This window comes from Mobula birostris, chromosome 2, assembly GCF_030028105.1.
Source record: "Mobula birostris isolate sMobBir1 chromosome 2, sMobBir1.hap1, whole genome shotgun sequence".
NCBI lineage: Eukaryota > Metazoa > Chordata > Chondrichthyes > Myliobatiformes > Myliobatidae > Mobula > Mobula birostris.
In genome coordinates, this window is record NC_092371.1 from 11,704,683 (window position 1) to 11,848,861 (window position 144,179).

Consider the following 144,179-nt stretch of genomic DNA (forward strand, 5'->3'; position numbering starts at 1 on the left):
GAGTTGCTGCCTCCGGCATCTTCTCAGGCAGAGAGTTTCAAACTTCAAGGTAAATTTATGGCCAAAGTACATGTACATTACCATATTCCATCTTGAGATTCACTTTTCTGGCACACATTTATAGGAAAGGTAAAAAATACAATTGAGTTTATGAATAACTTTACATAAACAGACAAACACAGAATGCTGGAAGAACTCAGCAGTTCAGGCAAGAACTGTTGCTCTGGATTTCCAGCATCTGCAGAATTTCAGACAAAGAGTGACAAAATGTGGAAAAGAAAATGTGTAAATAAAAAAATACTGAGAACGTGAGTTGTAAAGAGTCCTTGAAAGTGAGTCTGTCGGTCATGGAGTCAGATCCGTGACTGAAGTTATCCTCACTGGTTCAGGAGCCTGATGGTTGAAAGGTAATAACTGTTGCTGAACCCGATGGTGTGGGACCCAAGGCTCCTGTACCTTCTACCCTGTGGTAGTAGTGAGAAGAGGGCCTGTCCTGGATATTGTGGGCTTCATGACGGACCACATTGCAATCACCACAAAAAAATGTCTTCAGATCTCCTCTGAATCTCAGCTTAAACCTCCAGTTGGAGATGTTGCTGCTGCCGTGTAAATCTTCCAACCATGTGTCCAATCCAGCCCCATCTCACAAATTCTGTATAGCTTTATCAGTCCCCTTTGGGAATCTTGTAGAAATCTACAGGATGAGGCAGATTAGATGCAGGAAGGAAACTGCCCCTGATGACGGGGGAGCCCATGAAGGTCCAAGATGAGGAGAAACTTCTTCCTCAGAGAATGATGAACCTTGTATAATTCTCCATCTCAGTTGTACCCACGCAGTGTAGAGGGAAAAGAGATGGTAACGGTCTTTGCCCAGGGTAAGGGAGTCCAAAACTACAAGCAATAGATTAGGATGAGAGGAGAAAGATTTAAAAGGGACCCGAGGGGCAACGTTTTCATGCAGAGGGTGATAAGTATATGGAATGAACTGCCAGAGGAAGTGGTTGAGGCAGGTACAGTGGTAAGAAGCACTTGGATAGGGAATGGGTGCTCTCTGTGTGAAAACCTACCCTCTGTCATCTCCCCTAAGTCATCATGGCTTTATGCACAGTAAGTTAGGTCTAACCAATCTGGTAAGAGTTTTTCGAGGAAGTTACCAGGAAAGGCAAGGCAGTAGATGTTGTCTAGCAAGGCCTTTGACAAGGACCCACATGGGAGGTTGGTCAAGAAAGTTCAGTTACTTGACACTCAAGATGAGGTAGTAAATTGGATTAGACTTTACTTTGCAGAAGAAGCCAGGGAGTGGTTACAGATGGCTGCATCTCTAACTGGAGGCCTGTGAGTAGTGGTGTGCTGAAGGGATCGGTGCTGGGTCTGTTATTGTTTGTCATCTACATTGACGATCTGGATGAAAATGTGGTTAATTGGCTCAACAGATTTGCGGATGACACCAAGATTGGGGGTGTAATGGACAGAGCTTGCAGTGGGATCTGGACTGACTGGAAAAATGGACTGAAAAATGGCAGATGGCATTTAATGAGGTGTTGCACTTCAGGAGAACCAACCACAGAAGGCCTTACATGGTAAATGATAGAGGGATCAAGGAATACAGGCCCACAATTCATTGCAAGTGGCGGCACGGGTAGACAGGGTCGTAAAGAAAGCTTTTGGCACACTGGCTTTCACAGATCAAAGTACTGAGTACAGGAGTTGGAATGTTATGTTGAAATTGTATAATATGTTGGTGAGGCCTCATTTGGAATATTGTGTGCAATTTTGGTCATCGACCTACAGGAAAGATGTAAATAAGGTTGAAACTGTGCAGAGAAAATGTACAAGGATGTTGCCAGGACTTGAAGACCTGAGTAACAGGGAAAGGTTGAACAGGTTTGGACTTAATGCCCTAGAACGTAGAAGATTGAGAGTAGATTTGATAGAGGTTCACAAAATTATGAGGGGAATAGACAAGGTAAATGCAAGCAGGCTTTTTCCACTGAGGTTGGGTGAGACTACAACTAGAGGTCATGGGTTAAGGGTGTAAGGTGAAATGTTTAAGGGGAACATGAGGGTGAACTTCTTCACTCAGGGTGGTGAGAGTGTGGAACGAGCTGCCTGCGCAAGTGATGGATGCGGGATTGATTTTAACATTTAAGAGAAACTTTGTTAGGAACATGGATGAGAGGGGTATGGAGGGCTATGGTCCAGGTGCAGATGGGACTAGGCAGATTAATAGCTTGGCACAGACTAGATGGGCTGAAGGGCCTGCTTCTATTCTAAAACTCTAAACTTTCCTTTAATCACCTTAAAAGGAAGTTCTCTGGCATTAGTCATTTCTGACCTGGGGAAGTGTCTCTGGTTATCCACTTGACCTCTTATCCCCATTCAGCTCTGCTAAGTCACCTCTCATTCTCTTTTGCTCCAAAGAGAAATGCTGTAGCTCGTTCCACCTATACTGACAAGACAAAAGACTGAGGGGACATTAGACCATAAGACAAAGGAGCAGAAGTCGGTCATTTGGCCCATCAAGTCTGCTCCGCCATTTTATCATGAGCTGATCCATTCTCCCATTTAGTCGCACTCCCCCGCCTTCTCACCATAACCTTTGATGCCCTGGCTACTCAGATACCTGTCAATCTCTGCCTTAAATACACCCAATGACTTGGCTTCCACTGCTGCCCGTGGCAACAAATTCCATAGATTCACCACCCTCTGACTAAAAAAATTCCTTCGCATTTCTGTTCTGAATGGGCGCCCTTCAATCCTTAAGTCACGCCCTCTTGTACTAGACTCCCCCATCATGGGAAACAACTTTGCCACATCTACTCTGTCCATGCCTTTCAACAGGCTGAGATTGATAAAGAGCTATAGAGTGCAGAAACAAGCCATTAGTCCCCTCAAGTCCATGCTGTTCAGAAGGATCCCCGTGTTCCCATCAACCCTCCAAGGAGGAGCTTAGGAGACGATGGTGCCTAGCGGCGACTCCTTTACTTGCATCTTCAGAAACAGCTCTATTTCCATTTTTAATATCTCTATTTTTCCCTTTTAGGGTTTTTTTGAAGACTCTGACCTCGAGTGACACGCTGACTTCGGCTCTTTGTAGGAATGGGATCCGCTCTCAGGGTCTCAATATACCAAGGATGCGGCCTAGAAGATTAGCACGCCTTTGGAGTTTCGGGCTTTCGTGGCTCTGGAGGTGGGCGGATTCAAGGAGGGTGCTTTTGCAGGATATTGATGTGTCGTGGGAGTACACAGAAGACTGAAAGCAGCAAGCTGGCTGCTGGCTGTGTGCCCAGAGACCTAAGTCCTTTGGGCACAGAGCTTGGAAAAAGCAACACAATGGACTTTTAACATCGTAAATCAGCCAGTTGTTTGTTATGTTTCCCCTCTCGTTGTGAAATGGGGACACCTCTTTTTCCCTTATTAGGGAGAGAGACAGCCTGTGGTCTGTCTCTGGGGTACTGCAAGTCTGCGTCTGTACTGATGCTTTGCTGCATGCTCGAGTGCTCGGTGGACGGTGCCGATGGTTTTCTGCTGGTGGGGGGGGGGATCGTTGCTTTGCAGCTACTTACGCATGGGAGGGGGGAGCTGGGGGGGCTTTGGGGTTCTAATATTTAACTGTCTTTGGGGGCACTCCTCTGTTTTCGTGGTTGGTTGAAAAGAAAAAGAATTTCAGGATGTATATTGTATAATATACCTTTGAAACCTTTGAATCCTCCTGATGCTCTACAACCCATTGGGGCAAACTACAGTGGCAGTTCAGCTTCCCAACCTGCATACCTTTAGGATGTGGCAGGAAACTGGAGATCCTCCATGCGAATGAAACGGAGAATCAGCGAACTCCAGGCTGTGCCTGTGATACTCTAGTCTGCATTCTGATAATGTACAGGATGATCGAAAAGCTTTTCGCTCTACATCTGACAACACTGTTCAGCTCAAAACATGATACATTAAAGATGAACACTTAATGCTTGAACTTCACTTGTCTACTTGCTCTGCACCTTCTCTGTAACCATAAATTCAGAAAGGTGTTGGGAATTAAGCTGGTGTTGTTCTGTGGATGCGAGGGTACACAACCTCTGCTCAGAATGCACTCCGGGCTGGGTTCAGCAGACTTGGAAACAGCACTATAACCACTACACTGGCCTGTTCACTAGGAAGGCTCTACAATGGGTCGTCAAAACTGCCCAACACATTTCCAGCATCCGCCTACCCTCATCAAGGACATATATACAGAAAGGTGTTGGAAAAGGGTCAGTAACGTCACGAACGATCCCACCCACCCACCCTGCTCATGGACTGTTTGTCCCACTCCCATCAGAATCCACACCAGGACCACCAGACTCAAAAACAGTTACTTTTCCCAAGCAGTAAGGCTGATCAACATCTCCACCCACTAACCCACCCCCAACCACCACTACTTTATCATTTCCTGTCAGAGCCACCTTATGTACAGACATTCCTGTGCCTAGTGTCACTTTATGGACATACAATCAATCGATGTATATAAGCTTTTTGTGTTTTTATTTGCATCAGATCCAGAGTAACAATTATTTCATTCTCCTTACACTGTGTACAGGAAACAATCTTGAAGGCTATAAGGTATAGAAGCAGAATCCAGCTATCCAGTCTGTTCCTCCATTTATCATGGATGATTTATTATTCCTCTCAACTCTGTTCACCTGACTTCTCCCCCGTAACCTTTCACACCCTTATTAATCAAGAACCTATCAACCTCTGCTTTAAATATACTCAATGATTTGCCCTCCATAACCATCTGTGACAATAAATTCCACAGACTCTCCACCCTCTGACTAAAGAAATTCCTGCTTAACTCTGTCCCAAAGGGATGAGTCTCGATTCTGATGACAGGCCCTCTGGTCCAGTGGACTCTCCCACTTTAGGAAACATCTTCTCCATCCCTCACTCTATCAGGGCCTTTCAATCTTCAGGGTTCAATGAGATTCCCCACCTCTCTTATTCTTCTAAACTCCAGTGAGTACCGGTCCAGAGACACTAAACGCTAACAGTAACTACATACTGCATTCTGTTATTGTTTGTCCTTTTGTTGTTGTTGTTGTTCATCCATCATTGACGTCGATGAGGACCTCAACACCATTATGATGGTGTCAAGACTAGTGCGTGATTTGGATTTAAGTGAGGGAGAGTTGCGCAGCGTCAGCCTCACTCTCTCTTCCCAATTCCCATCTGGGTCCAGCGGCAAGACAGAGTCGAGATGGCTGGAGATGGGACGAGGCGCAGTGGATGACCAGGACGTCTTCTGTGTCTTGTCCTGCTCTGCACGTTCCACAACGCTCTCAGAGACCACCTTTTTGACTGTTGGACCTTCCATTGGTCTCGTCCGCTCAGTCCGCCGGAGTCTGTCTTCACATGCTGGGATAGACAACTCCCTATCTCACCGAGGGTTTGAGACCCGTCGGCTACCCTCACCTGGTTTAGCCGGCTTGTCGAAGCCGTTGCCCGGGGTGTGGCCGCTGTCGCATGCAAACAGCTACGGGGAGCCGCAGGCGAGAGCTGTACTTTTGTACTGCTTCAATGTACTAACGTTTTGGAACTTTCTGTCTGGACGGCACACTATCAAAGTTGTTTTATGCGACAATTCCCAGGGTCAAACAGACTGTAGTGACAGGGTCTAGTTGGAGTAGCGGGACTTCCTTCTGTTTGGTGAAGGGGTAAACTAAAAGGGAAAATAGTGAGGGAAGAAACGTTTTGCGGTTGGAATCTGGAATAGGCTGCCTGCAGATGTGGTGGAGATGAGTCCTCTTGCGGCTCTCAGGAGGGAATTAGCAAAAAAATATATATATGGCTAGGAACAATTTGTAAGGCTGTGGAGGAAACAGAATGAGGTGGGACAGTTGGAGCCCTCCCAACCATTGAGCACACTGACATGAAACACTGTCACAGGAAAGCAGCATCCATCATCAAAGATCCTCACCACCCAGGCCATGCTCTTTTCTTGCTGCTGACATCAGGTAGCAGGTACAGGAGCCTCAGGACTCACACCACCAGGTTCAAGAACAGTTACCACTACTCAACATCAGGCTCTTGAACAAAGGGGATAAACTACACTCAACTATTGAGATCCTCCCACAACCAATGATCTCACTTTAAAGACTCGTTATCTTATTTCATGCTCTTGTTATTTCTTGCTATTTATGTATAATTGCATTTCAACAGTTTACTGTCTTTCATTGATCCTACCTCGCACTGAGAACCTGAATTTGCTGAGTATGCCCGGAGGAAAAAGAATCTCAGGGTTGCATGTGATGACATGTATGTACCCTGATAATAAATTTTACTTCACTTTGACGGGGAGTTGCGTTACAGGGAGTCAGATGGGCCAAATGTCCTACACGATAACCATGGATGGTTTTTAATTCGAGTGTATTGGAAATGTAGTAATAGAGGATTGTTAACCAAAAACAGTATTTAGCATAAAATAAACAAAGTTTTTGAGTCAAATTGTAAGCACCAGCAAGACTGACCTTCCCAAAATGGCGGAAGCGGGCGACTTCCCGGTGATGACGTATTTAAACTTCCTGCCCCTGCGCTTTGGGAAACCCTGTTATATCCGGGTCCCTGGACAGGCTTCTTCCTTTTACCACGGCGGCGAGTTGACGCCAAGATGCCTGTGAGTGGCGTCGACAGAGGGATAGGGGATAAAGGGCGGCGAGAGGCTCGCCAGACGCCGGCGAGCGGGCAGGAATAGTCGGAGAAGATAGCTGGGGAAGCTGGGCGGAGGGCTGGCAGGTGGTTAGGGACGGTTCTCCCGTTCTGAGGCCGTCGACGCGTGTCGGGGCCCGAGCCGTCGCACGAACATGGCGCGTCTCCCCTCTCCGCTCCTCCTCCCTCCCTCTTCGAGCTGGAGGCGACCGCTGCCCCGGGACCTGGCGCGCGAGGCTGGGGATCCACCAATCGGCGGCCTCGGGGCCACGGCGCGAGGGGAGCGCGGCGCTAGAAACCCCCCCTCGGGTCTCCCATCGCAACGGCGCGCGGATCCAGCGCCCCAGAGCGCGTGGGCATGCTAGGTACTCGTCGGCAGAGAAGATTTAAAGGGGAGGTGCACAGTGCGATTTAGGACCATGGGGTGGTGGACATTGAGAGCGGATTGCATTTTGTGTGCTTTTGGGAATGTAGGGGTGTGAGGTGTTTGCAAAGCAGCCGCGTGTTGACGTGGAGTTTGGAACACGTCGGGTTTGCAAACACGACTTAAAGTGAATATTGGGACCCAAATTGCGAGCTGGGCGGGGGTGGGGGGTCTCTAAAGGGAAGGTGGGGTGCGTTGCATGCTGTTGAGCGGCTCAGCATTCTTGTGATGTAAACTTCGGGATGGTACCCACTTGAGGATGACAGCCTGTGGCCGCAATGTTAATAAATAGAGATGTTGTTGGGACAGGCTTAAAGGGGAAATTGGAGGTGATTGTGAACTGAAATCGAATTAAAATCAAGGTATTCTGATAATATGCTGTTAATTATTAACCTGTACGTTATTTTGCAGAGGATCTTTGTGAGTCAGAACCATATGTCCCTTAGCCATAATAAAACGGAGAAATAGGGTTGATTTCAGCCTTGTTTTCCTTTTAAAGTGTATTTTGAACTCTTGTGATGTTTACTGCTGAACCTTGTATCTTCAGTTTAGTTTTTAGCAGTTGGCTAGCAACTTAATTGGGAAATAGCCACGCCTTCTGAGATTTCCACTTCAATAATGGCTTAATTTAAGCCGTCTTCCTGGTAAAAGGTTTTCAGCAGATGTTCTCTTGTAGGACAGAGTTGGCACAAATTGCAGCTGTAGCAGACCTGTTGGGGGTTCACGAGTTACTAAGCACAGCCTTGTCTTTTCTGTGTTTTACAGTTTTCAAGACCAAGTCATTGCCACTGTTTCTCTACAGAGGGAAAAATATCTTCTGGAAGATGGGGGTTTGAGAGTGATGGGAACGAGTGCAGAAGGGAATGAGAGACTTTGGGGCAGATTAGCTATGAACCACATTGAGGGGCAGAACTGGTTTGAAGAGCCTTGTTATAGTTATTACCCTGAGAATCCTCTGGAAAATAATATACAGGTTAATAATTAACTGTACTTCATCAAAATATCTCTTAATTTGGTTTGTTTGCAACCACCTCCAGTTTCCCCTTTCAGCCTGTCCCAAGAAAGTGTCAAAGTTGCAAGGCAGAACAGGTTTATTCCCATTTATAACATTTAATGTCCACAATCTCAAAAGAGCAAGGTAATTCCCTGGTGTGTCAGCCAGTGTTTTATCACTCTGTTGATGGCAGTAAGCAGATTGCGCCATCCTGTTTTCTTTAGGTTTGATATTGTGTGCTGGGGGAGGGCGCGGGGAGGCTGTAAGAATTCAAGGTTGTTCCAGAGCACCAGTGCACGGCATGGCTTGTGTGTTGATCAACAAATCCTGTGGAAGGATTCCAGCTGGGGGAATGACTGTTGGAAAGTATGCCTGAGGCTTAGTGGCTGACATTGTTCTCTCTCTGCAGTTGGCAAAAGATTTGTTGCACCCGTCTCCTGAGGAGGAGAAGAGGAAGCACAAGAAGAAGCGCTTGGTGCAGAGCCCAAATTCCTATTTCATGGATGTCAAGTGCCCTGGTGTGTATTTTTCTCTCCTTTAGTACAGCGACTACAGTGATGGTACAGCTCGGGTGTGATTATTAACCCGTGAACTAAGCTTGTACCTCTTCCCACCTCCAGCTGGATGTGGGAACTCAGCACTGACTGGTGATCATATTCCAATTTCTGACGTATACACCTTCAGAAGAAGGTGATGTGTCCTTGGCGTGTGTGACAACAGTGTAGAGTGAGCTTCACTCTGTGTCTGACCCCGGGAGTATGTGATGGGACGGTGTGGAGGGAGATTCACTCTGTCTGACCCCGGGACAGTGCAGAGGGAGTTTCACTCTGTGTCTGACCCCGGGAGTGTGTGATGGGACAGTGTGGAGGGAGCTTCACTCTGTCTGACCCCGGGACAGTGTAGAGGGAGCTTCACTCTGTGTCTGACCCCGGGAGTATGTGATGGGACGGTGTGGAGGGAGATTCACTCTGTCTGACCCCGGGACAGTGTAGAGGGAGCTTCACTCTGTGTCTGACCCCGGGAGTGTGTGATGGGACGGTGTGGAGGGAGCTTCACTCTGTGTCTGACCCCGGGAGTGTGTGATGGGACGGTGTGGAGGGAGTTTCACTCTGTGTCTGACCCCAGGAGTGTGTGATGGCCAGTGTGTCTGAAGGAATGCACAATGAAGTGTCAATGTGACAATAAAGGAATACCCAAGAAATTTGATTGAGTGTGGGAATGTGGCAGCATCTTCTCGAAGGGGGTATAATTGGTTTAGAAATTGTTTGGCCTTTCGTTTGCCTAAATAATTTTACAGAAGCCCTCAACTAATGGGGGAGGGGGAGGAGAGAAAACATGTTTTGTGATGTGAGCTTTTTAAAGTTTTTGATCATTTCCTTAATTTTAATGCTTCATTGGAGACTGTTCAGTCCATCAGGTATCTTTTGACTTTTGGTGCAATCCCAGCTGTAACCACTTAATTGCCTGATGTCTCAAGTCCCCTGATTCACCACCTTCACTGAGTAGTTTACAGTGGCCAGTTAACCACTGCACACACTGTGGGGTGTAGGAGACCCGGGCACCCTAAACTTGTACTGCAGTCTGGATAGACAGGAACTGATTTGGGATAGTTGGTGCTTTTGTGTCTAACCGATTTTAGAGTTTTTGAGGAAGTTACAAGGAAAATCGATGAAGGCAAGGCAGTGGATGTTGTCTGCATGGACTTCTTAGTAAGGCATTTGACAAGGTCCCACATGGGAGGCTGATCAAGAAGGTTCAGTCACTTGGCGTTCAAGATGAACTAGTAAATTCAGTTAGACGTGGCTTTGCATAAGAAGCCAGAGAGTGGTAGAAGGGGATTGTCTCTCTGGAGGCCTGTGACTAGTGGAGTGCCACAGGGATTGGTGCTGGGTCCACCACCGCTGTTTGTCATCTATATCAACAACCTGCAAATTTGCAGATGGCATCAAGATTGGAGGTGTGGCAGACTGAGGAATACTATCAAAGGCTTGCAACAGCGTCAAGACCAGCTGGGAAAATGGGCTGGAAAATGGTGTATGGAATTTAACGCCGACAAGTGTGAGGTGTTGTAATTTGGGAGGACTGACTGGGGTCGGTCTTGGACAGTGAACAGAATGGCACTGAGTGCAGTAGAAAGGGAATCTGGGTATTACTGATCCATAAATTCTTTTAAAGTGGCAATACAGGTCGATAGGTTGGTAGAGAGACCTTTAGAAATCACTGTATTGAGTGTGGGAGTTTGGATGGTATGTTGAAATGGTGTAATTATGAGGGTACAGATATGGTAAATGTGAGCAGACTTTTTCCACTGAGGTTGGGTCAGACTACAACTGGAGATCATGGGTTAAGGGGAACTTCTTCACTCAGCGTGGTGAAAGTGTAGAACAAGTTGCTAGCACAAGAGGTGAATGTCGGATCAATTTCAACATTGAAGAAAATTTCAGATGGGTACATAATGAGGGGTGTCGAGGACTATGGTCCAGGTGTAAGTGATGGGACTAAGCATTAATGGTTTGGTGCAGACTAGATAGTCAGAAGGGTCTGCTTCTGTTTCTGTGCTGTAGTGTTCTACCACTCTACATGGTGAGAATTTTCATATCCCAAGCAGGGTGGGATTAAACACAGGTCCCTGGATCTGGGAGGCTGTGGCATTAACAAGTGTGCTGCCTTAGGTTTGAAATACTTTTGCTCTGATTCTTCTGTTTTTCTTTCCTAGGCTGCTACAAGATCACCACAGTTTTCAGCCATGCCCAGACTGTAGTGTTGTGTGTTGGATGTTCTACTGTTCTCTGTCAGCCCACAGGAGGAAAAGCAAGGCTAACAGAAGGTGTGTGATGCTTGGCTGACGTGTATCAGCTCTTTGTGGCTGTTGCCTCCAGTTTACTGGGAACTTGAGAGAGACGGCTGTGTGCCGGGGGCTACTGTGGACATAGCCCATGTGCAATCGCTAGAGGATTTTGGGTTCCATGTGCTGATTGTCCCAATTCTCGCTTGTCCACGTTTTAGACTTTTGGATGGACATTTATTGCTTTCATTGGACATGATGATGCTTCAAATAGGGAGTCTTCCCAGTCTGGCCCCATTTCCAGTAATTCTAAAGTTCATGGGGAAAAAACCACAAGGAGTTGCTTTCACGTAAAGTCTCTGGGCATTCTGTAAACCTGCCTAACCTGCAGGCAGCTCAATAGTGTAGTTGTTAACACTTCATAGCACCAGCAACCCAGGTTCAGTTCCCACTGCTGTCAGTAAGAACTTTGTGCCTTTTCCCTGTGACCACGTGGGTTTCCTCTGGGTGATCTGATTTCCTCCGGCATTCGAAAGAGGTGGGTTTGGGTTATTGAGTTGTGGACATGCTCTATTGGCATTGGAAGTGCGGTGACCCCAGCGCATCCTCAGACTGTGTTGGTCTTTGTGGGGCAAATGATGCATTTCACTGTTTCATTGTTCACGAGGCAAAGCTAGTCATTGGTCTTTGATGGGCTAGGATGTGGGTACCTGGAAGGGCAAGCTCTCAGGTTGCTGGGCTTGACCTCCTGTGGGCTGTGACACAAGATGTGAGAACTCGCTGATGAGGGTGGAGTGGGAAAGAGGATGGGGTACTTTTGAGTTGTCCCTCATGCTGCCATGGGACTGCTAGGGTTGTGAGTGCTGTTGGATCTGGTGATATTCTGATCCAGAGGTTCAAGAATTAGGTAGAAATCTTAGCCAATTTTTAAAGAGTTCATAACAGAAATAATGGTATTGGGTGGAGGGAGGAGCAAGGAAAAGACAAAGAATAAAGCAGTGATTGTCTTGTTCTTAAAAACTAGACCAGGCGTTCCAGTGATGAGGAATAACCTATGGAATAATTGGGTTCAATAGTGTGACACAGACTGTGGAGAAAATACAGAATTGGCTAGATTATAAATGCTGAAAATTCACTGAACAATTACACGTGTAAATACATAAAATATAACCCAGCATTGTAAATTTTTGCACTCCAATCCAAGAGCACGGAGTTGAATGCTGACACCAAGACTTGGTTCAGAGACGATGGTGACTGAAAGTTACAGTAAGATTTGAGTCTTTCCTGCAGGGTCTGTGGATGTGAAGGTGTAGCTAGATAAGAGAACTCAGAGGGAAGGGGGCTCTGCTGCCTTTGCAGAGAGAATTGGGTGAGGTCAGGTCCCAGCCCTTTCCTGCCCTGTATGTGCTGGAGCTGGTGGTTGGGACAAGCTCTAACGGGTTTTACCTTTCAATTACAGGCTGTTCTTTCCGGAGAAAGCAACACTGAAGTGAAAATTGCCATTTGAGGAGGAGGATGGGTAGGCTGGGCCACTTCCAGAGCTGGGTGTTGGGATCCGGAGCAACACTGCTTTACGTTCTTTACCTGGGAGTGTCACTGCTGAAGTAGGAGGACTTGTGCCACCGTGCTTGTGGCCTTGACTCATCTGCTTTATGTAGACTTTCGATCCTCTTGCTGGTATTGAGCTCTTTGTTAGAAATGACAAATAAAATCACGTGATGTATTGACTTTTACCTGTGGCTTATTTACTCTTTATCAGCTGTGTCTGAAGCCAGTCAGTAAGTTGGGTATTTGGCATTCCACTGAACAGTGCCCAATCCAGACTTAACCTGAAACACTGACTGCCCATTTCCCTCCACAGATGCTGCCTGACCCTCTGAGTTCCGCCAACAGTTTTGTTTTGCTCCTGATTCCGTATGCAGAATCTTGTCTCAGACCCCTCCTAACAAATTTGGTTGTCGTTTTGATTTGGGCCGTATCCAGTGAGCTCTTACCTAAGTTGCAAGGTTGTAGATTGATACTTTGCTCCATACCCTTTAATCAGAATCATATATCACTGATATATGTCATAAAGTTTGTTTTGTTTCAGCAGTGCAATACATAATTAGAAGTTACAATAATATATAAATAGTACAATAGGAGCAAAATAAAGGTAGTGATCCAAAATCAAAGTTCAAAAGTGCATTTATTAAAGTATGTACACCATGTACAGCGTTGTGATTAATCTTGTAGGCAGCCACAAAACAAAATTCACATAAAGCACACCACAAAGGCATATACATAGAGAATGTGTGTGTGTGGGGGGGGGGGCGGAGGGAGGAGAAGAACAAATTGTGTAAAAAGTGAATGCACAAACCATAGAGCAGCGGATCCCCGAAAGTGAGTCCACAGCTGTTGAGCATTAGACTAATATTCTGTGGAGATTGCTGTGGGGTCAACGTTATATTTAAATCAGAGGTTGATGGGTAAGGGCACCAAAGGTTATGAGAAGGCAGGAGCATGGGGTTGAGAGGGGAAATAAATCAGCCATACTGGAGCAGATTCAATGGACTGAATGGCCTAATTCTGCTCCTAATGTATATCTTGAGGTTCCTAACTGTCAGTCTTAATATTGGGATTCCTCATTGCATACCTGAATTTTGCAGTCCGCAATTCCTATCAATTCTGGTCTCGGTCCTGTAAAGTGGGGGGATTGGTCTTAACAGGCAACAATTACTTTGAAAATGTTAACAAATTTGTGCCAGGCTTAATTGACTAATTTGAGACATTTCTATCTGCCCAGAAAATGGATATTTGTCCATTTCCCTCCAGTGATTATGTCACATCCCATCCCCCCCCCACCTAGATTCCTCCAGCATTTTGCGTTGTAGGATGTTTTTACTCCGTGCTTCAGGGCAAATGTGTATTCATAATTTCACATCTGTGGTTGAGCAGACTGCCACGGGGAGCAGTGACAGTACTGGAGTGGAGGGAGTTGTGAGTGTGGAGCTGTCATCAGATAACCTGGAGAGGTCTTGTAATTAGTATGAAGGAATTGCAGCCCTGATTCAGGGTCTCAACCCAAAACCTTAGCAATTACTTCCACAGATGCTGCTTGATCCGCTAACTTCCTCCGGCAAAATACTGCTTCTAATCTGTACGTTTAAATGGCTTGAGGAGCTATAGCCCATTCCTCAAATCCACTTCTGTCATGCTATTCAATACTGTTCTCAAGCATCAAAAACTTTGACAAACTTCTATAGATGTGTGTTGGAGAGTTTATTGACTGCATCACAGCCTAGTGTGGAAACATTCTCCCTTGAATGGAAAATCCTACAAAAAGTATTGGATACAGCTCAGACCATCACGGGACAAGCCCTCTCCACCAAGACTCATCTACATAGAGTGCTGTCACAGAAAAGCAACATCCATTATAAAGGTCCCTAACCATCCAGGCCATTCTCTCTTGCTCTGCCATCAGGAAGAAGGTACAGGAGCCTCAGGACTCGCACCTTTAGGTATGTACTTGCTGCCCGTTATGCTGGTGGTGTTTAGAGCAGCAATGGAGGCCCGCCATCTCTGGTGGTGTTCAAGGCTTCCTTCATCGTGTCAGTAGCTTCCCCTTGGTTTTCACTACTGTCAGTCATCAAGTCCCAAGTACAGACTCAGGGATACCATCAGACTCAGATGTAGAAGGAACCTTCATTGCTGTCTCCATAACAATTTTTTTTACCAGTCGGGGTTGTCTGCTGAAACTTTGAACCTAGAGGACCGGTGGACCATTAGTCTATCCTCTATCCTTTGATCTGTTTGGCATGGGAGAGCCAAAGCATAAGGCCCCGACTCTGGTTAACGTAGCTCTCCAGGACATTGAGGCACGCAAGCCTAAGACGAGGTGGTTGTCCAGAGGATCTCTAGCTACAGGAAGGTATTACTAATCAGGTTATTGAACCAGTGGGAATAACTTCACTCACCCCTTCACTGGACAGTTCCCCCAAACTATGGACTTTCGAGGACACTCAATCTCATATTATCAGTTATTTATTACTTATTAATTTTTTCCTCTGTGTGTGTGTGTGTAGGGTTTACACACTGGTTGTCTGCAGTCTTCCACTGATTCTATTGTGTTTCTCGGATTTGCTGAGTGTATCTGCAAGAAAATGAATCGGTTGTATATGGTAACATGTACTTTGATAATAAATTTATTTTGAACTTTAAATCTGCTGTTCTTTCCCTTCAGATTTAATGTCAAAATAAATTTATTATCAAGGTATGTATTTGTTACCAGATACTACCTTGAGATTAATTTTTTGCAGACACTTACAGGAAAAAACTACAATCAAATTTATGAAAAACTACATAACAAAGACTGACACCCAATGTGCAAAAGACAAACGGTACAAAGAAACAAACCTGTAGATTTTAGAATCAGTTCAGGAGTAATGATAATTGAAGTTATCCGCGATGGTTCAAGAGCTTGATGGTTGCTGGGTAATGACCATTTCTGAACTTGGTGGTGTGTGACCTAAGACTCGTGTACCCATTAGACCATATGATATAGGAGCAGAATTAGGCTATTTGACCCATTGAGTCTGCTCCACCATTTCATCATGGCTGATCCATTTTTCCTCTCAATCCTAGTCTCCTGTCTTCTCCCCATATCCCTTCATGCCCTGACCAATCAAGAATCTATCAACCTCATGCTTAAATATACATAAAGACTTTGCCTCCTACAGTTGCCTATGTCAGAGAATTCCACAGATTCACCACTCCGGCTCAAGAAATTCCTCCTCATCTCCGTTCTAAAATGACGCCCATCTATTCTGATGCTGTGTCCTCTGGTCTAAGACTCTCCCATCATAGCAGACATCCTCTCCATATCCACTCTATCAAGGCCTTTCACGACTCAATGGGTTTCGATGAGGTCATCCCTCTTCAGAATTCCAGTGAATACAGGCTCAGAGCCATCAAATGTGCTTCATATGACAAGCTGTTTAATCCTGGAATTGTTTTTGTAAACCTCCCTTGAACCCTGTCCAGTTTCAGCACATGCTTTCTAAGATAAGGGGCCCAGAACTTCACAATACTCCAAGTGAGGCCTCACCAAAGCTTTATAAAGTCTCAAAATGCATTCTTGCTTTCATATTCTAATCCTCTTGAAATCATTGCTAACATCACATTGGCCTTCCTCAGGACAAACTCAACTTGCAAATTAACCTCTAAGGAATCGCCAGGGCAGAAGACACTATGAAGCAAGTGTTTATGAATGGGAATCATGTACAAGGACTCCCAAGTCCCTTTGTACCTCAGTTTTTTGTATTTCCTCTCCACTTAGAAAATAATCAACCCTTTAATTTCTTTACCAAAGTGCATGACCATACACTTCCGAACACTATTCTATCTGCCATTTTTTCCCATTCTCCTAATCCAAGTCCTGCAGCACCTCTACTTCCTCAAAACTACATGCCCTTCCATCTGTCTTCATATCGTTTGCAAACTTTGCAACAAAGCCATCAATTCCATCATCCAAATCATTGACATATGATGTAAAAAGTATTAGTCTCAACACAGATCCTGTGGAACACCACTAGACACTGGCAGCCAACCAAAAAAGGCTCCCTTTATTCCCATTCTTTGCCTCCTACCGATCAGCAACTGCTTTGTCCATGCTAGAATCTTTCCTGTAATACCATGGGCTCATAGCTTGTAAGGCAACCTCATGTGTGGCACCTTGTCAAAGACCTTCTGAAAATCCAAGTACACAACATCAACCGATTCTCCTGAGGTTAGACTAACTGGCTTATAGTTTTCTTACTTCTGCCTCTCTTCCCTTCTTGAAGAGTGGAGTGACATTTGCAATTTTCCAGGCTTCTGGAACCATTCCAGAATCTAATGATTCTTGAAAGAGCATTTCTAATCCTTCCATAATCTCTTCAGCCACTTCTTTCAGAGCTATGGGGTGTGCACCATCTGGTCCAGGTGATGTCTGTATTTTTGAACCTTTCAGTTTCCAAAGAACCTTCTCTCTAGCAATGGTAACTTTATACACTTCATGACCCTTGACACCTGGAACTTCCACCGTACTGCTAGTGTCTTCCACAGTGAAGACTGATGCAAAATATTCTCTCAATTCGTCTGCCATTTTCTTACCCCCGTTACTACCTCGCCAACATTGTTTTCCAGCGGTCCGATATCCACTCTCTTCTTTCTTTTACACGTTATGTATCTGAAGAACTTTTGGTATCCTCTTAAATATTACTGACTAGCTTATTTTTGTATTCCATCTTTATCATAATGACTTTTTAGTTGCCCTCTGTTGGTTTTTAAAAGCTTATTTGCTCAATTATATCCCTCTCTGGCTTTTATGTTGGCTTTGACTTCCTTGTTATCCATGATTGTGTCATCTTTCCTTTAAAATACTACTTCCTCTTTGCGATGTATGCATCCTGTGCCTTCCAAATTGCTTCCAGAAATTCCAGCCGTTGCTACTCTGCTGTCATCCCTGCCATTGTTTTTTTCCAAACAATTTTGGCCAGTTCCTCTCTCATGCCTCTGTAATTCCCCTTAACCCTCACCCTTTTCGATTTTGTCCACCTTTAATGTTGCAACTCATCCTGTTGACTGCAATTTTGCCCTGTCATCAGCCTCTCCTCACTACACATTGCCTCTATTTGTAACCCAGCTACCTCATCGCTAGCACTGTTATCTGCCTTTCCTACGATACTTTTTGCATTGAAATATGCGCAGCTCGGAACACTGGTCATACCATGCTCAACCTCTTGATTCGTAACTTTGCCTTACCAACATCTGCCTCCACAACCTATCCACTAACTGTTCTGGCACACTGCAACTCTAGTTTAATCCCCATCATGCAGCATTAATAAACCTTCCTGCCAGGATATTAGACCCCTCCAGTTCAGGTGCAAACCGTCCCGTCTGCACAGGTCCCACCTTCCCTAGAAGAGAGCCCAATGATCAAAAAATATTATGCCCTTCCTCCTACACCAACTCCTTAGCCACATATTAAACTGTATGATCTTCCTAGTTCTGGCCTTACTAGCACATAAGATCACTGAGATCACAAGGCTGGAGGTCCTGCCCCTCAATTTGAGGTCTCTGTTGGTCAGAGTTGTGTCCTGGCTAGATACGCAAGCCGGGGCAGTATGATGTGGAGAGCGAGCTGTTGACACCTGCCCTTTAACTTAGCACCTAACTCCCTGTGCAGAACCTCGTCACTCATCCTACCCACAACAATGGTACCTACGTGGACCACAACTTCTGGCTGTTCACCCTCCCACTTAAGGATGCTGAAGACTCGATCGGAGATATCCTCTGGGACCCTGGCACCCAGGAGGTAACATACTATCCGGGAACCTCTTTTTCACCCACAGAACCTCCTGTCTGTTACCCTAACTAATGAGGCCCCTACCTCCACAGCGTGCCTCTTCTCCCCCTTTGCCTTTTGAGTCGCAGAGGCAGACTTCCCCTGCCAACCCTCCCAAACGGTTCTAGGGGACCAATATCCTTGTGAGCAAGTTCACTTGTTCTTTTGGAGGAGGTTTTAAACCAAGTTGACAGTGGGATGGGATCCAGAGTGATGGGACAGTTGGTATACAGGTCAATGCTGTGTGTAGTGAGACTGAGGGTGTTCAACCAGATGATAGGGCAAAATTGGAGCCAGTGGGATGAGGTGAAGTGTAACTTGGGGGCAAAATCAAAAAGGGTGATGAATACATGGTGTTACATTGGCATGCACAAGGGACATGGAATAAGGTAGATGATCTTGTAGCACAGTTAGAGGTTCGCAAGTATGATGTTGTGGGCATTACGTTGAGTCGTGGCTGAAAGAAGATCATAGCTGGCTTAACCTCCAAGGATGCACCTTGTATCGAAAGGAGAGAGGGCGTGGGGTGGTGGCTCTGTTGGTAAGAAATGAAATCAAATTCTTAGAAAGAGGTGACATAGGATCGGATGATGTAGAATCCTTGTGGGTAGAGTTAAGAAACTGCAAGGGTAGAAAGACCCTGATGGGAGTTGTATACAGGCCTCCAAATGGTAGCCAGGATATGGGATACAAATCTGACAAGATGTTGCATATGAGGTTGCTTAACAAGAGCCCAGTGAATTACTGGAAAGGTACTAGCATGGATAGAGGACTGGCTGACTCACAGGAGGCCAAGAGACAGAATAAATGGTGGTCCCCTTTACTCTGACTGTGCCTCTTGGTTAGCTCCTGGTGACTAGCGGTATACCACAGGAGTCTGTGTTGGGACCACTTCTTCTGTTATATGTCAATGATTTGGATGCCAGATTTGATGGTTTTGTGGCCAAGTTTGCAGATGATGCAAAGATAGGTGGAGGGACAGGCGGTGTTGAGGAAGCAAGATGGCTGCAGAAGGACTTGGGCAGATTAGGAGAATGGGCAAAGAAGTGGAAGATGGAACATAGTGTCGGGAAGTGTATGATCATGCACCTTGGTAGAAGGAATGAAGATGTCAACTCTTTACTAAATGGGGAGAAAATTCAGAAATCTGAGGTGCAAAGGGACTTAGGAGTCCTCATGCAGGATTCTCTGAAGGTTAATTTGCAGGTTGAGTCAGTGGTAAGGAAAGTAACGAAAATGTTAGCATTCATTTTGAGAGGATTAGAATATAAAAGCAATGATTTAATGCTGAGACTTTATAAGGCATTGGTCAGACTGCAATTGGAGTGTTGCAAGCAGTTTTGGGCCCCCTACCGAAAAAAAAGATGTGCTGGTGTTGGACAGCGTCCAGAGGAGGTTCATGAGAATGAGAATGTTTGATGGCTCTGGGCCTGTACTTGGAGTTTAGAAGAATGAGTGAGGGAAACCTATCGAATATTGATAGGCCTAGATGTAGTGGCTGTGGAGAAAGAGTTTCCGGTGGTGGGGCCAGAGGGCACAGCCTCGAAGTAGAGGGACGTCCACTTAGATCAGGGATGAGGCGGAATTTCTTTAACCAGTGGATGGTGAATCTGTGGAATTCATTGCCACAGACGTCTGTGAGGGCCAAGTCATTGAGTGTATTTATGGCAGAGGTTGATAGGTTTTTGAGTAGTACGGATGTCAAAGGTTACAGAGAAGACAGGAGAATGGGTTTGAGAGGAATAATAAATTAGCCATGATAGAATAGTGGAGCAGACTTGATGGGCTGAGTGGCGTAATTCTGCTCGTTTGTCTTATGATAGCAAGAGGGTATGGCCTGGATGGTGCGGGTCTTTAATGTGGGAAGCTGCTCTCTTGTGGCAGCGCTGCTCGTAGACGTACACAAGGGTGGCGAGTGCTTTGCCTGTGATGGACTGGGTTGTATCCATCACTTTCTGAAGGCTTTTCTGTTCCTGGAGATTGATGATTCCACACCAGGCTGTGATGCAGCCAGTCAGAATACTCTGCAGTTTGTCGGAGGTTTTGGTGACAAGTTTCTGAGAAAGTAGAGGTACCACTGTGCTTTCTTCGTGATGGCACGTGCCAGTCCCAGGACAGATCCCCCGGTATGATAATGTCACGAAATTTAAAGCTACTGGCCCTCCCTCTCCCTATGACGTTGAGTGAGAGTGAGAGCATTAATTGTTTCACAATTGTTGCAGGTTTTCCCCAAGCTCCCTGTTTTTGGCAGCTGGTGTAAGTATTCCCAGTCAGGGATCCTGCAGCCGTCAACGTCACTTAAACGCGAAACACACACAAAATGCTGGGGGAATTCAGCAGGCCAGTCAGAATCTATGGAGAGGAATAAACAGTCGACTTTTCAGGTTGAGACCCTTCATCAAAACTGGAAAGGAAGGGGACAGAAGTCAGAATTGTCGAGCACTTTTGTTCCTCCAGTATTTGTGTGTGTTGCTCTGGATTTCCAACATCTGCAGAATCTCTTGTGTCTATAGTTAAATGAGAACTTGCCACACACGCCCTCACTGCTCAACACAGGCAGACTGATTTGTTTATGCCCCATTTGAGTCCAGTGCATAATCTCTCATTCCCTGTGCTTAATCAGTTCTCTCTTGGAAAGGAAAAATAAACTTGTCTCCTTTTTGCCTCTACCACTTCCTTACGTAAGGAATACAAACAGGAGTTGGCTCCACGCCCCTCGGGCTGCCATCCTGCTCCACAAGAACAGAACGGTAAAAGGCCTTTTGGCCTGTCACGTCTGTACTAACCATTCTTCTGGTGTTTATTTCTTTCACCAATCAACTTAAAATCTCGATGAGGGGTCTCGGCCCGAAACGTCGACTGGTTATTTCTGTCCGTAGATGCTGCCTGACCTGCTGAGTTCCTCCAGCATCCAGTGGCGGAGGCTGAGGGTGACCTGATAGTTCATAAAATTGAGAGGCATAGATAGGGCAAACAAAATTTTTTTCCCAGAGTAGAAATGTCAAATTTAAAAAGTTAGAAGTATGTTTATACAACCTTGAGATTCATCTCATAACAAAAAAAACAAGCATAACAAGCAGCCACTGTAACAAACCCAAAAAAAGCATTAAGAAAGCAGACTGTTGAATAGCTAATGTGCAGAGAAAAAAAATCAAATCATGCAAACAATAAACGCAAGGGAATAGCGTTCTGAACTGAAGTTTGCCGTGTGTTTATCCACGGATCCTTAGTTCAGGGTTGGGTCTGAACCGGCCCAGCCCCTGCCTTGGGGCGCCAACACCCAGACCTTTTCAATCTGACCCAGCACCTAAATCGTCATCCAAGTATCTGGTCAGTCGCCTTGATTCCGTCAGTACCCAAACTTCCCAATTGCACACGGTGCTTAAATGGAGTGAACCTTGGGTCATCTTCGCTCTTGGCGATGAGCCCACTGCCTCGTCTTGGTTCTGCCACATCGAACCGCCTCCAAGCCCAAAGTCCAAAGTCTTGGAGAGCTTACTGTTAAATTGGGAAGGGGAAAGTCTAAGGGAGATGTACAGGGGAAGGTTTTTTTTACACAGTGTGATGGTGCCTGGAATGTTCTGCCAGGGGTGGTGGTGCAAGCAGACATTGAGGCTTTTAGATAAACACGGGCGGGGATGCAAGCAGACGGGATTTGTTCGTTCTGCTATCATGGCTGGCATGGATCTAACGACCTGTAGAGCTGCACTCTTCATCAACCAGTAATGAGCTATAGAGCACAAAGAGGAGACAGGCCCGGTGTAGGAGGAGGCCGCTCGGCCCGTTGAGTCTGCTCCACCATTCAATATGATTGTGGCTGATAACGTCACCATGGCAATGTACAACGTATAGTAACTCCGCAGGACTGAAATCGTGCACAGTCTCTTACTTCAAAGTTCACATTTATTATCAAAGTACATCATCACCATTGGCAGCCATTGATCCCAGGGGATCATGGGTTTGCCCCTCTGACGGACTGTGTCCTCTCCAGGGCGCAAGCCTGGGCGGGAAGACTTGAAGAACCGCCTGTTGCCCATGCAGCGGGCTCCCCCTCTCCACATCACTGATGCAGTCCAAGGGAAGGGCAAGTACCGATACAGCTGGGTACCAGTGTAGTCACAGAGGCTGCCAGAGTGAAGTTACAAACAACATCAAACCGCCTTAGGGACCCCGACTCCGGGTTTCTTCCTCAGGGTTTGCTCCAGAAGCCTTTCCCATGAGTGGGTATGTCTGCAAGTCAGCAGAGGTTTCAAATCAGAGTTTTCCTTCTCCTAGGCAGGCTGCCGTCCAAGGCTGAGGAGCCCCACCTGCCCGAATAAAGTACAGTACTGTGCAAAATTCTTACACTCATATATAGCTGGGGCACCTAAGACTTCTGCACAGTACCATAGTAATTTTATGCATTGGACTGTACTGCTGATGATTTAAAAACAAACAAATTTCATGACATTTAAAAAAAAAATCATTTATAGGATGTGGGCCTCGCCAGCTAATCCAGCATTTATCGCCCATCCCTAGTTGTCCTTCAGAAGGTGGTGATGCGCTGCCTTCCTGAACCGCTGCAGCGCCTGAGGTGTAGGTACACCCACAGTGCTGTTAGGGAGGGGATTCCATGATTCTGACCCAGTGACAGTGAAGGAACAGCGATCTGTTTGCAAGTCAGGAAGGTGAGTGACTTGGACGGGGATCTCCAAGTGCTGGTGTTCCCAGATATCTGCTGTTATCGTCCTTCTAGATGGTAGTGGTCATGGGTCTGGAAGATGCTGCCTTAGGAACTCTGGTGTGTTGTTGCCGTGCATCTTGTAGATAGTACACACTGTTGCAACTGTTCATCGATGGTGGAGGGATTGGATGCTTGTGGAAGGGCTACCAATCAAGTGAGCTGTCTTGTACTGGATGGTGTCAAGCTTCCTGAGTGTTGATGGAGCTGCACTTATCCAGGTGAGTGGTGAGTATTCCATTACACTCCTGACCTGAGCCTTGTGGATGGTGGACAGGCTTTGGGGAGTCAGGAGGAGAGATACACACCACAGGGTCTTAGCCTTTGACCTACTCTGGTAGCCATGGTGTTTATATGGCTAGACCAGTTCAGTTTCCTGTCAATGGTCACCCCCAGGATGTTGATAGTCAGGGATCCAGTGATGGTGATGCCACTGAATGTCAAGATGATGGTTGGAACCTCTCTTGTTGGAGGTGGTCATTGCCTGGCACTTGTGTGGCTCGAATGTCACTTGTCAGCCCAAACCTGGACAATGTCCAGGTCCTGCTGCACTTGGGTATGAACTGCTTCGCTATCTGAGGAGTCACGAATGGAGGACATTGTGCAGCCATCTGCGAACATCTCCACTTCTGACCTTGTGACAGAAGGAAGGACATTGATGAATCAGCTGAAGATGTTGGTCCTCGGACACTTCCCTGAGGAACTCCTGCAGTGACGTCCTGCGGGTGAGATGATTGACCTCCAACCACCACAACCATCTTCCTTTGTGTCAATGATTCCAACCAGCATGCGAGGGATGATCCACCTGATTCTGATATGGGTCTCTGTCGAGGACTGGGAGTGGGAAGGGGCCAGGGAGCGGGTGAGACCACAGTCAGTTCGATGCTGAGGTGAGTGAAGGCAGTCCTGGAGCCTGACAGCTGCATCCGAACTTGGCAGTGTGGGACCCAAGACCCCAGGGAGATGTGTTAGAGGCAGGCAGGCAGGATGGGCTCAGGTGAGTGATTTTGGCAGGTATGGAGGGTTCACACACATACATACACATGTAACATGCAACACATGCATAACCCACGCAGAGATGCATGCAGAACACACAAACACACAAAGATACATCCACACTAAACAGTTACATATCCCACATGCACAGAGACACATTCATTAAACAGAGGAACATAGGCACATACACAGATCCCTACAAAACCAGATGCATTCCCACACATCCGACAGACACATGCACACAGACAGAACAGATGTATGTGCACAGACTGACACACAAAGGTGCCCTGTACATAGAAATCAGAGAGAGAGACACCAAAAACAGGTATAGACATACACATGGACACATATCAAACACAGACACGCATGGACATAATGATCACACCTAAAAGACGGATGCACAAAGCAGAGTCAAACACACACACAAAACATCACGCTTTACCTTCAAATTCATTTTCTCTGAGGATCAAAATATAGACCACCAGGTTGCAATATCTTTAACCCGCCACCAGGTGGCGGGTATACTCAGCACACGGGAATGCTGAGCAGGCCATTCCGCCCTCAGATTTCTGCTGCACCATTCACTGAGCTCAAAGCAGAGCTGATTGTAACCTCAGGTGCACATTCCCCCACAGCCACAGTAACCTTTCATCCCATTCTTCATCTGATGATTATCTAAATATCTGTCTTTAAAATAGTCAGACTGCTTCCATGGCCTGTAATTGGTTTTCATGTCCTGTTGGCCCTCACCGAAGCTTACAGATGTACCACAGAAAGCGTGTGTGTCTCGGCTTGGTGCGGCAACTTCTCTGCCCATAGGTCATGAAACAGGAGAGAGTTGTGGACATGGCTCAGTACATCATGAGAACCAGCCTCCTCTCCATGGACTCAGTCTACACTTCCCACTGCCTCAGTACAGAAGCCAACAAAATCAAAGACCCCACTCACCCCGGGCATTGTCTCTTCTCCCCTGTCACAGAGTGGAATGGGCGAGTCTAGGATCAGAGGGCACAGCCTCTGAATAGAGGGAAGTCCATTAAGAACAGAGATGAGGAGGAATTTCTTTAGCCAGAGGGCGTGAGTGAACCTGTAGAATTCGTTGCCACAGGTGACTGTAGAGGCCAAGTCATTGGGTATATTTAAAATGGATGTTGATGGGTTCTTGATTAATCAGTGTCAATGGTTATGCGGAGAATGAGGATGAGAGGGATGATAAATCATCCATGATGGAATAACGGAGCAGACTCTATGGGCTGAAGGGCCGAATCCTGGTCCTATGGTGGTATTACAGCGCAGGGTGTCGGAGTTTGTAATTCAATGACCATGTCGTTTGTAAACAGTTTGCACACTTTCCCACTGACCGTGCAGTTTTCCTCCCGCATTCCAGAGACTGGTTAATTGGTCACATGGGTGTAACGGCTGGTGCCAGCTTGTTGGGCCGGAAAAGCCTGTTGCCGTGTTGTATTTCTAGATAAATAAATAATGCTACCAGCCTGTGATGCTGCTCCAAGCTTTCCAGTGTACCTGTCAGTACAGTACCCCTGCATCTGACAATGAGCTCGCCTTTCATTAAAGACACAAGAAAGCAGCACCCATCACCAAAGACGCCTACCATCTAGGCCCTGCTCTCTCCTTGCTGCTGATCAGGAAGGAGGTATGGGAGCCTTGGCACCCACACCACCAGGTTCAGGAACAGATATTACCCCTCAACCAGAGGCAATCACTTCACTTACCTCAACACTAAACTGATACCACAACCTCTGGACCCACTTCCCAGGACACTACATCTGGGTTATTTTTCTTATCTCTTTTATTTCCTAAATACTTGTCACATTTTGTCAGCCTTTGTGAGTAGTTTTGCATTGATTCTTTGTTCCACTGCAAGAAGATGAATCAGGATTCTATATGGCAATATTTACTTTGAGACTTTGAATCCCTCCAACCCCCATGGCGGATTAAAGACAGAGCGGAGATCTCAGCCGTATTAACAATTCTGCTTTATTAAACGCACATTGGAACAGCTTCCAGAAATCGGTCCTTTATTGCAAACATGAAAAAAATCGAAGTTACAAAACTCTCTTTCAAATATAAGTCACATAATTCCACTGAAGACGGTTGATACTCTATGGTCAGGGCTCACACATGTTTTGAATCTAATTTCTCTCAGGGTTCATTAATTAATGCAGGTTTAATTCATTGTTTTAAACACAGTTCAAATAAATATATTGTATCTAAGACCTGTATTATAAAAATATCTGTTACTTCAAAAGAAAAGTACCACACACAAAATGCTGGAGGACGCAGCAGGTCAGGCAGCTTCTATGGAAATTAATAAACAATCAAAGTTTCAGGCCAAAACCTCGAATGGTTAAGTCTTGATGAGGGGTCTCAGCCCAAAATGTTGACAGTTTTCCATTTATCCCGAGTTGCTCCTATGGACCTGTTGAGTTCATTTTGTGTGTGTTACTCTGGATTTCCAGCATCTTCAGTATCCCTTGTGTTTATACTTCAACAGAAACTTGTCAGAGCTGGCCAGATTTTTGGTTTGCCTATATTACCCACTCCAAATGAACTTGGCTGGCTTTGTTTAGGGACGTCCTGAGGTGGCACAAGAACTGGAATCTGACTAGGAAGGTGACGACGGATGGGAGCCATCAGGGGAAAGGAGTGTGCTGGATAGAGTCGGACGGGGAGAGAGGTTCCAACGTCTGCAGTCTCTTGTGTCTCCAAGGAAGTCAGAAGGATGTGATTATTCTGGAGGGGACATTGAATTGCGGCACTGAATATGGTCAGATCTCAGCATACAGTTTTGGTCACCACACTGCAGAAAGGACATGACAGGGAGGGTGCCGAGTAAATGTACCAGGGTGCTGCTTAGGATGGAGCTGGGGGAGAGATTGGATTGGCTGAATTTATTTTTCTTGGGGTGGATGAGGATGAGGATGAGGGGAGTATATAACATTACAAGATGGGGTTAATAGTGGGAAGTTTTTCACCACAGCAGAGGCTAAAACAGCTTTGGGTTAAAGCATACAGAGGAAATCCAAAGATATTTTTCACCCAGTTTACATCAAACAGCCTGCATGTTGTTGGGAAGACAATGAGGGGGGAAACCAGAGCACTCGGGGAGGGGAGGAGGCAGGTTGAGTGGGTAGTAAAAAAGGCAAGTGCAATTCATTTCGAGAGGGGTAGAATATAAAAGCAAGGATTTCATGCTGAGAGTTTGAAAGGCTTTGACTTGACCACATATGGAATACTGTGAGCAGTTTTGGGTCCCGTATCTAAGAAAAGATAGGCTGGCATTGGAGAGGGTCCAGAGGTGGTTTACAAGAATGATCCCAGGAATGACAGGGTTAATGTACGAGGAGCATTTGATCACTCTGGGCCTGAACTCGCTGGAGTTTAGAACAATTGTGTGGGGAGTTGGGGGGAGGGGGAAGGAAGAAAAGATCTCATTGAAACCTACTGAATATTGAAAGTGTGGACATTGAGAGTTTCCAGTAGTGGGTGAGTCTAGGGCCAAAAGGCACAGCCTCAGGATAGAGGGATGTCCATTTAGATCAAAGATAAGGAGCAATTTCTTTAGCCAGAGGGTGGTGAATCTGTGGAATTCATTGCCACAGACAGCCAGGTATATTTAAAGCGGAGGTTGATAGGGTCTTGATTAGACATGGTGTCAAAGGTCATGGGGGAAGGCAGGAGCAGGAAAATAAATCAAGCATGATAGAATGGCAGAGACTTGATGGACCGAATGGCCGCATTCTGCTCTGATGTCTAATGCTGGGGTTGGGGTGGGTGGAGGGGAGAGAGATGCGAGGGAATGTGTAAACAGAGACAGAAATGGAACCTAGGTCCCTGAGGCAGCGAGTCAGTGTCTCTGCCCGCTGTGCCGCTGTGAAGGTGTCAGACCCAGTGGTGAAACTTTCAGCCAGCGACCCAGTCCACCTCTGCAGTATCCCAAACACGGGGATTCTCTTCCCCATTCCCTCCTGCAGTCCTCTCCCTCCAATTGACCGAGGTAGCGTGGTGGGGGAGTGGGGAAAGGTATGCAAAGGGACATCTCCTCTCCACACCAACACCCTGCACAGAGATTCGTTCTATAGGCAACACGAAGCAGCAGTGGTTTCACATGGAAAGCAGTGAGCGGGCAGGGAATTGCACACATCATTGCCTTTGCTCGTGGCTTTGATCTGTTCCGCCTGCTGCCCTCGATGGGGGGAGGGGGGTTGTTTGGCACTGTGGGTCGCAGGGCTCAGGGGCTTGGGGGAGCGGTGGGTGGGGAGGGGGGAGAGACAAGGTGATCAAGGCGACGTGGAGGCTGTCAGTGCTTCACAAGTTGTGCAGCTCCTGCAGGGTCTGGTCCAGCATGTGGTGCATGTTCAGGTTCTCCTCCTTGTTCCGAGCGAGTTTATCTGCAGGAGGAGGCAGGAAGACCAGTATTAGGAAGGTAAGCACGCGGTAGGCATTGTGGAGAGTCGGCAGCTTTAAGTTATTGGGTGTTAACATCTTGTCCTGTGCTCAGCACAGGGAAGAGGTGCCAGTAATCTTTACTGTCTTAGCAAGTTAAGGAGGATCCGCCTGTCACGAAACACACTTCAACAAACTTTTACAGACGTACTGTTGAAAGGGTCCTGACCGGTTGCTTCTCAGTCTGGTATGGTGAAGAAAGTCTACAGAGAATGGTGGATACAGGGAAAGCTCTCCCCACCACTGAGTACATCTACATGCAGCACAGCCACAAGAAAGCAACAACCATCGTGGCCCCCACCATCGGGCCAGGCTACTACCGTCCAGCAGGAGGTACAGGAGCACTGGGTTCCACTCCACCAGGTTCAGGAACAGTTATTACCTTACAACCATCAGGCTCCTGAACCAGTGTGGATAACTTCAATCACCTCAGCAATGAACTGATTCTACAACCTGCGGACATCAATCTGCAACTCACGTTCTCAGTTATATTTTTCTCTATTGGCACAGTTCTTTTTCTTTTGCATATTGGTTGTTTATTTTCCAGTTTGTTTATGTATAGTTTTCAGAAATTCCCTTCTATTTCTTTATTTTCCTGTAAATGCTTGCAAGACAATGAATCTCAAGGTTATCTATGGTAACATTCACACAGTTTGAGAATCAATTTGTTTTCACTTTGGATTTGAGTGTGCAGAAACATTCAAATTTGAAGACAAAAGTAAGCAAGTAGCGGACTCTGCCCCCCTCCCCCCTCAGAAGTTCTGCCTCCAAAAATGTTGAGGGGGGGGAATGAATCAGTCATGATTGAATGGCAGAGCAGACTCAATGGGCCAAATGGCCTAATTCTGCTTCTATCTCTTACTCCCACCACACGGGCTACGTTGTCTTCTTACAGATGCCACCATGCAGGTGGTACAAAAGTCTGGTTCAGGAACGGCTACTTCCCTTCTACCAGTCGGTTCTTGAACCAACCGGCACAACCCCCAACACTGCCTCAGGACAGCAACACTGTGACCACAAAGAACTTTGACTTTTTTGATCTAATTGTGTTCTTTTTCATAAACATTGTGCATAATTTATGGTTTTCTTATCTGACACTTTGACCACTGTTCTAAATCTCTTCTACACTCCTTCAATCTCATTTACATCTTTCTTGTAGGTGGGTGACTAAAACTGCACTTAATACTCCAAATTAGACCTCACCAACATCTGATATAATTTCTACATAACATCCAAATCATTGATTTATGAGAAGTTTTCTTTACGACCCTATCTACCTGAGACTCAACTTTCACCACATTATGGATCTGTATTGCCAGATCCCTCTGTCCTACTACACTCCTCAGTGCCCTACCGTTCACTGTGTAAGACCTACCATGGTTGGTTCTCCCAAAGAGCAACACTTCACAACTGTCTGCATTAAATTCCATGCGCCATTTTCCCAGCTGGTCCAGATCAGTTACAAGCTTTGATAGTCTTCCTTGCTCTCCACTACACCCTCAAACTTGGAGTCATTCACAAGTTTACTGATCCGGTTATCGTCCAGATGATGACAAACAGCAATGGATCCTTGTGGCACTCCACAAGTCACAGGCCTCCGGTCAGAGAAGCAACCATCTACTACCACTCTCTGGCTTCTCCCACATTGCCAATGTCTAATCCAATTTACTAACTCATCTTGAATGCCAAGCGACTGAACCTTCTTGACCAACCTCCTATGTTGGACCTTGCTAAATTCCATGAATACAACTTCCACTGCCTTGCCTTCATGAACTTTTCTTATAACTTCCTCAAAGAACTCTATATGATTGGTTAGACACAACCTTCCATGCACAAAGCTATGTTGACTATCCCTATCAGTCCCTGTCATTCCAATTCTGGTCCCTTAGAACACCTTCCAATAACTTTCCCACAACTGATGTCAGGCTCACCGCCCTACAATTTCCTGGCTTATTCTTAGAGCCTTTCTTAAACAACAGAACAACATCACTATCCTCCAATCCTCCGGCCCCTCACCTGTGGCTAAGGGTGATTTAAATTATCTCTGTTGAGGCCTCAGCAATTTCTGCACCAACGTCCCACAGTGTCCGAGGGAACACATTGTCAGGCCCTGGGATTTATCCACCCTAATTTTTCTCAAGATAGCGAACACCCCTCTCTGTAATCTGCATAGGGTCCATAGCTCACTGTTGCATGGCCTCACCTCTATAGTCCCTGTGTTCATCTCCTGAGTAAATACAGATGCAAAAAATCCATTTAAGATCTCCCTCATCTCTTTTGGCTCCACACATAGACTACCACTCTGATGTTCCAGAGGACCTATTTTGTCCCTCGCTGTCCCTTTGCTCTTAATGTGTGTGTAAGCCCGTGAATTCTCCTTCACCTTGTCTGCTAGAGAAACCTCATGTTTTCTTTTAGCCCTCCTGATTTCCTCCTTAAGTGTTCTCTTGCATTTCTTATACTCCTCAAATACCTCGTTTTTCTTAACCAGGGCTTCGATATTTCTCAAAAACCAAGGTTCCCTAAACCTGTTATCCTTGCCTTTTATTCTGACAGGAACGTACAAACTCTGTATTCTCAAAATTTCACTTTTGAAGGCCTCCCAGTTACCAAGTACACATTTGCCGAAAAACAACCTGACCCAATCCACACTTGCCAGATCCTTTCTAAAATCATCAAAAATTGCCCTTGATCCTATTTAGAATCTCACCCCAAGGACCAGACCTATCCTCTTCCACAATTATATTGAAACTACTGGCATTACGATCACTAGATGCAAAGTGTTCCCTGACACAATCTTCTGTCACCAGCCCTGTCTCATTCCCTAATAGATCAAGTATTGCACACTCTCTCATTGGAACTTCTATATACCTATTAAGGAAACATTCCTGAACACATTTGATAAACTCCTTCCCATCCAGCCCTTTCCAGTATGGGAGTCCCAGCAATATGTGGGAAGTTAAATTACCTACTATCACTACCTTATGTTTCTTGCAAAAGTCAGTGATCTCTCTACAAATTTGCTTCTCAAAATCCCACAGATTTATGGGTGGTGTATAATATAATCCCATTAATGTGGTCAAACCTTTCTCCCATAAAGCCGCACTGGATGTGGACTCGTGCATCTGATAATAAACTCAACCTTGACTTTTAGGAAGAATCACTGAGCTGGCTGATGTCAGTGGGCCTTAGTGAAGCAGCCAGAATATTCAAAGACCCCACCCACGCTGCACATACTCTCTGCTCCCCTCTCTCATCAGGCAGAAGGTACAAAAGCCTGAAAGCACGTACCACCAGGCTCAAGGACAGCTTCTATCCCATGGTTACCAGATTCTTGATCGGACCTCTTGTACAATAAGATGAATGGTTGGCCTCACACGACCTTTATCATTTACCTGCACACTCTCTGTAGCTTTTACACTTTATATTTGACCTGTTCTAGCTCAGTGCACTGTGTAATGATTTGATCTGTATGAACTCAGAGTGACTCTCCATTGGTTGGGGGTGACCATGGAGATTGCGTCCTTGCTGTCTATGATCAGTCGATACACAAGCCAGGACAGTACAATAAGGAGAGCGAGCTGTTGTCCAGGCAGCAGGCTCCCCTTCTCCACACAGGTGATGAGCCCTAAGGAATGGCAGAGACCGATAACAGTTTGGCATCCAGGAGTTGCCAGCCAGCACTGAACTCAACATAGGACTGTTTCCTCAGGATTTCCCCATGAGTGAGTATCCCCATGAGGCAGTAGAGGTTTGAGATCAGTTTTCCTTCTCCTAGGTGAGCTGTCAACCACAGCAGATGAGCCCCATTTACCAAAACAATATGCAGGGCAAGGTTTTTTACTGTACCTCGGTACGTGCATGAATAATAAACTACCGACAGTCCCAAGCCCTGCTGCGCAAGGAGGAAGGTTGGCCATGGGGGCAAGTAGCCACATCCCGTAAAAACCCAGAGCTACAAAAACACCACCAGATGCTGTGCAGGCCTCGTCCCTGCCAGAGGAGGGATCACCTTGGGACAACGTGAAGGAATGGCCCATGATAGAGGTCTCTGTTGAGCTGCTGTCAGTGGCCTATGGCCCAGTAGGGGGATGGGCTTAAGAAATACCACCCTGTGCCCACCATCTGTTGGCAAGGGGTAGAATCCGTGGGAAGTTCATGGGTTGCAACTGCGATACTTCATTCTGCATTGTTATTGTTCTACCTCAATGAACAGCAAAATTATTTACACAGGCAGGAGGCGCCGCAGAATTAGGACAAGAACTGTTAGGATGGAAAGCAGCTCCCTCCCCCAGGCTGTGCAATACTGAGCTCCCTGTCACCTCCCTGGTCCCTTTGCTCATGAAGCGCCAGTAGCACTGTACGGTTTACTTTTTAAACTTGTGTCATAAATGTGCCTTATGCTAAATGTCAGCCTTCTAGAATATATTTTAACATTTGTTATTTTGTGTGGTAATATTACTTTGTTTGTTGTGTGTGTGCATTATATGTCCTGCATTGTGCATCTTGGTCCAGAGGAACGTTGTTTCGTTTGGCAGTGTCCTCGTCTATGGCTGTATGACAATGAAATACAACTAGGTTTTTATGAACAGTATGTAGAACAAGCTTTTCACTGTACCTTGGTACAGATCTTACTGATCCTACTGACCCAGTCTTCAGTCAGTATCAAAGCAACACCATCACCCCACTCCTTCCCCATAGTCTTGTGACAAAGCCAAACTAATTTCAGTGTCCCGCACCCTTCCTGAGTCAACCTCAAAGCTTTCCTCTACTCCTGATGAAGGCTCTTAGCCCAAAATGCTAACTGTTTATTTCCCTGACCTGCAGGGTTCCTCCAGTGTTGTGTGTGACACTGTCTGCCTAGCCGGGTGCAGGGATGATGGCAAAATGCTGAAAGTAGTTTTCAAAGACCAGAATTAAAAATAGAATACGTCTCCAAAACAGGATTCTACAGGTTTCCACCTGGGAAGATGTTGGTTGAACGACTGAAATTTCAATCATTAAGAGATTGGAAATCAGAAACAGAAAACACAAGCTGCTTAAACACTTAGAGGAGGAACACACACACACACACACACACACACACACACACACACACACACACACACAATGCTGGAGAGACTCAGCAGGTCAGGCAGCATCTATGGAGAGGAATAAACAGTTGACGTTTCAGGCTGAGAGCCTTCTGCAGGACTCTGACGTTGACTGTTTATTCCCGTCCGCAGAAGCTGCCTGACCTGCTGAGTTTTGTGTGTGTTACTCAAGATTTCCAGCATCTGCCAAATTTCATGTTTAAACACTGTTATTGCTTTTTGCAGTACCTCAATGCAGTTATCGAGTCACAGAAAAGTACAGAACAGAAACAGGCCCTTCAGCCCATCTAGTCCATGCTGAACCATTTAAACAGCCTACTCCCATCGGCCAGAGCCCTCCAGACCGCTACCATCCATGTACATATCCAAACTTTTCTTCAACATTGAAATCAAATGCGCAAGCATCACTTGCACTTCCACACTCTCACCACCCTCCGAGTGAAACTTCCCCTCGTGTTCCCCTTAAACTTCTCATCCTTCAGGGAAATAAACGAAAACCAATTTCCCCCAGAATCAATAAAGTATGACTATGACTTAATCAATGACCTTGAGTTGTAGTCCCACCCAACCTCAGTGGAAAAAGCCTGCCTGCATTTACCCTATCTATACCCCTCATTATTTTGTTCCACCTCTAAGATCTCCCTTCAACCTTCTACGTTCCAAGAAATAAAGTGCTAACCTGTTAATTCAAAAATAACTCAGGTCCTCCAGTCCCAGCAACATCCTTGTGAATTTTCTCTGTACTCTTTCCATCTACTTACACCTTTCCTGTAGGAAGGTGACCAAAGCTGCACACAATATTCCAAATTAAGCCTCACCAACATCTTATACAATTTCAACAGAACATATCAACTCCTGTACTCATACAATGACTTATGAAGGCCAATGTGCCAAAAGCTTTCTTTACGACCCTATCTACCCGTAACACCACTTTCAAGGACTTATGGATCTGGATTCCCCGGTCCCTCTGTTCTACCACACTTCTCAGTGCCCTACCATTCACTGTGTAAGACCTATCCTGGTTGGTCCTCACCTCGCACTTGTCTGCTTTAAACTCAATCTGCTATTTTACAGCCTATTTTCCAGATAGACCAGATTGCTCTGCAAGCTCTCACAGTCTTCCCCACTGACAACTACACCCCCAATCTTTGTGTCATCCGCAAATACGTTGATCCAGTTAATCACATCATCATCCAGGCCATTGATACAGATGGCAAACAACAAAGACCCAGCACCGATCCCTGCGGCAGACCACTATTCACGGGCCTCCCGTCAGAGAGGCAATCATCTACTACCACCCTCTGGCTTCTCCCACAAAGCCAATGTCTAATATAATTTATTACTTCATCTTGAATACCAAGCAACTGAATCTTCTTGACCAGCTTCCCATGCAGGACCTCGTCAAATGCCAAAAGTCCAGCTCCATCCACTGCCTTGCCTTCAACTTTCTTGGTAACTTTCCCAAAAAAACTTGAAGATTGGTGAGACATGACCTACAACATACAAAGTCACGCTGACCATCTCTAATCAGTCCACGGCTGTCCAATATACTGTCCCTCAGAATACCTTCCAATAACTTTGTTTGGTTACATTTTAAAATGATCTGTACAGAGGGATTTCATAGCGAAGTTCTTTTAACTGCATTTCAGATGATACACAAAAAAAAAGAGAGCTTGTATTCCCGGCTTGGCAGAGAAATTGCTATGTGTAAAGTGGGTCTTAGAGAAACTTGTTAGGACAGTAGCTGGGGCATATCACCGGTGGTGAAACGAGCTATGGGAAAACTAGACAGTTCTCAACACTGCTAAATCTCCACATCAATTTGGACACAACAGCCTTGTGCAGTCAGTCAGACTGAAATACTTTATTGAACAAGATGGCCGTGATGGAAGGATGTGGTGTTAGACAAGCAATGAGGCAGACAAAGGTGTGAAAAAAAAACCTTTCACTACAAACTGGAGATCAAGTGACAAGCACAGGTAACAAGAAGAGAGATGGATTCATGGAAGAGTAGGTGATGGTGGACAAAGGGCAGGAGGGGTGAGGAACCAGACAGGGCTGAGAGGGAGGGAGGGAGGGGGGAGAAAGAGTCCAGGTGTGGGAGCCAGAGAGACGCAAAGCAGCCACCCGCAGTCTGGAGCCTCCTGCAAAGGCAACGGGGCGAAGACTCTTGCAGTTCAGTGACAGTGGAGTTATCTGTGCAGAAATAACCAGGGAGACGAGGGGAGGGGGAGGGAGGTGGGAAAGGAAAGAGAAAGAGAGAGGCATGACCACATTAGGTTCAGAGCAGGCTCACTTACCACAATCCTGAGGACCTGCCTTTCTCTCTTTTCCCATTCCCCATTCTGGTTCCCTTCTCTTCTCACCTGCCCATTACCTCCTTCCTGTTCATCCCCTCCTTTGCTTTCTCCCCATGGTCCACAAATCCTATCAGATTCCATTTCCTCCAACCCTTTACCTCTTCCACCCATCACTCCCGTCCCACACTCACCCATCACCTGCCAACTTGTCCCCCTCCCCACCTTCTTATTCTGGTTTCTTTCCTCTTCCTTTCTGGTCCCAATGAAAGGTCTTGGTGCAAAACGTCACCTATTTGTTTCCCTCCACAGATGATGCCTGACCTGAGTATGTGGCTCTGAGGACTGAAGACAAACCCAATCAGAATACTGTGGCTTTGTCCTGGTGAGGTGCGGCCTGCTGAAGGATCAGGGCACCAGCTCAATAGTCAGAATTTTGACATCCATCTTATGAGGACTAAATGGTGAAGCCAAGTAGAGCACGCCACACCTTTCTCAACCCTTGTGCTCTTTGCTGTACCCCGTTCAAGCGCCTGAACACTTAAACCTCTCCCTCCCTTGACCATTACCCTCCCAGCAAGTAGCTTCTGGGGATTTACTGAAAAGAGACTGCCATCATTCTATTTAGTTCCGCCACCCCAACCTCCCCCACTCACCGGCCCTCAAACCCTCACCCTGTACGCTCCTCCAGCCCTGATCTCCATCGTCCTGCTTTCAACAGCCCTGCAGATGACAACCCAAGGCACAGTAACAGCACCAGTGGTCCAATGCCCACCGCCACCGTGAGGAGTCTGTACATTCCCCGTGACCGACTGGGATTCCTCCCACATTCCAAAGATGTTTGGCTTAGGGTTAGTGAGTTGTAGACATGCTATGTTGGTGCTGGAAGCATGGCAACACTTGTGGGCTGTGTTGGTTGTTGACACAAGCCATGTTTCGATGTGACAAATAAAGCTAATCTTTATTAAATCTCTGAAATCCTCCCCCACATTTCTTTGCTCCTGAGCATGTGAATCTTTGATTTGAAACTCTTTGCTGAGTTAACAACATTGTCTGGTTTTACAGTATTTCAGATTTCCAACATCCGTGGTTTGTCTGTGTAATTTGTTGTGTTTTCATAATTTATTTTAATTTATAATTTTTGTCCATTTGGTTTCTCTCTTCCCCCATGCATCTTCAGAGCATTCATTAGCAGGCAGCCCTGCCTTCCGAGCCAGGCTCTCTTCTCCATGCTGCCCTCAGACAGGAGGTACAGGAGCCTGAAAACTCACACCTCCAGGCTCAACAACAGCTTCTCCCCCACTGCAAACAGGTTCTTGAACCAATCTGAAAAACCCGAACACTACCACAGACTATTTCTTTTCTCTCACCCTGAACTCATGTTATATTTAATTTCCCATGCAAGTTACAGATCTGTTAATTTAACTTCTGTCTTCATCATACTGTACTGCCAGTGACAGCAGTGAACCTGAGCCAATATGGAGACATGAGATATCGATGGGGGCGAATGAAAGCCCGAAGGTGAAGTCTGCAAGCCTAGGCCACAGACTAGAGGTTAGAGCCTGAGGTCCGTGATCCTGAGTGTCCAGGGCCACCAGAGGCAGCCTGTCCTGGGACTCGAGGCCTATCTGTGAGGGTGAGGGGGTTGGTGAGTTGCAAAGGGTGTGGCTTTGTTCTTTTGGTGTGCTTTTTTTAGCTCTGTGCTGGCCTGCTGAACCCTGTTGATATATTATGCTGCCGCTGGAATGTGTGGCGACACTTGTGGGCTGGCGCCAGCCACATCCTCGGGTGTGGTGGTTGTTAACGCAAACGATGCATTTCACTGTATGCTTCGATGTACATATGACAGATAAATCTGAATCGGAAAACATTCAGATACGGGCAAGGACTCCACCTAGCAGAGCTGGGGGAAGGCAAGAGAGGGTGGGGGAGGGAAACCCTCCACTGTGGGACTTTGGAGATGTTTTTCAGAATGCAGGTCAGTCACAAGGCTGAAGAAATTGAGGAACTCTGCATGGGTGCAGGAAGCAGCACCAACGCAGATGTCAACACAGTGGGAAGAGAGTTGGGGAGTGGTGCTGGAGTAGGTTTGAAGCATGCAATGCACTATTTAAAAAACTGCTCTACAAAGAGGCAGGCATAGCTGGGGCACCCACTCACGTGCCCATGGCTACACCTTTAATTTGTAGAGACTGGGAGGAATCAAATGAGAAGCTGTTTGGGTTGGGTAAGCATGTCTCACGAGGTTTAGGGTGGAGGCGGGTTCAGCAGCTGCACAGAGTTATAGACTCAGTCACCCCATCATGGGAACCAGCCTCCCCAGTGAAGGACATCTTCAAAAGAAGGCAGCACACCCCATTAAGCATGCTCACCACCCAGGAAATGCTCTTCTCCCTTCTCATTACTACCATGAGGAAAGAAGTACAGGAGCTTGAAGACTCACACTCAACAATTTAAGGACAGCTTCTTCCCCTCCACCACCAGATTTCTGAATGGTCCATAAACACTACCTAACTTTTGCTCTCTTTTCACTCTACTTTTTAAAAATATTTATTGTAACTTAGTAATTTTTTTAATGTATTGCACTGCTCTGCTGCCACAAAACAACAAATTTCACAACATATGTCAGTGATATTAAACCTGATTCTGACTCACTTGTTAAACTAAACCCTCATCTATCCCCTCCAGTAGAGCAAGAGAGTTGCCACCCAGCCAATATTATGAACACATCTGGTCTGATCGCTGTTGGATGTTCCCAGGCACAGACTACCTCCCTCACTCTACGAATTAACTTCACTGACATATGACGGGGGCATCACAAAGACACAAGTTCTGTGTGGCTTGTGAGTTCTCTTTCGACTGAGGCAGTCACCCTGCTGACGGTCAGGAACTGTCTTGATGTTAACACAAAGGCTGTAATATTTGACTGTAGTGGACCAGGAGGATTCTGTATACAGAGAGCTGGAAATTCCCATAGGATAAAGATAACAGGTTTGTGGCAGAAAATCCCAGCACACAGCTTCCTGTAACTATGGATACTGTATGAATGATCTCAGTAAATGGAGGAACAATAACATCATTTAGAAGCATTGTGGGTTCAAGGGAGAGTTATAGATTCATACAGGATGGAAAAAGGTCCTTTGGCCGTACTTGCCCATGCTGATCCAATCTGAGTTAGTACCACTAACAGCCTGAAAGTCTAGCAATACTTTACTGTATCTGAGGTAGAGTAACAGACCTGTCCCCACCTGTACCATACCCCAGTGCTATACAGTGACAGGCCCCGTCCCCACTGGTACTATACTCCAGTGTTATACAGTGACAGACCCTTCCCCACCGGTACTGTACCCCAGTGTTATACAGTGACAGACCCGTCCCCACCGGTACAGTACCCCAGTGTTATACAGTGACAGACCCTTCCCCACCGGTACTCTACCCCAGTGTTATACAGTGACAGACCTGTCCCCACCAGTAATGTACCCCGGTGTTATACAGTGACAGACCCGTCCCCACCGGTACCATACCCCAGTGTTATACAGTGACAGATCGGTTTTCTCCTGCTGTTATATAGTTACAGAAACCAGCACAATACAAAAGCATGCTTGAAGAAGGGAGGGATACATTTATAGGGATGTTGGTTAATTATATGGGATGGAGCTGAGGGCCTGTGTTCACATCACTGGGGAGTGATTCGACAGTGGACAGTGGGGAGCAGGTGGCTCAGGAGGGACTCGGGAAGGAAAGGCAAAGAAACAGGAGAAAGTTCACCCACTATACTCCATTACTGCCGCTGCCTGAACAGCACGCGGGATCTTGCAGTGCGTCGGAGGTAACCTCCTCAGCAACTGAGATGTAGGTTGTTCCTGTGTCTGAAGGGTCCTAGGACAAACTGAGCCACTGAAAGGTGAAGCTAACCATCTGCCTCTACAGGTCAACTTTTAAGGTGAAGGAGACTTGTTTAGAGAGGGTGCAGACGAGATTTTCCAGGGTGCTGCCTGGATTAGTGAGCATGTTTTATGAGGATAGGTTGAGCGAGGTAGAACTTTTCCCTTTAGAGAGGCGGCCTGATAGAGGCATATAGGGTAAGAGACAGTGAAAGAATAAGCAGCGTCTTTTGCCCCCGGGAAGACAATACAAGGGGGCATAACTTTTAAGTGATGGAGGAATGTATAGGGGAGATGTCAAGAACTACGTTTCCCCCTAGAGTAGGTGCATGGAACGCACTGCTGAGGGTGGTGACACAGGCAGGTACATCAGGGATACTTAAGAGATTCTTAGATACGCACAAGGATGAAAGAAAAATGGAGGGCTCTGTGGGAAGGAAGGTTTCGATTGATCCTGGAGAAGGTTAAAATAACTAGAGGTCATGGGTTAACAGTGAAAGGTGAAATGTTGAAGGGGAACAGGAGGGGGAAATTCTTCACTCAGAGGCTGGTCCAAGTGTGGAACATGCTTCCAGTGGAAGTCGTTTATGTGGGTTAGATTTCAACATTTAAGAGAAATTTGGATAAGTGCCTGGGTGGGAGGGGCATGGACTAGATGGGCCAAAGGGTCTGTACTGATCTATGAGAATCCAGGCATTTGGGGGGGGGGGGGGGGGGGGAAGGCAGGGGAAGATGACCTTAATAGATCACAAAATAAACAGCCCTCATCTCGACAAGCTGGGAGAAAAAGAGAGAAGCCATCTCCCTGGGCGGTTACCTTTTACATAAAGGTCTTCCACAGCAGTAGAGAGAGTTTAGGCTTTGTCGAAAAATAAAAGACACAGTCTGCATGAGGGCTTGGACAGCTTGGGAGAGTGGCCAAAGTGATAGGTGGAAAAGGAAGTGTGGGGTTATGGACTTCAGTGCAAAGACTAAAAGGTGGGGATGGCTTTCTAAATGGGGAGGGGTTCAGAAATCAGAGGTGCAAGGGGAATTGAGAGTCTGAGTTCAGGGGAAGCCCCCACAGTCAGGGTGCGTGGCCGCCCCCCAGCACATCCTCTGACTGTGTTGGTTGTTACACAAACAACACACTTCACTGTACATTTCGATGTACACGTGATAAAGAAATGAGTCTGAACTCTGCAGGCAGCACAGGAGATCGGACTGAACCCTGGTCAGTGCAGCTGAGAGGCAGAGGCTCCAATGGTTACTTGATTAAAACAGCTTTTGCCTTTTGTGCAGACTCAGGGTCATGAAACAAGAGCACGCCAGGAGCGGTTTTTCCCCTCCACAGGTGCCGTCCGACTTGCTGAGTTCCTCCAGCATTGTGTGCGCGTCGTTGGGAAAGTCTTGAGAGCAGTGGCTGAACACAGCTGCACCGTCTGGACTATATTGAGAGCAGGGTTCCCACCGACAGAGGGTCGAAGCTAGTGCTGTGTACACACACACACACACACACATATGCACATGCAAGAACACGGGCACACATGCACTCCACCACATAGACCCGAAACACAAGGATCATGGAGGTTGTGCCAGATTGTGAGCAGAAGCTGTTACACTGTGAGATGGACAGGTCACCACAGGGGTGTAGGTTAGTGTTATGTGCCAGCCGTCACTGATGGTCATCCGTGAGCTGGACTCTGCGGTTAGAAACCGAGGTGATGCACAGACAAGGGCACGAGCGCAAACAGGTGGATATTTACATAGAAGTCATGTCATTCAGGGCATGGTCCAGCTCCTCGCTGATGGCTTTATACTTCAGTTTCTGAGCGTACAGTTCATCTGGCGGAATGAACGCACAACGGCAGCAGCGGCCAGAGAATGAGAGGAGGTGGAGAAAGGCAGCAGTGGGCGCAGATCCAGAGGAGAGGAAAGAGGAGGCATGGGGAAGGAGAGGGTGAGGGTGGACAGAAGGGAATGAATCAAGAGAAAGAAAATGTGAAATGTTATAAAAGGAAATAAAACTGGAGAGAGAGAGAGAGAGAGATATATATATATATATATCAACCACTTGAAATGGAGGTAGCAGACAAGAACAGTTCAGTCTCTAACAGAAAGTGTGCCTGACTGTCTGTGTGCATGTGCACATGTGGTGTATACACTTAGGACGCTTGTGTGGCTGCTGCGGATGTATATCTGTAACCCTGAAGTCCTCATGAATTTGTAATTTTTGTAAAACGTAATGTAACAAAATGGGGTCTAAAAAAATCCCAAGATACTTTTCTGGTTTGCATGGGAAACGTACACAAGTCTATGTGTTTTATGGGAGGAAGTTGTTTTCTCATGACACACGATTTGTTTTATGGCCAGATGTTTTGACAACAGAGGGAAACAGGATGGGGCTTCTAAAGATCAAATGTCAGAACAAGATAATGATGAAGATCACAGAGGAATATAAAGGACCACCCCAATTACTGTCCTCTTGTTTAAAAAAAAAACGTTTATAAGTGCTTTGGTTGAAACGCAAGATCGGAAGCTGCTCTGCAGCATAATGTTTGGACCACTTGCAAGTAAAGTGATAAATGCACTAACAATGTGATCCACTCTGAAATTGTTGTATTTCGTTTCTTTATATTAGGAGACCTAGCGGAACGGTACACACCGTGCAGGTGTGCAGATGCACATGAATGCATTCATACACATACACGACACTGTGCATTGTGTGTGCGCGCAGGCGTGTAGACCGGTGTGCAGATGCACATGTATGCATTCATACACATACATGTACATACTCATTTGCTTCTGTCTATGTGTCTGTAGATGCCAACGTGCCCAAATCAGTGTTGGGGGGGGGATGAGGGGACTCCTTGGGACGGTGACGATCTTGAGGTACGACAGGGAAGCTCATCCTCACTGTGCACAAACTGTGATGCAGTGGAAGTTGAAGGTGCAAGATTCATATGGGATGTCTGATGATGTGACAGGCACCGCACAAATGCAGATGCGCTCTGATATCACTATCACCAGACACACTGGGTGAAGTGTATACTAGGCTGATCTTCACTCACCGGCCACCAGGGTCAGACCGAAGCAGCGACAGGCCCACATACCTTCTAAATCGTCGATGGTCTTCTCCAGCTTCGCTACGGTGCGTTCTGCAAACTCAGCGCGGGTCTCAGCCTGGGGCGAAATGGGCAATATTAGTGTCACTGGCACAGTAACTTGTGCCTAATTATCATCTCCAGGAGCATCTCCCTCCTCCCCTCATTTTAATCGAACTGCACACCAAGCTACCAAAATTAAATATATCAATCCAGTGAACATATGCTTGGAGCAAGGGATTAGCTTTATGGAGTTTATTTAAGAAAAAAATGGTGAGGGGTTCCAGAATCTTGGGCTTGGGTGCCACACCCTCCTCCTCCAAGCCCATCTACAAGTTTGCTGAAGACGCCACCATTTTGTGGGGCTGGATCTCAAAATACAATGAGTCGGAGTACAGGAAGGAGATAAGGGAGCCTAGTGACATGACGTCATGACAACAACGTCTCCCTCAATGTCAGCAAAACAGAGAGCTGGTCATTGACTTCAGGAAGCAGAGTGGAATATACAACCGGTCTATTAGTGGTGATGGTGAAAGCCTCAGGTTCCTGGTCTAAATATCACTAACAATTTGTGCTGGTCCAGTCATGTAGACTTTGGTCAAGACAGCACAAAGCCCATACTGTCTCAGAGGATTAAGTAGAGTTAAGAAACTGCAAGGGTAAAAAGATCCTGATAGGGGAGCTATATACAAACAGTAGCCAGAATTCGGGCTACAAATCACAACGGGAAATAGAAAAGGCATGTCAAAGGGGCAATGTTACAATAGTCATGGGAGGTTTCAATATGCAGGTAGATTGGGAAAATCAGGTTGGTGCTGCATCCCAAGAGAATATTTGTAGAATGCCCATGAGATGGCTTTTTAGAGCAGCTTGTGATTAAGCCCACTAGGGAACAGTAATTCTGGATTGGGTTGTTATCTGATGACCCAGATTTGATCAGGAAGTTTGAGATAAAGGAACCCTTGGGAGATAGTGATCATAATATGACAGAATTCACCCAGCAGTTTGAGAAGCAGCAGCTAAAATCGGGTGCATCAGTATAACAATGGAGCAAAGGGAATTAGAGGCATGAGAGGGGAGTTGGCCACAATTGATTAGCAGGGTTTGGCAACAGAACAACAATGCCTGGTACTTCTGGGAGAAATTTGGAAGGTGCAGGAAAGATACAGCCCTAAGATGAAGTAGTATTCTAAAGGGACAATGTAGCAACCGTGGCTGACAAGGGAAGTCTAAGGCAGCTGAAAAGCAAGAGGGGGCGTATAATATAGCAAAATTAGAGGATTGGAAAGCCTTTAAAAACCAACAGAAGGGCAACTAGAAAAGCAATATAAAGAAAAAACATAATAGTTAGCTCTCCAGTAATATAAAAAAAAAAGGATACAAAATGTTTCTTCAGCTATGCAAAGAGTAAAAGAAAAACGAGATTGGATATCAGACCCCTGGAAAATGATGTTGGAGAGGAAGTAATGGGGACAGAGAAATGGCAGAGGAACAAGTATTTTGTGCCAGTCTTCACTGTGGAAGACACTAGTAGAATGTCATAAACGCAGGATAGTCAGGATGCAGAAGCAAGTGTCATCGGTATTACTAAGGACAAGGTGCTTGGGAAGCTGAAAAGTCTGAGGGTAGACAAGACACCTGGAACAGGTGGACTACACCCCAGGGTTCTGTAAGAGGTGGCTGAAGAGATTGTGGAGGCATGAGCTCTAGATTCTAGAATGATTCCCGAGGACTGGAAAATTACAAATATCACTCCACTCTGTAAAAGAGGGAGGCAGAAGAAAGGAAACTATAGGCCAGTTAGCCTGACTTCAGTGGTTGGAAAGATGAGCGAGTCATTTGTTAAGGATGAGGTTTCAGGGTACTTGGAGACGCATGATAAAGCAGGCCAAAGTGAGCATGCGTTTCTAAAAGGGGGAATTTTGCCTGACAAATCTGTTGGAATTCTTTGAGGAAATAACAGGCAGGATAGACAAAGGAGAGTCAGTGGATGCTTTTTTTGGATTTTGGCAGGAGGCAAAAGAGTGGGCCTTTTCTGTTTGGCTCGGTGAGCAATGGTGTGCTGCAGGGCTCTGTGTTGAGACCACTTTTCACGTTGTATGTCAATGATTTGGATAAAGGAACTGATGGCTTTGTGCCAAGTTTGCAGACGATCTTAAAAGTGGAAGGGCAGGAAGTGTTGTGGAAGCAGCGCATCTACAGAAGGACTGACAGACTGGGGGAATGGACAAAGAGGTGGCAGATGGAATATAATGCATAGCCATAAACTTTGGCAGAAGGAATAAAGGTGTCGATTATTTTGTAAATGGGGAGAAAATGCAAAAATCACAGGTGCAGAGGAACTTGGGAGTCCTCGTGCAGGATTCCCTAAGCTTCCTTAACTTGCAGGCTGAGTCGACAGTGGGGAAGGCAGATGCAAAGTTAGTGTTCATTTCAAGAGGAGAGAAAACAAAAGCAAGGTTGTAATGCTGAGGTTGTACAAGGCATTGGGCAGACTACAAATGGAGTTTTGGGCCCCTTATCTAAGAAGGGATGTGCTGACATTGGAGATAATCTAGTGGACAGCTCTGGGCCAGTACTCACCAGAGTTCAGAAGAACGAGGAGGGATCTCACTGAAACCAGTCGAATATTGAAAGGTCTAGATTTAGTGGGCATGGAGAGGATGTTTCCTGAAGTTGGGGAGTCTAGGACCGCAGGGCAGAGCCTCAGAATAGAGGAATGCCCATTTAGAACAGACATGAGGAATTTCTTTAGCCAGAGGTTGGTGAATCTGTGGAATTCATTGCCACAGACAGCTGTGCACACCAAATCATTGAGTATATTTAAGGCTGAGGTTGATAGGTTGTTGATTAATGAGTGTCAAAAGTTATGGGGAGAAGGCAGGAGGATCAGCCATGATGGAATGGCAGACTTGATGGGCCAAATGGCCTATTTGGCACATCCCCAGTGACACTCATTAATTTTTGCCCCACAGAGGAAATCCTATCTGCCTGCATCACACGATGTGGCAACTGCTCTGACCAAGACCACTAGAAACCGCAAAGAGTTGTCAACTCAATCTCGTAAACCAGCCTCCCTCTCTCCACCCACCAACCCACCTGGTCTCATCTATCTCCTGCTCCCCCTCCCACTTACTTATTTCTTCCCCCACTTCTCTTCCGGCTCTGAATTGTTCTCTGTTTATTCCTCTCCATGGATGCTGCCCGACCTACTGTTCCTCCAGCATTCTCTGTGTGTTGCTCTGGATTTCTGGTGTCTGCAGAATCTCTTGTTTGAGACACTTAAACTCTCGATCTCTCAGCCCATGTCATCGTGCTCTTTGCACCCTATTACCTACCTGCACGCACTCTCCCTGTAACTCTAACACTCATTCTGCAGTATTTTCCTTTTGTATCTCAATGTATTTAAACATGAAACCAACTTCTGGATGGCATGCAAACCAGGCTTTTCACCAAATCTGGCTACATGTGAAACAATAAACCAAACACCAGCTATAAACATAATGAAATATGCCCTGAGGAATCTTATTCATTGTATTCTCACCTCCTTCAGCTTATCAGTCAGGAGTTTGATTTCTTCTTCATATTTGTCTTCCTTTTGAGAGTACTGGAAGAGGAGGGAAAGGGAGAGAGAAAGAGAGGTTCAATCAAGTTACTTAATTTGTACCAAGTTACTCATTGTTTGATGACAAAAAGACAGGGTTGATGAGATGCTCTTCAACCAAACCTGTGTGCATCATCCCGACACCGGAAAGCCTCCCCCCACCCACCCCACCCCTCTCACACACTCCTTGACAGCTTACCATGGCAAGGCCATATCACTGAACCTGTCTGCATCATCCTGACACAGGAAAGCCTCTCCCAACTCCTCTCACAGTTTACTGGCACTTTTACCTGCTGCTGTCTTCACCACCACAGGCATAGAGTCACACAGGCCCTTCAGCCCAACTGGTCCATGCTGACCCAGATTCCCACCTAAGCTTGTTGGCCCACATCTCTCCAAACCATGCCTATCTTTGAACCTTTAAAATGTTGTTACAACCACTTCTGGCAGTTCCTTTCATATATTAACCACCCTCTGGGTGAAAATTTTTCCCCTCATTAAATCTCTTCCATCTCACCTTAAACCTCTACCCTCTAGCTGGTCATTGCCCAACCTTAAGAAAATGGCTGCGTCTATCTCTGCCCTTCATGATCCTATACAGCTCTGATGCTCAGCTCTCATTCTCCTGGAAATAAAGTCCTAGCCTGCTAAACCTCTCTCCATAACTCAGTCCTTCCAATCCCAGCAACATCTTTCTCAATCTTTCCAACTAAATAGCAACTTTTCTAAAGCAGGGCGACTAAAGCTGAACAGAATTTCCAAGTGTGGCCTCACCAAGAAAACATGACATCCCAATTTCCCTGCTCAGTGTGACAAAAATATGTTCTAACTCTGGGCGTGGCTCCTGTGTGTCGGTGTGGGGCTACAGACTTTGCTTCCTGTGCAGGAGGAACATATGAATGGTTTAGGAGAACTCTGTGAAGGGATGTGGTGAGGGTGATGGCGTGGGTGTGGCTGTGGGTACAAAGGCATGTACAGACACAGAATAAAAAGGAGATACAATGAGAAATGCACAGAAGGCCCAAAATAGACAGCAGTGCTGAGTGACGTGAGGACTATGTAATTAAAAAGGTGGGAGAAGTACAGCTTAAAGGCCGTTACAGTGACTAGCGAAGGCTGATAATAATACAGAGACTCAGGAAACTAATGCACAGTCACCTTCTGCCTTTCAAATGCACATTTCCTCATCTGCACAGACTGCCTCACTGGGCCAGGGTTGGTGTCGGTCTGTCCTGATAGCCTGTCTGTCCTGGGATGGGACGATTTGAAGCACCAGTCTAGAGATTTTTTCCCTTTACAGCCCCCACTTCCCCTTTCTGGGCCACGTCTCAGCCATTCACACAACACATCACTGTTCGAAGAGCTGCCAGAGCCCTAGCCAAGATATACCCTCAAACCCCACCTTGGAGAAAAGTCTGTATAAATGGCCATGATGAGGCTACTCTCAGGTTGGAGAAACAACACCTCATACTGCGTGAGTACCCCTCAACCTGATGGCGTGAACATTGATTTCTCCAACTTCTGGTAACTTTTTCCCCTTTCTCCATTCCCACTTTATTTCCCCACTCTGACCTCTTCTCCTCACCTGTCCATCGTCTCTCTCTGGTTCCCCTCCTCCTTCCCTTTCTCCATGGCCCACTCTCCTCTCCTGTTCGGCTCCTCCTTCTTCAGCCCTTTACCTCCCAGCTTCTCACTTCATCCCCTCCCCCACCCACCTACCTTCCCCCTCACCTGGTTTCATCTATCACCTTGTATTCCTCCCCCTCTCCCCAGCTTCTTATTATCTGGTTTCTGTCCCCTTCCTTTCCAGTTGTGGCCTGAAATCTCAACTGTTTATTCCCCTCCATTGATCCATTTGTGTATTTCGCTCTGGATTTCCAGCATCTGCAGAATCTCCTGTTTAAAGATATCTTGAAATGCTGAAACGTTCAGGAATGTCAAAACTGCAGAAACAGAGTTCACCGCTCAAGGATAGACATTCAATCCCTCTGCTCCACCGCCCACAATTCTTCCCACAAAACCTCCAATCCTCTTTCTCTTTCATATTTCTCTATATTTTCCATATAGAACATCCTAACATGCTGCATTTCTGCACAGAACAGAAACTGCACGGTAGCGAACAGGAAGGCTCTACGACCTTTAGTCAAAACCGTCCAATGCCTCAGCAGCCTACGCCATTAAAGACACATAGACAGAAGGGTGCCAGAGTATGGCCAACAATATCATAAAGGATCCCCCCTACCCTGTTCATGGACGGTTTACCCTACTCCCATCAGGAAGGAGGCTACGTAGCACCTATGCTAGAACCACCACACTCAAAAACAGTTACTTTCCCCAAGGCTGATCAACACCTCTACCCAGTAACTCCACCACTACTTTATTATTTCCTGTCAGTCACCTTATGTACAGCCCAGTGTCACTTTTTGGACATACAACAATCTGCCATCTTACGTATTTATTGTGCTTTTTAAAAATTATTGTGTTTTTTTTTTGGTGCTCCAGATCCAGAGTAACAATTATTTTGTTCTCCTTCACACTCGAGTACAGGAAATGGCATTAAACAATTTTGAATACTGATAGAAAATGTCTGCATTTGGTGTACTTCCTATTTAATTCCCCTGGCAGTCTCCTGATAATGGAGTTACAGGTCTACAGCAGACCCAGATGTGGGTTCCAGGGGTGCAGTTCTGCATCAGTCATCGAGGCAGAGATACAGGCCCTTTGGCCTAACTCGTCCACCCAAGCTAGTTCCACTTGCCTCAAAACCGTTCCTAGCCACAACTGTCTTAAATGTTGTAGCTGTACCTGCCTTTACCACTTCCTCTGCAAGCTCATTCGAGGTTCTCTTTACAACTCATGATCTCAGGACTATTACCTTCTGCAGAACTTTTGCACATTGGTTGTTGAGGACTTTGTGTGTCGTTTTTTTGTTTATGCTATTTATTTTCCTGTAAGTGTAACATAAGTACTTTGATAATAAAAATTTAATTGACTTTCCCCACAGAGGGTCAAAGTCAAATAAATGTTACTAACCTTTCCCCTTTCACCTTAAGCGCATGCCCATTAGTTTTAGACTTCCCTACCCTGGGTTGAAAGATTGTGACCATCAACCTTATCTAGGCCCCTCACGATTTTATAAACCTCTCCAAGGTCACCCCTCCTACACTCCAGGGGAAAACAGTCGGAGCCTAACCAGTCTCTCCTTCAGTAGTCTCCCCTCATAGCTCAAGAACCTTCAGTCTCCGTAACATTCCTGAGCCCAAGTATGGTAAATGCAGGAGAAACAGCAAATTTTGGTGGCGCCTGAGAGAAAAGCCACTCCAAAGATTGAAACAGAGACAGAGATAGGTCATTCGGGCCCTCGTGCTTGGTCTGTTTGATACGATTACAGTCGATCTTTTATCTTATTGACACTTTCCTACACTAACCCCATGTTGCTTGGATACATGTAAGCCATTATATTCCATCCCCACAAGTCTTATCATTGCCAATCACACACAACAAAGACACCTCAACAGAAAACCAAATTACACCCTTCATTAAACACTGGCTAGGGTTGAACAAGTTTGATTAGACTGTATTTGACTGACTTTGTGTACAGAGGATGCTTTGAGATCTTCTTGTGAAACACACAGATAGGAAAGGGGAGAGGGAATTCTGGGGAAAAGGACAAGCCTACCTTCTCAGCCTGGGCTTCCAGTGACTTGAGATTATTTGTCACATTTTTAAGCTCCTCTTCTAGCTCTGCACACTTGCTGTTGGTGCAGGGAAAGGAAGGAGTGGGGGAAAGGGGAGTGAGCAACACAATAGAGGACAGAACAACCACCAAATGACATAAGGAAGGGAGGAAGGGAGAAAGCAGAGAGAGAGAGAAAGAAGCAATCAATAAAGAATGTGGCATACACAAAAACAAAAGCTTCACACACAGGAGGGTATGCAAAACAAAATCAAGTGATCCATTCTCAAAGCTCTGGGTGTGTTTTTCCAGTAGTTGTCCTGCAATGATTCAACATATCACTAACACACATAAAATGCCAGAGGAAATTAACAGGTCAGGCAGCATCTATGGAGAGGAATAAACAGTTGGTATTTTGGGCCGAGACCCTTCTTTGGGACTCCTCACCTATGTTGCTGGCACTGTAACAGCGTTATGCTAATGACTCTGCCACCATGCCAATTAGTGGCCTCAGAGAAACCCAAAGGGCATCTCTCACGGAACTCTGTCACACCCAAGGTAGCACTGGAGGGAACTAAAAAGTCTTCAATATTGGGATGGGAGAGCACAGAGATGAAAGGTTTACGATCTTGCAACCATTGCTTTTTAAGTCACTCTCAACTCTTAATTTACATTTTTTAAGATATGAAATGTCTGATTCCTATATAAAAATAAATAAAAACAGCTCAGGGGTGTCAGAGTTCAGCATTTAATTCCAACGTCCTCTGTAAGAAAGTCTGTACATGTGGGTTTCCTTCCACTATTCATAACTGTACCGGTTAGTAGGTTAACTGGTCATTGGAAATTATCTCATGATTAAGCTAGGGTTAAATTGGTGAGTTGCTGGGTGCATTCATCTTCAAACAGAAAATTAAACTAATTGGGTCTTTGCCTAATTTCTTACAGCACAGAAGGAACCCCTTTGACCCTAGCCAGTCCACAGAGAACTAATCCCCTATTTCTATGTACCCCTGCAGTTTGATCACTCCTACACATGCAGATTAACTCCCTTTGGATTCTTTTTGCCACTAGAGGGAGGAGAGAAACGGACAGAACAGAAAGGACACAGACACACCAGAAGGAGGGAGTGCAGACAGACAAGCGGGCAGGATGAAGGTCGATGATGGGTGCAGTGGGAGGGACATGTCAGTCACTAGAATTAGTGATTAGGGTAGAAATCATCTCTACAGAGGATTAGACTGGATGTGGATGAAAGAAGGGGAATTAACATGTGCAGTTAGAAATAGTTTTTTTTAAAGCTATAATGTAAGCTCTTGACGTACTCTCAGTGGCCACTTTATTAGGTACAGGAGTGGAACCCAGTCTGGTCTTCTGCTGCTGTAGCCTGTCCCCTACAAGGTTGGACACGTTGTGCATTCAGAGATGCTCTTCTGCACACCACCGTTGTAACATGTGGTTATCTGAGTTACTGCCACCTTCCTGTCAGCTTGAACCTATCTGGCCATTCTCCTCTGTCCTCTCTCACTAATGAGGCATTTTCACCCAGAGAACTGTCACTCACTGGATATTTGTTGTTTTTGCACCACTCTCTGTAGACTCGAGAGATTGCTATGTGTGAAAATCCCAGATCAGCAGTTTCTGAGATACTCAAACCACCCTGTCTGACACCAACAATCATTCCACAAAGTCACTTAAGATGACATTTCTTCCCCAATCTGATGTTTGGTCTGAACCTCTTGCCAATGTCTGCATGCTTTTATGCATTGAGTTACTTCCACATGATTGGCTGATTAGATTTTTGTATTAACCAGGTGTACAGGTGCACCTAATAAAGTGGCCACTGAGTGTATATTGGCCTCATTCCCATCTCTGTGTTCGAGCCACTTTTTTTTTAAAAACAGATCTCTTCACGCCTCCAGCTGTGAATCAACAAAGCAATACCTGTCGCCATACCCAACGGTCCTAGAAAAGTCTAGATTTCAGTTTACAGAAACTGCAGCTGAAACAGTATTAAATTAACCACAAGTAACATTTCAGGTTGTAAGAATAATTATTTGACAGTCAAAGTGTCACATGCAGCAAAACAAAGCCTCCCCCTCATTTCTCCCCAAGTTTACAGGGAAACAATTCAGCAAGTGAGGAAAGAAGAGCAGAAAGTGTCCAGTACCTTTTCCTCTAACGCGAGTAAGGTTTTCAAAGACTGATCCCTGCTTCTAAGTTCCTCCTCCAATTTCCGCAAATTGCTGTTAGTGTCCACAGGGTACGTGCAAGAGGGGTCATGGGTCAAATGGGATGATTTGATAATGAACAGCATGCAAAGAAACCAGAGAACAAAAAGGGATACAAGGAAAAAAAAAGGGGAACACAGTCATGATGAGGTTTGCTGGTCCCGAATCCCGAGAACATGTAACACTGAACAAGAGCAAGTTAAAATGGGAAAGGTTCATGGCGAGATGTCACTTTCCCTCGAAAGTAGGCTTGGCCGCTGGTTGGGTGAGTGAAACAAGCAATGGCATATCACTGGAGAAGTTCACATCTCCGTCAGCTGACCGACAAAGGGCCTATGGAGAAACCCTACTGCTGGCAGAGGGCTGAACCATACAGACAGCCGGGTTTGGGTTTGAGTCCCTTGGGAGTGATTGGTCAGACAATTCCCATTTAGGTTGAGGTGACGGTGGGGTCATATTGCCCCAGGTGAGGTGGAAAGGTAGTGTTGGGTGCCCACCCGATTACCAAGCAGGGACATGGATCTGTAGGGACCGTAGGGTAGCATTGTGATACAATGCTATCACAGCTCCAGCGAAGGCATGTATTAGCTGGGCCAAAGAGTCTACGTCTGCCTTGTATAACTCTTACAATCAGGTTCCTGACACTCTCTGCAAGGAGTTTGTACATTCTCCCCATGACTGTGTGGGTTTCCTCCGGGTGCTCCGGTTTCCTTCCTCAATCCGAAGACGTACTGATTGGTTAATTGGTCGCGAGTGTAATTGGGCTAGAAGAACCCATTACCATGCTGTATCTCTAAATAAAATAATTAGATTTAAGGGCTGGTGTTGGTAGGTACTGTATTTACTCTGGAACCAGTCTCCTAGACGGTTGGACCAGTATGGGAAAGGAGCACACTTAAGAGTTAGGGAGATCACAGGTTAGGTCTTAGATTTCTAGGAATACCGAAGGAGCTGAAGTTAGCCTTCCAACAGTCCCAGCCATGAATCCAACCTAGGAAATGCCTCTAGTTTTGCATATAGGCAGGCTCTCTTTGCCGAGTAGGCAGTGGCTCTGGATTCAAACCTCAGTCCGAGCAGGGTGAGCTGGGAGAGAGAGGAGCTGAATGCAGAGGCTGGGAGAGGAGGAAGGCCCTGCACACCATGCCAGAGTTAACTGGGTTGCCGTCACTGCTGTTGAGGCCCTGATGAGGGTCTGGTACCATGGATAAGTAACACCAGAGGTGCTGGTCATCAGTCTCAGTCAGCAGCTCTAGGTAAGGCAGCGGGGGAGAACAGGAAATAGGGAATGTTGGGCTGGCATGTAAAACAAAGCAACTGCACCTGGGATTAATGTCGGTGAAAAAGATTTGATTTCATCTCAGGAAAGTGACACATTCACCACCTCAAGTCTTGAAAATCTAGTTGGTTTCCACACTCTGACAGTAGATAGCCCCCAATAACCAGGGGTGCGAGGAACATCCCCAGGAAAACAGCGGAGTACAGCAACACCCACATCATTAGGAGCCCCTGAAAACAGATCAGGCACTCAGTACCTGGTCCCTTGTCCTTTGAGGAGCTTCACTCGCCCTGAATAGGTCGTTTTGTGCTTACATAGCTGCTCTCAGAACAGTGACAGCCGTTTCCTTGCCCTAATGATTGCCCGTCCTTTGAAAAGCCAGCCCTGTGTGCTAAGCAAAGTGCTGCAGCCTTGGGGAAAGCTGCAATGAGGAAGGGCCCAACAAGCCACTCGGTTCAGGGGATAACCAGAGACGAGTGATAAATGCCAGCCTGGCCACTGACACACTCATTCCATTAATTAATTTACAACATAGAACAGTACAGGCACTTCAACCCTCAACGTTGTGCTGATACTTTAATTTAAACTACCCCAGGATCAAACTAAACACCTAAAGGAGTCTCTAATGTATCTGCCTCTCCCACTACTGCTAACAGCGCACTCCACACACACACCACATTGTGTAAGAAACCAACCTCTGCTATTTCCCCAATGCTGTCCTCTATAATCACCCGAAAATTATGTCCCCTCATATTAGCCATTTCTGCCCTGGGAAAAAGTCTCTGGCTGTCCTCTAGATCTGTACCTCTTATCTTCTGTACATCTCTATCAAGTACACCTCTCCTCCTCCTTTGCTCGAAAGGAGAAAGCCCTAGCTCGTTCAACCTATTCTCATAAGACATGCCCCCTAGTCCAGGCAGCATCCTGGTAAATCTCCTCTGCACTCTCTGTGTAACAGATGGGCGTGGTTCCAGATCAGTAAGGTTCCCGCTCAGAAGTGCAATGGCATTTAATCAGTTGAAACAGGCCTGGGTTCAATTACTGATATTGTCCGTAAGGAGTTTGTACACTCTCCCTGTGACAGCGTTGTGCTCCGCTTTCGTCCCACATTCCAGAGACATACAGGTTAGTCAGTTAATTGGGCAGCACAGGCTTATTGGGACAAAAGGGCTTGTTACTGTGCTGTATCTCTAAATAAAAATAAATTTAAAAATCTTATACCAGCATCTGCACAGAAGGGAATCCAAGTAACTTTAGGGACAAAATAAGCACCGAGATTAATTGTAGTTTCTGATCCATGGGTACAGCACCTACTGCCAATCCCTGATTTCCTTCCAACTGAGAGGCAAAGGTGGTCAATTCGGGGAGCAGTTAAAAGTCAACCATCGCACCGTGGATCGGATGTTATACTGAAGGAACTTCGATTCCTGAAGACCATTAGTGACAATCTGGTAACAGGAGATTCACTTTGATGACAGTTAAAGACTAGCTTTGTCACGTGTACATTGAAGCATACAGTGAAACGTGCTGCTTGCATTGAATCAGTGAGGATTGCGCTGGCCTGCAAATGTCATGGGCGCAGCATTCTCATATCTTCCTAACCCGAACCCAGATGTCTTTGGAATGTTGGGGAGGGAAGAGAACCAGAGCATCCACGCGGTCACAAGGAGAACGTAGCAGTGGGAATTGAACCCCGATCGGTAATTACTGGCACTATACAGCGATTGCAGTAACTGCTATGCCACTGAGCCACCCTAAAGATCAGCTTTACCTATGCTAACTTTCCTTCCAAATTGTTTGAATTAAATATTTAAAATCTTGGTAACGCTCGTGCAGCCAGGGGTGGGGGAACAGAAGCAGAGTTAACAGGTCAGATCAAAGGGCCTTCATCAGAACAGGCAGCGGAAGAGTGGGATCACTTCCTTTTCCACAGAAGGCAGGAAATAACAACAGCCTGGCCGAGGTTGAACTGGGAGCCCTGCAGACAGAGCTGGAAGCTGCGTGAGACGAGATGTACCGAGCAATAGCCTCGTCCTGATGCAGGGATTCGAGCCAAACGTCAACAGCTCCTTTCCTTCCACAGATGCTGCTCAACCCACCGAGCTCTTCTAGCGCATTCTTTTTTTCCCAAATCTGATGAAGTGTCTTTGACCTGAAATATTAACTGTTCCTGTATTCACAGATGCTGCCTGACCTGATGCTGGGTGTTTTCAATATGTCCTTTTTTTGTTCTAGATCGCCAGCATCTGCAGCTTTTTAAAATTTTCTTTTTTGTTGGGGGTTCCTGGTGACGATGGATTCAGATCTCTGAAAGATCACATTATTTATTTAGAGATACTATGCGGAAGAGGCCTGTTTAGCCTACAGAGCTGACAACCCAGCAACACACCTCTTTAACCCTAACTTAATCACAGGACAGTTTGCAATGACCAACCAACTTACTAACTGTTATGTCTTTGGACTGTGGGAGGAAACCCATACGCACATGGGAAGAGCATTCAAACTTTCCTACAGAGGAAATGCTTAACTGTAATAGTGTCACACTAACCGCTACACTACCATGGCTGCCCATGGAACCCTGGACCATAACATACCTACCCACAATGCACTGCCTCAGTAAAGCAGACAGTATAACCGAAGCAACACACATCAAAGTTGCTGGTGAACGCCGCCAGGCAGCATCTATAGGAAGAGGTACAGTCGATGTTTCAGGCCGAGACCCTTCGAGACCCTAGTCCTGACGAATTTCCAGCATCTGCAGAATTCCTCCTGTTTGCGAGTATAACCGAAGGCCCTGCACCTACCCCAGACACCTTCTTTTCTCCTATCCGCGCCCCCCCCCCCCAAAAAAAATCAGGTAGAAGATACGAAGCCTAAAAGTAGGTAGCTTCTACCCTGGTGTTATGAGACTGTTGAACAGTCTAGTATGCAACAGTGTCCATCTTGTCATATTATGAACACAATGTTTTATTCACCTTAATACCTTAAAACCTTTAATCAAGTCAGACCATAGCCTCTAAGTTCCAGACAGTATAAGGCAGTTGAATGGCACTCCTATACAATAAGATGGATCCCTGACTTCACAATCTACCTCATGGTGACCTGCCTGCACTACACTCTGCAACTGTAACACTTTATTCTGCATTGTTATTGTTCCTCCCTTGTGCCACATTAACGTACCGTTGTGAGGAAATGATCAGTATGGATGGCATGCAAAACTTTTCACCGTACCTTGGTATGTGTGAGGTAAGAAACCAGTTTTCTGATTATACTGTAGACAAGTGGTGCTCTACTGAATCATAAAATACGCAGTGGGAAACCAACCAGGTTTTCAGAATTTAACTTTTAGACCCATCTTCCAAGCAACATGCATTATGAGGAACGCCCATGCACACTAGCAAACAAAGGGGTGGCTGGAACCAAATACTTACGACTCTGTCACCTCAGCGCGCTCCTCAGTCCGCTCAAGATCACCCTCAATGATCACCAGCTTGCGGGCAACCTGCAAGAAAGATGGGACACGTCAAGGTCAACTGGTTTCCAGTTAGGAGGCGTGCCCACTCTTTAATTTTCCATAACACTTTGTGGGTGTTGTTCGCGTGAGATGGGAAGGGGAAACAAGACCTATTCCCACTCTGATGGGAATTAAACACCAAGGAGTGCTAATGGGAGGCTGTAATCGCAGCACATTTTGACAGGGAATTTCTATTATAAATGTGAGTGGAGCAATACTGGCCCACAATGCCAATTTAAACGGCAAATCTGCCTGCACATGGATCTCTCAATTCCTTGCCAGAAAGTTGTTGGTCTGCCAGCACATCGAGATGTCCGTGGAGGAACGGTGCACGTTCCAGGCCGCAGAAGTATATGTTGCGGGATGCTCCGCAGCCACTGCAAGGGCTCGGTGGGGAAGGACCTCTTCCGCTACTGGTGAGGAAACCCCTTAATTATTGCCGTAATGTACCACCCCCAGGGTGGTGGTGGTGGCAACAGCGTTATTGGTTTTAAACTGTAATTTAACACTAAATACATGGTCTATGAATTTAACCAAGAAAAAGTGTTGCACGAGTTATTCTTGTAAATTTTTTAAATTAAAAATAAAACTTGATTGGCTAGTAACAAAATTCCCTCTGTGCCTATGTGCCTCAAATAAGGGACGGAATGGCCTGCACCTGCTTCTATTTCTTATATCCTTAAAGGGGCCCATTTGTCGAGCTGTGCAGATAAACAGCTGTTCCATTCAACTGCTCTACATCGCTGAGGCTCCTCCCATGTTTAACACATACAGAGGGGATGAGTGCCTGGAATGTGCATCTAAATTTAAACTTACCTCTTTAATTTTAAATGCAACACCCTCTTCATAACAACGAAAAAGTTCTTCTGAAAAGGGAAACTCCAGCTGAACAGCAACGTTGTCTGCCATGTGCATTATTACCCTAGCCTGTGGTCACCCCTCCACAGAGCCAGCAGCCTCACTCACCTCTTCATACTTGCGATCTGCCTCCTCTGCAATGTGTTTGGCTTCCTTCAGCTGGATCTCTTGCAGCTCCATCTTCTCCTCGTCCTTTAGGGCACGGTTCTCAATCACCTTCATTCCTCTGCGAGGAAAAAGAACAGACTTTTAGTCAGCTGCAGGCCTTCTCTGCTGTACAGCCCCCTGAACAAGCACATGTTTACCCCGCCGTGGAGCCAAAATCCTCGTAGCAATGGCTATCCTAATGTGTTTGGTCCTGGGGTTGACAGCTATTGAACTTGGTGGCAGAGGGGGATGTGACCAGCCTAGTCTCAGGCATGGCTGTTGCATACGGGACATCATTCAAATCTTCAACTTTAGTCTTTCAAAAGTGACAAAGAGTAATGTATACACAATGCCGGAGGAGCCCAGCAGGCCAGGCAGCATCTATGGAGAGGATAAACAGTTGGCATTTTGGGCTGAGATCCTTCATCAAACCTGTGGAAAGTGGTGGAATGGAGTTCGAGGACAAGAAATTGGTAGGTGATAGGTGCGACCAGGTGAGTGGGATGGTGGATGGGGGAAGGGGGGGATGATGTAAGAAGCTGGGAGGTGACAGGTGGAAGAGGTAAAGTGCTGAAGGAAGAATCTGATAAGAGAGGACTGTGGGCATGGAGTAAAGGGGAGAAGGTGATGGGAATGTCATGTCATGAGGATGAGGAGGAGAAGAGAAGGAGTGAGAGGGTAACCAGAATGGGGAGGGTAAAAGAAAAACAGAATTTGGGGGGGGGGCAAGAAAATGGGGGAACAGAGTGGAGTGATTATCACAAGTCAGAGAAATTGATGTTCATGCCATCAGGTTGGAGAATGCCTAGCTGGAATATGAGGCATCCAAAGTAAACTTATCAAAGTATTTTTGTGTTACCATATATTACCTTGAGATTCATTATTCATTTTCCTGCAGGGATGCACAGGAAAAAAATACAACAGAATTTACTTTCTTTCTTTTTCAATCCTTTTATTAGTTTCAAAATATAAATATGACATAATAATAGTACAAAGTTATTGGGAATACATTGTTATAATTAACATGAGTAATTATAAAATCAAATAATACTTAATTGACAAAACGCGCAATCATATAGGATACCAATGAATAATACAGAACAAAAAGAAATATCTAGACAAAAATCATGAAAAAGGAAAAAAAATAATAACCCCTCAAAAAAAAACAAATCTAAACAGAATTAATCAACTAAACTAAAAAAAGACCTGGGCTGTTTTAACAGTAAAAAAATGGGAGAAAAGAAAACCTTAGTGTTGACGACTCCGTTCCTCTCAACCAACACAACAGAGAAGTAAAATAAGTTTGGAAATGGTCAAATTATATCATATGAAAATGCTGAATAAATGGCCTCCAAAGTTTTTTCAAATTTAATGGAAGGGTCATAAACCACACTTCTAATTTTTTCCAAATTTAAACACAACATAGTTTGTGAAAACCAGTGAAATATAGTAGGAGGGTTAATCTCTTTCCAATTCAGTAAATTGGATCTTTTAGCCATTAAAGTAAGAAATGCAATCATCTGACGAACTGAAGAGGTTAAATGATTTGATTCTATCATTGGTAACCAATACAACAGAATTTACAAAAACTATACATAGCAAAGACTGACAAACAGCCAATGTGTAAAAGACAAATTCTGCAAATAATAAAATAATATTGAGAACATGAGCTGTAAGTTGTAGAATCAGTTCAGAGTTATGGGAGTGAAGTTATCGATGCCAGTTCAGGTGCCTGATGTTTGTAGGGTAGTAATCATTCCTGAACCAAGGCTTCAGTCACTCCTAGTCGATGGGAGTATGACAAGAGGGCATGGCCTGCCTTCCACTCTGAGTTTGGTCTCATCATGGAAGTAGAGGAGGCCTTGGACAGACATGTCGGAATCGGAGGTCAAATTGAAAATGGGTGGCCACCGGGAGATCCTGACTGTTGTGGCAGACAGAGTGAAGGAACACAGAACACAGAGAGGCTGTGGGTGGGGAAAGAATCAGTCACCTGATGGTCCTTACAGTTGAAGAACTTATTATTCTGTCTAGGCTCACACATACTCACGGACTACCTGGACACACTCACAAGGGAGGATACAAGTCAATTGAACCATAACTCATGCACCTGATAGGCTACCATTCCCCACTTTTGCCACTGGTGATGCAGCCAGTCCATGAAGTGCTACAGAGCTTGCCCGTACCACATTGTGAGTGAAGTGAGCACTCAGCCCTTCAATACAGTTACAGCCTGTCAGCTGCCTCAAAACACACATTCCCCAGGTTGGGGCAGGAACTATTCATAACTTGAACAGTCTGCAAGTTGGACATGCAGACATGAACTAAGTTCCCAGCCAGCAGAAGATGTCTGCAGCCTTGCAAACACTGGCAAATTCATCCTGCTGGTCTGTCCAACTGCCCGTTCATGTGGACAGGCACATGTTGGGCATTCATAAACTGAGGAAACACCTGTAACTATTATCCCATATTCCTTGATGCCGTGACTAGGCAGTTAGGATAACACTTTTCAGGGCCAGCTGCAAGATCATGGTTCAATTCCTGCCACTGTCTGTATGTTCTCCCTGTGACCATGTGGGTTTCCTCTGGGTACTCTGGTTCCTGCTACATTCCAAAGATGTACGTGTTAGGGTTAGTAAGTTGTGGAAGTGCTACGTCAGTGCCTGAGGTATGGTGACACTTGCAGGCTGCCCCAGCACACCCTCAACATATTCCACTGCATGCTTCCATCTACACATAACAAAAGCCTGCCTTCTCCTCAAAAATATCCAACAACTTGCTTCTGCACCTCTCCTCATTGTGTAGATTGCTGAGTGAAGAAACACAGTCTCCTCATTGTTGAATGAAGAAGCCTCTCCTCACATCGCTCCTCAATTTCTTGTGACCCAAGTCCATCAACCCCAGTCGAGAAGCCCAACCAGGGGAAACATCCTCCTCACATTCTGTCTGCTTAGTCCTGTCAGCGTAGTGGTAACACAACACTGTTACAGCTCAGGGAGTCAGCGTTCAGAGTTCAGTCCCGGCATCCTCAGTAAGGAGTTTGTACATCTGCCCCGTGGAATGTGTGGGCTTCCTCTCACACTCCAAAGGTGTACCAGTTAGTAGGTTAATTGGTCACTGTAGGTTAGGGTTAAATCAGCCTTTGTCAGGGGTTGCTGGGTGTGAGGCTCGAAGGGCCTATTCCAAGCTGCATCTCCAAGTAAGTGAACTTTATAAGTTTCAGTCAGATCCTCTATTTTTCTAAGCTCTGGGAAGGCCAGAAATCCAGAGCCCATGTATTTTAAATGTACACATCAGTATTTTTCCCATGGTCACACAGAGCCACTTGCTAAGCAATTTACTTAGCCATTCCCGGCTGTGGCATTGGAGCTACCTGGCATGAGTGTCAGAAGTGAACTACTTCTTCCACTGTGAAGCCCTTGGAGTAGTGAAAGAGGCTGAAGAAATGCAAGTTCTTTCTTCTCTACAACTGAGTCCTTGGGCTTGCACAAGGAATGAGAGAAGGTCATGGCTCCTGACCCAGCTTACCACCCAGTGAACAGTGCACAGAACCGTGTGCATAGGGGGAAATGGCTTTGACCGGCTCCTTTCATAATTTCAAAGTACATTTATTATCAACGTATGTATGTACAACCTTGAGATCCATCTTCTTGCAGGCAGCCACAAAACAAAGAAACACAACATAACCCATTAAAAACCCCACACAACAAAGACAGTCAAACAACCAACCTGCAAAAAAAAAGGAACAAATCATGGAAACAATAAAAACATAAACAAATAACAACACAAAACGTGAACCACAGAGTGACCGAGAGTGAGTCCACAGCCGCAGAGCCAGTTCAGCGCTGAGGTGAGTAAACCTCACGGAGTAGCGAGCTGAATACCGGTTCATCAGGGTGCGTCAAAGCACTTTATATGCAAAATTCTGTCATAGGCAGCAGGAGAAGCCAAGTTGTGTTTACTGTTCTGTGCACAAGTTTGGAGAGGTATTGGTACACTATCACAAGCATGGGGGTGTGGGGGTGTAGACAACACACAGAATATACTGTGGACTAGTCAAGACAGTGAAGTGACAGAGTGAAGAAAAGACAACCACAGAGACAAGTCCAGGATGGTCCACAAGGCGAGCAGTAGCATTCTGTTGCTGAGGTAGGGCAAGGGTTGTGCAGGTCAGTTCAAGAACCTGATGGTTGTAGGGAAGTAGCTGATGGAGTGGGATTTGAGGCGCCTGTGTGGGGTGGATCGGGTCAGCATGCCTTACTGAGGCATTACAGTTTGGGTACCTTGCCTGATTTGGCACCTGATTAGTATTGTGCTTAGTGATGTGACCATGTGCTGACGCATCAACAGTGTGAGCACTGCTCCAGAGAAGGGTTAACACATTGAATAGGCTGGTGAGAACACAAAGGACAATGCTTCATTTGTTTGCTCCACAGTGTGAGTGGTACAAGCTGATAACAACAGACTGGAGATGGCCTTGACCCAACAGCAAACTTTCCACATTAAACTGTCTGAAAAACAAAGTATTTCAGCACAGCTTTCCCCAGTGACTCAAAGCCAGGAACTTTAACTAGCACTGTGTACAGCAAGACAACATACTTTTGCCTTGTAACATACACAAAATTCTGGAGGAACTCAGCGGGTTGGGCAGCATCTGTGGAAAGGAATAAACAGTCGACTATTTGGACCAAGACCCTCATCGGGAATAAGTCACAAACAAGAGAAAATCTGCAGATGCAGAAAGTCCAAGTAACACATACAAAAATGTTGATGGAACTCAACAGGCCGGGCAGCATCTAGGAAAAGAGTACAGTACCCTTCCTACCAAAGGGTTTCAGCCCGAAACGTCAACTGTACTATTTTCCAAGATGCTGTCTAGACAGCATTTGCAGTCTGACCATTTTTCAGCTTTTTACTTCACCGATCACCTGCAACGATTACTCCTTCCCCTCTCCCCCACTTCTTATTCTGGCTTCTGTCCCCTTTCTTTCCAGTGCTGATGAAGAGTCTTCACTCAAAACATTGACTGTTTATTCATTTCCATAGATGTTGCCTGAGCATCCTGAGCAGCTGCATCACGGCCTGGTTCGGAAATTGCACCATCTCGGATTGCAAGACCCTGCAGCGGATAGTTAGGTCAGCTGAGAAGATCATTGGGGTCTCTCTTCCCACCATTAGAGACATTTACACCACTTGCTGCATCCGTAAAGCAAACAGCATCATTATGAAGAACCCCACGCACCCCTCATACGAACTCTTCTCCCTCCTGCCATCCTGGCAAAAGGCACTGAAGCATTTGGGCTCTCATGATGAGACTATGTAACAGTTTCTTCCCCCAGGTCGTCAGATTCCTCAATACCCAGAGCCTGGACTGACACCAACCTACCGCCCTCTACTGTGCCTATTGTCTTGTTTATTATTTATTGTAATGCCTGCAGTGTTTTGTGCACTTTATGCAGTCCTGGGTAGGTCTGTAGTTTAGCGTAGTTTTTGTGTTGTTTTTACATAGTTCAGTGTAGTTTTTGTATTGTTCATGTAGCACCATGGTCCTGAAAAACGTCGTCTCCTTTTTATTGTGTACTGTACCAGCAGTTATGGTCGAAATGACAATAAAAAGTGACTTGACTTGACCTGCTGAGTTCCTCCAGTATTTTGTGTGAATTCCCCCAGGTTTCCAGCATCTGAATCTCATATTCAGATATTCTGCCTTACTGCACAATAAAAATAAATATAACGTATAGCAAAGAAACGGACAATTTATTCCAGCCGGATCTACACCCCACAGGTTATTGTCATTCTGACCTATCCTTTCTGCTTCAATGGATCGATGCAAATCATTCATTTAATCAACCGTTTATGGGATGTCACTGGCAACTTATAGACCATTGCCTCTGAAAGGAGGGGCAGAGAAGTCAATAAACTTGGTGAGTCTGGAGTTATGAATAGGTCAGAACAGGTAATGAAGGCAATTTTTTTTCTGGTTATCCAGAAGTTTTGCGTTTACGTTTTTTTTAAATGTACAAGATGACAAGAGGCTTTGGAGAGCCTGTGCCTTTTTCCATAGGGTGGAAATGGCTAATATAAGAGGGCATGAATTCAAATTATTAGAGAAAAGTATAAGGGGGATGTCAGAGGTCGGGTTGCTGTTTTTTAGAAAACACAAAGCGGTGGGTGCTTGGAACACCCCGCCAAGGGGCATTTAAGAGACTCTTAGATAGGCACGTGGATGAAAGAACTATGGAGGGCTATGTGGGACGGAAGAGTAGGTTCAAAGGTTGGCTCAACTTCATGGGCCAAAGGGCCTGTTCTGTACTGTTCTATCTTCTAAAAGTCAGGATCTAAATAATTTCTATTCCCCAGCTGCCATGGTGGGATCCAAACATTTGAAATGAATCAACAGCACAGTAACTTAACTAGTTTACTCTCATACCCATACACCTATTGTAGAGAGCTACATGTTTTAACCATCAGAGGAAAAAAACAGAAACGCCGCCAAAAAAAAGCAGCTGAATGAACTCGGAGTCAGGTGGCATCTGTAGAGAGAAATGGACAGCAGATGTTTAGTGCTGAGACCTTTCATGCCCACCACTTTGAGGTACATTTCCTGTGTGCACTTTCTTCCTCAAATGCTGCCTGACCCGCCGGAGGATCAGAAAAGGCTGCAGAAAGTTGTAAACTCAGCATACTCTGTCATGGGCACTAGCCTCCCCAGTATTGAGGGCACCTTCAAAAGGTGATGGCTCAAGACAACGGCATCATTAAGGACCCCCACCACCCAGGAGAGGCCCTCTTCTCATAGCTACCTTCACAGGAGCTAGGACTAGATGCACACTCAATGTTTCAGGAATAGCTTCTTCCCTGTTGTCATCAGATTTCTGAAGACAATGAACCACTATCTCACTATTTTTGTTCTATTTACATTACATATTTAACTTAAAATTTTACATTTTTAATTGTTTGTATTTTATTTTATATTGATAGTATATTTTATGTATTCCACTGTATTGCTGATGCAAAACAACAAATTTCACAACATACGTCAGAGATATTAAAGCTGATTCTAAGTTCCTCCAGTGTTTTGGTTTCGTTCCGGACTCTGCCAAGAAACAAAGCCTCTTTCAGCCTCACCTCTCGCTTTCATCTGCTGCCTTCTCAGCCTCCTCCAGTTTCTGCAGGGCCGTGGCCAGACGCTCCTGAGCGCGGTCCAACTCCTCTTCAACCAGTTGGATGCGGCGGTTCAAGGAGGCCACCTCCGCCTCAGCCTAGGCAAGGAGGAAATGAAAAACCAAAAAGTGAGTGATGGCCCAATTTTTAAAAAATATATAAACCTTTTTCACCTGGACCTGTCCTCACACATCAGCCCCATCCTGTTTGGAATCAGGATTGTGAAAAGCACTACGTAAACGCAAATCAAAACAAACAGTATTATTAAACACCTCTACGTTTCTAGCTTCTGCCCCCTTCCTTTCCTATCCTCATGAAGGGTCTCAGCCCAAAACCTTGACTATTTATTCCTCTTTGTAGATGCTGCCTGACCTGATCAACTTCTCCAACCTCTTGTGCGTCTTGCTCTATATTCTGTATTTTTTTTCTTTTTACCACCTGAATGTACTTGAGTCATTCTGACTGAATGGTGTGCAAGCATAAGCTTCTAACAATTTATTTAGAGATACAACACAGCCCTTCTGGCCCAACATGCCTGTGTTGCCCAGTCAAATCCATGTGACCAGTTAATCTACTCGCCCCTGCATCTTTGGACCGTGGGAAGAAGCTGGAACACCTGGACAAAACTCACGCAGTCACGGGGAGAAAACATACAAACTCCTTACAGACAGTAGAGGAATTGAACCCAGGCCTCTGGCGCTGTGGTAGAGTTACACTACCATGCCAGACACACCATTTTTCACCGTATCTCGGTCGATATGGCGATACTAAACCATTACCAAACCCCTTTAACAGTCCAGCATCAATTACTGATCCACAATTCATTCCCTCCACTTGGAATTTATCCCAAACAGCCCATTGACATCACAGCGGACAAATCTCACTTTGGGAAAACAATCAAATGGCCTTCTGATTAGAAGTGAGTCACCCACGCTCCCCGGGTACACACAATTACCAGAACGAACAATGGGAGCCCTGGCTAACTTCCCTGCCTGGCCTGGTTCCAATTTGCCAGCTGCTCCTGCTGTAGATGGGATCGGAATATTTAGACCTTTTTTGTGGATTTTGTTTATAAAAAATACCGTGAACACCTGTCTTTTTAAAATTTAGGTACATCCTGCTGGTTATATAATTGATGTCAATTTTGCATTTAATTTAATATTGTACAAGGATCTCCTAACTCATTGCTTTAGGCTGTGGGTATGCAATGGGAAACACTGATTTGTGAAATGACTGAGGTTACTCAGAGTTAAAGGATCTTGGCAGTAACAGGCCGGGGTGCATTTGTTGTTTCTGTTGTTAGATGTCTAGTTTTAATTTAAAAAAACAAGAGTTGATTCCTATATTGTTTAATATAAATGAACATACACGATTTTTCCCAAGATTATTTAAGAGAACTAACTGAACAAAGAACCAAAGCCCACGTAGAGCACTGCACCTCCGTCAGGGGGTGTATAAAATGCTCAAGCAAGGAGGAGACTCCAGCACTGCTCCTATGGAATATCACCTCAACTTCACTAGACTTCTTCAGTCCTCCAATGACCTGAAGAAAACACTTACAGTCATAGAGCAGTACAGCACAGAAACAGGCTTTTCAACCCATCTAGACCATGCCAGACTGTCATTCTATCTAATCCCATGAATTTACACCTGGACAATAGCCCTCCATATCCCTCCCATCCATGTACTTCTCTTAAATGTTGAAGTCAAACCCACATCTACCATTTCTGTAGGCAGCTCATTCCACTCTCACCACCCTCTGAGCAAAGACGTTCCCCTTTAATATTTCACCTTTCACCCTAAACCTATGATTTCCAGTTCTGGTCTCACTCAACTCCAGTGGACAAAACCTGCATACATTTACCCCATCTATACCCCTTAACATTTTGAATACCTCTATCAAACCTTGCCTATACTCAAGGGAAAAATAGCCCAAACCTATTTAACAGTCCTGAAGTCCCCAGCAACTTCCTTGTAAATTATCTCTGCACTCTTCCAATCTTTCCTGCAAGTAGGTGACCAAAATTGCACACAATAGTCCAAATTTGGTTTCACCAACGTCTCTTACAGCTTCAGCATAACTCCTGTACTCAATAGTGGAAGTGATCTCAGGGTGGGGGAGTTCCAAAATGCATGGTGAGTGATCCAAGTGTACCACGGGAATCAAGGGAAACGCACCTGTAGAAACAAGGCCCCTACATCTTCCGATCCGGGGAGCAGATATTTATCACGTGGCCTCTAATGGGAAGTGAATCAAGGATCAACTTTGTTCACCATGTACATTTACACATATTAGGAATCTGCTGTGGTGTGTTGGTCAGGGAACAAGAAACATTCAACAATGATAAAGACTAAGCAATTATACAAAATATAAAATTAAGGTCAATGTACAGATAGGGAATGAAATGTACACGAATACATAAATGAACTTACAATGTAAACAGCTTTATAAAAGTTTGTTTAAGGTGATTACAGCACAGTGATCGAGGTAATAGATAGAGGGGTGGGGGGAGGCCAACTCAAATGGTTGATCAGATTAATTGCCTAGGGCAAGAAGCTTTTAAAATGGTGTAAATTTTTTGTTTTAATAGCCCTATAGGATTTTCTAGAAGGGAGCTTTTGGAGCTTGCAGCGTGGTTAGTGTCTGCAATGATAGTGTCCTTATGAGTGAGACACAGTGCTGTGCAGAACACGATAGGTGCTGCTTTCCCATGAAGTGTGGCATGGCAGACACCTTTCGATCCATTGTATGCATGCAACAGAGGCTACACTTTGAGAAGTAAAGTTCTTCCAGGAGAACGCCTTTGACCACAGGGCCATCAGGCAGTGGTCGGCACGTAATGTCCTGCAGGCACTGCAGGAGAAGAACATGGTGGACACAGTGGGTGGTTCCCTGAGCAGACCGTCCAGTTCATCTGGCAAAATGCCTCATCGCCAGATCTCACCAACAGGCACCAAGACCTCGCCTGGCTGGTGGTGAGAGGGGCCCTCCCAGTCAGAGCCCTCCTGTACGCCCAGAACGTCATCTCCGCACCCCACTGCTCATGGGAGGACTGCAGTGAGAAGGAGTCTGTGACCCATCTCTTCGCACACTGTCAGTTCGCAAAGAGGGTGTGGAGGAGGATGGAGGGGCTACTGTCACGTTTCCTGCCCAGCAGCTGCGTAACAGAGGACTCTCTGATCTACGGGCTGTTCCCGGGGACGCACACGGAGACCAACATCCGGTGCTGCTGGCAGATCATCAACTCGGTGAAAACGCTCTTTGGTCAGCCCGAAACTTGATGATCTACCAGCACATGGAGATGTCTCTGGGAGAATGCTGCCGACTGGCACATTCTCGGCTGCAGGAGTACGTGCTGAGGGACCTGCTGAAACCTGGTGCAGCCATCGCAAGGGCCCGGTGGGGAAGGACCACAGTTTAGGGTTCTTCTCCCGCGGGAGTGGGAGGGGTCGGGTGGCGGGGAGTATACCCCTCAACAATGATGTGGTAAGGTGAACAACTGGAGTGCCACGCGGGTGGCCATAAATATGGATATGCATAGACTATAATGGAAACGTATGTAAAGGATGGGAAGTTATTGAATGGTTTATTGTATATATTTATTTTTGAATAAAGTATATTTTGAAATTAAAAAATATTCACTGAGTGAGGAACATCTGGATTGTGGGATGGAGAAGAATCAGGGTTAGTATTACCGGCATATGTTGTAAAATTTGTTAACTTTGCAACAGCAGTATAATGCAATGCATAGTAACAGAGAGGAAAAAAATACTGTGAATTACTGCAAGTAAGGTAGTGTTCATGGATTCAATGTCCATTCATAAATCTGACTGCAGAGGGGAAGGAGCTGTTCCTGAGTCATTGACTATGTGCCTTCAGGCTTCTGCATCTCCCTCTTGATGGTAGCAATGAGAAGAGGGCACACCCTGGGTGATGGGTGGTCCTTAATGATGGACACCACTTTTTTTGAGGCTTTGCTCCGTGAAGATGTTGTGGATACTATTAAGGTTAGTGCCCATGATGGAGCTGATTTTACAACTCTCTGCAGCTTACTTCGATCCTATACAGTAGCCGCCCACCCCCCTCCCCCAGACCGGATGATTATGCAGCCAGTTAAAATGCTTTCCATGGTACATTGATGATGTTACTTTTACCATTTTGGGAGATTATAAAGCACAGATGTGCATGAGAGCAGTGACAACATTCTCACACAGCAAACTCTACAGAACAGATAATCAGTCTTCTAACAATAGCTAGTTTAGGGTCTACCATGAAAGAAAACCTTCCCCCCCCCCCCCCCCCCCCCAAATGGGAACATTTGCCATTACATGGTGTACTGTTTTCAGTTCTGGTCACCTCATTACAGGAAGGATATGGAAGCTTTAGAGAAAGGGTACAGAGGAGATTTACTAGGATTAGGGAACTTGTCTTATAAGGATAGATTAATCGAGCTGGAGCTGTTCCCTTTGGAGGGGATGATGAGATATGCCTAGATAGAGGTGTACAATATGATAAGAGGCATAGAGTGGATACCTCCAAGAGGACCACAATCTTGTCGTAGAGTTTGGAGGCTTGTGTGCCTCAATGACCTGGAGAGCGACTTTAGCTGGAGTCAGGACTTTATGCTTTGGCTCTTAGTAGGGTCACCCATATCAAGCAGGTCAAAGAGTAGGGGCCAGACTAAGAGTGGTCCATTGGGTCCTCCAGGTTTGGAGGTTCAGCTCAAGGCTAACAACCCTGACTGGTCAAAAAAAAGTTACAGAAACAGCAATGAAGAATGTATGTGTGATGGTATTCCCAAGTTTAAGGCAAAAATGAGGACCCTGAACCACACCTGAGACAAAATAGAGAAGATGGCCAAGGACCGATAGAGACTGAAGACCTTCATTGCTACCCTAAACACCAGTGGTGTAACAGGCATTTGGTGATGATAGAGTGGCTAGCCTGATGCTTTTTCTAGGGCCGAAATGGGTAATACAAGGGGGTATAACTAAAGTGTTGGGAGGAAAGTGCAGAGGAGATGTCAGAGGCAGGTTTTTTTTAAAAAACACAGAGATTGGCAAGTGCATGGAACGTACGCCCAGGAGTGGTGGCAGCAGCAGATAAGTTAGGAATATTTAATAGGCCCTTAAACAGGCACATGGATGAAAGTAAAATGCAGGGCTACCGAGTAGGTGAAACGGTCGTCACACATCATTGGCTGAAGGACCTGTACTGTGCTGTAACGTTCTATGAGGGAACAGATCGATCTTTTTGATATTTCATCTGTGACATGGATTTTGAGTTCCAGGTCACTGGAGTTACGGCACTGCTTTTTAACCGATGCTTACACGGCACCTTTCCATATGAGTGACTGCACTTTCAGGAAGCAGACACACCCAGAGGGCTTGCCCAACCCTGCCAGCTTCTGCGGTGAGAAGTGATGAAAGTAGGCCGCAAAGGGTTAGTGACTCGAGAGCCTTACCAGCAAGTTCCTCAGTCATACTGGGGGATTTCTGTCATAAGAACTGCATTGCACCTCGTTTGTGCTCGTTCAGCTAATGAGTAACTGCACAGGCAATGTGACTGATCTGTGGTACAAACGTTAGGATTAGGCAGCTCCCAGATTTGGTTAGAATGCTTTGAAATTATAAACTCACATCTCCTTTTCCTCCACCACAATCTAACGTGCAGATGGTTCAGACTGACCCCACCCTGCCAGTGAAGTCAACAAGTTAACATCCAAAAGTTTCACTCGGCTGCTGAGTGGGGGGAGACAACTCAGACTCTTTCAGAATCTCTTCTTTATCTCACTTCATCTGTTTCCTCCCTCCACACCAGTTCCAGTCACACTTCCTCCTTGTACCTTCCCCTCTTGAAGAGCGATCACTGCTCTTTATTACGTACCACTGCCTTGTTTAAAGGTGTTTTTAAGATTATTTTATTTGTCACAGGTGCATCCAAACAGTGAAATGCATCGTTGCATCAAATCAGTGAGGATTGTGCTGCCCGGATTACTCTAAACCTTCCCTCCCGCATAGCCCTGCATTTTTCTTTTATCCATGTGCTTATATGTCTCTAATGTGTCTGTTTCTACCATCACCCCTAACAGCACATTACACTGTGTTTAAAAAAAAACTTACCTCTGACACCCCCCGCCCCCCCCCATATCTTCCTCCAATTACATTAATCAGTCATTTCCAGCCTGGGAAAAAGTCTCCAGCTGTCCACTCTATCCATGCCTCTTATCTCTTGTATACCTTTATCATGTCTCCTCTCATCCTCCTCTCCAAAGAGAATAGCACTATCTCACTCAACCTATCCTCATAGGACATGCTCTCCAATCCAGGTAGCATCCTGGCAAACTTTCTGTGCACCCTCTTTAAAGCTTCCACATCCTTCCTACGGTGAGACGACCAGAACTGAACACAATATTTCAAGTGTGGTCAAACAAGAGTTTTGTATAGCTGCTCTTGAACTCTATTCCCCCCACCAAACAATTTATACATTACTCCCATTCTTTCCTTCCCCATCACTTTCACAAACAGTTCACTACATTTTGGAGGCTTTTACAATTCAGTTTTAGCAGAGGACAGGGACAGAGACAATTTTCCCTCCTCAGCCCTTTCTGTCCCTTCCCCCCTCTCCAATGTGAGTCCAGTGGCAGCAACCTTCCCTTAGAAGTTAGTGCTTGGGAGATTAAATCCCACCTGAGCATCTAATTTAGGTCTGCTCGTCTAGTCTTGCACTGAGGAAATGCTTCATTGCTGAAGGATTTTGTTTTGCAAGTGGAGAGAAGGGCTGGGGTTTAAAGTCCACTCCCTGATTAGTTGGAGTGATCACACCACACTGAAGATTGTACCCGGTGACCAGACAAACACTTCAACTACGAGCACCACAGTGTTTCTCTGTTTCCTGGAGGGACCTTATGTGTATGAACTGGCTGCTAAACTTCCTTATTTTACAACGAGCTGCAGAGGGCTTCAGAACATCCTGCAGCCATAGGATGCACACAATTCAACTGGTAACGACTGATGCTCCTTCACTATCAGAGCCAGTCACAGTACTGCCACCATCACCACTTCCTCTTCACACGAAATCCAACTGCTGCTGCTCAGCTTGAGGAACCACAAAATGCAGTCACAGGACTTTGCACACATCCATACGCTGTTACTTGCAGACAAAATGGCTCCTTCACGTGCCTAACTGAGCCTCCTTGGCTACACAGCTTGATTTTCACCAAACACCGCAGTACAGTACATTCGGCCCATGATGTTGCGCTGATCTATCGAACCCTTCCCTCCAACACAGAACTTTTCTTTAACATTTTTCTATCATCCATGGGCTCATCTAAGAGTTTCTTAAATGTTGCTAATGTATCTGCCTCTACCACCACCCCTGGCAGTGTTTCATGCACTCACTAAAACCTACCTGTCATCTCCCCTGTACTTTCCTCCAATTCCCTTAAAATAATGCCTAGATGTACTAGACACTTCTGACCTGGCTCTTATACACTTTACCCATGCCTCTTATGATCTTAAACACCACAAAAGAAATACTTATTTTCACAACCCACCAGGAAACACTCTGATGGAAGAATTTATTTATTTATTAGCGATACGGCCTGGAATAGGTGGATCTGGCCTTTGGAGCTGCACTGCCCAGCAGCCCCGAATTTAACCTTAATCTAATCACGGGACAATTTACAATGAACAAGTAACCTACTAACCGGTACTTTACTGGACTGCGGAAGGAAACCGGAGCACCCGGAAAAAACACGCATTCCATGGAGGGGGACACAGGGACTGCTTACAGAGGATGCCAGGATTGAACTCTGATGCTATAATAGTCAGACTAACCTCTACGCTACCGTGGCAAATGCTTCCATCTAAAGCAAATTAAGGCTGGCCAAAATTTATATCATTTATGCGAGCTCCAACTACTCTCAACAATTGCTCACATGTACGCAGTAATCAACGAGGAGGATGGCATGGCAGTGTAGTGGTTAGCACAATCACTTTACAGAACCAGTCAGGGTTCCTCTACCACTGCTATCTATAAGGAGTTTGCACATTTTCCCCGTGACCCCAAAGGGGCTAGGAAGTTAATAGGTCATATGGGCTGTACAGGCCTGTAACTGTGCTGTAATTCTTAATTTAATAAAAAATAAATAGGGATTTGGTGAGCATCATGTAGTTGTGAGTGTGGAACGAGCTGCCAGAGGCAGGTACAATAATTAATTTTAAAAGCCACTTGGACAGGTACATAGCTCGGGAAGATTTTAAGGGGCTAGCTCGGATGGGAATCTTGGTCAGTATGGGCCATTTGGGCAGAAGGGCCTGTATGACACTAAAGGACTGGAGGCCCTTTCCTGTAGTTGTGTGTACTTATGTCCCAACCTTAACTTGTGACCAGGTGGGCCATTTCTCCAAGGCCACCAGCAGCAGTAGGTCACCATACTCGGACAGGCCTCAGTGCAGTGTCTGCACTCAAATTCATTTTGTTTATGATTGTCGCACATACTGAGGTACAGTGAAAAGCTCTTGCTTGCCCCCCAGACACATCGTTCCATATATCAAGGTAGTCAATGGTTGGCATGGTAGCTTTGCAGTTAGTGTAACGCTTCACAGCGCCAGCAACCCTGGTTCAATTCCTGTGGAGTCTGTACGTTCTCACTGCGACCACGTGGTTTTCCTCCGGTTCCTCCGTACCTCCCACATTCCAAAGACCGACAGGTTAGGGTCTGTGAGTTGTGGACATTTTTACTTTGGAGCCACAATCTGTGGTGACACTTGCAGGCTGCCCCCAGCACAACCCTCAGACTGTTTGTTGTTGATGCAAACAACGCATTTCACCGTATGTTCCAATATACATGTGACAAATAAAGCTAACTTTTCCTTGAAAATATGCCAAGTACCTTTGTGTCATTTAAGACCGTAAGGCATAGGAGCAGAATTAGTGGTTTGCACACACCCTCACACAAAATGTCAGTGGGACACCATCAAACGCAACAAGATTTTCTCCTACAACACACAAGGTGCTGGAGGAGCTCAGCAGGTCAGGAAGCATCAATGGAGGGAAATGGACAGTTGACGTTTTAGGTCGACACACTTCAACCAGACTGGTTTTCTCCTGTATTTCTAACTTCTGCTCCTCACAAAGCTTTCAAGACATCTGTTCCGTTTCCATCATGTTTGAAGGGCCAAGGTTCTCCTCCTGTATTCTCCTTTCTGAATTCATACCACTTTCAGCATTGCAGATCACTTGACACAAAGCCAAATCAGTACACATCTCAAAGATACTGAAACACTGGAAACAATTCCATCAGGTGCAGAAATACTTCAGAAACCATGAACCCAAAAAAAAATCAGCTAATTCACCCTCTCAGATGCTGCCTAATTCCAGCAATTTCTGTTTACCATCTCAGGTGTTACTGAAGATGTAGAGGATTTGGCCTGACAGGTCATTACCATTATTAATGATCCGGCCACTCTTGTCTTATCCTCCTTCTTCTCCCTCTGTTGACACGATCTTTCTACCTCAGTGTTTATGCAGCTTCACACCATTGCTGCTCACTCAATCACACGCTTGCAAACCCTATATCCTTGCAACTGAGCTACGATGTTTCCCCTGAATTCTTTCTGGAGTTTCGCAGTGACCAGATTGTTTTTATTAGACCTAGCCATGGATGCTCCCACAACACAGACATCACTAAAACCATAACAAGCATCTGTTATGGCATTGACCACTGTCAGAAGGAATTCAGCACTGAAGTGCAGGGACCACCCCCCGCCCCGACCCTGGAGAAATACTTTACCACTCATTGAAATGTGAAATTCCCAATGCACCAAAGAACAACTGAGACTAAACCACTACACTACAACATCAACTGAGACCGTAAGACATAGGAATAGAATTAGGCCATTTGGCCCACTGAGCCTGCTCAACTCCATTCTTCTGTCTTCTCCCTGTAACCTTTGACACCCTTACTAATCAAGAACCTATTGACCACTTTAAATGACTTTACCTCCCCAGTCATTTGTTGCCAGATTCCTCTACCCTCTAGCTAATGAAATTCCTCCTCTTCTCAGTTCTAAAGAGACATACTGTATTCTGATGCTGGGCCCTCTGGTCCTAGTCTAGACTCCCCCCACTTAAGGGAACATCCTCTCCACATCCACTCTATCAAGGCCTTTCAATATTCAGGAGGTTTCAATGAGAGCACTTTTTCCAGAAAATGGCAGCTAATGGCTTTCTGAATTCAGCTGATCAAACCGACAGTGGATCAACTTTCCTTCAGGGTATACCTAACCCCAAAGCAAGGCTCCCTATAGTAGGAAACTATCTCCAGCATATTTCAACCTCATGCAGGCAAGCTTAGGAAGCAATTTACACTCTGTTCCATGTGCCAAATGCACGATGTGATGAAGATCATCTCTGGAATTTGATTTTTTTTTGATGTCAGTGAAATTTTAGGAGTTTGCAGTGCCCACATTGCACATTTAGCACATGAAACAAGAGTAAATTTCTCTCCTGTTCCTCTCCCCACCCAGCTCCAAGCTCTTGCTGGGGTCTCTCTCCATAAGTGGACCTCTTTCCAGTCTTAAAATATCAGCACCAACACTTCCATCTCTCCCTCCCTCTTTCACACACACATGCAGAGTAGAAACAAAGTATAAGAGTTTCTACAGATGCTGAAAATCCAGAGCAACTTGGAGGAACTTGGCAGGTCGGGTAGCCTCCATGAGGGGGAATAAATAGTCAATGTCTCAGGACGAGACTGCTGTGATTCCTTCTTTAAGTGCTTCGCACTAAACAGAGTCCAACCAAGGGCCATTTCCACACTTCCTCACAATCCCATGTCAAATAATGTGGCAATTGCTGTTACCAATGATTGTCTGACATTGGAATCAGCCAACGTATTAGACCACAATGGGGAGAAAGACCAGCAGTTAAACAACAGTACTTCAAAAATACCACAAAAGATTCTTCAAAGCCTTTGTTCGGAGTAGCAGCTAAATTGCACAGAAAGGGGACTCCCACAGGAAACAGACATGCTGCACATATCATCAGTATTCTGACCTGCAAACACTTGGACAAACAAAATCCTGCAAATAAAGCACAAGAATGGCATCATAATTAAGAGGACATACTGAGCAAGACTGTGTGGGCCAGAGCTCTTTACTAGGAAACTGAAGATTGTGGGGTGACCCAATCAAGTGTTCAAGGGTTTCACAGTGTGTACAAGGAGAATATATTCCTGCTGAATTGGACACTTGAGGAACATTAAAGTCCACATTTACTCTACAAAGCAATGTCAGAGACCGTGTGCAAGTGTTTTTTTTTAAATGTCTATATATGGGAAGGAAAGGCAAGTAGAACCATGAGCGATTTTATCAGCACTAAGCAGGATGTTACCTCCTCCTAGCAACAGTGCAGGAAGCTGTCAGCTGAAGATGGAGGGGTGTGTGTGTGTGTGTGTGCGTGTGTGTGTGTGTGTGTGTGGAAAGATGTCAAATTTGCTTTGCAATGACACGCAATCAACTGATGAGTTTTCTTTCAATTACTTCATTCAGTTTTCACCAAAATCAATTAAAGTCACCATCCAATTACAATAACATCCTTTCACATAAAATAAATTCCTTTTCTTTTACTTTAAAAGTAAAACTGAGAACTAATTGAATGGCTAAGAATTATCAGTAACTGTCAGCTGTAGACTGAGTGCAGAATACAATTGCTCTCCACTGAAGGTGCTAACCATTCAACATGTCCACTTCATGTTGATGTATGGGGCACTTTTACCCAACCAGTGGCTCCAATAGTTGCACATGATTAATTTAAGGATCGTTGGGTTGTGCATTCAATCCTCATGCAAGGGACCTGCGCACAGAATCTGGGACGACAGTCCTGGTGCAGTGAAGAGTTTGCCGTCTGACTGGTCAGCCAAACCCCTATACCTCTTACTACAGGTTGTCACAGTGCTGTTAAAAATAGTGCAAAGTCCCACATCCCCTTTCAGATTCAGGATCGTTTACGTATCAAACATTCATTGAACATAGTGACATCAGTGGTTTGCATTAACAACCAACAAACCCAAGGATGTGGTCCCTTAGCCTTCCAGAGGGGACAGCACGGTAACATGGTGGTTAGCGTAACACTATTACAGCACCAGCGATCACCAGTTTGGGTTTAGTTTCTGCTGCTTTCTTAATGAGTTTGTACATTCTCACTGTGACCTCCCACAATGCAAAGGTGTACAGACGAGGGCTGGTAAGGTGTGGGCATGCTACCTTGGCACCACAGTGTGTGACAACACACGAGCTGCCCAGCACAATCCTCTGATTTGATTTGAAGCAAATGACACATTTCACTTAAAGCTTTGATGTTTCGATGTGACAAATAAGGCCAATCTTTTTTTCTTTTATCTGTGGCACCAATGCGAGTTATCTGTAGCAATTCTGTTTTTAAACAATGCTTTATCATTCTTCCTTTCAAAATTACCCATCTTATACTCCTGCCTGCCAAATGTCATCTTCCCCCAACTGAAGAACCAGTACTCCTTCAACAGCACTTGAAGGAAACAATGAACTCTGTAAGGAGAAAGCCTCAGTATCTTTCACCTAGAGTGGCTTGTAAGCATCACTGACTGAGCTGGCCAATTCCTGAAGAACACTCCTGCTAGATTGGATCTCCAGCAAGTAGCAAGTGAACCAACTCAATTGGTTTTGTCCTCAATCTACCCGTGGAAGAGGCATCTATCGTGACCACTCCAGTCAATATGCACTGCAAAGTTCTGCCTTCTCAACCACCAATGAGCACATCTACAAGGACCGTTTGCCAAAAGAAAACAGCATCCATCAAGGACCCCCACCATCCAGGCCATGCTTTCTTCTTGTTGCTGCCATCGGGCAGGAAGTACAAGAGCCTTAGGTCCCACACCGCCAGGTTCAAAACAGTTATTACCCTTCAACCATCAGCCTCCTAAACCAGCATTGAGGTTCACTCACCTCAATGAACTGATTCTACAACCTATTGGACTCACTTTCAAGAACCTTACAACTCATGTTCTCAATATTATTTATTTGTATTTGCGGGGGTTTTTTTTGCACATTGGCTGCTGGTCCATCTTTGTGTGTAGTTTTTCCATTGATTCTATTGTGTTTCTTATTTACCGCAAATGCCTGCAGGAAAATGAACCTGAGGATTGTATATGGTGATGTATACATACTTTGGTAATAAATTTACTTTGAACTTTAGAGAGGACAATCTTCATCTTGTTGCGTGGTGCTACACTGTGTAGAACGGGACAAGTTCAAACCTGGGAACGCATGAGGCACTGAGGTCCAACATTAACGGCAGCAGCAATACATCCTAACACAACCCATAACCCGCGGCACAGCACATCCCTCACTCTACTAGTGCTAGCAAGCCACGGGATGTATCCTAATTCACTCTACTATTGCTAGCAAGCCACGGGATGTATCCTAATTCAGAAGGTCATGCTGGGAGCTTATAAACATCAGATGCTGCAACATAGAAGCACACGCAAGCAAATAAACTAAAGCTCTACAGGTCAGTCACGAGTGGTGTTGAAGGGAGAAGAGCCCATGATGGCAGGGGCCACCAGGTGATTGGTAAAGACAGTTGAAACAGTGAGAAATGTCTCAAGCCAAAGATCTATCCCCACTTTTCCTCAAGACCCTCACCTTCAAATTCTATTTACAAGACAGGTAGGGAAAAGGGCAAATGCTACAGGAACAGATAATAATCCATCTGCAGTAGACCTGTGGCCAAGCTATCCATGGACAGCTACAATGCTAGCATCTGTCTATCTATCCAACTCCATGGAAAACTGCCCAAATACGACTTTTCACAAGAAAAGGGTAAATGTACTTTCAATCAGAGTGTGGATGACAGTGCTATTCAGATCTTTTTGCAGCCTTGGTCAAAACAGTTGAATTCTTGTGAACAGGCGAGAATTATTATCCTTGATATCAAGGCATCACCTAATCAAGCATTGCATCAAAAGCCCTGGCAAAAGTGAAGATCACAGATAACAAGGGAAAAATACTCCAATGGCTGGTGACAAAAAAAAAATCCACACGGGGTAAATAGATCTGGCCTTGAAAGGTTAATCATCCAAAACCCAGAACAACATGACCTATGTTCTAACCACCTTCTTCACCAATGAACTTCTACCCAAATGTCATATCAGAAGACCATAAGACACAGGAGAAGAATTAGGCCATTCAGCCCATTGAGTATTCTCTACCATTCAATCATGGCAGATTATCCCTCTCAACCCCATTCCCCTGCCTTCTCCCTGTAACCTTTGACCTGCCTGTTTTAAATCTAACCAATGGCTTGTCCTCCCGATTCACCACCTTCTGGCTAAAGAAATTCCTCCTCACTTCTGTTCTAAAAGGATGTCCTTCTATTCCAAGGTTGTGTCCTCTGATTGACTCAATCAGCTATATGGTCTAACTCTGATCCTATGTCTTATGGTCTAAATCTACGAAATTTACCATGGGGGGGGTGGGGGTTGGGATGGAGAGGGGATAATTGCCTCAGCACCACTACCTGCTGATTCCCCATCAATTCTACACCAAATTTATACAAGATAGTCACTGGCTTGAAAGCAAGTTGTTCTCAGCACAATGGTGGCATGAGAGTAACTTCACATCAAGAACAATCTATGGAATTTGTTGCCACGAGCGGCTGTGGAGGCCAAGTGGGTGTATTTAAGGCAAAGATAGAAAGGTTCTTGATTAGCCATGGCATCAAAAGGGTATGGGGTGAAAGCAGGGCAGTGGTGATGACAGGAAGAATTGGATTAGCCCATGATTGCATGGCGGAGCAGACTTGATGGGCCGAATGGCCTACTTCTCTCCTATATCTTACGGTCTTATAGCTCATGTCTCACCTGGTCAAGACCAATTAAGAATGCTGGAAAATGACAAGAGTTTGTAAAAGTTGTACAACAAGACACATCCAAACTTTTCTTCCACACTTCTCATCCAAAAGACTGACTTCGTAGAGTGAAAATCTAAAAGGTCTCAGCACCTCGATCAAAACCCATGTCACTCCAACACTGAACTGTCCCCACTACCTGCAGACTCACTTTCAACGACTCCATCTTGTGTTCTCGATATTTATTGCTTATTTATATATCATTATTTTGCCTTTTTTTCCTTTTTGTTTTTGCAGTCTGTCCTTTGCACACTAGTTGTTTCTCTTTTGTGTTTTTTCATTGATTCTATTGTTTTTCTTTGCACTTAGCGTGAATGCCCACAAGAAAATGAATCTCAGGGTTGTATAAGGGCAAAGAAATGGCAGATGGAATACAGCGTCAGGAAGTGTATGGTCATGCAAGTTGGCAGAAAGAATAAATTCTCTAAGTGAGCAGAAAATTCAAAAACCTGAGGCACAAAGTACTTGGGAGTCCTTGTGCAGAACTCCCTAAAGGTTAATTTGTAGGTTAGTTGGTGTTGTAGGTTAGCATTCATCTTGACAGGACTAGAATATAAAGCAAGGATGTAATGTTGAGGCACTGGTGAAGCCTCACTTGTATTGTCAGCAGTTTTGGGCCCCTTGTCCAAGGAAGGATGTGCTGCCTTTGGAGAAAGTTCATGAAAATCTTTCCAGGAATAAAAGGGTTGTGAGGAGAGCTTGATGCTCTGGGCCTGCATTCACTGGAATTCAAAAGAATGAGTGGGGATCTCATTGAATGTTGAAAGGGCTCAACAGAGTTGATGTAGAGAGGATGTTTCCTATAGCGGGAGAGCCGAGGACCAGAGAACACAGACTTAGAATAGTGGGATGTCCACTTAGAGTGGAGATGAGGAATTTCTTTAGCCAGGGAGTGGTGAATCTGTGGAATTTGTTGCCACAGGCAGCTGTGGAGGCCAAATCATTGGATACATTTAAGGCAGAGGTTGACCGATTCTTGATTGGTCAGGGCATGAAAGGATACTGGGAGAAGGCAGGAGATTGGGCCTGAGAAATGGACCTGCCATGACGGCAGAGCAGACTTGATGGGCCAAATGGCCTAATTCTACTCCTATACCTTACATGGTGACAGATATGTACTTCGATAATAAATTTACTTTGAACTCTTAAACTTGATACAGTATTTCACAGCAGAAGAGAAAACCAAGCCCAATTCTGCCCTCAAGGAGTAGATTAATTTCACACTGGTTATGAATGACCAAGGGAACCCTATAGCTCCAAATCGACAGGCATCAACTTCCCTCAGAGAGAAACAGGAGGACAAAATTAAAGACCGCAGAAACCAGCGGAACCACAGGCACGCAGGGCGAGGCGAAAAAGGGGAGGGTGGTTGGGGGGGGGGGGACACGTTGCAATCAGACACCTCTATTGAGAAGCACACGGACACTTTTTTTGAGAGTGGGTAGGTGGGACGTGTTCAGCGAACTTCAACTCAAAGACAAGCACCTGAGGGAGCGTGCGAATAGTTATTTTTGGGAGAAGGAACACACATACATAATTACACAGACATCTGCGGGGTGGGGGAGAGAGAAGGGAAAGGAGGGGAGGGGTTGAGGGCAGAAAGAAAGGCGGGGTGAGGAAGAGGGCTTGGAGGATGGGTGAGCACGGTAGATGAGGATGAGTGCAACATCCCTCCAACTCACTGAAACCCATGTGGGGATGGGAGGAGAATCAAACTCAGAAGACGGGGCGGGCAAGTCACTCAGGACTTCTCCCCCCACCCCACCACCACCCCCAACACCACTTCGGAGGGCAGCGCTCACCCACCTGCTCCCGAGCCTTGCGCTCGGCCACCACATCCTTCTGCAGCTGCTCCGCCCGCTCCTCGGCGTCGTCCGCCTGCTGCTGCAGCACCTTGATCTTGCGCTTCACCGCTTCGAGGGAGGTAGCGGCGGCCATCGGGGATGCGCTAACGGAGAGGAAGTGAGGGGAAGGCGGGGAGAGGCCGCCTCACTTCCTGCCGCTGTTCGCCGCCCGGGCGTCTCCAGGAAGTGACGTAAGGCGGCGGGCGCGCGCTGGGAGAAATGGCGGGAGAGGGGCTGCGGCCGTGCCGGAGGGCGCCCTCCCCTCAACTAGCGGAAAATTAAATGTGGGGGTCACTCCCTTAACTACTGGGAAATGGGAGGCAAATCTTCTTAGCTCTTTGAGATTCTGTGGGAAAACTTAAAGGAAAATCCCAACTTCTGGAGGATCAACGGAAAACACGATCTGTTGAGGCTCTGTGGGAAAACTTAAGGGAATTCCTATGGGAAAAACCCAATTCCTGGAGGATCAATGGAAAACAATTCTTTGAGGCTCTGTGGGAAAACTTAAGGGAAATCTTTTGGAATCATCTGAATTCTTGGAGGATCAATGGGAACTCATTGGGGTTTGGTGGGAGATCTCAAACTTTTGGAGGATCTGTGTGATATCTCGGCTTTGATAATATGTGAGAAGTGGCCTTAAATCAGAATCAGGTTTAATATCATCGGCATGTGTCATGAAATAAAATCTGTAGTTATGCGGCAGTAGTACATTGTAATACATAATAAAAACAGACTGGTCTTTCGTGAGGAAGTCAAGGATCCATTTGCAAAGGTCAGAGGTCTAGATTTCGGAGCTTTTCGATCAGATCTATAGGAATGATTGTGTCAAATGCTGAGCTGTGTTTAATAAACAGCATCCTGACATAAGTATTAGTATCATCCAGGTGAACCAAGGCCTTGTGAAAGCCAATGAGATCACATCCGCTGTAAACCTATTGTGGCGCTAGGGAAATTGCAATGGGTCCAGGTCCCTACTGAGACAGGAGTTAACTCTAGCCATAACCAACCTCTCAAAGCACTTCATCACCGTAGATGTGAGTGCTACTGAACGATAGTTAAGGCAGCTCATCCTGCTCTTAGGGACTTCTGAAGAAGGTGGGAACTTTCGACTGTAGTAATGAGAGATAGAAAATATGGTTGAATACACCTGCTTTGGAGTTGCTATGGTATATATCCTGCATATAGTAATTTATATTGTACATTATTTTAATTTATATTTTTAAATATTACGTATTGCACTGCGCTGTTGCAAAACTGCAAATTTCACGACATATGTCGCTGATATTAAACCTGATTCTGACAGAGCACAGAATCAGGCCCTTTGGCCCATCTGGTCCATTCTGAGCTAACTATCTCCATTTCCTGCACTAGCATTCATGAAATCTAATTTAGTTAGTACTAGAACAGGACTGCTTCCTTAAGGTTGTAATACCTGTGGGAGAGGGATAGCGGCGATAAGCTCCTACTACCTGTTAAATGCTCCCAATGGCATATGTCTCAAGTAGCCTCTGGCAGCCAAGTTCAACTCCTGGCCTTCACCTGTGGCTTAGGTACTAAGCCCAACGTAATCATTTCTACTGACAGGAGAAGGGGCAAAAGCAGGCTACTGGCAGCCTAAAACCGGTCACACCGGACAGGTGGAGCTCATCAGCTGCGGTTGGCAGCTCATCTAGGAGAAGGAAAACTCCGGTCACAAACCTCCGCTGCCTTGCAGCTGTACCCACTCATGGGGAAGGCTTCAGGAGTAAACCATAGAAACTACAGCACAGAAACAGGCCCTTTGGCCCTTCTTGGCTGTGCCGAACCATTTTCTGCCTAGTCCCACTGACCTGCACATGGACCATATCCCTCCATACACCTCCCATCCATGTATCTGTCCAATTTATTCTTAAATGTTAAAAAAGAACCCGCATTTACCACCTCGTCTGGCAGCTCATTCCATACTCCCACCAATCTCTGTGTGAAGAAGCCCCCCCTAATGTTCCCTTTAAACTTTCCCCCCCTCACCCTTAACCCATGTCCTCTTGTTTTTTTTCTCCCCTTGCCTCAGTGGAAAAAGCCTGCTTGCAGTCACTCTATCTATACCCATCATAATTTTATATACCTCTATCAAATCTCCCCTCATTCTTCTACACTCCAGGGAATAAAGTCCTAACCTATTCAACCTTTCTCTGTAACTGAGTTTCTCAAGTCCCGGCAACATCCTTGTAAACCTTCTCTGCACTCTTTCAACCTTATTTATATCCTTCCTGTAATTTGGTGACCAAAACTGAACACAATACTCCAGATTCGGCCTCACCAATACCTTATACAACCTCATCATAACATTCCAGCTCTTATACTCAATACTTTGATTAATAAAGGCCAATGTACCAAAAGCTCTCTTTACAACCCTATCTATCTGTGATGACACTTTTAGGGAATTTTGTATCTGTATTCCCAGATCCCTCTGTTCCACTGCACTCCTCAGTGCCTTACCATTAACCCTGTATGTTCTATGTTGGTTTGTCCTTCCAACGTGCAATACCTGGCACTTGTCAGTATTAAACTCCATCTGCCATTTTTCAGCCCATTTTTCCAGCTGGTCCAAGTCCCTCTGCTGGCTCTGAAAACCCCGAGGAAAAATCTAGAGCTGGAATCCCTAAGGCAGTCAATCCTATGTTCAGTTCAATGCTGACTGACAACTTCTGTGACGTTGCTGGTGACAAACTGTGTTGGTTACTGCAGTTCCTTTGCATTCATAAGCTCCGTGGAAAGGACAATAGGTTGCTTTCCATATCGGACTGCCCAGGCTTGTGTATCACATAGACAGCTAGGACAGAACTTCCATGGTTGACCCCAACCATGCCTCAGGACAAGGGATTTATGGGGTATTCAGGGAAGGGTAGCCTCTGTGGTGAAAGGGCTTGACTTGTCCATTCTGGGGCAGCTCTCTCATCTTTGGTCCCCGCTGAACATTAAACTCTCACCTGTGGCTCCAAGTAGCTGTTTGCATGTGACAGCAGTCACAACCCGGTACACCACCTCAACAGGCAGGCTCAACCAGGTGAGTGTAGCCGGTAAGCCTCATATCCCAATGAGATAGGGATGTGCCTGTCCTAATGTGTGAATTCAGCTCCAGCAGACTGGGCAGATGAGACCTACGGTATGATCCAATAGTCAGGAAGGCAATTCCGTGGAGAGCGATGGGCATGACAAGGCAGAGAAGAACTCATGGTCATCCACTGCAACCAAGGAAGACCCCAGTTATGACTACTTGTACCACTTCCGAATTCTAGAGAGTGGAACAATGTTTTTTCCATTTTAAAAACTCTCCCACACAAGTCTTCTCTCATCGTCAGACACGACAGGCAGCCACTACCAATCACTTGACAACTTACAATAACCAATTAACCTACTAACCAGTGTCTTTAAAATTCTCAATAGTTTGAAATCTGATAAACCATTAACAAAGAGAGATTATTTACTAATATTTTTAAAAGATGCAAATGGGTAGGAAAAAAAATTATTCCTGCAGTGTACAGAAAAGATAGGGGAGAAAGAGGATTTTGTGGTACTTGAGGCAAAATTTCGGTATTGATTAAGAGAATATTGCAGGGCTGAAGTGTGGGCAGGGTACTGGAATAATCAAATATCAGGTTAGTGCTGCTGAGTTACGAAATATCTTCTGGCAGGTATATGCTACTGAAGTCTCAGCAAAGGAAGATGTAGTTAAAATACTGGAGTAAAAAAATCTAAAAATATGAACTGTCTTGCTACTCTTAAAGTAGGTAAGTCACCCGGTCCACAGGGGATGATCCCCAGGGAGTGAACATTGAAATTCTAGAGTTACTGGCTTTCATTAGCCAAATATAGGTAGATATATTCAGTCGCAAACACGAGGAAATCTGAAGATGCTGGGAATTCGAGCAACACACATAAAAATTGACGGTGAACACAGCAGGCCAGGCAGCATCTCTAGGAAGAGGTACAGTCGACGTTTCGGGCCGAGACCCTTCGTCAGGACTAACTGAAGGAAGAGTGAGTAAGAGATTTGAAAGTGGGAGGGGGAGGGGGAGATCCGAAATGATAGGAGAAGACAGGAGGGGGAGGGATGGAGCCAAGAGCTGGACAGGTGATAGACAAAAGGGATACGAGAGGATCATGGGACAGGAGGTCCGGGGAGAAAGATGGAGGGGGGGGGGAACCCAGAGGATGGGCAAGGGGTATAGTCAGAGGAACAGAGGGAGAAAAAGGAGAGAGAGAGAAAGAATGTGTGTATATAAATAAATAACAGATAGGGTACAAGGGGGAGGTGGGGCATTAGCAGAAGTTAGAGAAGTCAATGTTCATGCCATCAGGTTGGAGGCTATCCAGACGGAATATAAGGTGTTGTTCCTCCAACCTGAGTGTGGCTTCATCTTTACAGTAGAGGAGGCCGTGGATAGACATGTCAGAATGGGAATGAGATGTGGAATTAAAATGTGTGGCCACTGGGAGATCCTGCTTTCTCTGGCGGACAGAGCGTAGGTGTTCAGCAAAGCGGGTATATTGGGGTGATATACTGCGTCCGGTGCTCCCGATGTGGCCTTCTACATATTGGCGAGACCTGACGCAGACTGGGAGACTGCTTTGCTGAACACCTACGCTCTGTCCTCCAGAGAAAGCAGGATCTCCGTGGCCACACATTTTAATTCCACATCCCATTCCCATTCTGACATGTCTATCCACGGCCTCCTCTACTGTAAAGATGAAGCCACACTCAGGTTGGAGGAACAACACCTTATATTCTGTCTGGGTAGCCTCCAACCTGATGGCATGAACATTGACTTCTCTAACTTCTGCTAATGCCCCACCTCCCCCTCGTACCCCATCTGTTATTTATTTATATACACACATTCTTTCTCTCTCTCTCTCTCCTTTTTCTCTCTCTGTTCCTCTGACTATACCCCTTGCCCATCCTCTGGGTTCCCCCCTTGTCTTTCTCCCCGGACCTCCCGTCCCACGATCCTCTCATATCCCATTTGCCAATCACCTGTCCAGCTCTTGGCTCCATCCCTCCCCCTCCTGTCTTCTCCTATCATTTTGGATCTCCCCCTCCCGCTCCCACTTTCAAATCTCTTACTGGCTCTTCGTTCAGTTAGTCCTGACGAAGGGTCTCAGCCCGATACGTCGACTGTACCTCTTCCTAGAGATGCTGCCTGGCCTGCTGCGTTCACCAGCAATTTTTATGTGTGTTGCTAGATATATTCAGTGGCCACTTTATCGGGTCAATATGCCTATTATACATAATAAAGTGGCCAATTGAGTGTATGTTCGTGGTCTGATGTAGTCCATCCACTTCAAGGATCGATGTGCTATACGCTTGTGTTGCACACCACTGTCATAACAAGTGGTTATTTCAGTTACAGTCGCCTTCCTGTCAGTTTGAACCAGTCTGGCCATTGTTCTCTGACATCGCTCATTAACAAAGCGTTTTTATCCACAGAACTGCCGCTCACAGGATTTTTTTTTTGTTTTTTAGACCATTCTCTGCAAACTCTACAGACTCCTGAAAATTCCAGGAGATCTGGCACTGAGTCTGACTCTGTGGCTCAGAAGGGAAGTGCTGATAGGGGATTCGTTAGTTAAGGGAACAGAAAGGAGGTTCTGTGGACAAGATTCCCAGATAGTATGTTGCCTCCCAGATGTCAGGGTCCGGGGCATCTCAGATCGAGACCTCAGCATTCTTAAGTGGAAGAGTGAGCTGCCAGAGGTCATCGTCCATTAGGTACCAATGGCATAGGTAGGAAGAGGGACAAGGTTCTGCAAAGTGAGTTCAGGGTGTTGGGTGTTGGGTGTTGGGTGCTAAGTTAAAGGACAGGACCACCAGGGTAGTGCTCTCAGGATGCTACCTGAGCCATGTGTTAGTGAGGCCAGAAATATGAAGATCATACAGTTTAACATGAGGCGAAGGAGTTGGTGTAGGAGGGAGGGCTTCAGATTTTTGGATCATTGGGCTCTCTTCCAGGGAAGGTGGGACCTGCAGAGAAGAGAGAGTTTGCACCTAAACTGGAGGGGGCCTAATATCCTAGTGGGAAGGTTTGCTAGGGCAGCAAGAGGGTGGGGGGGGGGTTAAACTAGAGTTTCAGGGGGATGGGAACCAACGTGTCAGAACAGATAGTGGACAGGTTGTGGGGACAGATATCGTTAAGACCTCAGACAAAGTCAGGAATCAAAAGGTTGAGCAGGGTGGGACTAATGTTCTGGGTTGTGTACATTTCAAAACACGGAGTATTGTAGGAAAGGTGGATGAGCTCAGGGCATGGATCAACACATGGAATTATGATGTTGTAGCCATTAGTGAGACTTGGTCGCAGGATGGGCAGGACTGGCAGCTCAGTATTCCAGGGTTCCATTGCTTTAGACGTGATGCAGCAGGAGGGTTTAAAAGGGGAGGGGTGGCATTACAAGTCAGGGAAAATGTCCTAGCAGTCCTCAGGACAGACTGGAGAACTCGTCTAGTGCGGCTTTATAGGTAGAACTGAGGAATAAGGAAGGTATGACCACGTTAATGGGGCTATATCATAGACCACCCAACAGTCTGCGGGATTTAGGTGAACAAATTTATACAGAGATCACAGACTGTTGCAAGAAAAATAAGTTGTGATAGTTGGTGATTTTAACTTTCCACATATTTTCTGGGACGCCCATGCTGTAAAGGGGCTGGATGGGGAAGAGTTTGTCAAATGTGCTCAGGAAAGTTTCCTTAAGCAGCACGTAGAAGTCCCAACGAGAGAGTGTGCAATACTCGATCTCCTATTAGGGAATGTGACAGGACAGGTGACAGAAGTTTGTGTAGGGGAACACTTTGCATCTAGTAATTATAATGCCTGTAGTTTCAAAGTAATTATGGAAAAGGATAGGTCTGGCCCTCGGATTGATCAAGGATCAAGGCCAATTTTGATGGTATCAGAAAGGATCTGGCAAGTGTAGATTGGGACAGGCAGTCTTATGGCAAAGGTGTGCTTGGTGAGTGGGAGGTCTTCAAGTGTGAAATTTTGAGAGTGCGAAGCACGTATGTGCCTATCAGAATAAAATGCGCTGACAACAGAAACCTTGGTTCTTGAGAGATATTGAGGACCTGGTTAAGAAAAAGAAGTTACATTGCAGACAGTAACTAATGAGGTACTTGAGGAGTATAAGAAATACAAGAGAACACTTAAAGAAAATCAGGAAGGCTAAAAAAAAACATGAGGTTGCTTTATCCTAAGGGCTTCTCCAGATATGTTAACAATAAAAACATTGCAAGGGACAAAATTGGTCCTCTGGAAGATCAGAGTGGTAATCTGTGTGTGGAGCCAAAAGAGATGGGGGAGAACTTAAATAGATTTTTTGCATCTATATTTCCTCAACGGACAGAGAGACTATAGAGGTGAAGCCATACAACAGTGAGATATGGACCCTATACAGATTACAGAGAGGGGTGTTCGCTGTTTTGAGGCAAATTAGGGTGGATAAATCCCCAAAGGCCTGACAATGTATTGGACCCTGTGGGAGACCAGTGCAGAAATTGCAGAGGCCTTAGCAGAGATATTTAAATCATCCTTAGCCCCGGGTGAGGTGCCGGAGGACTGGAAGATAGCTAATGTTGTTCCATAGTTTAAGAAACGGTCTAAGGTAATCTATGTGTTGTGCCAGAAGAGATGAGGAGATTTTGAATTGAATTTTTGCATCTGGATTTACTTGGGAGAAGGACGTAGAATCTATTGAAGTAAGCAAAACAGCAGCAAGGTCAAGGACAATACAGATTACAGAGGAGGAGGTGTTTGCTGTCTTGAGGCAAATTAGGGTGGACAAATCCCCAGGGCCTGACAAGGTGTCCCTCAGACCTTGTGGAAGACAAATGAAGAAACTTGCCTCTTAAAGGGCGAAGCAAAGTCAAGATAGCGCTAACAGCAACTCCTTTGCTTGTATCTTTGGAAACAGCTCTATTTCCATCTTTGGTATCTCTTTTTTTCCTTTTGAAGACCCTGACCTAGAGCTACACTCTGACTTCGGTTCTTTGCAGGACTGGGACCCGCTGTCAGGGCCTCACGACTGGCCATTTTTTGATATCCCAAGGACGCGGCCTAGAAGACTAGTGCGCCTTCAGGGTGCTGGATTTTCGTCACTCTGGAGACAGGCTGATTCAAGGCCGGTGCCCCTGACTCAGGCGTCTCAACAGAACACAGAATATCAGGAGCAGTGGATTAGCTGCTGGCTGTGTGTCCAGAGACCTGAGACCTGGGGCCAACCCTCTGGGCGCAGAGCTCGGGAAAAGCTCATAAGTCAGCAAGTTGTTTGTTATGTTTCCCCTGTCGCTGTGAAATGGGGACATCTCTTTTTCCTTTATTAGGGAGAGAGAGAGAGAGAGAGAGCCTGTGGTGAACGAGTAGTCTTTGGGGTACTTCAAGTTGGTGTCTTTACTGATCTTGGCTGCATGCTTGAAGGCTCGGTGGAGGGCACTGATTTTTTTTGCTTGTGCGGGGGGTGGCGTTCATTGCCTTGCTGATGCTTGTGCGTGGGTGGGGGTTGGGGTTCTAACGTTTAGTTCTTTGGGGCACTCCTCTGCTTTTGTGGATGTTTGCGAAGAAAAAGAATTTCAGGATGTATATTGTATACATTTCTCTGACATTAAGTGCACCTATTGAACCTAAATTGCAGGGGCCCATGAAGAGATATTTAAATCATCCTTAATGGCAGGTAAGGTGCCAGAGGACTGGAGAATAGCTAAAGATGTTCTGCTGTTTAAGAAAAGCTCTGAGAATAAATCAGGAAATTGTAGGCCAGAGAGCCTGACATCAGTACTGGGAAAGTTATGGAAGGTATTTTAAGGACTGGATCTCAGAGTTTTTGGATAAAAAGGAACGAATTAGGGATAGTCATCATGGTTTTGTGCAAGGGAGGTCGTGTTTAACCAATCTTATAGGGAGTTTTTCAAGAAAGTTAACAGGAAAGTTAATGAAGGCGAGACAGTGGATGTTGTCTACACAGGCTATAGCAGGGCATTTGACAAGGTCCTGCATTGGGAGATTGGACAAGAAGGTTCAATTGCTTGGTATTCAAGAAAATGTAGTAAATTGGATAAGACATTGGCTTTTTGGAAGCAGTCAGAGAGTGGTAAAGGTGGTTATTTCTCTGAGTAGTAGATTGCCACAGGGATCGGGGCTTGTCTGTTGTTGCTTGTCATCTATATCAACGATCTGGATGGTAATGTGGTAAACTGCATCAGCAAATTTGCAGATGATACAAAGATTGGGGATGTAGTGGACAGTGAGGAAGACTGTCAAAGCTTGCAGCAGAATATGGACCAGCTGAAAAAATAGGCTGAAAAATGGCAGATGGAATTTAATGAAGGCAAGTGTGAGGTATTGCACTTTGGGAGGACAAACCAGAGTAGGTCTTACACAGGGAATGGTAGGGCATTGAGGAGTACAGTAGATCAGAAGGATCTGGGAAATACAGGTCCATAATTTGTTGAAAGTGGTGGCACAGGTAGACTGGGTCATAAAGACAGCTTTTGGCACATTGGCCTTTATCAAAGTATTGATTACAGGAGATGGGATGTTATGTTGAAGTTGTATAAGACATTGGTGAGGCCTAATTTGAAGTATTATGTGCTGTTTTGGTCACCTGCCTACATGAAAGATGTAAATAAGATTGAAAGAGTACCAAGAAAAATTACATGAATGTCGCTAGGACTGGAGGATCTGAGTTATATGGAAAAGTTGAATAGGTTAGAACTTTATACTCTAGAACGTAGAAGGTTGAGGAGAGATTTGGTGGAAATATACAAAATTATGAGGGATATACATAGGACTGAAACTACCCCATCCAGCACTAACAATCATTCCACAGTCAAAGTCACTTAGATCACATTGTTTCCCCATTCTGATGTTTGGTCTGAACAACAACTGAACCTCTTGACCATGTCTGAATGTTTCTATGCATTGAGTTGCTGCAACATGGTTGGCTGATTAGATATTTGCATTAACAAGCAGGTGTACCTAATAAAGTGGCCACTGAGTGTATGTTCATGGCTGTCCACTTCAGGGTTCAACGTGTTGTGCGTTCAGAGATGCTCTTCTGCACACCACTGTTGTAATGGGTGGTTATCTGAGTTACTGTCACTTTCGTGTCAGCTTGATCTAGTCTGGCCATTCTCCTCTGACCTCTCTCACTAACAAGACGTTTTCTCTACAGAATTGCCACTCACTGGATTTTTTTTTTTGTTTTCACACCATTCTCTGTAAACTCTAGAGACCGTTGTCTGTGAAAATCCCAGGAGATCAGCAATTTCTGAGATACTCAAACCACCCTGTCCATCACTAACAATCATTTCATAGTCAAAATTGCTTAGGTCACGTTTCTTCCCTGTTCTGTTGTTTGGTCTGAACAAGCACTGAACCTCTAGCCTGTGTCTGCGTGCTTTTATGCCTTGAGTTGCTGCCACATGATTGGCTGATTAGATATTTACATTAACAAACAGCTTTATGGATGTACCTAATGAAGTGGCCACTTAGTGTATGTGTGAGGACTGAAGAATTACAAACGTTCTACCCTTGTACATTGAAAGGCATAAAGATACACCTATCAACAACAAGCCAGTTAGAAATAATTCAGAAAATCTGTAGCCCAGGCGGCTGGTGGTTGGGTTGAGTTGTTCGCCAGTCTTGATAATTTGCTTGCAAATGTTTTATCACCGTATAAGGAGACATCATTGTTGCATTGTTAATCGTGGTGTCCTCGGTATGCTTGGTCTTTATATACTCATCAATCAGCTGATTGGTTGTCATTTTGGAAACTCAGTTGTGATGTGGGGAGGAAGTCTTGCTATTCTATGTTCTATGTTCTATGTTTTGGTCACCTGCCCACATGAAAGATGTAAATAAGATTGAAAGAGTACCAAGAAAAATTACACGGAAGTTGCTGGGACTGGAGGATCTTGCTTTGCCTGCTACTATCATTTGATTTGAGTTAGTTAAGATGGTCCCCTTCTGATTCTTGGGTAACTGGATTTGGTTGGCGGATTGATGTCTTTTTTTTATGGAAGCTTGTATGGCGTATAGCTCCGGGTTTGTGCTCCAAATGGGTTTTTTTTGTTAGCAGGTTGTTTTTTGTTTTAGTTAGCAGAAGTTCTTTTTTCCTTCTTTCTTTTTTCCAAAAAAAAAGCTTTAACATTTTGTTTTTTTTATATTGATACACTGTTTAGCTTGGTTAATGGTTTGACTCTTATTATACATATTGATATATTGACTTGATTATTCTAATGTATTTTTTTTGTTGTTGATTTTCAATAATAATTAATTTAAAATTTTTAAAATAAAATGAAATAATACTTTGATGCACACTTTTGTGTTTTTATAGTTCATATAACAAGCTCCTCTCCACATTCCAAAATTACCTCATTGCCTTAACTAGGTCTTGAAACGTTTTACAGAATCTACACTTCGGAATTGCTTCACTGTTTGTCAATATAAGAAATGCCACAGACGCTGGAACGCCTGAGTAACACACACACACACACACACACACACACACACACACACACAAGTGCCCGGGGAAATCAGCTAATCAGGCAGCATGTATGAAGAGGAATAAACAGTTGACCTTTTGGGCTGAGACCCTTCATCAGGACTTGGAAAGGAAGAGGACAGAAGCCAAAATAAGAAGATGAGGAGAGGGGAAGCAGTACACGCTGACGGGTGAGGGGAAAGTAGATGGGTGGGGGAGGGTGGATGAAGGAAGAAGCTGGGAGGGGAAAGGTGGAAGCGGTAAACAGCTGAAGAGGAAGGAATCTCCCTCTTCTCCTCCTGGTACTTAACCCTACAAGAGTGACAAGTGCTATCCCTACACCCACACCTCCTCCCTCAGTACCACTTAGGGCCCCAGACAGTCCTTCCAGCTGAGAAGACTTCACCTGCAGGTCTTTTGGGGTCATCTACCGCATGCAACCTCCTCTACATCAGTGTGACCTGACACAGCATTAGGGGACACTTTGTCGGGCACCTTCCCTCTGTCTGCCGCAGAAGGCAGGATCGCCCAGTGGCTCCCCAATTCAATTCAACATCCCATTCCTATTCTGACATATCTGTCGATTACCATGGCCTAGTCTATTACCATGTGGAAGCCAAACAGGTTGGAGGAGAAGCACCTCATATTTCATCTGGGTTGCCTCCAACCTGATGGCATGAACATTGATTTCTCTAACTGCCCCCTCCCTCCTTTTCACCTTTTCCATTCTCCATTCTGGTTCCCCTCACACCCGTCCCTTCTACTCACTTGCCCATCACCTCCCTTTGGTTCCCCTCCTCCCTCCCTTTATTCCATGATCCACTGTCCTCTCTGATAAGATTCAGCCATTTACCTCTTCCACCTATTGCTTCCCAGCTTCTTACTTCATCCCTCTCACCTGGTCTTATCACTTGCCAGATGACAATCATTCCTCTCGCCCTGGCTTCCGTCCCCTTCTGACCCCTGATGAAGGGTCTCAGCCCGGAACATGGATGGTTTATTCCGCCCCCCCCCCACCCTATAGAGACTATCTGTGTTGCAAGGATATGGCTGGGGACGAACCCAAGTGCAGGACACAGATGCTGAGGCAGAGTCGTTAGACGTAGCACCACCGTGAATGGGGAGCTGATATCCAGGAGATGATGCGAAGCTTAGAACTAACAGTTCTCAGGAATAGGAAACAAGGTTTACTCTCACAAGAGTTGACCATTAGCAGGTTGCTCCAAGGGAGACTGACAAGACAAACCAGCCTCAAGCCAAGCTCAAGACCCAAGACCCCAGCCTCAAGCCAAGACCCAAGACCCCAGCCTCAAGCCAAGCTCAAGACCACAGCCTGCCTCCAAGCTCAGGCCTCTAGACCCCTGTCCTGAAGCCATGTCATGTCCTTGCCTGGTTCCGGGGTCCAAGCCCGAGGCAAGACCCAGATTCTGGGTCCTTGTCCAGTCTCGGGCTCGGAGTCCAAGCCTTGTCTCTTAGTCCATGGTTCCTAGTCCTAGTCCCGCTTTCCCTAGCCCAAGTCTGCATTCTTGTCCCTGCTCCTTGCCTGAATCTTGTCACGTCCCTACTCTAGTCAAGTCCTGTTCCTTGTACTTCAGTGTCTGTGTCTTGCATTTGGGTCCGTTCCCAGCACCCTATTGTGACAATCTGACCTGCTGAGTTCCTCCAGCATTTTGTGTGTGGTATTCACTGTTTGTAAGGAGCTTTGAAACAAACTGAAAGAATCAACTTTATATAAATACGTATCGTTATTTGACACTAACAGATAAAGGGGTTTTGATTGCAGGTTTATCAATTGATGAGGCAGTGTTTCTCCGAGCAAATCAATCACCAAGCCCAGGAAAGTTAATCTTTGAGAAAAATAGTTGCACAAATGCTCTTTGGTTTTTAATCTATTCAGGTAGTATCAAATTTGCCATCCTTGGAACTTAGTTCTGTCTCCATATTATGAAAAGGGTATCGAAGAACTGAAGTCGATGCAAAAATGACTTACAATCACAAGAGATTGTGCAGATGCTGGAAATCCAGAGCAATACACACACAATGCAGGAGGAACTCAGCAGGCCAGGCAGCATCAATGGAAGGGAATGAACAGTCGACACTTTCGACCCACAACCCGATGAAGGGTCTCGGCCTGATACATCGACTGTTCATTCCGCTCTGTAGATGCTGCCTGACCTGCTGAGCTCCTCCAGCATTTTGTGTGGGTTGCAATATGATTTATAAGTTTGATACTGAACAACCTGGGGTCCTTATTTAGAGGGCTTACATTTGACCCGATGGAGGCTTTTAAGATAATGAAAGGGTTTCGTACAAGAATAAGGAAGATATTTCTACTTGCTATTGAGCTGAACAAAATCCCACAAATATAAAATCACAAAGGAAATGAAGGAGAAACTTCTCTACTCAGAGTATGCTGGGAATGTGGAACTTGCTCTACCTGGAGTGGTTGAAACATAGATTTAAAATAAACATAACAAGGAGAAAGTGGAAGAATATGTGTCTGAGATAAGATGAACAGTGTGAGAGACTTCTATATAGAGTTAGGAGTAGCACAAGCTGGCTAGGCTAAAAGTGGACTGTAAATTCATTACCAATCCGGGCACACACAGTATCTTACATTTGACAAACGTGCTAATTTATGGAGACAACAGCAAGAACAGTTGCTGGTAACTGTGGAAGCAATCGTTCTTTGAAATAGCTACAGTTGTCTGTCACACTTTCACTGCCTACAGGGGTGTAGTTGGTAAGCAGCAGAAATTAACAACTTAAAAAAATGAAAGGCTATTTTTATGATTAAACAGAACTAGCAGCCACTCATTCATCTCCGCTGCTTGCTTACTTTTAAATCACTGCCTTGGACATTTCCAGGATTTCATCTTCCCAACTGTCAAGACATTTGGCGATGACAATACACTAGGAATTTGGGCCATGCGGCAGTGATCCCTCTGGCAGCCAGAGACACGGTTTGCTGCCTGTAGGGCAGGGTCTCCTGTAGAACAGGTGCCGGAGAGTCTAAAAAAAAGCCTCTGTGGAATTGCGTTCTTTTGTTGCCGGGTAATGATGACATCGGTTACTCAGAATAGCAGAGGACTAGAATGTCGAATGCTGACTTTATTTTAGGTGCTGACTGAATGAGCACTGATGCATTCATTATAGATTTTGGTGGACTTCTGTCATATCTGGTTAGGTTGGATTGTCTGTCGTGTGTGTCTCTCCCCCACCCCCACTGTCCCCCCACCCATCTCTTATTTTGTATCTTGCTGCCTCTTACTCTGTGCCTCTCTCCTCTCTCTCTTTGTATCTCTGTATCTCTTTCTCATCTCTCTCTCTCTTGCCCCCTCACCTCTCTCACACAGACACACACACACACACACACACACACACACACACACACACACACGCACACACAGAGTCATGTTATTAATGCACTGGTCAATGACTTGAAAGAGAAAGCAGGTATATGTGTAGTCACTGCTGTAATTTAGGAAACATGTCAGGCCCTTTGTGCAGAACAAATTCCCTCAAACAGCAGTGTGATGACAAATCTACTCTAGTGAAATTAATCCAGGGAGAGATACTTGCACAAGCATGCTGGAGAGTTCTTCTCTGCTCTTCAAAATAGCCAGAGAAGACTTGCAAGGCAACTCATCCAAACAGATGCCATTACTGACAGAACAAGACACCTTGACATGAGAATATTGACTGTTAGCTTTGTTCTTAAATGGCTGGAGCTGGTTTCAAGCGCACAACTTTCTGGCTCTGAGGCAAGAATGCTATCAACTGATGTGATGATATTTTTGCATAGGTTGGAGCTCGCTCAATGTGGGAGCATTAGATCCACTGGGACTAGTCCGGTTTGTCACTAGACCTTCACCACCTTTCCCTCCACTTCCAGTGAGTGGCACTATTGCATAAGTATCTTGTCGGTAATTTGTGGAACAGCAATCCAATGAGGTTGGATTCTCAACTAAGAAGAACCACTTATAAATTCAATTTTTAAAATTTTATTTTTATTTAGAAACACAGTCCGTGAACAGGCCCTTCTGGCCCAACAAGCCCGTGTCACCCTATTACACCCTATTACACCCCGTGACCAATTAATCTGCTCACCTGTATGTCTTGTAATAGAGGAGAAAAACTGAGCCCCGTGTGGTAACAGGGAGAACGTGCAAACCCCTTACAGGCAGCGGCGGGACTCATCCCGGATCACTGGCACCGTATGAGCGTCACACTAACCGTCTCGCTCTTCATTTCTTACTGCCTTTGCCTCAACTCTTCCTACATCGCATTCGGGCTGAGATTCACCTTTGAGGCTGTTTCAAAGTTGTAAGCTCACCATTTATGACCTCAGAGGTCCCAGATTGTTAACTTGCCAAGTGCATTTTTCGAAGTGTAGTCACTATTCCATTGTTGGGATCTCTGCCGCTAATTTGGACGTGTCAAGGTCATGTAAAGATTACTGGGATAACAGCCAATTCATCTTTTAAGAGAGAGATTTTGATTGAAGGATGAAATTTCACAAAAATTCATAGAAATATCTCTTACACTTCTTCAACCAATATACATATAGCCGAACCTTCTAAAAGCAATGTCAAACTGTCGACTCAGGGCCTCAATTTGACATTGCAAGTAGAAGATTCCATTCCCATTCTGATTCATTTATTTATCACATTTACACCGAACCGTACAGTTTGACATTTCATGTACGGCAACAAACCACTTTGTAGATATAGCTTCTGAGTGCTGGTGGCCTGAACTATAAACTAAAATTGTTGGAGTGAGACTTAAGCCCATGAACATCAAGAACACAACCCACTGAGCCCAGACCGATGGCTGAAGGAGGGGTAAGGTCAGCTAATTTGCTACTTGATCCTCTGACAAAGTAGTCAGATCATGGAGATGCCTGGGGTTCCACCAACTAATCTCTGATTAGCTTGGAGTCAGACATGGGGAGGCCCTCATACATGAGAAATCCAATGGATTTGATCCTGTCATCTCCAAAAGGACCACAACTTTGTCGTGGTTTGGAGGCTTGCCTGCCTCAGTGACCCAGACAGCTATGTTGGCTGGAGTCAGGGCTTTATGTTTTCACTCCTGGTATGGTCACCCATGCCCAAGAGGTCAAAGGGTAAAGGCCAGACTAAGAGTGGTCCACCATCCTTAAGGTTCAAGGGTTCAGCTCAGGGCTAACAACACTAAATGGTAAAATAAAACTACTACGGACACAGCAACGAAGAATCCTTCGATATCTGAGTGGCCAAGGACAGACAAGGATCTTCATTGCTGCCCTAAACACCAATGGTCTAACAAGAAGTAAGTAAGTATCTTGGTTGTGAATGGAGGCAGGACTAAGTCAAAGAAATCCAATTATAAATGAGGATAACAGATGAATGCCCCCACTTACATCAGCAGCCTTCTTCTCAGCCAGTTCCAGTTTCTCCTGGGCATCTTTCAGGGCCTCTGAATACTTGTCCAGTTCATCCTCTGTACCCTTCAGTCTCTTTTGCATCGCCGCCAGCTCATCCTCCAACTGTCAGAGAGTGAGCAAAGCAGAAGGAAACCAAAGAGAGAAATAAAATTAATAAACACATTACTGAATAACAAACAGCAAAGTATTCTCACCATTAAACCATTGAGCAGATCTTTAAGTATTATCATTTGTAGTAAATACATCATAAGGAATAGTGAAGAGTATAACTGCTATTGAAAAGTGGTTAAATCAAAGTATAACATTAAAGGCTGTGGAGTATATCAGTGTATGGAGTATATCAGTGAGATACGATAAAGATACGGGGTATATCAGTGTGATACAATGTAGGTACGGGGTATATCAGTGTGATACGATGAAGGTACGGGGTATATCAGTGTGATACGATGTAGGTACGGGGTATATCAGTGAGATACGAGGAAGGTACGGTGTATATCAGTGTGATACGATGAAGGTACGGGGTATATCAGTGATATGATGAAGGTACGGGGTATATCAGTGAGATAAGATGAAAGTACGAGGTATATCAGTGTGATACGAGGAAGGTACGGGGTATATCAGTGATACGATGAAGGTACGGGGTATATCAGTGAGATACGATGAAGGTACGGGGTATATCAGTGTGATACGATGCAGGTACGGGGTATATCTGAGATACGATGAAGGTACGGGGTATATCAGTGTGATACGATGAAGGTACGGGGTATATCAGTGTGATACGATGTAGGTACGGGGTATATCAGTGAGATACGAGGAAGGTACGGTGTATATCGGTGTGATACGATGAAGGTACGGGGTATATCAGTGTGATACGATGTAGGTACAGTGTATATCAGTGTGATACGATGATGGTATGGGGTATATCAGTGTGATACGAGGAAGGTACGAGGTATATCAGTGTGATACGATGAAGGTACGGTGTATATCAGTGAGATACGAGGAAGGTACGAGGTATATCAGTGTGATACGATGAAGGTACGGGGTATATCAGTGATACGATGAAGGTACGGGGTATATCAGTGAGATACGATGAAGGTACGGGGTATATCAGTGTGATACGATGCAGGTACGGGGTATATCTGAGATACGATGAAGGTACGGGGTATATCAGTGTGATACGATGAAGGTACGGGGTATATCAGTGTGATACGATGTAGGTACGGGGTATATCAGTGAGATACGAGGAAGGTACGGTGTATATCGGTGTGATACGATGAAGGTACGGGGTATATCAGTGTGATACGATGTAGGTACAGTGTATATCAGTGTGATACGATGATGGTATGGGGTATATCAGTGTGATACGAGGAAGGTACGAGGTATATCAGTGTGATACGATGAAGGTACGGTGTATATCAGTGAGATACGAGGAAGGTACGAGGTATATCAGTGTGATACGATGAAGGTACGGGGTATATCAGTGATACGATGAAGGTACGGGGTATATCAGTGAGATACGATGTAGGTACGGGGTATATCAGTGTGATACGATGAAGATATGGAGTATATCAGTGTGATACGATGAAGGTATGGGGTATATCAGTGAGATACGAGGAAGGTACGGGGTATATCAGTGAGATACGATGAAGGTATGGAGTATATCAGTGTGATACGATGAAGGTACGGGGTATATCAGTGAGATACGATGAAGGTACGGTGTATATCAGTGAGATACGATGAAGATATGGAGTATATCAGTGTGATACGATGAAGGTACGGGGTATATCAGTGAGATACGAGGAAGGTACGGGGTATATCAGTGTGATACGATGAAGGTACGGTGTATATCAGTGTGATACGATGTAGGTACGGGGTATATCAGTGTGATACGATGAAGGTACGGGGTATATCAGTGTGATACGATGAAGATATGGAGTATATCAGTGTGATACGATGAAGGTACGGGGTATATCAGTGAGATACGAGGAAGGTACGGGGTATATCAGTGAGATACGATGAAGGTACGGGGTATATCAGTGTGATACGATGAAGGTACAGTGTATATCAGTGTGATACGATGAAGGTACAGTGTATATCAGTGTGATACGATGAAGATATGGAGTATATCAGTGTGATACGAGCAAGGTACGGGGTATATCAGTGAGATACGATGAAGGTACGGGGTATATCAGTGAGATACGAGCAAGGTATGGGGTATATCAGTGTGATACGATGAAGGTACAGTGTATATCAGTGTGATACGATGAAGATATGGAGTATATCAGTGAGATACGATGAAGGTACGGGGTATATCAGTGTGATACGATGAAGGTACAGTGTATATCAGTGTGATACGATGAAGGTACAGTGTATATCAGTGTGATACGATGAAGATATGGAGTATATCAGTGTGATACGATGAAGGTACGGGGTATATCAGTGAGATACGATGAAGGTACGGGGTATATCAGTGTGATACGATGAAGGTACGGGGTATATCAGTGTGATACGATGTAGGTACGGGGTATATCAGTGTGATACGATGAAGATATGGAGTATATCAGTGTGATACGAGCAAGGTACGGGGTATATCAGTGTGATACGATGAAGGTACGGGGTATATCAGTGAGATACGAGCAAGGTATGGGGTATATCAGTGTGATACGATGAAGGTACGGGGTATATCAGTGTGATACGATGTAGGTACGGGGTATATCAGTGTGATACGATGAAGATATGGAGTATATCAGTGTGATACGAGCAAGGTACGGGGTATATCAGTGTGATACGATGAAGGTACGGGGTATATCAGTGAGATACGAGCAAGGTATGGGGTATATCAGTGTGATACGATGAAGGTACAGTGTATATCAGTGTGATACGATGAAGATATGGAGTATATCAGTGAGATACGAGGAAGGTACGGGGTATATCAGTGAGATACGAGGAAGGTACGGGGTATATCAGTGAGATACAATGAAGGTACGAGGTATATCAGTGAGATACGAGGAAGGTACGGGGTATATCAGTGAGATACGATGAAGGTACGGGGTATATCAGTGTGATACGATGAAGGTACGGGGTATATCAGTGTGATACGATGAAGGTACGGGGTATATCAGTGTGATACGATGTAGGTACGGGGTATATCAGTGAGATACGATGAAGGTACGGGGTATATCAGTGAGATACGATGAAGGTACGGGGTATATCAGTGTGATACGATGTAGGTACGGGGTATATCATGGTTTGTGCTGCTGCCAATGGCTCTGTATATCAAGTTTGTTACCAGGGATGTGGGCCTAGTAGAATTTTAAGTCATATGCAGGGCAAGTCATATCCTAGGAATAGATACACCTTGCCTACTCTGTCTGTGCCTCTTACAATCCTGTAAACCTCCATCAGATCTCCCCTCAGCCTCTGTGGTCCTGAGAAAACAACCCAAGTCTGTCTAGCCTCTCGCGATAGCACATGCCCCCTAAACCAGACAGCATCCTGCTAAACCTCTCCTACACCCTCTGCAAAACTTCAACATCCATCCTGCAGTGGGCCGACCAGAACTGTATGCAATTCTCCAGATGTGGCCTAACCAGAGTCCTATACCAGGGTTCCTGCCACTCACCTGTACACAAGGGGCCAAATAACCTGGCAATCTGCATGTCTCCAGGATTTGGAAACTTTGAGGAATCAACTCTACTTACTGTACCACTGGTCTGCCCAAGAACCTTACACAATTCTCTTAAGTTAATGCTTAACCTTTCCACCAGACACACAATTTCTCATTTACCCAATGAAAGATTTTAATAACTTTGAAGACATCCATCAGAGCTGCGAGTAACTTGATGGATTTAAGCCAAAACGTCTGGGTTTCTATGACCATTTAAATTAAATTTCTCAACCCTGAATCCTTTCTGGTATACGTTCACTGAATTCCCTATAAATCTAATAAATTATCCCAATGATCTTGAAGATAAATGGATTGCTGCAGTGTCGTGGATCAGAATATTCCATTCTGTACTGATTTATTGATGCTGATAGGACAGTTGAACTCACCAAGATTTAATCTCTTTTACATTATAGGGCAATTCCTGCACAAAAATATGCAGACGTTTGACTCTGTAATTTGTTGGTGTCCTGCATGGCTGAATATTTTTCAGGCTCGCATGCAAAATATCTCCCTCAGCAAAGTATGGACTGTAGTCAGGCAGAAAGTTCTCTCGATTCCATAAACACAAAAGATGCTGCAGATGCTGGAAACCCAAAGCAACACGTGCACACAAAACGCAGAAGGAACTCAGCATCTGTGGAGAGGAGTCACTCCTGCCTGAAAGGTGGGCTTTTTGTTGTCCTCCGTGGATGCTGCCTGGCCTGCTGAGCTCCTCCAGCGTCCTGCATGTAGCTCACAAAACCGTGGGAGGACTGCTCAGTTTATCAAGCCAACACCCCTTGCATACCAGAGCAATCCAGCTAGTCCCGCTCACCAGCCCTCTTCCCCGGTTGCTGGGACTTTAGGGAGAGATTGTAGATTGAATGTCAGCCCAGTACCCCCTTCACCCGCGGTCACCAAACAGTCGTATAGCTACATAACAAGATAGCAGGCAAGAGTGTGGCTGTGACTGCATCTGTCACAAGCATCGTCTCCTCTACCTCCCATCCGTTTCAACGCAAGGGCATGGAATCCAACTGAAGCACTTAAACCCTTAGCTTTTTAAATTCTTTATTCTATTTAGAAATGCAGTGCAGAACGGGTCCTTCCGACCCACCGAGCTGCACCACCCAGAAACCCAACTATCTAACTACAGAATTGTTTACAATGACCAATTAGCCTCCTAACTGCTACATAGTTGGACTATGGGAGGAAACCAGAGCACCCAGAGGAAACCCACATGGTCATGGGGAGAACGTACAAGCTCCTTACGGATGGTGTTGGAATTTAATTCTGAGCTCCCACCCCCAAGCTGTAATTGATTGAGATCAGAACATTACATTATGGGGCCATTCTAGTTTTAAAATGATCTAGTGTCATTGTGTTAATTGTTGGTGTGAAGATATGGAGTGTATGATCATCATACTTCATGTATTGTTGAGTTATCATAAGGGGAAGGAAGGGCTTTTATGTTCTGTGTTTTCGCCCATTTCTTCTTGTTGATTTTTTTGTGTGGGGGAGGGGGTTTTGGGGGTCAATGTTTTGCTAGTTTTTTTGTGTGGGGGAGGGGGGTTTGGGGGGGGCCAATGTTCTTGTGTTTCGAAAGTTTTTTGTACAGCGGGAGGGGTGTTTGGTAGTCGATGTTCTTGTTGCATTTTGAAAATTTTTTTGTGCAGAAAGGAGGTTTGAGAGTTAAAACTCTTGTGTTTTGAAAGTTTTTTTGTGCAGCGGGAGGGATGTTTGGGGGGGTTGATGATTGTGTTACTGTTTTTTTGTGCGGGGGGGGTGAGTTTGCAGTTTCTCTCTGAACTGACTCCTGTGGTTTTCTTTGTTTCGTGGCTATCTGGAGAAGACGAATGTCAGAGTTGTATACTGCGTACATACTTTGATAATAAATTAACCTTTGAACCTTTAAACATGAAGAGTGTTACGGGATGGTGGTGTTGGTGTGGATAATCAGTTTGTGAAACTAAATTGTAGAGTATATTCAGGCTACAGTGAAGTTTAAAGGTTATGGCAAATCTTACAGTGATCAGTATAGTAACAATTACTGTATAAATGCTACTAATAACAAGGCACAGAAGAAGTCATGGTCATTCACTGCAACCAAGGAAGACTCTAAATTGTGACAACTACTCTACGACTGGACCTGGAGTTCCAAAGTCGAGAGAGCAGAACTGACCCTGTGCAATGTGTTTCCACTTTAAAAATACTCCCGCCTGCTTCTCCTGTCATCGTTGGATACGACGGACAGCCAACAATAGTAATGATATGATGAAGATATGATGTAGTGATGCTTAAGAACATTACTATCAATCACTAATGATCTAGCGAGGGGCATGTTTGCCATTACAGTAGTGAAAAATACACCGGTGTGTGAAATGTTGATGGGGTTGGATATTAAATCTACCACCCATATGGTGTGGTCACCCTTGTTCAATGAGCAGTGAAAGCAAAATGATATCCCCCCTTTCTTACCTGTTTGCTCCTCTCCTCTGCTGCTTTCTTATCGGCTTCAGCCTGCTCTGCTCTGTCGAGGGCATTCTCCTTGTCCAGTTTCAGCATCTGCATCTTTTTCTTGATGGCCTCCATTTTGTATTTTTAATTTGCCTCCTCGCGACGAAAGAAGAAAGAAGATAAAGGTAAGGCTCGGTGGTGCGGAGTGATTGAGAGGGCAGGAAAGGAGGATGTCCAGTGGCAAAGTGGCCGCTTGAATCTCTCTCACCCAGATGATATCTCCCCCTTGTCTCTGAAACTCACCCTGAGAGAATTTAATCAGCTGGTTTGGGACTGTTCCCACCCTGGGAAGAGGCTGTGCCCAGACGAGGATTGGTTGCTAAGCTGTCGCGGATCATGCAGCCCTCTGTATTTGGGCCTGGTAGATGTCTGCTTGCTATTAAAAGACAGGGCAGCTGCTGTCCTCGCCAATATCTCTCTCTACACTCCTTTCCAGAGACTGTGACTCCTGACACGGAATAATTCAGCCCTTCAAGTTTTGTAGTACCAAACGAGCCTTCTTTCATCCACTCTATCTTTTCAAAGTTTAAGGTAAATTTATTACCAAAGTACATATATGTCACTATATACTCTGAGATTCATTTTCTTACAGGTATACTCAATAAATCCAATAACTATAATAGAATCAATGAAAGACCACACCAACTGGGCACAGCACCAGTGTGCAAAAGACAGCAAACTTTGCAAATACAAAGAGAAAGAAATAATAAATAAATAAATAGCTAGATAAATAAACAAATGAACAAGCAAGCTCAATAAATATCAGGAACATGAGATGAAGAGTCCTTGAAAGTGAGTCTATAGGTTGTGGGGACAGTTCAGTGTTTGGGCAAGTGACGTTGAGTGAAGTTATCCCCTCTGGTTCAAGAGCCTGATGGTTGAGGGGTAGTAACTGTTCCTCAACCTGGCGCGGTGAGTCCTGAAGCTCCTGCACTCCTTCCTGATGGCAGCAGCAAGAAAAGAGCATGGTCTGGGTGGTGGGGGTCCTCGATGATGGATGCTGCTTTCCTGAAACAGTGCCCTGTGTAGATGTGCTCCGTGGTGGGGAGGACTTTACCCGTGAGGGACTGGGCCGTATCCACCTCTTTTGTGGGACCTTTTGTTAAAGCTCACTAGTGTTCTCACGCCAGGCCATGATGGATCCAGTCAATATACTCTCCGTTACACTTTTGCTGAAGTTTGTCAAAGTTTTAGATGTCATACCGAACCTTCATGAACTTCTGAGGAAGTAGAGCCACTGCCATGCTTTCTTTGTCATTGCACTGACAAGCTGGGCCCAGAACAGGGCCTCCAAATTGATAACACGGAGGAATTTAAAGTTGCTGACCGTCTCCTCCTCTGACCCCCCCGATGGGGACTGGCTCATGGACCTCTGGTTTCCTCCTGAAGTCAATAATCATCTTGGTCTTGCTGACATTGAGTGGCACCTTTTCAATCTCCTTCCTTTATGCTGCCTCTTCACCCCCTTTGCTTTGGCCTACAACAGTGGTGTCGTCAGCGAACTCGAAGGTGGCTTGGAGCTCAGTCCTAAGTATAAAGTCAGTAGAGCAGAGGACTAAGCACACAGCCCTGTGGTGCACCTGTTGCTGATGGAGATTGTGGAGATGTTGTTGCCAGTCCAAACCGACTGGGGTCTGCAGGTGATGAAATGAAGGATCCAGTTGCACAGGAAAGGGTCTTGAAGCTTGTTGAATAACTTTGAGGAATTGATAGTGCTGAATGCCAAGCTGAAGTCGAGAAGGAGCATCCTGATGAATGCACCTTTGCCGTCCAGATGTTCCATGGTTGAGTGAAGAGCTAATGAAATGGCATCTGCTGTGGACCTGTTGCTCCGGTGGGCAAATTGGAGGGGATCCAAGTTGCTTCTCTGGTAGGAGTTGATACGTTTCATCACCGTGGATGTAAGTGCTCCTGGATGATAGTCATTGAGGCAGGTTGCCAAGCTCTTCTTGGGCACCGGTATAACTGAAGCCTGCTTGAAGCAGGTTTGTACCACAGACTAATGAGGCGAGAGGTTAAAGATCTTGGTGAATACCTCAGTCATCTGATCAGCACAGGTCTTTGGTAGTTGCCAGGTGCCCTATCTGGACCAGATGCTTTCCATGAGTTCAGTGGCCTCAGAAACTGATATCATAGGGTCATCGGGGACTGTGAGGGTCGTTCCACGTTTTGACAGTTTTGATTCATATCTCTAGCTAAACGATTCTCTAAAAGTCCCTGACTCATCTGCCTCTACCACCACTGCAGGCGACGTATTTCAGGCACCCACCGCTCTCTGTGTAAAAAAACTTGCCTCTCATAGCAAATTTGAAATTACCCCCCCTTCACCTTAAATGCCGTCCCTGAGGTATTAGACATTTTAACCCTGGTAAAAAGATACCCAGGATAATCAAGGACACGACCCACCCAGCCAACACACTTTTCGTCCCTCTTCCCTCCGGGAGAAGGCTCAGGAGCTTGAAGATTCGTACGTCCAGATTTGGGAACAGCTTCTTTCCAACTGTGATAAGACTGCTGAACGGATCCTGACCCGGATCTGGGCCGTACCCTCCAAATATCCAGACCTGCCTCTCAGTTTTTTTGCACTACCTTACTTTCCCTTTTCTATTTTCTATTTATGATTTATAATTTAAATTTTTACTATTTACTATTGATTTGTACTCTAGGGAGCGTGAAGCGCAGAATCAAATATTGCTGTGATGATTGTATGCTCTAGTATCAATTGTTTGGCGACAATAAAGTAAAGTACTGTTTGTCTACTCTATACCTCATAAACTTTTGTCAGAGCTCCCCTCACCTTCTGCTGCTCCCGTTTGTCCAACCTCCTTTTGCACACATGCCCTCCTGCATCCTTGCAAACCTCAAAACTAATCAATAAGCTTCAAGACCTTGGCTTCAATACCACCTTGTGCAATTGGATCCTCAATTTCCTCATTGCAGACCCCAGTCAGTTCGGATAGGCAACATCTCCTCCACAATCTCCATCAGCACAGGGGCACCACAAGGCTGCATGCTTAGACTCCTGCACTTCTCACTTTATTCACTGTGTGGCTAAGCACAGCTCCAACGTCCATAAGACCATAAGACAAAGGAGCAGAAGTCGACCATTCAGCCCATCAAGTCTGCTCCGCCATTTTATCATGAGCTGATCCATTCTCCCATTTAGTCCCACTCCTCCGCCTTCTCACCATAACCCTTGATGCCCTGGCTACTCAGATACCTATCAATCTTTGCCTTAAATACACCCAATGACTTGGCCTCCACCACTGCCCATGGCAACAAATTCCACAGATTCCCCACCCTCTGACTAAAAAAATTTCTTCGCACCTCTGTTCTGAATGGGCGCCCTTCAATCCTTAAGTCATGCCCTCTGGTACTAGACTCCCCCACCATGGGGAACAATTTTGCCACATCCACTCTGTCCATGCCTTTCAACATTCGAAATGTTTCTATGTCATATTTAAGTTTGCTGACAACACTGCTACCATTGGCCGATTCAGCAGACAGGAGGGAGATTGAAAATCTGGCTGAGTGGTGCCACAACAACAACCCCTCACTCAACATCAGCAAGACCAAGGAGCTGATAACTGACTCCAGAGGGAGGAAACCAGACGTCCATGAGCCAGTCCTCATCAGGGGATCAGAGGTGGAGAGGGTCAGCAACTTTCAATTCCTCAGTGTTATCACTTCAGAGAACATGACCTAAGCCCAGCATGTAAGTGCAATTACGAAGAAAGTATGGCAGTGTCTCTACTTCTTCAGAAATTTGCAAAGATTCAGCATGACATCTAAAACTTTGATAAACTTCTATAGAAACTCCCTATACTGGAGTCACTCCCCAACCTTTCTCACGCTACATCGATGACTGCATTGGTGCTGCTTCCCGCACCCACGCGGAGCTCGTTGACTTCATCAACTTTGCCTCGAACTTCCACCCTGCCCTCAAATTCACCTGGTCCATTTCCCTTCCCTTTCTCAATGTCTCTGCCTCTATCTTCAGAGACAGTTTATCTGCTGATGTCTATTATAAACCCATGGACTCTCACAACCAGCTGGACTATACCCTGCTACCTGTAAAAACCTTCTCCTCATTCCTCCGTCTCTGCCGCATCTGCCCACAGGATGAGGCTTTTCATTCCAGAGCAAAGATGTCCTCCTTCTTCAAAGAAAGGGGCTTCCCTTCCTCCACCAACAACACTGCCCTCAACTGCATCTCTTGCATTTCAAACATGTCTGCTTTCACCCCATCCTCCTGCCACCCTACCATGGACAGGGTTCCTCTTGTCCTCACCACCCTCCTCTTCCAGCAAATAATTCTCTGTAACTTCCGCCATCTCCAGTGGGATCCCACCACCAAGCACATCGTTCCCTCCCCCCGCCCCCACTTTCTGCTTTCCGCAGGGATCGCTCCCTACACAACTCTCTTGTTCATTCATCCCTCCTCACTGATCTCATTCCTGGCACATCCTTGTAATCGGAACAAGTGCAACACCTGCCCCTACACCTCCTTCCTCACTACCATTCAGCACCCCAAACAGTCCTTCCAGGTGAGGTGACATTTTACCTGTGAGTCTGTTGGGGTCATCTACTGTATCCGGTGCTCCCAGTGTGGTCTCCTGTACATCCGTGAGACCCAATGTACTTTGTAGATTGGGAGACCGCTTCGCTGAACACCTACGCTCCATCCGCCAGAAAAAGCAGGATCTCCCAGTGGCCACCCATTTTCAGCTCACTTCCCATTCCCACTCCGCCATGTCAGTTCATGGCCTCCTCTACTGTTGCAATGAAGCCTCACTCAGTTGGAGGAGCAACACCTTATAATCTGTCTGAGTAACCTCCAACCTGAAGGCATGAACATCGATTTCTCAAACTTCCAGTAATGCTGCCCCCCTCCCTCACCATTCCTCAATCCCTTTTCCCTCTCTCACTTTATCTCCTTACCTGCCCATTGCCTCCCTCTGGTGTTCCTCCTCTTCCCTGTCTTCCATGGCTTTGTACCGCTCCTATTAGACTCCCCCTTCTCCAGCCTGTATCTCTTTCACCAATCAACTTCTTTACTTCATCTCTCGCCCTCGCAATTTCACCAAACACCTTGTGTTTCTTCCTCCACTGACCCTCCAGCTTCTAACTGTGACTCCTCATCCTTTTTCGTCCAGTCCTGATGAAGGGTCTTGGCCCGAAACGTCGACCGTTTACTCTTTTCTGTAGATGCCGCCTGGCCTGCTGAGTTCCTCCATCATTTTATGTGTGTTGCTTTGGATCTCCAGCATCTGCGGATTTTCTTTTGCTTCTACAGATGTGTAGTGGAGAGTTTATTGACTGAAAACACCAATACTCTTGAATGGAAAATCCTACAAAAAGTAGTGGACATGGTCCAGCCCATCATTGGCGAAGCCCTCCCTACCATCGACCACGTCTACATGGAGCACTGTCGCAGGAAAAGAGTATCCGTCATCAGGGACCCCCACCACCCAGGCCATGCTCTCTTTTCGCTGCTGCCATCAGGAAGGGGGTACAGGAGCCTCAGGACCCACAGCACCAGGTTCAGGAACAGTGATTACCCCTCAACCATCAGGCTCCTGAACCAGGGGGGATAACTTCACTCACCCCATCACTGAACTATTCCCACAACCTATTGACTCAATCTTAAGGACTCCTCATCTCATGCCCTCAATATTTATTGCTTGCTTGTTTACTTATTTGTCTTTCTGTCTGTTTATTTGCTGGTTTGTTTATTTATTCTCTTTTGTGTTTGCACAGTTCTTTGTCCTTCGCACACTGGTTGTTGTCCGTCCTTTTGGGTGCGGTCTTTCATTGATTCTATTCTGTTTCTACGATTTAATGTGAATGCCCACAGGAAAATGTCTCAGGTTGTATATGGTGACATATATGTACTTTGATATTAAATTTGGAGAAGGAAAACTCTGATTTTAAAGCTCCGCTGCCTTGTGGCCATACTCACCCATGGGAAAGGCTTGGAGAGTAAACCCCGAGAAAGAAATCCGGAGCCGGGGTCCCTGAGGCAGTTAGATGTTGCTTGTAACTTCACTCTGACAACCTCTGCGACAACACTGGTGCCGAGCTGTATCGGTACTTGCCCTTCCCTGGGACTGCGTCAGAGACGTGCGGGGGGGGGGGGGCCCGCAGCATGTGCAACAGACGGTTCTTTAAATCTTCCCGCCCAGGCTTGCGCCCTGCAGAGGACACAGTCCACCGGGGGCGCAAACCCATGAACCCCTGGGATCAACGGCTGCCTACTAAGATAGTAAACTTGCTTTGTACTATGTACTTTGCATCTCCCTCAAAGCCCGGACATCCTCCCTATAATGGGGTGACCAGAACTGTATGCAATACTCCAAATGCGGCCTAACTGGAGTTTTAAAAAGCTGCAGCATAACTCCCTGCCTTTTGAGCTCATTGCCTCCACTAATAAAGACAAGCACGGTATGCCTTCTTATCCGCCCTATCAACCTGTAGACATCTTCATGGAGTGTCAGCATGGGCCCCAAGGTCCAGCTGCTCATCACTGTGAAGAATTTTGAGTTCTCAGGGCAATGTCCTAAAACCAACCATCTTCAGTCCTTCATCATAAGGGTAGCAAAAGGGATTATACACTGATGTGAACTGATGCTTGCTTAATGTCCTGAGCAAAGGAAATCAATTTCAGTTCACTGTCACAAGTCCACCTATGCTTGGGTGCAGTGAAAAACTTACTTGCAGCTGCATCACAGGCACAGAGCATCACAACATTGACAAGAGAAACACAAATTACTCATATACTATACAAAAATATACAAGAAGGAGAATAACTAGGATAAAAACATACAAAGTCCTTCATCCTGCAAAGAGGCCGAACTGCTGCAACACTGAGCTAGTGATTAGGGTCGTGCTATATAGACAATAGGTGCAGGAGTAGGCCATTCGGCCCTTCGAGCCAGCACTGCTATTCACTGTGATCATGGTTGATCATCCACAATCAGTACCCAGTTCCTGCCTTCTCCCCATGTCCCTTCACTCCGCTATCTTTACCAGCTCTATCTAACTCTTTCTTGAGTGCTGGTTCATTCAAGAACCAAATGGTTGAAGGGAATTAGCTGCTCCTGAACCTGGTGGTGTGGGACTTCAGGCTTCTGCCCAATGGTAGCTGTGGGAAAATACCTTAGCCCAGATGGTAGGGTATCTGGTGATAGAAGTTGAGTTAATGTCTCACGTAGATATAGTTGAAGTGTGGAGCAGCCCAGATCTGTGTATAACAGGTTTACTTACTTACTGCCTGTTATGCTGTTGGTATTTGGGGCAGCACTGAAGTTCTTCCAGCCCTGGTGGTGTTCAGGGCTTCCTTCATCATTTCAGTAGCTTCTTCCTGATCTTCACTACTGTCAGTCACGCCAGTCCCAGGTGGAGACTCAGGAATACCATCGCACTCAGGGGTAGAAGGAATCTTCGTAACAATTTTGTTTGGCCAGTCAGGGTTGTTAGCCCTCAGCTGAACTCCTGAATCTGGAGGACTGGTGGATCACTCTTAGTCTGGCCTCTACCCTTTGACCTGTCTGGAATGGGTGACCCTCCAAAGAGCCAAATCATCAAGGCCTGACTCCAGCCAGCTCTCCGGGTCATTGAGGCACGCAAGCCTCCGACTCCTGTGACGAGGTTGTGGTCCTTTTGGAGGGTGTATACCAAAAGCTAGACAAAATTCTCTTGAGCTGATAGGCAGCAAGTACCCCTCATGCTACAGAATTGCAACATGACAGCAATCATCTCCAACAAGAGGGCCACTCACCCTTCACACTCACTGCTAAGTTCCCCACCATCATGGCCCTATGGATTACTGGACCAACTACATAAAATACGTGGCTGATTTGGCAGGCCAGATGCTGGGTATCCTGTGGGGAGTGAGTCACCTAATGGCACCCAAAACCTACAACCTCTATCTACAAGTACACAGTCAGATGAAGGTTCAATTCAGATTTATTTATCACACATACGTCGAAACAGACAGTGAAATGCATCGTTTGACAAGGAGGTGTAGGGGCAGCCACGCATTCCAGCGTCGACATGGCGTGCCCATAATGTTCAGCAGAACAACACGGACAACAACGGCAACAAGACAGCAATGTCAACCGGAGACAAAATTGGCTCGGCGGAAGGAGTGACATAGATGGTAGTGGCGGCTATTCAGATTGGAGGCCTGTGACCAGTGGCGACCCACGACCATCAGCGTGGGTCTATTGTTGTTTGTCAAGTATACTAACGATTTGGGTGACAATGTCGTAAACGTGGTTAGTAAGTTTGTAGATGACACCAAAATAGGAGTGTAGCGGACGGTGACGAAGGTTGTCTGAGATTGCAACAGGATCTAGATGAGCGGGCGAAGAGGGCTGAGGAATGCCAGACGGAATCTCACTCTGTCATGCGAGGTGCTGCGTTTTGGTCCATTAAACCAAGGCAGGACTTGCAGAGTAAATGGTAGAGCCTTGGAGAGGGTTGTAGAATAGATAGATCCCCAAAGGAAATTACAGTGTCACAGTGGCATTACAAGTGCACAGATATACAAATATTAGGAGAAGTAAGAAAGAATAAAAAATAAATTACCTCAATCTAACAGGAGGGGAATGGGGTCATCACTTCCCCGGCTATAGGTTGACTCATATAGAGCTTAGTGGCCGAGGGTAAGAATGACCTCATATAGCGCTCTTTGGAGCAGAGCAGTTGTCTTAGTCTATTACTAAAAGTGCCCCTCTGTTCAGCCAAGGTGGCATGCAGAGAGTGAGAAGCATTGTCTAGAATTGCCAACATCTTTCATAGGGTCCTTTATTCTACCACAGCCTCCAGTGTGTCCAGTTTGACGCCTATAACAGAGCCAGCCTTTCTAATCAGTTTATTGAGCCTGTTGGCATCAACTGTGTTGATGCCATTGCCCCAGCACACCACCCCATAGAAGATTGTACTGGCGACCACAGACTGGTAGAACATGTGAAGGAGAGGCCCACATACTCCTCAGGACCTCAGTCTCCTCAGGAAGTAGAGGCAACTCTGGCCCTTCTTGTACACAACCTCTGTGTTGATGCTCCACTCAAGTCTCTCATCCAGGTTCACCCCAGGTACTTGTAGGTCCTCACCACATCCGTGTCCTCACCATCAATAGTAACAGGGAGCAGTGGAGGCTTAGTCTTCCTAAAGTCCATCACCATCTCTTTCATCTCACTGAAGTTGAGCTGCAGATTCAGCTAACACCATTTGACAAAGTCCTCCACCAGGGCCCTGTATTCATCCTCCTGTCCCTCCTTTCTATTGCTGGGACATAAGAGTTCAAGTGTGTAGTTTGTTAAGTGGTGGCTCGGGTAGAGGGTGGTGAAGGAAGACTTTGGAGTGCTCAGTCAGGGCTTTGAGCTCAGCAACCGAGCAATTGTATAATTTATTTCAGTGAGAGACTGGAGTTTTGTGCTCAGTTCTGGTCACCGAGCTGTAGGAAGGATGTCATTCAGCTAGAAAGGGTGCAGAGAAGAACCAGGAGAACATTAGCAGGACTGGAGGGATCGTGATATAAGGAGAAGGGTAAAGGGAGAGGCTGAGGGGAGATCTTATTGAAATGCTTGTATATAAAATCATGAGAGCTGTAGATAAGGTGAATGGGAACAGTCTTTTTCCCAGGGTAGGTGAGTCTAAAGTTCAAAGACAGTTCAAGTTGGGGAAAGGTTTAAAAGGGATCTGAGGGGCAGTTTAGTTTAGATTAGCTTAGAGCAGATTGGCTTTATATGCCACACACACATCCAGACATTGAAATTGTTGTGTGTGTTAACAAACAACACAATCCAAGAATGTGTTGTGGGTAGCCCACAAGTGTCTCCATGCTTCCAGTGCCAACATAGCCTGCCCACAGCTCTCTAACTCTAACCCGTATGTCTTTGGAATGTGGTCACAGGAAGAATGTGCAAGTTCCTTACAGAGAATTGACCATGATCGCTGACCGCTGACCATTGGCACTGTAGTTGACCACCCACCTTCTTTTTCTTTATCCCCTCCACCTTATCTACACCCCTCGTGACTTTATACACAGGCACTTCAGTAAGATCTTCCCTCAGCTCTTCTTAAGCCCATCGCCCCCGCTGGGCCACAAACCGCCAGCAGCGCCTCACCAGAGGCCCCCGTCCTGGGCCAGCCTTTCAAGTTGTCCCCAGGTGTGGCCCATCTTCTTGGTGTATCCTCCCTCACCCAGGGGCGAGGCCTTTACAGCTTCTGTTGGTCTTTCAGTAGCACTGGGTTTTTAACGGGATGCAGTTGCTAGCCCCATGGACAGCCCTCCTCCTTCGGCAGCCGGTCTTGGGACTGTTCGTTCGGAGTTACAGAGAGCGTTGCCTTTATGGAAAGGGCTGCCAGAAGAGGCCATAGCAACAGGAATGATCACAGTGTTTAAGAGATCATTTGAACAGGCACATGGATGGGAAAGAGTTAGAGTGATATAGATGGGACCGGCACAGATAGATTTCTTGATCGGCATGCACAAGCTGGACTCTTCGATTCCAATGCCCGGCTCCCAATTGACAAGCAAGTTAACATCACCGTTGCCTTTCAGCCAGGTAGCTGTGTGTTTTAAATCACACAGAGAAAACTCAGACTGACACTTCCATCCAATGAGTGAACACTGTAGCATTCGATTTATCTTCACTGACATGTCATGAGGTTCGTTGCTTTGCAATGCATAAAATATACTAAATAGTGTGACAATTGTGATAAAATATATATTAAATAGAGAGTGTAAAAAGAGAACAGAAATAGCGAGGTAGGGTTCATTGTCAATTCAGAAACCTGATGGTGGAGGGAAAGAAGCTGTTCCTAAAGCATTGAGTGTGAGTCTTCAGGCTCCTGTCCCTCCTCCCTGATGGTAGCAATGGGAAAAGGCATATCCCTGGATGCTGGGGTGTCTTAATTATAGAAGCCGCCTTTTTGAGGCATCGCCCATTGAAGATGTCCTCAATGTTGGGGAGGCTGGTTCCAATCCTGTGCAGTGGTCCCTCCAAACCAGACGGTGATGTGGATTATCAGACGCGATACCTTTTCAATGTCCTGTCGGTATTGTTGGGTGGATCCTCTGGTGCCATATTGTTACTGGGGCAGATCTTATCCCCTCTTCATTCATTTAACGGTTGCCTGATGTAATTCTTATATCACAGCGGTGACCACTGTTGGATTTTGATGTTTGAATCCCAGGTTCTTCCAGAGGTCAGGACTTGTTGCTTCATTGTCATTTTATTAAGCATTGATAAAACAAAGGGAAATTGAACACAACCAGTGATAGGGCTCTTCTAAGCAAAGAGAGAGACAAAGTAACTAAGATGGCACCCAATGTGGGACAGTGCCTTGAAAAAGTATTCAGTCCCCAACCCTTTGTTCTCATAACATTACAACCAGGGATTTTGATCAATTTCACTGAGGATTTTTATTTGTGAATCACATGCTCTTTTTTCACAGTAGAAGCTAAAAAACAGGGAAAATTGTAAGGCATGAAAAACTAAAAACTGGAAGCCTGATATGTCAGCAGTTCAGTAGTATTCACCTCCCTGTACTCAGTATTTTGTTGAATTACCTCTGGCAGCTATTACAGCCGGAAGTCTTTTTGGATAAGTCTCTATTAGCTTTGCCGGCTGGTGGCGTAGTGGCACCAGCGCCGAACTCTGGAGCAAAGGCTCCCGAGTTCGAATCCAGCCGGCTCCCTTGCTCACTTTCCATCCGCGCTGGGTTGAGCATCGAGCTAGCAACTCGGCCTCGTAAAAATAAGAAAGCTCGCTAAAAGAAAGCGCGTGGCCACTTCGGTGATGATATCTGTTATCTGTCAAGTAGGGGACCATGCACAATCCTGATTTGATGGAGATAGACGTGAGAGCACGGAGGAACATCTGGAAAATTCCTGAAATGCCTGCTTCGCTGCCGCTGCTACTGTGTGGTAACCGGAATCTCTGGAGCAGAAGGCCTCGAAATCCTTGGCTTTGCGTGTTTCAGCGGCCGGGGAGAGGTCGAAGGCGTTCGGCAGAGGATGGTACTCGGGAGGCTGCTCGGAAGCTCGGAGTTTTCGGATGGATGGACTCAGTGTCAGCTGGGGTCGGTTGCTTCCAAGGTATCGGCAAGTTGACGGTGCCTGGAGGTTTATGGCAGGGAGTTTCTCCCTTTTGCCGCCTGCTATCGGGGACTCGGGAGTCGATTGACTTGGGGACTTTGAGACTTTTTTTACTGTGCCCATGGTTTGTTCTTCATCAAATTATGGTATTGCTTTGCACTGCTGTAACTATATGTTATGATTATGTGGTTCTGTCAGTGTTAGTCTTTGGTTTGTCCTGTTTACTGTGATATCACTCCGGAGAAACATTGTATCATTTCTTAACACATGTATGCATTTCTAAATGACAATAAAAGAGGACTGAGTGTTCTCATAATCTAAAGAATCCGCTGTCATGACTCCACTCGAAGTTAAGGGCTTTCTTCTTCTCTATTAGCTTTGTACAACGCGAAGGAGCAGGATTTCCTGTTCCCCTTGCGAAAGTTAGTCCTGACGAAGGGTCTTGGCCTGAAACGTCGATTGTACCTCTTCCTAGAGATGCTGCCTGGCCTGCTGCGTTCACCAGCAACTTTTATGTGTGTGGCTTGAAATTCCAGCAACTGCAGAATCCCTCGTGTTTGCGGAAAATACTGAGGTAGTGTTCATGAGTTCATTGTCCATTCAGAAATCTGATGGCGGAGGGGAAGAAGCTGTTCCTGAAACATTGAGTGTGTGTCTTTCAGGCTCTTGCACCTCCTCACTGATGGTAGCGATGAGAAGAGGGCATGTCCTGGGTGAAGGGGGTCCTTCATGATGGATGCCACCATTTTGAGTCATCACCTTTTGAAGGTGTCCTGGGTGCTGGGGAGGCCAGTATCCATTCGCAAACAAGAGAAAATCAGCAGGTGCTGGAAATCCAAGCAGCACACTCAAAATGCTGGAGGAACTCAGCAGGCCAGGCAGCGCCCATGGAAAGGAGTAAAGTTGACGTTTCGGGACGAAACCCTTCAGCAGGACTGGAGAAAAAAAGCTGAGGAGTGGGTTTGAAAGGTGGGGAAGGGGAGAGAGAAACTCCAGGCGATAGGTGAAACCTGGAGGGGGAGGGATGAAGTAAGGAGCTGGGAGGTTGACTGGTGAAAGAGACAGAAGGCCATGGAAGAAAGAAAAGGGGGGAGGAGCACCAGAGGGAGGTGATGGGCAGGCAAGGAGATAAGGTGAGAGAGGGTCAAAGGGGATGAGAAATGGTGAAGAGGGGTGGGGGGCATTACCAGAAGTCTGAGAAATGATGTTCATGCCATCAGATGACACACCAGTTCTCCTCAAACTCCGAATGAAATATAGCCTCTGTCATGCCCTCTTTGTATATTGGGCCCAGGACAGATCCTCAGAGATGCTGATGCCCCTTTCCACTACCGATCCCTCGATGAGGACTGGAGTGTGTTCCCTCGAGTTCCCCTTCCCAAAGTCCACAATCAGTTCCTTGGACTTAATGATGTTGAGTGCAAGGTTGGTGCTGCGACACATAAGAACACAAGAAATAGGAGCAGGAGTCGGCCATTCGGTCCATCGAGCCTGCTCCCCCATTCAATAAGATCATGGCTGATCTGGCCATGGACTCATCTCCACCTACCTGCCTTTTCCCCATAACCCTTAATTCCCCTACCATGCAAAAATCTATCCAACCTTGTCTTAAAGAGTCTCCACTGCTTCATTGGGCAGAGAATTCCACAGATTCACCACTCTGTGGGAAAAGCAGTTCCTCCTCATCTCTGTCCTAAATCTACTCCCCCGAATCTTGAGGCTATGTCCCCTTGTTCTAGTCTCACCCACCAGTGGAAACAACTTTCCTGCCTCTATCTTATCTGTCCCTTTCGTAATTTTATATGTTTCTATAAGATCTCCTCTCATTCCTCTGAATTCCAGCGAGTACTATAGTCCCAGGTGACTCAATCTTCCCCTCATCTCTGGTGAACCTCCTCTTCACCACCTCCAAAGCCAGGATATCCTTCCTCGAGTAAGGAGACCAGAACTGCATGCAGTACTCTAGGTGCAGCCCCACCAGTACCCTGTACAGTTGCAGCACAACCTCCCTGCTCTTAAATTCCCAAGGCAGCACCTTCCAGACCCACAACCACTACCATCTAGAAGGACGAAAACAGCAGATACCTGAGAACACCAGCACTTGGAAATCCCCCTCCAAGTCACTCACCATCCTGACTTGGAAACATATCACCATTGTCGCTGGGTCAAAATCATGGAATCCCCTCCCTAACAGCACTGTGGGTGCAAGTACACCTCAGGGACTGCAGCGGTTCAAGAAGGCAGCTCATCACCACCTCTCCAAAGGCAACTAGGGATAGGCAATAAATGCTGGCTAAGCTGGCAATGTCCACGTCCCGTAAGTGAATATAAAATAAATTCAATCTCTCTAGCAATGAAGGCCAACATTCCATTTGCCTTCTTGATAGTCTGCTGCACCTGCAAACCAACCTTTTGTTATTCATGCACAAGCACTCCCAAGTCCCTCTGCACAACAGCATGCTGCAATCTTTCACCATTTAAATAATAATCTGCTCTTTCATTTTTCCTTCCAAAGTGGATGACCTCACATTTACCAACATTGTACTCCAACACCACTCAACCAGCTGATTTATTGAGCTCCTGATCACCATCTGAAATTCTGCCAACAGTAGGTATGTCACTGGCAAATTGATAGGTGGCATTTAAGCTGTTCCTAGCCCCACACTCGTGAGCGTAGAGAAAGTAGAACAGTGGGCTCTGCAAACACCCTTGACAGTCAGAGAAGAGACGTTATTTTCTAATCTGCACAGACTGTGGTCTCCCAGTGAGGACGTCAAGGATCCTGTTACAGAGGAGGTTCAGAGGTCTAGGTTTTGGAGTTTGTTGATGAGAACGGAGGGTGTGATGTGGATGCCACTGGGTGATAGTATTGAGGCAGCTCACCCTCTCTTCTTGGGCATTGTTATGTCGTCGTCGTGGTTATCCCTCGAGGTTGAGGGTGATGGTCTTCGTTCTGTTGATCTACTTATGGGCTCTCAAGTGGCTTATGAGTCCAATCTTGGCTTTGAAAGTTCTTCCGTATTCAGGACAGGTAGTTCCAGATGGAAGATCGGGCTTTGGTTGTTGCTGCCTCTCTTTCCATCTTCTTCTCTCTTCTTCTCTCTTCTTCTAATTCTGCACATCTGTTGGCTTCGAAAGTTGATGTTCCTTCTCGGATGATGGCTTGCCAGAGTTTCCTGTCCTTGGCATTGGTTTCCCAATTGTTGATGTCGATGTTACATTTCTTCGTGTTGGCTTTTAAGGCGTCTTTGAATCTCTTCTGTTGCCCGCCTCTTTTACATTTGCCTTCTTTAAGCTGGGAGTAGAAGATTTGTTTCGGCAGACGTTCATCTTTCATCCGAACAACATGACCGCTCCATCTTAGTTGGTTCTTGATGACGTAGGCTTCAATGCTTGTTGTTTTTGCTTCATTTAGCAGACTGACATTGGTTCTTCTATCTTCCCAGCTGATATTTAAGATGGTTCAAGGACAGAGTTGATGGAACTTTTCAAGTGCCTTCAGATATCGGTGGTATGTTGTCCAGGTTTCTGATGCATACAGGAGCGTTGGGATCACCACTGCTTTGTACACTAACATTTTGGTGTCTGTTCTGATGTCACGATCATGAAAGACTCCTGTTCGGAGACGTCCAAAAGCTGTTCCAGCGCATTTAAGACAATGTTGGATCTTGTCATTAAGGTCGACATTGGAGGAGAGGTGACTTCCAAGATACAGAAAGTGGTCCATGTTGTCCAGGGTTGTTTCGCCAAGTTGAAATGATGGTTCTATCCGATTTGTCTCAATTGGTGACGGTTGATAGATGATCTGAGCCTTCTTGGAATTGATGGTAAGTCCAAGTTTCGTGTTGAAGGCAGTCAGAATCTGTTGTAGGTGGTTATGATGTTATGATGGTTGCCCTTTGGAGACAGGTAGGAACCTCTGATTGCAGCCGTGAGAGATTGAAGATGTCCTTGAACACTCCTGGCAGGTGGTTGGCACAGGTTTTCAGAGCTCTACCAGGTACACCATCAGGGCCTGGCGCCTTGCGAGGGTTCACCCCCTTGAAAGCTCTTCTGACGTTGGGCTCTGAGTCAGAGATCACAGGTCGCTGGATGCTGCAGGGATTCATATAGATGTAGTTTTATTCTCTCTTCCAAAGTGAGCCTAGCAGGCGTTGAGCTCATTGGGAAGTGGAGCATCACCGCCAATCAAGAAGTTAGGTTTTGCTTTGCAGAAGGAAATGGTTTGCACACCTTGCCAGAGTGGATGTGCATCCGATTTCACCTCTAACCTCCAACAGAATTGTTATTTGCTCTTAAGATAGCCTACTGTAGGACGTACCTGGACTTCTTGTATAGTCTTGAATGCCACAGAGCTGGCCTTCAGCAGACTACAAACCCCTTGGTTCATCCATGGCTTTTGATTTGGATATGTCCGGTATGTTCTGAAAGGCACATGCTCTTCCACACAGATCCTGATGGAGTCGGAGACATCTGTCATTCACACTCAAAGATGAATCCCTGAATATTGACCAGTCCACCAGCTCAGAACAGTATGTTGTTTCAAAAGTAGTTTGTTGGTCTAAATTGTTCCAAAAGGTTTCATAGGTGCTACGAAGTAAAATTTTTTTACTGGAATGGAGAGAGAAAAATGAGAGAAACTTTATTTGTACACATAATTTTAGAAATGCCTTTACTCAAAAAGAGTGGAAATCTGGAAATTACTCTGGAAAAATTATCCTGGAAAACCTGTTGAAGTGGGAGTTTAATTAAGACTTTCAAGTTAATGTTAACAGATTTTGTTTTAGTTAGACAATGGTAATAATCATTAAAGATTCAAGATGTGCAGATATGACAATGAGTTTGAACTGTAGTAGAGCGGAGAGGCTAAAGAATCTCCTATTCCTGTGTCTTTGTTTCTTGGCCAATGAATATCTCACAACCCACATCATGCGTCTTTTGGAAAGAGTTCTTATCATCTGAAAATCACTTCATCTGGCCCCTTGGATTTTTTTTTGTGTGACGGATAGATTTCAGCTGAAGTCCGCCCAGCTTCCATGGAAAATGCCAAAGCTGTTAACTGGTAACTTGATCATAGCTTAACTGCCAGGTTTATTTTGAACAATGTCCTGGCCTTCACACTTGGCTGCTTTATTTATTCCATATGCCAAGAGGCTTACAGTGTATTCAAATAGGTCCATAGCAGTTAGGTTACCTAGGCAATACTATAATAAAGACCTAGGAGGAATTTATGCAACAGCTATCAGATCACACAGAGGACTAGACGCAGAATTCAACTGCAGTGATGTCCCCAAGTTTAGTATAATTCTTTGGAGAAAAAAAAATTGTCTGTGTTCTCTAATAGTGAAAAGTACTAAAATATCAGCTGTGCAGTGTACTCCCTCCTGACAGTTCAGGTAGACTCAATCACTCTTCATTCACAACCTCCTGTACCTAATAACTGCCACTCACTGGATGTTTGTTGTTTTACACACCGTTCTCTGTAAACTCTAGAGACTGTTGAGGGTGAAAATCCCAGGAGATCAGCAGTTTCTGAGATACTCAAACCACCCCATCTGGCACCAACAATCATTCCACAGCCAAAGTCACTGAGATCACATTTGTTCCCCATTCTGATGTTTGGTCTGAACAACAACTGAAGCTCTTGACTATGTCTATGTGTTTTTATGCAGTGAGTTGCTGCCACACGATTGGCTGATTAGATATTTGCGTTATCTAGCAGATGCGGTGGTGGGGTGGAGATATGTCTCTACCAAAAGAGGTGTAAGGTGCTCCTTCCCTCCGCTAGCCCGCAGGTCATCCTTGGGCAAAGCGTAGCACCGGCTTAGCACCCCCCCCCTCAATCAGCATCTTTGAAGCCATGGGAGCAGGTGGCGGATGGTCGTACGAGCAGCTGGTGCCTATCACGGGTCCTGGTTATGCGACCTCTGACACCAGGCAGACGATCTCTGAAGAGTATTGATAATGGCTGGGGTCACCCGTCCCGTAAAGACACTGCCCAGAAGAAGGCAACGGCAAACCACTTCTGTTGAAAAGTTTGCCAAGAACAATCATGGTCATGAAACTGTGATCGACCACATCATATGACACAGCATATAATGATGATGTCATATGACACAGCATGTAATGATGATGTCATATGACACAGCAAATAATGATGATGACAATGTACTTAATAAAGTGGTGACTGAGTGTGCTTTTCATTGTAATGTAAAGAATCCAATAATAACTGTGCATATAACAGGATTTCACAAGATCACGACTAACTCATCTTTGTCTTCATCTATTGCCATTGAACAAGAGTTCACCCAATCCCTTTTGCAATGATGACCATTGGATGTTTCAAGGCCATTTAAAGGACGTGGGGGGGACGGTACGGGGGGCAGGCACTCTGTCAGCCAGCCCTGATATTTGTGTTCTCATCAGTGGAATGTGACCAAACTCACAACCTTTCAATACAGAACATCAGGTACATCAAGGTCAGTCATGGTATATGGCTACAGCACATTTATTCACTGGCAGGAACATCATGACAAATCCTGACCAAATGCTGCTGCAGAATTACCGGTCGTGTCTGCAAATATGTGGAGACCAGTCATCCCAGGAGCGCAGGATAACGAGAGGAGATTTGATGGCGGCATACAAAATTACGCGGGGTATCGAGGCAGGCTTTTCCAGCGAGACTAGAACTGGAGGTCATGGGTTAAGGGTGAAAGGTGAGATGTTTAAGGGGAACATGAAGAGGAATGTCTTCACTCGGAGGGTGTTGAGAGCGGTCAGTGCAATTGGTGGTTGCAGGTTTGATGTCAATATCTAAGAGAAATTTGGAGAGCTACATGGATGGGAGGGTTTTGGGGGCTATGGTGCAGATTGTACTAGGCAGAATAACAGTTCGGCAAGACTAGATGGGCTGAAGGGCCTGTTTCTGTGGTGTAGATCTGGCTGTGCTCAGGGATGGGCTGACTCCCCCCCCACTGTACTTCCCTCCAGCCACATCAAAATGATGCCCTATCATATTAACCATTTTCACCCTGGGAAAAAGTTTCTGGCTATCCACTCAATTTAAGTCTCTTATCATCTTGTGCACCTCTATCAAGTTACCGCTCATCCTCCTTCACTCGAAAGACAGATGCTTATTCCACTTAAAGATCCTCTTGCCACCATCAAGGAGGAGGTACAGGAGTCTGAAGACGCACACTCACGTTTTAGGGACAGCTTCCTCCCCTCTGCCATCAGATTACTAAATGGACAATGACCCATGTACCCTACCTCACTATTTTTTTCTTTTCTGTCTCTTTTTGCACTATTAATTTAATTTATTTTATATATACAATACTGTGCAAAATGTCTTAGGCACATATATAAAGCTAGGGTGAGTTTTTAGCTTTGTATTAGCTCAGTAGTGTTGTGTTATTTGGTAACTAGTAAAGGCATCCGTTAGTCTTGCGAGACCATGGATCTGCGCCTGGAAAGTCTTCACTCTCCGGGCGCAGGCCTGGGCAAGGTTGTATGGAAGATCAGCAGTTGCCCATGCTGCAAGTCCCCTCTCCACGACACCAATGTTGTCCAAGGGAGGGGCACTAGGACCCATACAGCTTGGCACCAGTGTTGTCGCAGAGCAATGTGTGGTTAAATGCCTTGCTCAAGGACACAACACGTTCCCTCGGCTGGGGCTCGAACTCACAACCTTCAGGTCGCTAGTCCAATGCCTTAACCACTTGGCCACGTGCCCACACAACTTGGTAACTGGAAAGACATAACATACATAAAGTCTCAAACATACTAGCTCTCTCTCTCTCTCGAAAACAGCAAAACAACAAATTTCACAACACGTGCCAGTGCTATTAAACCTGATTCTGATTCAAGGGGGCTTTTGTTGGGTCAGTGGAGAGAAAGCTTTATCCAATATTTATCCAAGTGTTTTTTCTGTGTTAGGGATCATTCTGGAGTTATGAAATTATGGATAGTGAAATTATGGATTAACTGAAATGCGAACCCAGTCTTTAGGAAGTAGAAGCTGTACACAATATAACTTCCAATTGACTCTCCGTGGCTAGTGAAACCAATCATTGGGAAAATCTGCAGACGCTGGAAATCCAGAGCAAACGCACACAAAATGCTGGAGGAACTCAGCAGGCCAGGCAGCATCATTGGAAAAGAGTAAACAGTTGACATTTCGGGCTGAGACCCTTCATCAGAACTGAGAGGGAAGGAGGGAGATGCCTGAATTAAAAGGAGGGGGGAGAAGAAAGAGGCTAGCTGAATGGTGATGGGTGAAGCCAGGTGGGTGGGAAAGCTCAAGGACTGGAGAAGAGAATGGGAAGGAGGAGGGGACCCGGGGGGGGGCGGTGCGGGGAGTAATAGGCAGGTGAGAACAAGTAAAAGTTCAAAGGTTCAGAGTGGGAAATAGATGGGGGAGGAGGATTTTGTTCACCAGAAGGAGAAATCAATATTCGTACCATCAGGTTGGAGATGACTTAGACGGAATGGCGCTCCTCCACCTCGAGGACAAGAGGAGGCCATGGATCAACATGTCGGAAAGGGAATAGGAATGGGAATTAAAATGTTTGGCCACCGGGAAATCCTGCTTGTGACAGATGGAGTAGAGGTGCTCGACAAAGTGGTCCCCAATGGTCTCACCAATTACCCAGGATACTGACTCTGTCCTGTTGAAACCTCACATTGTTAAAGGTGTATTCCTGTCATTTAATGCACAGCAACTCACACAAAGTGCTGGAGGCACTCAGCAGGTCAGACAGCATCGATGGAAAAGAGTAAACAGTCGATGCTTCAGGCCGAGACCCTTCATAGGACTGTGTGTGTGTGTGTGTGTGTTGCTTTGGATTTCTCGCGTTTGCGATTCAATGCACAATTCAGAACTTCTGGTTTGTTGTATATTCATGGAGACATCCTTCAACACTGTAACAACAGGGCTAAATATTTTGGGTGTCTGGTATTTGTACTCAGAGTCTTTTGGAACAGGCACCAGTATTGAATATTCAAATAGGTTTTGCTAGTTGGGATCTGCTGCCATTGTAAATATGTAATTCTGTCAATTTACCTGACTACGTTCAAAATGTCAAAGTCAAGTAGGCAATCATAGCAATTGAAACTGTAGTTAGTCATTTATTGTTACCTTTGAGGTGAAGGAGTATAAAATATTGTGTCAGGAGAGTGAGGTTTTCTCCTGGAGGGTGGCTGTGTGAATAAAGACTTTTCTATTTCCCACGTTGTGGTAATGTTTTGTGTTTTTGTTTTATTTTGATTTTTAATGTTTTTTTTGTTTTATGTGCTGAGTGTGATAATATGTTTTGTGGGTTCACCGTGGTGTGGAGGAACATTGCTTCATTTGGTACAGTCAGATGACAATAAACTGTGTGGCTGTTTTGTGCAGTCACAGCAGTCTGCACTGGCTGTATTAAATACAGTTTGCACTGGCTGTATTAAATAATACACCATTTAGGAAGCTTTACCCTTTGTCTAACTCATTATTTTCTCTTCCTGTGGCCTGCCTGGGGCACACAATGATAAAGTAGCATTCTAACTGTGAAACTCTCAAAGTTAATAACGCACCGACGTTTGCTCACTGATCTGGCGTGAAGAATGAGGTACCTAGGGTAAAAGTAATGGGTTTAATGCAGGAAGGGACTCAGAGGACCAAAATGCCTGCTGCTGTGCTGTCTTTCTCTAGGACGATGACTCTAAATCTCATTTCTGACTAAAAAAAGAAGCCTAAATCCGTTCGTCCCAGTGGGGCGCGGTTTACAGCTCATTCTAATGGAGCGCGTTCCCCAGTGATACAGTCATGCATTTTCAGAATTATAACAACGGATTACAGGAAACAAAAGAGGGTGAGCAAGGGTTATTTGCAGAGCACAGGGCTCCATAAAAGGATGTTTTATTGGTGCTGTCTGTGCACAGACAGGTGACAGTGATATTATATCAGAGCTCAGTTGCTGGCGCTAGGGATGGTCAGGAGATGGACTGCAGTGTCAGGGTTTTGTGGGGTTTTTTTGTTTGCGGAGAGTGACAGAGAGAGCGGGTGGGACGTGTGTGAGTAAGAAGAGTAAAATGTTGGAAAGTGGGAAATAAAGAAAGAACTGGTAACAGGAGAGGTTGGGAGAGAAGATGCAGACAGAGGCTAAGAACATCTAAAGGAGGAAAAATGGTGAAGTGTGAGGGACTGATAGAGTGAAATGTATTAATTGTACATACATTGGACTACAAAAAAAGAATTATGACTTCTCATTCCCATACTAAACAGTTCCCTTCAGCAATCTTTCTGTCAATATATTTGCAGAATGGTAGAGCGCAGGGAAGGCCATTTGGCCCATTGTACCGATACCAACATTTTGAGAGGGGTATCCAATTAGTTACACTTGTCCCACCACACTTCCATTTTCTTTTTGGAGAATTGACCCAGTTCCCTTTCAAAAGTTCCTTTTGAATGGAGGTCGTGGGTTAAGGGTGAAAGGTGAAATGCTTAAGGGGAACCTGAGGAGGAGCCTCTTCAGTCAGAGGGTGGAGGGAGTGTGGAACGAGCCGCCAACACAAATGGTGGATGCAAGGCTGCACTTCAACATTGAAGAGAAATTTGGATAGGTATGTGGACAGGAGGGGTGCGGAGGGCTATTGTCTGGGTGCAGGTCAATGGGACTAGGCAAATCAATGGTCCAGCATGTACTAGATGGGCTGAAGGGCACGTCACTGTGCTGTAGTGTTCTATGACTATGTATCATCTTCTGTGAGCCTCTCAGACAGCACACTGCGGGTCAGAGCTCTCTGCATTGAAACCACCTGATCTATCCCTGGTCCTTTGCAAATGGTCAGAGTCAGGGTTATTGCCACCAGCGTATGTCGAGAGATTTGTTAACTTAGCACCAGTACAATGCAATACATAATTATAGAGAAAAAAAACTGTGAAATAAAGAAGTTATATTAAATAAGTAGTGCAAAAATGATTTTTTTAAATAATGTTCATCGATAATGCAAGTGTTTTAGGTGATATTCCAAATCTCCCCAAACTCCTAATGAAATATAGCCTCTGTCATGCCTTCTTTGTAGCTGCATCGATGTGTTGGGACCAGGATAGATCTTTAGAGATACAGACACCCAGGAACTTGAAACGGCTCACGAGCAGCTTAGAAGTGTCCCCAGCATATCTCAAACTATGTTGGTCATTAATGCAAAGACAAGGCATTTCACTGTACGTTTTGTATGTTTCAATGTACGCGTGGCAAATAAAGCTGTTCTTTATAACTTTATACAATAGGTCTTCCCTCTGGTTACTGCCCCCTGCTGTTGGAAGTACTTACTGCTAACTTAGTTCGCTTCAATTCGTGATCCTGGTTACATACGCACTCTCACACAATTTGGAAATCAGATCCTTGGCAAGTAGAGGTTGGAACATATTATATTTGCGCATCTTATTGTCTGTAGTGGTGTTTCTTGCATTGTCTTTTCCAGCTTTTCATATTTGTGAAGTAATCTTTGCAAATGTGTTTAAAATACTCTCAGTGGTCACTTGGTTAGGTATCTCCTGCACACCACTGTTGTATCTGAGTTACTGTCGCCTTCCTGTCAATTTGAACCAGTCTGGCCATTCTCCTCTGACCTCTCTCATTACAAGGCATTTTTACCCACAGAACCACTGGATGTTTTTACACCATTCTCTGTAAACTCTAGAGACTGCTGTGTATGAAAAATAGAAAAATAGAGGGCGATGGGTAACCCTAGGTAAGTTCTAAGGTAAGGACATGTTCGGCACAGCTTTGTGGGCCGAAGAGCCTGTATTGTGCTATAGGTTTTCTATGTGAAAATCCCAGATCAGCAGTTTCTGAGATACTCATACCACCCTGTCTGGCACCAACAATCATTCCACATTCAAAGTCACTGAGATCACATTGTTTCCCCATTCTGATGTTTGTTCTGAACAACAACTGAACCTCTTGACCATATCTGCATGCTCTTATGCATTGAGTTGCTGCCACGTGATTGGCTGATTAGATATTTGCATTAACAAGCAGGTGTACCTAATAAAGTGGCCACTGAGTGTATAAAGGGAAAGGTGAGCAGCAGGGCACTTGTACCACTGATAATCATTGTTCTTCCATTTATTCACAGGAAAGGTGTCACATTGTGTATAGTAGCACATTGCAATATATTACCGCTGTGCTAAAAGACCATAACACCATAAGATATAGGAGCAAATGAGGCCATTTGGCCCATCGAATCAGCTCCACCATTCCATCGTGTGTGATTCTTTTCCCCTTCAGCCCCAATCTCCTGCTTTCTCCCCATATCCCTTCGTGCCCTGAGCAATCAAGAATCTATCAACCTCTGCCTTACGTATACCCAATGACCTGGCCTCCACAGACACCTGTGGCTACGAATTCCACAGATTCACCACCCTCTGGCTAAAGAAATTCCACCCCATCTTCATTCTAAATGGACATCCCGCTATTCTGAGGCTGTGTCCTCTGGCCCTAGACTCTCCCGCCATAGGAAACATCCTCTCCACATCAACTCTATCGAGGCCTTTCAGCATTCGACAGGTTTCAATGAGACCCTCTCCTCATTCTTCTGAATTCCAGTGAGTACAGGCCCAGAGCCATCAATCACGCCTCGTACATTAACCCTTCCATTCTTGTGAACTTCCTCTGCGCCCTCTCCAATGTCAGCACATCCTTTCTAAGATGAGGGGCCCAGAACTGTTCACAATCCTCAGTGAGGCCTCGCCAGTGCTTTGTAAAGCCTCAGCATTGCATCCTTTCTTTTATAGGGGTGGCACATTAGCATAATGGTTAGCACAAGGCTTTACAGTATAGGGTTCAATTCCTGCCACTGCCTGTAAGGAGTTTTTTTCTTTCCAATATTTTTATTAATTTATAGATATAAGAATACAGAGTACAGGAAAAAAATATATACGTCAGTACATTAAACTAAGTCGCATATAAAGACTCCTTATCCTATATTCATACAAGTCAATTAGTTCATAACACTGAAAAATAATAATTTTAATATATAAAAAAAATCTAACCCACTACCAAGACCGAAGCTGATTAGTAGAAAAAAAAGAAAAAAGATTGTTAGTCATCACCTGTGCTTTAACAGCAAATCAAAGGTTTTGAAAATAATTCAGAAACGGTCCCCACAATGTTTGAAAGTCTTGATTAGATTCAAAGATTGAACATTGAATCTTCTCTAAATTTAAACATGACATCACATCACCATTGGGCGTGAATACGAGGGGCCACATCTTTCCATTTAAGCAAAAGCATCTTTCTGGCCATAGGTGTGAGGAGTTTGTACGTTCTCCTCATGAATGCGTGGGTTTCCTCCGGGTGCTCCGGTTTCCTCCCACAGTCCAGAGACGTACCGGTTGGTAGGTTAATTGGTCATTGTAAATTGTCCCGTGATTAGGCTGGGGTGAAACCGGGGTTTGCTGGCAGCATGGCTTGAAAGACTGTAAAGGCCTACCCCACACTGTATCTCAATAAAAAATAAAATAAAAAATATTCTAATCCTCTTGAAATGAATGCTAACATCTAATTTGCCTTCCTCACCAGAGACTCAACCTGCAAGTTAACCTTTAGGGAATCCCGCACAAGGATGTTATATGTTAAGTTACTAGTGTGAAACAGTACCTAAAATTACTAGTGCTGTATGGTTTAATTGTTATAAAAGTGCACAGTTGCTGTAAATAAAATCATGAGAGAGTCATCATGGGACCACTTGTTGTTAAACTTGACCGATGGACAGGGAGATGGCTTCAGCACCATCACAACTGAACTTATTTATTCATTCCTTATAAGATTATTTTGTTGTCTGATCATGTGTGATAAACTAATGCCCTCAATATGCAAGTCTTGCATAATGACCCAGATCCCGTAGAACAGTGCAAGTTCAGGTTCATGTCATTCAACCGTCCTCACAAAACGGCCGAACAAAACGATGTTCCTCGAGGACCAATGTACAAGACACAGGACAAATATCACGTACCTCACATAACACTAGTAACACAGTAATGTTGAAAGATTGTAAAAGTTGTCTGTAGTTGACATAAAGTTAAATTTGCAACAGCAATATTGCTGCTGGTGCTGTCATTAGTAACGTGTGGTGGGTGGTAACAGGGGGCTTCTGAAGACTCACAGCCTGGGCAGAGCTAGGCCAGACACTGGAGGAATATGTCTGATATATAGTTGCACTTTCAAAAAAAGCAACCCAATATCAAACATATCAAACAGAGTCAGGCAGATCGAGAAAATAACCTTGATGGTCTTTGAGGTCCAGGGCACGCGGTGGAGCAGGCGGGCTTCAGAGCAAAGGCAACTGGAGATTAGCAAGCTCTTGACCAATATGGGTGAGAAGAGCAGTGAAGTCCAGAGTCTGTAGACTACTTAACCCTGGAGAGGAAACTGAAGAAAAGTCACAATTAAGTAGAATTCTAATATCTATATTTACAGGATCTCTTAAGATATAATGTAGATGTGAGAGTGTTCTGACTGGTTGCATCACTGTCTGGTATGGGGCACCGATGCACAGGATCAGGATTAGAGGGTTGTAGACTCTACCAGCTCCAACGCGGGCACTAGGAGACGGTGATGGACTAAGCCTGCACTGCTCCCTGTTACTATTGACGGTGAGGACACGGATGTGGTGAGGACCTACAAGTGCCTGGGGGTGCACCTGGATGAGAGACTTGAGTGAAGCACCAACACAGAGGCTGAGTACAAGAAGGGCCAGAGTTGCCTCTACTTCCTGAGGAGACTGAGGTCCTGAGGAGTGTGTGGGCCTCTCCTTCACATGTTCTACCAGTCTGTGGTCGCCAGTACAATCTTCTATGGGGTGGTGTGCTGGGGCAATGGCATCAACACAGTTGATGCCAACAGGCTCAATAAACTGATTAGAAAGGTTGGTTCTGTTATAGGAGTCAAACCGGACACACTGGAGACTGTGGTAGAACAAAGCACCCTACGGAAAATCCTGGCAATTTTGGACAATGGTTCTCACCCTCTGCACGCCACCTTGGCTGAACAGGGGAGCACTTTTAGTGATAGACTAAGACAACTGTGCTGCTCCAAAGAACAATATGTGAGGTCATTCTTACCCTCGGCTGCTAGGCTCCATAATGTGTCAACCTATAGCTGGGGATTGATGACCTCCCCTCCCGTTTGATCATTTGTGGTAACTTATTTTTTATTCTTTCTTACTTCTCTTCTAATATTTATATCTGTGCACTTGTAAGGCTAATGTGACACAGTAATTTCCTTTGGGGATCTATCTAGCCTCCCCACCTTCGAGGACATCTTCAAATGGCGATTCCTCATAAAGAGGGCATCCATCATTAAGGACCTTTACCATTCAGGATATGCCGTCTTCTCATTATCACCATTGGGGAGGAGGTACAGGAGCCTGAAGACATGCACTCAACGTCTGAACATTTTAGGAACAGCTTCTTCCCCTCCGCCATCAGATTTCTGAAAGGTCCATGGACTCATGTACACTACCTCTCTATTTTTACTCTCTTTTTGCACTAGTTTAAAATATTACTTATTGTAACAGTAATTGTTCATATGTTTCAGTCTACTGCTGCTGCAAAACAACGATGTTCATGACGTACGTCGTTGATAATAAACCTGATTCTGATTCTGAATCAGTGAGTGGAAGCAGCTCTGTCCTTACCTTTCACGTCCCATAGAATGTGAGCTCCTAAAATACTTATCACTCAGAGAGATTCTTCATAAAATTCTAAAAAACAAAAAAAACAACAAATATAAATACAAATACTAGAAATGTAACTGAAAACAGAATGGTGGAAATGCACAGTATGTCAGACAGCATTTAGGGAGCTAGAATGATAGTTAATGTTTCAGATTCATGCACATCCCACCCACCATCAGAAATTTCTAAAGAAGGCACTGCTTCAAAAAGAAGACATCCATCATTCAAGATCCTGTTGGAAACCACTGCTTTTAAAAAAATAATGCTTGATTTTATAAGATTTGTACTTTTTAACAAACTCGTGTATTTTCACATTCACTGGCAGAAAACGGTATGGCAGCTAAACTAACGGTTTATCACCTTTCTTATTTTTCATTGGCTAATTATTAGCACATGACCCACATGATGAAATTGTTTTAACTATGTAGGTTATTAATTAATTCATCTTTACCTAAGGAATTTCCCTTATGTATAAAACTGATAGATTTTTCAGAAGCACCATCTTTTATTCCTTTGCCTTATACCCCTTAGAATTAATTCCACTCTTAGCATCGTTTCTCAGCTCTTTATGTCGTTGGCTTAGTATTTGTATGTTTGTTTGTACTCTACAATAAACTGAAATCTTGGAATTAAGACTACTCGCCATTCCTGACTCCAGGAAGAACCCTAAGGATAAGAAATGAAACAAAGATAAGCAGATCCCCACCAAGTCATCTCCTCATAGTTACCATCAGGTAAGAGGTGCAGAAACCCAAAGCCCAGGACCATTGGTTTCAAGGATAGCTATTTCCCTTCATCCAGTCAGATCAGATTCAGATTTCTTTATCACATGTGCATCGAAACATACAGTGAAAAGCGCTATTTGCGTTAACAACCATCAGAACCTAAGGGTGCGCTGGTGTGTCACCACACATTCTGGCAGCAACGTAGCATGCCCACAACGTTTATCAGAACAACACCAGCAGCAACAACAACAGTAAAACAAGCTCCCTTGCCTCCCTCCCACTCACCCACTCACACATACAGGCTGCCTCCAGTGGACTCGGGGACTCTGAGGCATCAGACTTCTGACTTCAACAAATGTTGAAATCTGTCCCTGATGCAGCTGTTCAACCCAAAATTCATTAATTCCTTCTGTTCTTAAACCAATTGGCACAACCCTAGTCACAACAATACTACGACTACTCTGACCACTTCACACCAAAATAGACTTTGATTGTTCTAATCACTAAGCTGCTCAGGTGTGCAGCCACACGGTAACTGAAATACCCCTGCGCACATAGCCTTTGTTGCCATGCAGCTGGAATTGGACGTAACTGGAAAAAGTTTATGAAATGTGAAAGATTTCTTTGTCACACTGTATTTCATTATACCCTTCAATTAATAAAATAAAATCAAAATACATGTGTTTTTTCAATTTTCATTCTAAATAATCATAGTCGCATATTACAAAACAAACTTTTAAAGTGCCGTGTTTTCAGACTGTGTAAAAACTTTCTGCTCAGAGCAATGGTTGGCCTGCGCAGCTTTAAGAATAAATTAGAGGGACCATTGGTTCTTTCTTGTAAAAAGAGTGCACAATATGTTCATTTTGTGTTTATCTTGTGAATGCTGCTTCTCTGATGCTCTGCACTCAAGATGATGCCACAAGTAAGTTTTTATTGCACCTGTGCAGACATGTTCGTGTGTGTGTGTGTGACAATGGGTCAAGTTCAGGCTTAATAGTCATTCAACCATACACTTGTAAGCAGCTAAACGGAATATCACTCAAGGTACAGGACACAGTACTCACATCACGCATAGTTACGATGACACATGCAGCAACAGGTCCCTGAGAGGCATGGTCTGAAGGTTGACAGTGAATGAAATGTTCTCATCGAGCCACTTTCCTGCAAGTCTGTCTAACTTTGCTAAGTTTTGCTTAACAAAGTTCAACTTTTCCAAACTTTCATCCAAATTGAGAAAATTAGAAGTGAAACCTGCTTTACTTGATAAATAAGGGAGAATGAAGACCCAAGGCTGTGTTTGTGATAGAGTGGAACCAGGACAGACAGGTAGAAGAAGTTTTTTATTTTGATTTATTTATTGAGGTACAGCACAGAACAGGCCCTTCTGGCCTTTTGAGCTGCGCTGCCCAGCAATTCCCCCAATTTAATGCTAGCCTAATCACGGGACGGTTTACAATAACCAACTAACCTTCCAACCGGTACGTCTCTGGACTGTGGGCACCAGAGGAGACCCACACGATCACGGGGAAAACATACAAACTGCTTACAGGCGGCAGTGGAAATCAAACCCCGGCCGTCTGTACTGTAAAGTATTGTGCTGACCACTACACTATCGTTCTGCCAATAATTACAAATGATGTTCATGGAGGGTGTATAAATCAAAGGAGAGGGATGAAAATAGAGAAGCAAAGGGGCAAAAAGAGGCAGAAATAAATGCCAGACTGTGGGATTCAAACTAGAAAGGCAAAATCCAGCTGATACTTACAAGAAACAAAACAAACCGGGCTGGCAACACTCAGCTGGACAGACAAACAGAGTTAACCTCGCGAGCTGATGGTCTTTGTTCCGAATCGGCTGGTTCTGCTGCGAATGCAAGGTCTGGCCATTCAAAATTGCTCAGCTCAATGGTAGCTCTGAAGGGCTTTAGTGGATCAAGACAAAAACGAGATGCTGTGCCCCAGATTATGTCAGGCTCAAGTGAACCCAATTCCTCTGAATTTAGCACTTCCTTTTCCAGAATCTTAAAGAAAACCCAACATTTTTGTTGGCGTTTTTGCAATCTCTGAGAAAGTCTTCAACCTGACAGCATGAAAATTAATTTCTCCATCTTCTGATATTTTATCTCTTTTCTCCATTCCCCACTCTGGCTCCTCCCTCGCCCCTTTTTTTCCCCTCACCTGCCTATCACCCCCTCCTCCTTCCCTTTCTCCCATGGTCCACTTTCCGCTCCAATCAGATTCCTTCTTCTTCAGCCCTTTACCTCTTCCACCTATCACCTTCCAGCTTCTTACTTCATCCCCCTCTTCCCCACCCATCCAACTTCCTTCTCACCTAGTCTCACCTGTCACTTGCCAGTTTCTGCTCCTCTGCCCCCTCACATTTTTTTGGTCTTCTCCCCGCTTCCTTTTCAGTCCTGTTGAAGGTCTCAGCCTGAACTGTCAGTATCTACTCCCCATCCATAGATGCTGACTGACCTGTTGAGTTCCTCCAGCACTCTTTGTGTGTTGCTCTGGATTTCCAGCATCTGCAGAATCTCTTGTCATTATAAGAACATAGGAAATAGGACAGGAGTCGGCCATCTGGCTCGTCGAGCCTGCCCTGCCATTCAATAAGATCAGGACTGATATGGCCATGGACTCATCTCTGCCTTTTCCCATAACCCTTAATTCTCCTTCTATGCAAAAATCTATCCGACCTTGTCTTAAATGTATTTACTGAGGTAGCCTCCACTACTTCATTGGGCAAAGAATTACACAGATTCACCACTCTCTGGGAAAAGCAGTTCCTCCTCATCTCCATCCTAAATTTACTCCCCCAAATCTTGAGGCTATGTCCCCTAGTTCTAGTCTGACCTATCAATGAAGACAACTCTCCTGCCTCTATCATAATGTTATATGTTTCTATAAGATCCCCTCTCATCCTTCTGAATTACAAGCAGTGAAGTGTTGTTTCAGTATTCTCACTGTGGTAATGTTGGAGACACAGCATCTAAATCAACTTACCTTTAATAGTTTCATCTCCTGATCACGCACTTTGGGATGAGTGCCATCGCCTCCCTGCTCCGTATCCAGGTAATCCCTGGGTTACTCCTGATCTGCTTCCTGCTTTGATAACAACGACAAGGTACAAATCAGGGTTGTAACAGAATACTCTCCACTTACTGGGACGAGTGCAGCTCCAATAGCTTTCAAAGGACATTGATTTTTTTACAGGACAAAGCAGCCTATCTAACCATTTCACCATTCATATCCCCCACTACAATCTCAACAGTGGTGTAGTGGTCAGCACAACGCTTCACAGCACGCAGCGACCCGGGTTCGATTCCCACCACTGCCTGTAAGGAGTTTGTATGTTCTCCCCGTGACTGTGTGGGTTTCTGCCGGGTGCTCCAGTTTCCTCCCACAGTCCAAAGGCGTACCGATTGGTAGGTTAATTGTTCATTATTAATTGTCCCATGATTAGCCTAGGGTTCAGTCTGAGGTTGCTGGGCAGCGAGTCTCCAAGGGCCCGAAGGGCTTATTGTTGATATGCGATGTGTCTCAATGGTGGCAATGTGCACGTAGAACACAACAGCACAGTACAAACCCTCTGGTCCGCAATGTTGTGCCGACCTTTTAAACCACCCCAAGATCAATCTAACCCTTCCCTCCGCAGAACGCAGTCACTCACCCAGGCTGTGCTAACAACATCTGACCGTTTGTGGCCTCTGCCACCAAGAAGCACAGGAGAGCGTGTGCATGGCATCACTTGGCACTAGCCTTCAACTTACGCATCATCTGGACTTGGATATACACTTCCTGTACCTAATAGAGTGGCACTGGGTGTATGTTCATGATCTTCTGCTGTAGCCCATCCACTTCATGGCTCGATGTGTTGTGCATTCAGATGCACACTGCTGTTGTAACGCTGTGTAATCTGAGATTCTGTCACCTTACTGTCAGCTTGAACCAGTCAGGCCATTCTCCTCTGACCTCTCTCACTAACAAGGCACTTTCGCCCACAGAACTACCACTCTGGATGTTTTTTGTTTCTCACACCATTCTCTGTAAACTCTAGAGACTGTTGTGTGTGAAAATCCCAGGAGATCAGCGATTTCTGGGATACTCAATGTCACATTTCTTCCCCATTCTGGTGTTTGGTCTGAACAACAACTGAACCTCTTGACCATGTCTGCATGCTTTTATGCAGTGAGCTGCTGCCACACGATTGGCTGATTAGATATTTGCATTAACGAGCAGGTGTACCTAATAAAGAGGCCACTGCGTGTATTTTCTGATTCCGATTCATTTATCTGCCTGCAGTTGAAATGTCTGTAAAGTTCAGAATCTCCACAATTGTATTGTATTGTTATTTTAAGATACACTTGTATCCAACTGCCCAGCAACCCACTGATTTAACCCTGGTCTAATCACAGGACAATTTACAATGACCATTTAACCTGCCCGGTACGTCTTTGGACTGTGGGAGGAAACCAGAGCACCCGGGGGAAACCCATGCGGTCTCACGGGGAGAACACACAAAGTCCTTGCAGAGGACGCCGGGTTTGAACTCCTAACACCGAGCTGTAATAGCGTTGCGCTAACCGCTTCACTACCGCGGCACCCATGTCCCTCTCAGATCACACCCCGCGCCTTTCGCCCATCTCAAGCCCACGCAGTTACAGCCCCACACTTTCCTCTGGCTGTTTAAACACGAGATGGCCACTGTTTTCCCTGGTAGGATTCCCCCCTCCTGAATCAAATACTGGAGAGAGCTCAGAGTCCCGGAGGAGCGAGAGCCCCTGGGTCACTTGCCTTTCAAAGGATGCCGTTGTGTTGAAGTAGGAAGCTTGACGTCTGTCCTGCCTTACTGCCTTACTGCCTGAGCTCCTCCTGTCTTTTATATGGTCCCATCGTGCCTTAGAGCCGGATCTGAACGACATAGTAAGTGACTACATCATAATTAAATCCATTGATTTTTCCTCTGGCAAGGGTTTCAGAAAATCATTTCGATCAATGGCCTTGGCGCTGGCCCTGGACGGTTTGCCTGGAGCTACCATTTTGAAAGAGATAGTGGGGGATGGAAGCCAGTGTTCTGCTTGAGGCCCTCCGTCGGTCAGGGTCAACCACGGTTGTCGCGTCCTAATTCTCTACGCGGTTCGCAGGTCAGGGCAGTGCGAGACGGAGAGCAAACTGTTGCCCGTGCAGCAGACTCCCCCACTCCACACAGTTGACAAACCCAAAGGAACGGCAGAGACCGATACAGTTTGGTACAGGCAGCATTGCAGGAGCTGCCAGTCAGCGTTGAACTCAATGTAGGACTATCTTAGAGACTCTGGCTCCGGATTTCCCCTCGGGGTTTACTCCCGGGCCCTCCCCGTGAGTGGGTACAGCCGCAAGGCAGAGTTTTCCTTCTCCTGGATGAGCTGCCAACCGCAGCTGATGATCTCCACCTGTCCGGTGTGACCGGTTTTAAACTGGCTAGGATCTTTATGTCCTCGTTGTCCATGGGAACGGTGCCGGAGGATTGGAGGGAGGCGAATGTTGTTCCTTTGTTCAAAAAAGGTAGTAGGGATGGTCCGGGTAATTATAGACCAGTGAGTCTTACATCTGTGGTGGGAAAGCTGTTGGAAAAGATTCTCAGAGATAGGATCTATAGGCATTTAGAGAATCATGGTCTGATCAGGGACAGTCAGCATGGCTTTGTGAAGGGCAGATCGTGTCTAACAGGCCTGATAGAGTTCTTTGAGGAGGTGACCAGGCATATAGATGAGGGTAATGCAGCGGATGTGATCTGGATGGATTTCAGTAAGGCATTTGACAAGGTTCCACATGGGAGGCTTATTCAGAAAGTCAGAAGGCATGGGATCCAGGGAAGTTTGGCCAGGTGGATTCAGAATTGGCTTGCCTGCAGAAGGCAGGGGGTGGTGGTGGAGGGAGTACATTCAGATTGGAGGATTGTGACTAGTGGTGTCCCACAAGGATCTGTTCTGGGACCTCTACTTTTCGTGATTTTTATTAACGACCTGGATGTGGGGGTAGAAGGCTAGGTTGGCAAGTTTGCAGACGACACAAAGTTTGGTGGTGTTGTAGATAGTGTAGAGGATTGTCAAAGATTGCAGAGAGACATTGATAGGATGCAGAAGTGGGTTGAGAAGTGGCAGATGGAGTTCAACCCGGAGAAGTGTGAGATGGTACACTTTGGAAGGACAAACTCCAAGGCAGAGTACAAAGTAAATGGCAGGTTACTTGGTAGTGTGGAGGAGCAGAGGGATCTGGGGGTACATGTCCACAGATCCCTGAAAGTTGCCTCACAGGTGGATAGGGTAGTTAAGAAAGCTAATGGGGTGTTAGCTTTCATAAGTCGAGGGATAGAGTTTAAGAGTCGCGATGTAATGATGCAGCTCTATAAAACTCTGGTTAGGTCACACTTGGAGAATTGTGCCCAGTTCTGGTCACCTCACTATAGGAAGGATGTGGAAGCATTGGAAAGGGTACAGAAGAGATTTACCAGGATGCTGCCTTGTTTAGAGAGTATGGATTATGATCAGAGATTAAGGGAGCTAGGGCTTTACTCTTTGGAGAGAAGGAGGATGAGAGGTGACATGATAGAGGTGTACAAGATAATAAGAGGAATAGATAGAGTGGATAGCCAGCACCTCTTCCCCAGGGCACCACTGCTCAATACAAGAGGACATGGCTTTAAGGTAAGGGGTGGGAAGTTCAAGGGGGATATTAGAGGAAGGTTTTTTACTCAGAGAGTGGTTGGTTCGTGGAATGCACTGCCTGAGTCAGTGGTGGAGCCAGATACACTAGTGAAGTTTAAGAGACTACTAGACAGGTATATGGAGGAATCTAAGATGGGGGCTTATATGGGAGGCAGGGTTTGAGGGTCGGGACAACATTGTGGGCCGAAGGGCCTGTACTGTGCTGTACTATTCTATGTTCTACGTAGCCTGCTTTTGCCCCTTCTCCTGTCAGTAGAAATGATTACGTTGGGCTTAGTAGCTAGTAACACTCCAAACAACTCCGCAAAAAGGTTATTGAAAAGCACAAGTCTGGAGATGGGTACAAGAAAATTTCCAAGCCACGGAATATCCCTTGGAGTACAGTTAAGTCAATCATCAAGAGATGGAAAGAATATGGCTGAGCTGTAAATCTGCCCAGAGCAGGACATCCTCAAAAACTGAGTGACCGTGCAAGAAGGGGACTAGTGAGGGAGGCCACCAGGAGACCTGTGACAACTCTGGAGGAGTTACAAGCTTCAGTGGCTGAGATGGGAGAGACTGTACATACAACAACTGTTACCTGGGTGCTTCAGCAGACACAGCTTTATGGGAGAGTGGCAAAGGGAAAGCTACTGTTGAAAAAAATTCAGATAAAATCCGGGCTAGAGTTTGCCAGAAGGCATGTGGGAGACTCTGAAGCCAACTGGAAGAAGGTTCTGTGGTCTGATGAAACCAAAATTGAGCTTTTTGGCTATCAGACTAAACACTATGTTTGGTGTAAGCCAAACACCACACAACATCAAAAACACACCATCCCTAGTGTGAAGCATGGTGGTAGCTGCATCATGCTGTGGGGATGCTTCACTGCAGCAGGCCCTGGAAGGCTTGTGAAGGTAGAGGGTAAAATGAATGCAGCAAAATACAGGGAAATCCTGGAGGAAAACTTGATGCAGTCTGCATGAGAACTGTAACTTGGGACAAATTTGTTTTTCAGCAAGATGATGACCCCAAGCATAAAGCCAATGCTACACAGGAATAGCTTAAAAACAACAACATTAATGTCCTGGAGTGGCCAAGTCAGAGTCCAGATCTCAATCCAATTGAGAATTTGTGGCTGGACATGCAAAGGGCAGTTCACTCGCGATCCCCATGCAACCTGACAGAGCTTGAGCAGTTTTGTAAAGAAGAATGGGGAAAAATTGCAGTGTCCAGATGTGTAAAGATGATAGAGACCTATCCACACAGACTCAAGGCTGTAATTGCTGCCAAAGGTGCATCTACAAAAAACTGACTTGAAGGAGGTGAAGACTTATGCAATCAATTATTTTGTGTTCCTGAAACATTGTGTGTGTGTCTTCAGGCTCCTGTACCTCCTCCCTGATGGTAGCAGTGAGAAGAGAGCATGTCCTGGGTGAAGGGGGTCCTTCGTGATAGATGTTGCCTTTCTGAGGCATTGCCATCTGAAGGTGTCCTCGATGCTGGGCAAACTAGTGCCCATGATGGAGCTGGCAGAGTTTACAACTTTCTGCAGCTTTTTCTGATCTTGTGCAGTGGCCTCTCCACACCAGACGGGGATGCAGCCAGTTATAATGCTCTACATGGGACATCTGTAGAAACTCGTCGTGCTCTATCACTCTAAATTGACAGAGCAAGCAATTGGGAAGACAAATGCTGTACTGGATTTTATTCCGAGGGGAACTGGAATACAATTGTAAATTGTCTACAAACGTGAAGGCTCTTGTCAAAGTCAGTGTAAAGTTTATCATCAAAATACTCATACGTTACCATATACTACCCTGAAACTCATTTACAGGAAAATAAAGAAAAACTTTACATAAATACAGTTCAAAGGTCAAAGTAAATTTATTATCAAAATATAAATATTTATATATGTTACCATATACAACCCTGAGATTCATTTTCTTGCGGGCATTCACAGTGAATGTAAAGAAATACAATAGAATCAATGAAAAACTACACACAAGAACTGACAAGCGATCAGTGTACAAAAGAAGACAAACTATGCAAATATATAATCAGTAAATGATACAGAGAACATAAATTATAGAACCCCTGAAAGCCAGTCTGTATGCTGTAGAATCAGTTCAGAGTAATGGCGAGTGAAGTTATCCACACTGGTTCAGGAGCCTGACGGTTGAAGGGGTAATAACTGTTCCTGAACCTGGTGGTGTGGCTCCGAAGGCTCCTGTTCCTTCTTCCTGATGGTTGAGGGGGTAATAACTGGTCCTGAACCTGGTGGTGGGGGACTGAAGGCTCCTCCTGTACCTTCTGCCCGATGGTAGCAGTGAGAAGAGGACACGGCCTGGATGGTGGGTTTCCTTGACGACAGATGCTGCTTTCCTGTGACAGCGCTCCGTGTGGATGTACTCAGTGGCGGGGAGGGCTTTACCTGTGATGGACTGGGCCGTATCCACAACTTCCATTCCTGGGCACTGATGTTCGCGTACCCGGCCATGACGCAGCCAGTCAGGGTTCTCTCCATTGTACATTATAGAGGTTTGTCAAAGTTTCAGGTGACTTGCTGGATCTAAGGAAGTAGAGGTGCTGTCAAGCCACTTAATGTGCTGGTCCCAGGACAGATACTCTGATATGTTAACACTGAGGAATTTAAAGGATTTGCCTAGGATGCTGGCTGCAGTTTCTGTCTCTGTACTTTAGATAATATACTTGCCTTGGAGTGAGTGCAGTACAGGCTCACTGGATTTACTAAGATCCAACATGCAAGATTGTTTAATGTCATTGCTAGTACACAAGTAGTGGTGGGGGGTGGGTGTGGAGGAGTGGGTTTGTCGGCAGAGGTATTGATCAGCCTTACTTCTGAGGGAAAATAACTGTTCTTGAGCAAGGACCAAGATTCATTTCCTTGGACCCCCTAATCCCCTCCCCTTTCCTTCCAACCCATACTGTTCACACTGGGCTTGTGATGGGATGTGGCTTTATAAGGTTTTTTTGTGATGGCTGGTTGCATGCAATAATCCTGACCTCAGAAATATCTTTTAAGAGACTTTTGGATAGGTACATGGAGGGTCTTTTAAGAGACTTTTGGATAGGTACATGGAGCTTAGAAAAATAGAGGTAAGCCTAGTAATTTCTAAGGTAAGGACATGTTTGGTACAACTTTGTGGGTCGAAAGGCCTGTATTGTGCTGTAGTTTTTGTATGTTTTCTATGTTTCTATGTTTCTTTACCTTGGGGAGGTGGGGTGATATTACTGGATTTTTTTTATTGCTTTAGATTGGGACGAGAGCTGTGAAATAGCATCTTCTTTACTGGGAAATGGAAGTCGTCAAAACTGCCCAACACATCACTAGCACCAGATTACCCGTCAACAAGGACATGTGCAGAGAAAAGTGACAGAAGAGGATCCCACCCACCCTGCCCATGGAGAGTTTGTCCCACTCCCGTTAGGGAGGAGGCTACGTAGCATCATCACACCAGGACCACCAGACTCAAAACAGTTACTTTCTCCAAGCAGTAAGGCTGATCAATACCTCCACCCACTACCCCACCCCTCCACACCCCCCCCCAACCACCACTACTTTATCATTTCCTGTTGTGTACAGACACTCCTGTGCCGAACGTCACTTTACGAACATACAATCTGTAATGAGCTCTTCAGGCCTGTGAGGGGCGCCAGAGAGTATTGGGCTCTAAAGTTTTTAGAGCGCCTGAATTGGTTAACTGTTGTTTAATGAGAGTTTGATAATCATTTAGAGTTCCTCGTGATCCTTTCACACGAC

The 144,179-nt window shown here is 45.4% G+C and overlaps 2 protein-coding genes across 10 annotated transcripts; one reads left to right on the forward strand and one right to left on the reverse strand.

Moving 5' to 3' along the window:
* The first annotated feature begins 6,566 nt into the window (after window positions 1–6,566).
* LOC140212335 (small ribosomal subunit protein eS27) lies at window positions 6,567–12,614 on the forward strand. Its single transcript, XM_072283036.1, has 4 exons — window positions 6,567–6,646; window positions 8,506–8,614; window positions 10,813–10,923; window positions 12,341–12,614. Exons 1-4 carry the CDS (start codon window positions 6,641–6,643, stop codon window positions 12,367–12,369), a joined length of 255 nt encoding a protein of 84 aa, XP_072139137.1. The 5' UTR covers window positions 6,567–6,640; the 3' UTR covers window positions 12,370–12,614.
* Window positions 12,615–25,938: 13,324 nt separating this feature from the next.
* On the reverse strand, window positions 25,939–105,401 carry LOC140212342 (tropomyosin alpha-3 chain). Of its 9 annotated transcripts, none has more exons than XM_072283063.1 (10): window positions 105,112–105,401; window positions 98,964–99,089; window positions 65,216–65,349; window positions 58,049–58,166; window positions 57,000–57,070; window positions 50,068–50,143; window positions 46,329–46,391; window positions 42,794–42,863; window positions 41,447–41,525; window positions 28,282–28,372 (listed from the first exon to the last, which is right to left on the reverse strand). In XM_072283063.1, the coding sequence occupies exons 1-10, from the start codon at window positions 105,223–105,225 to the stop codon at window positions 28,369–28,371; spliced, it is 855 nt and encodes a 284-aa protein (XP_072139164.1). In that variant the 5' UTR covers window positions 105,226–105,401; the 3' UTR covers window positions 28,282–28,368. The 9 variants fall into 9 exon arrangements, with proteins under 9 accessions (XP_072139170.1, XP_072139179.1, XP_072139206.1 ...); XM_072283056.1 differs by lacking the exons at window positions 28,282–28,372; window positions 50,068–50,143 and adding exons at window positions 35,585–35,716; window positions 52,232–52,307; XM_072283049.1 differs by lacking the exon at window positions 28,282–28,372 and adding an exon at window positions 35,585–35,716 and having other exon boundaries at window positions 105,112–105,400.
* Window positions 105,402–144,179: the final 38,778 nt, after the last annotated feature.

What these genes read in the sequence shown, in the direction of transcription:
- LOC140212342 (XM_072283115.1), bottom strand. Translation starts at nt 82,139, where the DNA reads ATGGCCGCCGCTACCTCCCTCGAAGCGGTGAAGCGCAAGATCAAGGTG. An exon ending in CGCGCTGAGGTGACAGAGTC is followed by an intron (nt 52,308 to 56,999) that starts GTAAGTATTTGG and finishes GGACACTAACAG; the next exon opens with CAATTTGCGGAAATTGGAGG. An exon ending in GACCATCGACGATTTAGAAG is followed by an intron (nt 35,717 to 42,793) that starts GTATGTGGGCCT and finishes ATTTCTGCACAG; the next exon opens with ATAACTCCACTGTCACTGAA.
- LOC140212335 (XM_072283036.1), top strand. An exon ending in CATGGATGTCAAGTGCCCTG is followed by an intron (nt 8,615 to 10,812) that starts GTGTGTATTTTT and finishes TTTCTTTCCTAG; the next exon opens with GCTGCTACAAGATCACCACA. An exon ending in AAAAGCAAGGCTAACAGAAG is followed by an intron (nt 10,924 to 12,340) that starts GTGTGTGATGCT and finishes TTTCAATTACAG; the next exon opens with GCTGTTCTTTCCGGAGAAAG.